The 104669-nt window shown below is 46.6% G+C and overlaps 6 protein-coding genes across 9 annotated transcripts; all 6 read left to right on the top strand.

Moving 5' to 3' along the window:
• Positions 1-7540: 7540 nt before the first annotated feature.
• LOC105998724 (CD209 antigen-like protein E) lies at positions 7541-10010 on the top strand. Its single transcript, XM_013033513.1, has 8 exons — positions 7541-7620; positions 7734-7810; positions 7929-8018; positions 8275-8335; positions 8587-8672; positions 8916-9067; positions 9418-9504; positions 9888-10010. Exons 1-8 carry the CDS (start codon positions 7541-7543, stop codon positions 10008-10010), a joined length of 756 nt encoding a protein of 251 aa, XP_012888967.1.
• A 12553-nt stretch (positions 10011-22563) lies between these two features.
• On the top strand, positions 22564-41066 carry LOC105998723 (CD209 antigen-like). Its single transcript, XM_013033512.1, has 16 exons — positions 22564-22609; positions 22960-23049; positions 23663-23734; positions 24116-24267; positions 24997-25141; positions 29776-29865; positions 30461-30532; positions 30871-31022; positions 32034-32143; positions 32793-32866; positions 36878-36958; positions 37312-37401; positions 37738-37809; positions 38237-38388; positions 39932-40041; positions 40719-41066. The coding sequence occupies exons 1-16, from the start codon at positions 22573-22575 to the stop codon at positions 40870-40872; spliced, it is 1653 nt and encodes a 550-aa protein (XP_012888966.1). The 5' UTR covers positions 22564-22572; the 3' UTR covers positions 40873-41066.
• LOC105998763 (CD209 antigen-like protein C) lies at positions 29057-33148 on the top strand. Its single transcript, XM_013033555.1, has 6 exons — positions 29057-29133; positions 29776-29865; positions 30461-30532; positions 30871-31022; positions 32034-32143; positions 32793-33148. Exons 1-6 carry the CDS (start codon positions 29097-29099, stop codon positions 32941-32943), a joined length of 612 nt encoding a protein of 203 aa, XP_012889009.1. The 5' UTR covers positions 29057-29096; the 3' UTR covers positions 32944-33148.
• A 19581-nt stretch (positions 41067-60647) lies between the features above and the next one.
• LOC105998777 (CD209 antigen-like protein C) lies at positions 60648-67032 on the top strand. Of its 2 annotated transcripts, XM_013033580.1 has the most exons (9): positions 60648-60770; positions 60894-60980; positions 62204-62284; positions 62903-62983; positions 63517-63668; positions 64749-64858; positions 66426-66517; positions 66725-66731; positions 66775-67032. In XM_013033580.1, the coding sequence occupies exons 1-9, from the start codon at positions 60725-60727 to the stop codon at positions 66911-66913; spliced, it is 795 nt and encodes a 264-aa protein (XP_012889034.1). In that variant the 5' UTR covers positions 60648-60724; the 3' UTR covers positions 66914-67032. The 2 variants fall into 2 exon arrangements, with proteins under 2 accessions (XP_012889034.1, XP_012889035.1); XM_013033581.1 differs by lacking the exon at positions 66775-67032 and having other exon boundaries at positions 66426-66725.
• A 1761-nt stretch (positions 67033-68793) lies between these two features.
• On the top strand, positions 68794-73775 carry LOC105998778 (CD209 antigen-like protein E). Of its 3 annotated transcripts, XM_013033583.1 has the most exons (7): positions 68797-69241; positions 69350-69418; positions 69973-70062; positions 71605-71682; positions 72132-72283; positions 72836-72945; positions 73335-73774. In XM_013033583.1, the coding sequence occupies exons 1-7, from the start codon at positions 69196-69198 to the stop codon at positions 73501-73503; spliced, it is 714 nt and encodes a 237-aa protein (XP_012889037.1). In that variant the 5' UTR covers positions 68797-69195; the 3' UTR covers positions 73504-73774. The 3 variants fall into 3 exon arrangements, with proteins under 3 accessions (XP_012889039.1, XP_012889038.1, XP_012889037.1); XM_013033585.1 differs by lacking the exon at positions 69973-70062 and having other exon boundaries at positions 68794-69241; positions 73335-73775; XM_013033584.1 differs by lacking the exon at positions 69350-69418 and having other exon boundaries at positions 68796-69241.
• A 3751-nt stretch (positions 73776-77526) lies between these two features.
• Positions 77527-97197, top strand: LOC105998721. Its single transcript, XM_013033511.1, has 12 exons — positions 77527-77735; positions 77866-77952; positions 78179-78268; positions 78863-78955; positions 80360-80511; positions 82449-82558; positions 83915-84063; positions 94214-94303; positions 94762-94842; positions 95218-95369; positions 96311-96420; positions 97047-97197. The coding sequence occupies exons 1-12, from the start codon at positions 77552-77554 to the stop codon at positions 97195-97197; spliced, it is 1449 nt and encodes a 482-aa protein (XP_012888965.1). The 5' UTR covers positions 77527-77551.
• The last annotated feature ends 7472 nt before the right edge of the window (positions 97198-104669 follow it).

Genomic DNA, 104669 nt, shown 5'->3' with positions numbered 1-104669 from the left:
GCACTGTGGCTCAAGTGGTAGAGCGCTAGCCTTGAGCTGAAGAGCTGAGGGACAGCGCCCAGGCCCAGAGTTCAGGCCCCACAACCGGACCCCCCTCAAAAAAGAAATGTACTCTTTACCTGACTTAGGTAACTGTAACTCTTCTGTACATCACCTTTATAATAACAACAACATTAAAAAAAAAAGATAGAAAAGGGTGTGAGTGCAGAAGGAGGCATCCAATTTAGTAGTGCTGGGAGTAGAGGTTCGGGTGGTGATGGTAGAGAAATCCAGAATGGTTTCCTGGAGGGGTACATTCCGTAGGATGAATTATCAAAGTAAAGAAAAGGGAGGGCATTAGGCAAAAATGGGGGTTTCCCTTTACAGGGCTGAGCATAGACAGATTGGGAAGTGAACGAGAACTTGACATTTTAGAGGAACCAAAAGCTAATCCTGGAGACCCACGGTAGGGGCGCAGAAGGGAAAAATCGCAAGGCTAGTCCTGAATCTGTTGACCTCGCCAGGAGGAAGGGCTATTAATTGATGTGGGGGAGGCAATACCCTACCCAAAAGAAGGCATCCTGTGGTATTTCCCTAGGGAGGAAAGTGATGCTCTGGTTTGCTGATATGACTCTAGCCATGGGCAAGGGCAAAGCCCCAGCTAAGCACAAAGAGAATGGAAAGGCAGGCAGGCCCAGCCCTGGACCCCAGCTCTGCCTCCTATGGGGTTGCCGTGAGCAGGTCACCTCACCTCTCTGAGCCTAAGCTTTGTCTCAATGGGGACTGATAAAGTTTAGATCTTGAATGCTGCTTCTCTTATGTTGCAGGCTTGGTCCCTAGTATATGGTGCAAATCGAAGAAGGTGAGGCCCAGCGGGAGGAAGTTAGGTCATTGGGGGCGTGGCCTTGAAGGGGCTATTGGGACCCCAGCCCTTGCTTGCTTACTCTCTCTCTCTCTGTCCTCTCCTCCTCTTCCTCCTCCTCCTCCTCCTTCTTCTTCCCCTCTCAACCTCTCTTCCTCCCTACCTGTCCCCCCTCTCACTCACCACCTTTTCTCAGACATGGGGCTTAAACTTGGGGCCTAGACACTGTCCCTGAGCTCTTTTGCTCAAGGCTGGCACTCTACCACTTTGAGCCACAACCCCACTTCCATTTTTCTGGTTTTTCATTGGAGATAAGAGCCTTACCCACTTTCTTGCCTGGGCTGGCTTTGAACCTCTCTCACTTACTTTCTTCCCTTTATTTCTCTCTCTTTTCTCTGCCAGTACCAGAGTTTGAACTCAAGAATTTTTGCTCACTCCATTTGCTTGCTTGACTGGTGTTTTGCCCCCCTGACCCATGTCTCCAGCCCATTTTTTTAAATTGGTTGTAGGGCTTGAACTCTGGGCCTGGGTGCTATCCCTCAGCTCTTCAGCTCAAGGTGGGCACTCTACACCAGCACCCAGCTTCAGGGGTAACTTTTTCACAGTGACCTAGAGCTGACTAATATAGGGATACAGAATTACCTCAGAGGCTAATCTTAAGAAAAACACTACATAGGACTCTTGGCATTGAATAGATAATCCATAAAAATAATTTCTCTTTTGCTAGGCACTGGTGACTCACATCTGTAATCCTAGCTACTCAGGAGGCTGAGATTTGAGGATTATGATTCAAAGCCATTCTGAGCAAGAAAGTCTGTGAGACTAATTTTTTTTGTCAGTCATGGGACTTGAACTCAGGGCCTGGGTGCTGACCGTGAGGTTTTATGCTCAAAGCTAGCACTCTATCCCTTTGAACCACAGCTCTGCTTCCATTTTTTTTTCTGGCTATTCATTGGAGATAAGAGTCTCAGGGCCTTTCCTGCTTGGGCTGGATTTGAACCACAGTCCTTAGATCTCAGCCTCCTAGAGGAATAGCTAAGATTACAGACATGAGCCATGAGTACCTGGCTGTAAGACTTATTTCCAATTAATCATCAAAAAAAAAAAAAAACAGAAGTGGAGGGATGGTTAAGTGGTAGAGCACTAGCCTTGAGCAAAAAAAAAAAAAGCTAAGGAACAGTGCCTAGGCCCTGAGTTTAAGCCCCACTACTGACGTGTGCACATGTACACACACACACACACACACACACACACACACACACACATTCTGGGACTTGAACTCAGAGCCTGGGCTCTGTCCTTGAGCTTTGTTACTCAAGGCTAGCACTTTACTATTTGAGCCACAGCTCCACTTCTGGCTTTTTGGTGGTTAATTGGAGATATAAAATTCTCACTGCCTTTCCTGTCCAGGCTAGCTTTGAACTTCAATCTTCAGATCTCAGCCTCCTGAGTAGCTCGAATTACAGGCATGAGCCACCAGTACTGGGCCTTCCTCCACCCTTTGGTCAGGATTTTCAGTTTAGTTTAGTTTTGATGTACTAAGGCTTGAAGTCAGGGACTGACAATTGATCTATAGGATCAAAGTTTGAGGCCAGCTAAATCAATTAGGGAAGACTGCAAGACTAATCTCCAATTAACCAGCAAAAAGCAGGACTGAGATGTGAAGATCACAGTTCAAAGCCAGCCCAGGCAGGAATGTCTATGAGACTCTTATTTCCAATTAACTAGCAAAAAGCTGAAGTGGAACCTGTGGCTCAAGTGGTAGAATGTCAGCCTTAAGCAAAATAAAAACTCAGTGTCCAGACCGTAAGTTCAAACCCCAGTCCTGGCACACATACACAACAAAAGGGTATAGTGGGAGAGCTATATCATAGAGAATCATTGAGATCATCTTCAAAAAGTACAAAAATAAATGATCATTGAAAGCTGGTAGGATTTCTGGTTAGAATGCAGGATCCAAAAGACCCTTGTTTCCATGGTAACAACTAGAAAGACTCAGGGCATGCATTATACTTTTCTCTAAATTACTATTTTTTCTTTTTGAGACTAAGTCTTTAAAAAAAACCCAGCCTGGGCTGACTTTGTATTTGTGATTTTCCTACTTTTGCCTCCCCCATGCTAAGATTACAGGTGTATACTACCACACACATCCCTATGCTGTACTTTTCAATACAGCTGGTTAAGAGATAGAAGTAGCCAAAGTGAAGCAAGTGCTGGCTGCTCACACCTGATTTAGGAGGCTGAGATCTGAGGATTGCACTTTGAAGCCAGTCTGGGAAGGAAAGGCTGTGAGACTCTTAAAGCTCCAATGAACCACCCAAAAGCCAGAGGTAGAGCTGTGACTCAAGGGTCTAGAGTGCTAACCTTGAGAGAAAAAGCTCAGAGACAGCACACAGAGTTCAAGCTCTAAGACTGGTATCCACAAATGAAACCCTGATACATGCACAAAGTAGAATATAATTCATCTGCAAAGAATGAGAACTTTGGGTGTGGTTCAGTGGTAGAGCACTTGCCTAGCATGTGTGAGTCTCTGGGTTTGATCTTCATCAGGAAAAGAAAAGACTAGAATCCTGTTGTTGGCACTGGAACTGGAGACTATCACTTTATGTGAAATAGGCATAGTGAGACAGATACCACCTAGGCAATTCATTTGTGGAAATGGAAAAAAATAAATCTTTGGCAACAAGAAAGGTTGGGGAGGGCACTGATGGCTTACACTTGTAATCTTAGCTACTCAGGAGGCTGAAATGTGAGGATCAGTATTCAAAGCCAGCCTGGGATGGAAAGTCCGTGAGACTCTTCTCTCTAATTAACCACCAGAAAACCAGAAGTGGTGCTATGGCTCAAGTGGTAGAGTGCTAGCCTTGAGTGAAAAGGCTCAGGGACAGCACCCAGTCCCTGAGTTCAAGCCCCACAACTGACAAAAAAAACTAAAATAAGATAAAAAGAATCAGAAGTATGTAAAAGTGGGGCTGGGAAGGTGGCTTAGTGGTAGAGTGCTTGCCTAACATGCATGAAGCCCTGGATTCCATTCCTCAGCACCACATAAGCAGAAAAAGCTGGAAGTGGCTCTGTGACTCAAGTGGTAGAGTGATAGCCTTGAAAAAAAAAAGCAGCTCAGACCCGGGCACCGGTGGCTCACACCTGTCATCCTAGCTACTCAGGAAGCTGAGTTCTGAGGATAGCAGTTCAAAGCCAGCCTGGGCAAGGAAAGTCCGTGAGACTCTTATCTCCAATAAACCACTAGAAAACTGGAAGTGGCGCTGTGGCCCTCTCCCCCCATCCCAGGCCCAGCATTAGAAAGAAAAGGGTCCATTTCTGACAGCCTGGATGTGGGTTTGAGGTGAGGATGCTTAAGGTTCTGAACTCCGTGTGAGAGTACAAAATGTACTCTGGAATTGGAGAGACCAGTGTTAAGGTGGAAGAAGAGCCTGGACTGATATACCTGGTCAAGGAGGAACCACATCATTGGGGCTGGCCAGGGACTTGGTGATGAAGATGTTTGTTTGGTGCATGTTAGGATTTCACAGGACACCCAAGGAATTATATATTTTTAAGGAATTATATATCTTAAGGTAATTACAACTGAAGTACAGGCCTGTTCTAGATTGCAAGAAAAGATGATAGGTCCACTGCATCTTGTGAAGGGGCGCTGGACTGAGGAGAGTACCTGTTGGGAGATGGGTGTGACAATGTAAAAATGCCAGATGTATGAGTTATGTGCCTGGGGCTCCGCTTGAGTCTGGGCCATGAGTTGTACAGTTCCCAGAACACCAAGAACAAGGAAAAACATTATGCAGAATAGAAGAAGGTAAGAGAGGGAAAAAGAAAGTGGGGAAAGGTTGGCCGGGCGCTGGTGGCTCACGCCTGTAATCCTAGCTACTCAGGAGGCTGAGATCTGAGGATCATGGTTCAAAGCCAGTCCGGGCAGGAGAGACCGTGAGACTCCTATCTCCAATAAACCACCAGAAAACCGGAAGTGGTGCTGTAGCTCAAGTGGTAGAGTGCTCGCCTTGAGCTGAAGAGCTGAGGGACAGTGAGCGCCCAGAGTTCAAGCCCCACGGCTGACAAAAAAAAAAAAAGAAGAAAAAAGAAAGTGGGAAAAGGTATATATCTCTTTTGGGGTAAAGTTGGATAACATGTCTTGCAAGTATAAATTAGAAACTCAATCTAGGACAAAAGGAAGGGTAGGAGGCCCTGGGGTAGAAACAGAGTTTGGTCCACAATATATGGAGAAATGGATAGTAGTGGGATTGGGAGAAATGGGGGGTTACTCATCCATGGAGACCATGTACTCAGGATGTTTTGATGTTGTTGAGACAGAGGTCCTGTGGTGTAGGAGGGTGGCATGGGCTGATGGAGCTTTACATTACAGTTGTGATTCCAATGTGGGTGGCCCTGGACCTTCGAGGTCCAGGTGGAAAGCATAATAGGGTAGAGACCAACCCATTTAGTAGGTAGAGAAGGGGGGAACAGGAGGTACAGAGGGAGGGCTTAGAAGTGGCAGAGAAAGAAAAAGCTTGTATGTAGGGAATCTCTTTCCATTTTTCCAAGTGCTTACAGAAGTTGTAAAAGTACCACAAAATTCTGAGATCCAGGGTGCCCTTAAGTGGCCACTTTGAGTTGTGGTTGAATGTATGGAGGGGGAAATTTGGTTCTACAACTGAACAGGCCGGGTAAGAAGACCTCCCAAGTTGGGGGTCAGAGGGGATGTGTGAGAAGGACTCTCCCATGATGGGGAGGGAATGGTACTAGTTATGAGGGACAGTGGGCATCCTCAAAACTTGCTCGACTGGTAAAAGTATGGAGGAGATGTGTAGTGGGTGGAGGGAGTCCCAGAGCTTGGTACTAAGACTTTGGGAAATCAGTAACGGAACTCATTCACCAAGGAAGATCAGTGGATGTAGATGGCCGCTGCCCGCTGGTGGATGGAAAGTGAGAACATGAGGAGATGGGAGAGAATACCTTGGGTGATTTTCTGGGTAGACCAGAGGGGTCGGGGTTCCTGAAGCAGCTCAGATCCCCCAAGAGTGGGAAGAACAAGATCAACGGAGGGGCCCTGATCCGAGTCATGGCACCAGTGAAAGGCTTTCCAAGAAAAATCGCTCAGGTACTTGGCCACATACAACGGAAAAGGAGTTTTAATGTCAGTAACATGACAGGCTACCTCGCAGGCAGAGAATAGCAGCTGAGCAGGGCTGTAAGTACAGTTTTTCTTCTTTTTTTTTCTTTTTTTTTGGGTCCAGTCGTGGGCCTGAACTCTGGGTCTGGGTGCTGTCCCTCAGCTCTTCAGCTCAAGGCTAGCGCTTTACCGCTTGAGTCACAGTGCCACTTCTGGCTTTTTTCTTTTTGCTTATGTGGTGCTGAGGAATCGAACCCAGGGCCTTAAGCATGCAAGGCAAGTGCTCTACCACTGCTCTACCACTGAGCCACCTTCCCAGCCCTGTAAGTACAGTTTTATAAGGTTGGGTTCATGTGGAATATGAGAAAGAGACACTGAGTTGTGGAAAGGGTTAACATTTACAGATATAGCTTCACAAACAAGGGAGAGGGAAAATTGTATTAGGGGGAGGGGTTGCCATTTGAGATTGCAGCCACCTGCAGTCACCTGTTTTCAGGTAAAAGTGTCACCTGATTTCAGGGAAAAGCAGTTTTTGGTAAAAGTCTAAGGTGGCAGACTGGGTAAGAAGATGGAGGAGGAAAGGCTAACATCAGGGATCTCCTTTTTTTTTTAAGTCATTTTTGAGATATAGTCTATTGATTTTGCCTGAACTCAGCATCAATGAGCCTTCTCCCCCTTTCCTTTCGCAAAGATTCGGAGGCCCAGTGCTGGTGTGGAGATGCAGGCGTGGGACTGGTGATGTCCTTCTGTGGGAGATTTTCTCACATTGAGAAGAATGTTCTCATACAAAAGGCCCACAAAGGTGGTGCTGGTGGCTCAAGCCTGTGATGCTAGCTACTCAGGAGGCTGAGATCTGAGGACTTCCTGGGCAGAAAAGTCCATGACCCTCTTCTCTCCAATGAACCACCAAAGAGCTGGAAGTGGAGCTGTAACCCAAGTGGTAGAGTGCTAGCCTTGAGGAAAAGGAGCTCAGGGACTGTGTCCAGGCCCTGAATTCAAGCCCCAGGAACCACACACACACACACACACACACACACACACACACACACACATGCACACACAAACACACACACACAGAAGACAAAGGAAGGCTCATGTGGGAGTGAGCTGGCCATGTCACATGTTTCATGTAGAGCAACGTCTGTATGTCTATAATCTCAGCCATTTTCCCTGCTGAGGACCCACAGTTGACACTCATGTGAGTTCAGAACCTGAAACTTGGCCATGACAGCGGAGCCAGGGAGCCAGCCCACTGCACAGCTGAGGGAAACTGAGGCTCCAGCAGGTGGGGGCTGAGAATCGGTCATGCCTGGGGGAGCAATAGGGCAGGTGACCCCATAATTCACTGTCCAAACCGCCCTCCCTCCCCCCAGCACCCTCTCTTCTGGCTACATCAGGCATTGAGTTTCAGCCACCAACTTTCTGGGGCAGGGCGGGGATGTTCTCATCCTGTTCCTTGTTCTTCTTCCTCACTCAGAGAAATGGGCCTCAGCGGGGACTGTGGAGGTCAATATAGGGGTCAAATAAACCCCATGCCAGAGAGGAGACAGACAGAGGGCAGGAGAGAGGGGAGGAAGATGGCCAGAGAGCAGAAGGACCGGCAGCCAGTCAACCCAGGTGAGCTGGGGCCACTCTGGATGCTGCTGGAAAAGATGGGGTGCAGGTTCAGGGGTGGGGTGTGGGTCCAGTCTCAGGCTCAGGACTGGGAGTGCATGACCGAGTCTGCAGGCCTGCACATCTGAGCTCAGCCCTGTGCTCTGCCCCTTGCAGAGGTGGTCACTCCAAGAGGCTGGGCGGTCTCCAGGACAGCCCTGAGCTCAGGGCTCTCAGCTCCAAGGACCGGCCAGGTACTCGCCAGGGTGCTGGGGAAAGTAGGGGATCAGGGGTCCCCTCCAGGACAGGGGCAGAGGAGGGCAGGATCGGCCCCTGAGAGCCCAGCTCTGCCCCCATCTGCCGGTCCTGCAGAGCATCTGCCCCGCACCCCCTGGCTTCCCTTGCTGACCCTGCTGTGTCTGGGCCTCTGTGTGGTGCTCGGGGTGACCACAGTGGTTCAGGGTGAGTGAGGCTGGGGCTGGCCTGCTGGGCGGGGGCTTGGAGTTGGGGGGCTCACTGTCCTCTGGGGGTGACACTTGGTGGGTCCCTAGGCCCAGTGGGACTGGGATGTCCTGGCTGCCCCGCCCCCTGGGTAGCATGGCAGTGTACTGTCCCCCACACCCCCAAGCCCGACTCTCCATCCATGGAGACAGGAGGCCTTGGCCCCGGATTGTGTACACAGTGGGTGCTCATGAAGCCTGGGCTCTTCTCTCTGCAGTCTTCCGGATCCACTGCTCCCACCAAGAGAGGCACAGGCCCTGGAGAGCATGCAAGCTGGGGTGAGGGGCTGGACATGGGGTGGGGGGTGAGGTGGGGCTCAGGCTGTGGACAAGGTCCCTGGGCGGGTGTGCAGGTGTGAGGGCAGGAACCCCAAGGGAGGGCGCAGGCACTGGTGAGTGCCACAGGTCTCTGTCTGAGGTTCAGCGGTCTGCTCCAGGAACTGAGATTTGAGGGTCACTGTAACCCCAAGACAATGTTCTCACCAGGCATCCTCCATGCCAGGCACACAGCAGGCGCTTAATCATTGCAGTACTCTTCTTCTAATTCCTCAGGACCTCATTCAGTCAGGCTTGGAGCAGATCCACCAGCAGCTCAGTCACATCAACACCTCCCTGGGTAAGGCTCCAATGGCCGGGACAGAGGAAGTTGTGGGTTCATGGGAGAGGGTAGGGACCCCTCTGTGTTGTCAGCCTGAGGCAGCCACAGTAGAGCTGGGGTCTCTCATGCGTTCCCTAGTCGACCTGACAGCCCAATGCAGGGGCCTGGCTCTGGGTTATGAAGGCCTGGGCGGGGGGCAGAGGAGGTGTCTCTGGAGCCAAAGCCCCTCTCCCCCAGCTCAGCATCATCCCTGGCCCCCAGCTGTCCTGTGCAGGCCCTGCCCCTGGGTTTGGGAGCCCTTCCAGGGGAGCTGCTACCTCTTCTTGCACACCCTGGGGAGCTGGGAGGCCTCTGTCTCCTCCTGCCAGGACCTGGGGGCCCACCTGGTGGTTGTCAACAGCATTGCAGAGCAGGTGAGGGGACCTCCTTGCCTGGGCCTGGGATGGGGGGAGAGGGCCACAAAGGTCCTCTGCTGGGTGGGCAGCTGGTGGAGGGTAGGGGGAGATGCAGTCAGAGAAGGCTTCCTGGAGGAAGACTTCTAGTAGGCCTGTGACATGGGCATGGACTGAGACACAAGCCAGGACATTCCATCATATGTGTGTATGTATCTACATCCACAGCATGTATGTTTGTGCCAGTGCAGATGTGATGAGGAGCTCTAGGCTGGACTGCAGAAAGAACTTCCAGGGAGGGAGAGCAGAACAGGAGTATTTGCATAGTAAATGGTGTTCAGGGGTCTTCTTCCTGTTCCTCCCCTCCCCAGAGGTTTCTGAGGTACTGGGACATCAGGAAGAACAAGCATACTTGGATCGGCCTCAGTGACCTCAGAAGTGAGGGCTCCTGGCACTGGGTGGGACAACAGCACCCTCATTCTCAGGTGAGCCCCAGAGGCTAGCAGTTTAGCACTTGAGCCACAGCTCTACTTCCGGCTTTTTGGTGGTCCATTGGAATTAAGAATCTCATGGACTTTCCTTCCTGGGCTGGCTTTGAACCTTGATCCTCAAAGCTCAGTCTCCTGAGTATCTAGGATGACAGGTGTGAGCCACCAATGCCCAGCCCAAGAAACATACTAAATGTGGCGTTCTGAGATTTGGGGGGTGGGTGGCTGGGTGACAGTTTTGGTCTAATGAGCCTGGGGGATGTTTGAATGTACATTTTGGAAAGCCCTGGCCCCCAATTCCTGGATAATTGTTTTTTGGAGATCAGTGACCCCACATTGCAAAGGCAGTTTAGAGAAGGGGCTGGGTGATCTGGGGGTTCATTCGCTCTGCAATGGTGTTTCCTAGTTTCTGGAAAGAGGGGGAACCCAATAACAATGAGGATGAGGACTGCGTAGAGCTGTTTATGGACGAGTAGAATGACAGTGCACTGCCCAAAACTTCTGGGTCTGTGAATATCCCTCAGTCCTCTGCCCTGACCTTTGAGGGACTCTGCTGCCCATGTGTTCATGGACTTGGGGTGCAGGGCCTGCTCTTCAGCTCCATCTCAATCCTTATGTCTTCTGCACCAAGATCTTTGCATCAACTTCCCCATGGCTGCCCCTCCCTGAGCCACTGCGCCTCCCTCCTCCTCTACGAAGGTCCCAGCCCCTCTTTCCAGCCCAGGGCCTCCCCTCAACCATGTCACACTGGGCACCCCAAGCTCAGTGGCACAGCACCTGCCTGGCACCACAAAGAAATAAATGAATTCCCATGTGGTGTGATGTGTTCCATTCAATCTATTGTTGTTATTTCCTGGGGCTGTTTTAATTAGTGTAGCTTTGGAACAGGTTCAATGGTAATAGAATCTTGTCATCTTTCAATGTCTGTGGTCTACTACTGTGTGTTTCCTAGATGCATTTTTGAGTCAGGTTTTAATTTAGGTTTGGAATACGCACACATCTCTCCATTCATTCCTTCATAAACCAATGATCATTCAGTGCCCTTCATTAAAATGTTACGGTTTTCTTCCTGTATATGTTTTAGATTATGATGCAGAGTTTTATGATACTGTGACAAATTATCACAAACTCAATGGGTTAAAAATGTCAAAAGTTAGCCGGCGCCAGTGGCTCATGCCTGTAATCCTAGCTATTCAGGAGGCTGAGATCTCAGGATTGCGGTTCAAAGCCAGCCCTGGCCTGAAAGTCTGTGAGACTTATCTCCAATAAGCCACCAGAAAACTGGAAGTGGCACTGTGGCTCAAGTAGTAGAGTGCTCGCCTTGAGCTGAAGAGTGCAGGTACAGCACCTAAGCCCAGAGTTCAAGCCCCACGACTGACAAAAAAAACAAAAAACAACCCCCCCCCAAAAGTTAAAAGGTAGTGGGTGCTACAGGTGGCTCACACCTGTAATTTTAGCTACTCAGGAGGTTGAGATCTGAGTATCACAGTTTGTAGCCAGCCCAGGCAAAAATTCCATGAGACCCTGATCTTCAATAAACTACTCAGAAAAAGCTGGAAGTGGAGCTATGGCTCAAGTGGTAGAGTATCAGCCTTAAGCCAAAAAAGCTCAGGAACATGCCCAGGCCAAGTTCAAGACTCTGGATTGCAGTGTGTGAATGTGTGTGTGTGTGTGTGTGTGTGTGTGTGTGTGTACATCAAAATCTTACTCTCACAGATCTGGAGTCTAGAGCTTGTTTATTATTTCTCTTGCTCTCAGAAAGGGACCCCACTGGGTCCCCACTTCGTGCTGGGCGAGAGGCAGGACACACACAGCCCTCTGAGCTTGGGCCCCCTGGGTTTCTCAACCATCCGTACAGTGCCACCAGCCTCTCCAGGCAGCCTCTGCCACAGGCTGACAGCACAGAGCCCACAATCCTGCCTCCTTACCTCTGCCTAGGCTGGGCCTCCTCCTGCTCTGCCTCCCCTCCTCCATCATCCCACAAACCTCAGGAGTTGGAGACCACATCAGTGTTACCAGATCTGCCCATTCTCTCCCCCTCCCCGCACTGGTCCCTCCGGACACTGCAGCCCCCAGGAAGGACTGGTTCTGCCTGGTATCTGTCCTACAGTCAGCTATTTCCCCTGGCTAGCAGGCTCCCATCACTTCCTGCTAATGAAGAGTGGCGGAGCTTCACCTTCTGGCCAGGGCTGGAGAGGGGCAGCTTCCCATCTCAGGGGAAGTTCTTCCTTCACCGAGCAAGTGCCAGACTCTGAGTTCAAACCCAAGTACGACCAAAAAGAGACAACAAAAAGATATCAATGAAAGAAACAAAAAAGAAAGCATTGTTGGAATCACAGTGTATACAGATTTTTTTCAGGTCGACATATAGATTATGCATATAATATATATAATAATTATGCATAATATATAACATAATAATATATATTATGCATTGGTCATGGGTCTTGAACTCAGAGGCTGGGTGCTGTCCCCAAGTTCCTTTGCTCAAGGCTAGTGCTCTACCATTTTGAGCCACAGTGCCATTTCCAGTTTTTTGGTGGTTAATTGGCAGTAAGAGCCTCACAAGGCCATGTGCTGGTGGCTCACACTTGAAATCCTAGCTACTCAGGAGGCTGAGATCAGAGGATCACAGTTCAAAGCCAGCCTGGACAGGAAAGTCCATGAAACTTTATCTCCAATTAACCACCAGAAAACTGGAAGTGGTGCTGTGGCTCAAGTGGTAGAGAACTCACCTTGAGCTGAAGAGCTCAGGAACAGCACCCAGGCCCAGAGTTCAAGCTCTATGACCAACAAAAAAACAAAAAAGAAAAAAGAGCCTCACAGACTTTTCTGCCCATGCTGGCTTTGAACTGTGATCCTCAAATGTCAGCCTCCTGAGTAGCTAGGATCGCAGGTATGAGCCACTGGTGCCTTGATCTGCTTATTTTATTTTTAAAAACTACAACGTTAAATAAGGTATCTAGTGCAATGGTGCCCCCTTCTGGGACTCTGGCAACATGCACTTAAGTCAGTTTTCTTGGTAGCAAGGAAGGATGGAGCCATTGCCAACTTCTGCTTCTCTTGTCTCCATGGACACAGACAGTCTTGATTTGCTTCTAGCTGGTCTCTCTTTTTGCTTTGACCTTCCCCAGGAGCTGCGATCTTCCAGATTGTCCCTTTCATTCATGCATGTATTCCATTTTCTGTTGTGGTAAGTCCTGCAAGTAGGTGTGTACACACACAACTCATTTGCATTATATTATTATTGTTATTATTATTATTTTGGTTGGTTGTGGAACTTGAATTCTGGGCCTGGGCATTTTCCCTGAGCTCTTCAGCTCAAGGCTAGCGCTCTACCACTTGAGCCACAGTGCCACGTCCATTTTTTTTTAATGTGGTGCTGAGGAATCAAACTCAGGGCTTTATGCGTGCTAGGCAAGTATAAGCCACATTTCCAGCCCCTATATTACTATTATTATTATTATTAATAATAATAATGTATTTTTATTGTAAAGATACTGTACGGGAGTTACGGTTACATGAGTAAGGTAATGAGTCCATTTCCTATTGAGCATTGTTACCCCCTCCTTTGTTTTTCCCTTACTATCCCTTTCCTTCCCACCTCCCCAACTCCTCCCTCCCCCACCCAAAGTTGTAAAGTTTGTTTTCAACATAGTGTCTTGTACACTTGTTGTTACAATGTCAACCTGTATCCTTATTTCAGCTTTTTGTTATTTCCCTTGTATATACAAGATGCAGGACACTGGGATCAAATACAGTGATAATAGAGGTTATACCATGGGGGAAGAACATACAAAGAAACAAAAAAATCACATAGTACATTATAAGTACATTAAAAAGAACAGCAAGAAAGATAAAATCTCTTGTGTCCCTATTTTGGAGTTCCTTTCACTTAGCATCAGCTTATCTGGTCATATGCACATAGCTTTTGACCTCTTCTGCTTGTCCTAGACATATAGTAATTATTGCAGATAAGGGAAACTATGGGACCTATATTTCTTTGGGTCTGGTATTATTATTATTATTATTGTCATTGTCATTATTATTGCTGGTTTTGAACTCAGGGCCTGGGAACTGACCCTAAACTTCTTTTCCTTAAGACTAGTGCTCTACCACTTTGAGCCACAGCTCCACTCCTTGTTTTCTGGTTGTTAATTGGAGCTAAGAGTCTCCCAGACTTTTCTGCCCAGTCTGGCTTTAAAAAACAATCTTCATACCTCAGCCTCCTGAGCAGCTGGGATTACAAGCATGAACCACCAGCACCTTACTTACTCAGGGCTTGAGCACTATCCCTGAGCTTCTTTTGCTCAAGGCTAGCACTCTACCACTTGAGCCACAGTACTACTTCTGGCTTCTTCTGTTTATCGGGTACTGAGGAATTGAACCAAGGGCCTCATGCATGCTAGGCAAGCACTCTACCACGAAGTACACTCCTAATCCCCATTCTTATTAATTTTTTTTGGACGGTAAAGGGACTTGTTTTCTAGGCAAGTGCTCTACCACTTCAGCCATGCTTCCAGTCCTCCCCACTCCTTTTGTGTTAGTGCTAGGGCTAACTTGCTTGCCTGAGCACTGTTCCTGAGCTTTTTCACTCAGAGCTGGTGCTCTACCACTTGAGCCACAGCTCCATTTCTGGCTTTTTTGAGCTTCATTGGAGAGAAGAGTCTCACAGATTTTCCTGCCCACAAAGCCGAAAGTGGAAGAGTGGCTCATGCCTGTAATCTTAGCTACACAGGGGACTGAGATCTGAGGCTGGTGGTATGAAGCCAACCCCAGAAAGAAAATCTGTGAGACTCTTATCTCCAATTAACCATCAAAAAGCCAAAAGTGAAGCTGTTGCTCAAGTGATAGAGTTATAGCCTTGAGCACAAAACCTCAGGGACAGTGCCTAGACCCTGAGTTCAAGCCCCAGTACTGGCACAAAAGAAAGAAATCATTGCAATCTCTTGTGTCTTGGTCTAGGTTCCCAAGCTGTCAGCCCCTATGTGTGGGAGCAGGAAAGGGATGAGATTTATAAAGGCACTGACCCAGTGGAAGGCTGGAGTTGGTGAGTGACAGGATGGGAAAAAGAGTCTCCAGAGGCCTGGGAATGTGTTTAAGTGGTATCACTTTGCTTGAGTTCCCCTGTCCTCTTTGAACCTCCGTTTCCTCATCTGTGAAATGAGAGCATTGGGTAATAGCCAGGAAGATACTTGGGGGTCACAGGGGCTTTGTACACAGCAGGTACTCAGTCTCTAGGCCTCTGTTCTAGCTCTCAGGTTCCTACATCCCTTCCAGTCTAGAGGAGATTAAGCCAGGACTCCTGGGTTCTTCTGGGATAGGGTGAGACTCAATGTGGAGAGGGAGGGGGGGCTCCTCAGGGTGCTGTGGGGTGGAGGACTTGAAGGCTGGGCAGACACAGGAGCATGGACATACACAGTGATGAGAAGGCTGGGTGCTGGTATTCCTGCCTGTAATCCTAGCTACACAGGAGACTGAGATCTGAGGATTGTGGTCTGGGCAGGAAAATCTGAGACTTTTTTTTTTGTCAGTCATGGGGCTTGAACTCAGGGCCTGGGTGCTGTCTCTGAGCTTTTTCACTCAAGGTGATAGTGCTCTACCACTTTGAGCCACGGCACCACTTCCTGTTTTCTGGCGGTTAATTGGGAAGTCTCATGGACTTTCTTGCCCGGGCTGGTTTTAAACTTCGATTCTCAGATCTCAGCCTTCTGAATAGCAAGGATGACAGCTGTGAGCCACCAACACTTGGCAAGACTCTTTTTTTCCCTAAAAACTAAAGCTGGAAGTAGAGTTGTGGCTCAAGTGGTAGAGTACCAGCCTTGAACAGAACAAACAAAAATAAATCTCAGGGTCAGTGCTTAGGCCATGAGTTCAAACCCATGACCGTCAGAAAAACAGCAACAACAAAATCCCACACCCTCTTCAGCAAGAGGATTCCTCTCAAACATCAAAGATAAGAGACAGCTCCAAGGCCAGGCTCTACACCCAGGTACATCACTGATGAAGAATAAATCATGGGGGGTAGGAAGTGTGGCCACCCACCCCTCCCCGTGGTAGAATCCTAGTCAATAAATGAAAGCATCAGGTACTGAGTTTGAATCCTGGTCTTGGACCTAAAAAAAAAAAAAAGAAAAAGAAAAGAACAGAGCACATCTACCTATGGGTACAAAACAGTTACAAACTGTTTGCACAGACGCCCTTCCACAGAGGGCAGAGGCTCACATTGTCAGAGTCTTTGCAGCCTCAGGAAGAACTGGAGGACTGATCGGTGGAAGAACTGGTAGTTCTGACAAGTCCGAGAATGGGGAGATGGAAAATGCTGCAGAATTTAGAGCTGGTACATGGAACCATGGCAGATGGCAAGCTTTAGAAATTTTGGCTCTGCAATAAACATGCTTTGTCTCGTTTGAGCAAGTGAAAGTTTGTTTTCAGCCAGGCAACAGAGGCTCATGCCTATAACCTTAGCTACTCTGGAGGCTGAGATCTGAGGATCTGAGGTTCGAAGCCAGCCAGTTCACAAAAGTCCCATGAGACTCTTTATCTCCAATTAGCCACTCAAAAAACGAAAGTGGCAGTGTGGCTCAAGTGGTAGAGGACTCATCTTGTGCACAAAGAAGCTCAGGGACAGTGCCCAAGCTCTGAGCCCATGACCAACTACAACAACAAAAAAGAAAGTCTATTCTTTCAGCACCTGGGTCACGTGGTCGACACGTACCCCCCATTCATGCAGTTCCTTCTCTCTGTCTATGGCCCCTGGAATATTTGTCAGATAGCTCTACAACTCTCTTCATATTAGAGGCTTTGTGTCTTGGGCAAGAATATGTTTGTTGTTCCCTTATCACCCCCCCCCCAACTTTCCCCTTGGCTTTCAGGGTGTGGCTGGGACCCATATTTGTAACTTTCTGGGTGAGTTTCAGGGGCTGGTTGAGTTTCCTGAATCTTCTAAGCTCCTTTGGCTGAGATCAGAGGTATTTCTGGCACCTGCAGCTGCTCTGTCTTTGGGGGGCTTTAACCACATCCTGAAAACTTCCTAACCATCCCATCCACCTGCTTACCTTCCATCCCCTGAGTACCTTTGTCTGCGAATCATTTATGGTAGCCATACCAACAGAAATCTAGAGATTCAATGTAATTCCTGTCAACTATCCCTGTCAACTATTCCAAAAAAAATGTGAGAGAGGAGGGGGAAAGTAAAATGAAGGAGGAAAAAAAAGATCTCCCTGGGCTAAGAAGGTGGCTCAGTGGTAGAGTACTTGTCTTGCATACATGAGGCCCTGAGTTCGATTCTTCAGCACCACATAAAGCCGGAAGTGGCACTGTGGCCCAAGTGGTAGAGTGCTAGCCTTGAGCTGAAGAGCGGAGGGATAACACCCAGACCCAGACCCAGAGGGGCCCATGACCTGATTGTTTACAATTTGTGTATATTTTCCATTTTTCTTTTTCTTTAGAATTACTGTTTTTGTTGTTGTTATTGTTTTGTTTCACTTTGCTGGTCCTAAGGCTTGAACTCTGGGCCTGGGCTCTGTTCTTGAGCTCCTATTGCTCAATGCTAACTACTCTATCACAGCACAACTTCCAGTTTTTTCTCTGATTTAATTGGATAAAAGTCTCATTGACTTCCTGTTCAGGCTGGTTTCAAACTGCGATCCTCAGATATCAGCCTCCTGAGTAGCTAGGATTACAAGTGTGACCCACCGGCACCCGGCTATTACTGGGGTTTTGAAGGCAGAGTCTTGTGCTTGCAAGGAAAGTGCTCTACTACTTGAATCACACCCCCTAAATTAATTTGAGCCATGTCCCATCACTCAAGGCATGCCCCTTAACTATTTGAGCCCTGACATTACCACTTGAGGCATACCTGTAGGTTTACAAAAACACCTGTTATGTTTTGTCTTTGGTGCTGGTACTGGAGCTTCAACTCAGGGTTTGGGCACTGTCTCCTAGCTTTTTGCTCCAGGCTGGTGCTCTACTACTTGAGCCACAGCTCCACTTCTGGCTTTTTGGTATTTAATTAGAGATCGAAGTCTCATGAACTTTCCTGCCCAGACTGGCTTCCAACCACGATCCTCAGATCTCAGCCTCCTGAATAGCTAGGATTACAGGCACCAGCCCCCAGTGCATGATGATGTCTGTCCTGATATTTATTATTTCATCTCATCTGCTAGTTTGGGGTTTAGCTATGACTTGTATTTTTAAGGAGTTTAAGGTGCATCCTTAGGATGTCCATTTGAGGCCTCTGTTTTACTGATACAGGCTCTCGTAGCTATAAACTTTCCTCAGAGAACTAACTGCCTTTGTTGTGACCTAGAAGGTTCTGGAAAGCTGGGTTTTCATGTTCATTGTACTCTTAGGGACTTTTTGAATTAAAAACCTACTCATCAGTCATCAACGTGTTGTTCAGCATCCAGGAACCTGAAAGTTTTCTGTAGTTTCTTTTGCTGTTAACCTCTAGTTTCATTCCACTGTGTTAAGACAGGACCCAGGGGATGATTTCAACTTTCTTGTATTTGCTGAGATTTACTTTATGTTCTAGGGCAGGATCAGTTTTGGAGACAGTTCCACGAGCTTCTGAAAAGAACGTATATTGTGTAGTTGTTGGCTGAAATATTTTGTAGGTGTGAGTTAGGACCGATGGCTCTCTGGTATCATTTTAAAAATTAATTTCCTTTTTATTATTATGGAGGTGATGTACAGAGAGATTGCAGTTACATGAGTCAGGTAATAAATACATCTCCTTTCATACAGTGTCTTCGGCTCCTCCCTTCTGTCTCCCCCTACAAATTGTATAGTTCACTTTCATCAATGGCCACTGAGCTCCACTGCTGCAGTTTTCACCTTTTCCTCTCAAGTTCTGTATCCTCCTCCCAACCTTTCCAAAGATGTACACTTGAATACACCAGACGTGAGGTAAAGAAGAAAGACTCAGCTGGGCACCAGTAGCTCATGCCTGTAACCTTAGCACTCAGGAGGTTGAGATATGAGGATTGTGTTTCAAAGCTAGCCTGGGCAGAAAAGTCTCTGTAAGACTCTTATTTCCAGTTAAGTGCTTAAAAACTGGAAGTGTTGTTGTGGCTCCAAGGTAGAGCACTAGCCTTGAACAAAAGAGCTCAGGGACAGTGCCCAGGCCTTGAGTTCAAGCCCCACTACTGACCCCCCCAAAAAAACCCCAAAAACTAAAGACTTAAAAAAAGACAGAGAAAGAAAGAAAGAAGTCTTTTATTTCCATATCTTGGAGTTGGTTTCAGTATTTTATAAAGATATGAAGAGGCATTTAGGCATTGTGTCTTTGTGTTTCTCTCCTAAGAGTATCCTCATTTGGCCTCACTATGTGTAAGTCTACTAGAATCCTGCATAATTTATTATATCCTAGTGTATTTTAGATCTAATTTTATGGTTTTATTTATTTATTTATTTTTGCCAGTTCTGGGGCTTGAACTCAGGGCCTAGGCACTGTCTCTGAGCTTCTTTTGCTCAAGGCTAGCACTCTACCATATGAGCCACAGCTCCACTTCCAGCTTTTTCTGTGTATGTGGTACTGAGGAATCAAACCCAGGGGTTCATGCATGCTAGGCAAACACTCTACCACTGAACCACATTCCCAGCCCCTATGGTGTCATTTAAATAAAATTTCTTTGTTGAGTTTTTGTCTAGATATACTCTTGTGAGAGTGCAGTATTGAAATCCCCTACGATCTCGCATTATGGGGGTCTATCTATGTTTTAAAGTCAATGTTGTTTTGGCCAGATTAGATGTGTTTCTTTTTCTTTTTAAAAATTTTTAATTTTATTTAAAATTTTTTTTTTGCCAGTCCTGGGGCTTGAACTCAGGACCTGGACACTGTCTTTAAGCTATTTTGCTCAAGGCTAGCACTTTGCCACTTGAACCACAGTGCCACTTCTTGCTTTTTCCGTTTTACTTGGTACTGAGGAATTGAACCCAGGACTTCATGCATGCTAAGCAAGCACTCTACCATTAAGCCACAGTCCCAGCCCCTAGATGTGTTTCTTGTAGGCAACAGATGGTTGAGTTGTGACTTTTGATCCAAGCAAGTTACCATTCTATGTCTTTTAATTAGGGGACTTGAATCCATTGAAAATGAATATTAAAAGTATTGAAAGTATGAGCTTTTAAAAAACGAAATAGTGTTAAGCTCCTTCCTGCTTCTTCTATACATCTACTCATCTGGTGGAATTTGTTTTGTTCACTTTTTTATGCTTATGTTCATCTTCCTCTTCTGTGTGCAGGATGTCTTTGCTTAACTTCTTTTGTACCAGTTTATTGGTGATAAATTATTTTAGTTTTTATCATGGAATGTTTTGATTTTTCCCTTGTTATGAATGAGAGCTTTCTTCTTTCTGCTTTTGGTAGTATTTTTACTTTTTTTAAAAACATTTTTCTCTGTGCTTATTGTTTTAACTATAATATTATAGTTTTTTTCAGATAGCTCATTCTTCTGGTTGGAAGTGACCCATTTGAAGAATCATTTTCGCAATAGGCTTTTAGTCATCTGCAGTCTTTCCTTCAGGTTAGTCTTTACATTGTCACAAATTTAGGTGTTCACTGGGTAGATGTGGTATTTCTGTCCCCTGGGTTGAAGATGTATTATAACTCTAATAGATTTGACAATTCAAACCCCAAGCAGATTTTTTTTTTTGTGCCAGTCCTGGGCTTGAACTCAGGGCCTGGGAACTGTCCCTGAGCCGCTTTTGCTGAAGGCTAGTACTCTACCACTTGAGCCACAGCGCCACTTCCGGCTTTTTTTTTCTTTTTGCTTATGTGGTGCTGAGGAATCGAACCCAGGGACTCAGGCATGCAAAGCAAGCGCTCTACCACTGAGCCACCTTCCCAGCCCCCCCAAGCAGATTTTTTATTGACAGTAAATATGACTTATTAATGATATCTATACAACAAAACCATCCTTCCCTGAGTCTTGGGGGAATCTCATATTCAAAGCATAACAATCCCCAAATGAAGAGCATCTTAAGGAACTCAGGTACATGAAAAGTCTTTTAAGGGAAGGAAAGGAGGTTCAGGGGGATAATGGGAAGGAAGGCTACATGCTTATTAGGTCTTCATCATATGCAGCTTGGATTATTGCCTATGTGCTAGAGTTTCCTTAACATAACAACCCATGATCACTTCCATAGGTCAGTCTCTGTAATCCTATATACAAGCACATTGTGACCTTGAAAGCTAAATATGATTCTTCTGTGTGTGTGTGTGTGTGTGTGTGTGTGTGTGTGTGTGTGCTAGACCTGGGGCTTGAACTTTGATCTTAGGCCCTGTTCCTGAGCTTCTTTTGCTCAAGGCTAGTGCTCTATCACTTGAGCCACAGCCCTACCCCAGGCATTTTTTTTTTGTAGTTTTGTGGAGATAAGAGTCTTAAAAATTTTTCTGCCTGGGCTGATTTTGAACTGTGACTCTTGGATCTTAGCCTCCTGAATAGTTAGGATTACAGGCATAAGTCACCAGCACCTGGCAGGATTCTATTTTTTACTAAAGGCTGGAAAGTCCAGAGCTCATACTTTGATTGTATCTAAAGGCCTATACACATTCTGGGTTCTGTAAAATTAACAAAAGGATGACTGATTAAGGAAATCTTGTTTATTTAGGAAACCTTTTTATTTTGCTTCTTTTTCTGTGATAGTGAGCCCTTCAGCTAACATCTTCGTCATTCACTGGTAGCTTCTTTTGGAGATGAAATTCTTGAAATAAACTGGGCACCAGTGGCTTGTGCCTATAATCCTAGCTACTCAGGAGTCTGAGAACTGAGGATCGCAGTTCAGAGACAGCCTGGGCAGGAAAGTCTGTGAGACTCTTATCTCCAGTGAACCAGTAAAAAAGCTGCAAGCTGAGCTATGGCTTAAGTGGTAGAGCACTAGCCTTCAGGAAAAAAAAATAGCTCAGGGACAGTGCCCATGCCCTGAGTTTAAACCCTAGGACTATCTCAAAAATAAAAAATGCTGGAAAGGAGAAAACAGTGAGGACAGCTTTGCCAGGGACAATTTGCAAAGCAGAACTGATAAGACCCAGTGGCATTACAGGACAGGCACAGATTTTCAATCTAATTGCCAAAGGGAGACATAAGTGACATAAAATAAGTGACAGACATCAAGAAAGCTCAGAAGGAGGCCATGTTCCAGTGACTCACACCTGTAATCCTAGTTACTTGGGAGAATCTGAGATCTGAGGATAGTGGTTCAATGCCAGCCTGGGCAGAAAAAAATCCATAAGGCCCTCATTTCCAACTAACCACCAAAACACCAGAAGTAGAACTGTGGTTCAAGTGACGGGGCACCAGGATTGAATGAAAAAGCTAAGGGACAGTGTTCAGGCCCTGATTTCAAGTCCTTCTAACATCAGCATGCACACACATGCACGCGCGCGCGTGCACACACACACACACACACACACACACACAGAGGAAAGCTTATCAGGTATCATGGCAGACAGCAAGGTTTTGGATGGTGAGTTAGCTTTCACATATTGAATGCTGAACCCTTGAGACCTGGGGACATCTTGTTCCATGGATTCACTGGCCCAGTCCATGCATCAGCCATCCTGGGTGTGAGTCTGGTAGATGTCTCTCATTTCCGGTGTCTGTACATCTGGAGCCTTGGTGGAATTTCTGTTTCCAAAACCACTCTGGGCACTGTCAGAGTAGGACAATAGCTCTAGGAGATGGGCAAGGCTTGGGTTCAGACTCTTTCTAGAAGCTCCGGGGGCTCCATCCCCATTGTCCATGGAGGGGACATAACAAAATCGCTTTATGCTACACGTTAACACAGCCTGACTGTACTGTGAGTGGGCCCTTGAAGCTTCTCCACTCCTCCCTGACATTCCTGGAGAGCCTGGCAGAAGCCACGGCTGGGTCCTGAGCAATGCCCCTCCCTCTAGCCTCTTCCGCCCATACTGCTACCCACTTCCCTGTTTCTCTTCCTGAGTGAGAATAGATTAAAGGAGTGAGGCAGAGGCTGTGGTCAGAAAAGTGGCATGTCCTCAGCAGTCCCAGGCAGGGAGGACAGCGGCCCAACCATGTATGACCTTGAGGAAGAAAGGAGGCAATATCTGGGTGAGACTGGGCTGGAACTGTGGGGGCTATGTCAGGGCTGCCCTAGGCCCTGGCTTTCTAGGATCACCAGCCAACTTCCAGACTCAGATTGAGCAGGGCCAGTTGCTGAGAAGGAGTGGACAGAGTTCCTCCTGAATGCTTGGGTTCTAGGGGAGGTTGGGGACCCAGGACCCTTGGGTAAGGGGAAGTGGAGGGACAGAAGTCTTGACTTCTGGGCATTGTGCAGGTAGAAGCTGGGACATGGAATTCCTGTGTCTTGAGGAGGAAGAGACTGGAGATGCTAGAATATCCTGAGGTCAGGGTGAGGAAAGGACATTGGGATCCTAGAACCTCATTTTTCTCTCCCACAGGGTATCAGAGCCAAAGCTGCCTCCTCCTGGTCCTGCAGCTGGTCTCCATCACACTCTTGGTTGGGCTTCTTGTGGCCATCCTCCTTCAAGGTCAGGGCAGGCCTGAGAGTATGGGCTTTCTGGTCCACTCCATCAGCTGCGACCACCAGGTTTAGGAAGGAACTGGGGAGAAAGCCGTGCTTGTGTCTTCTAATGGTTCCCAGGAATTGCTTATCTCCTTCACCTCTGCTTCCTGGCAAGGAGAAGGCAGTCCTAACTCCATCTGGTTCATACTTCCCTGGATGTCAGAGTTTTTTCTTTCCTTTTGATACACACACACGCACACACACAGATGTAGATATACAGATATATTTGGTTCTAGTCTTGGGCCTTGAACTCAGGGCCTGGATGATGTTGTCCCTGAGCTTTTTCACTCAGGGTTGGCACTCTATTGCATGAACCACAGCTCTACTTCTGGCTTTTTGCTGGTTCATTAGAGCTAAGAGTCTCACAGGTTTTCCCTTGAATTGCGATCTTCAGATCTGAGCCTCCTGAGTAGCTAGGATTCCAGGCTTGAACCACTTGGCACCCTATAAGATTCTTTTCCCTGTTAAGTGAGATTTACCAAGACCAATGGTCAGAAGTCGTGCTCCTAAGGGTATAGTGCAAGATGTGGTACACAGTAGGTGTTTAATAATTTTTGTTTCTGTTGTACTTGGTCCAGACTCCCATGATTTCACCTCTCAGGAGAAGGAGAGGATCTACCAGGACCTCATTGAGCTGAAGGCTGGAGTGGGTGAGTGACAGAAATGGGTCTCTAAGGATCTATCTTAAGAGAGTCTCCACGTCATGTTGCTGTGCTTGAATCCCTAGCCATCTCTGGGCATTGTGATATGGGATATAGAATAACATCCACGATGGTACCTGATGGCCCTAAGTGGCTGTGTCCATTGTAGAAACTCAGTTAACCAGGCTTGTGGCCCCTGACCTGAGCTCCAGAACCTCTTGCTTCTCAAAATCTGGAAGAGATGGAGTGTGGAAATGGATCAAGAAATCGAGAGGGAGATGGCTAGTTCCCCCCAGGAAGCTGTGACCCAAAGGGGGAGGGGGGCTGACTGTGGAGGGCTTCAAGGCTGGACAGACACAGGAACATGGACATACAACCTCTCTCCCACAGACCACCTCTGCCGACCCTGCCCCTGGGACTGGACGTTCTTCCAAGGAAACTGCTACTTCCTCTCCAAGACCCAAGGGAACTGGAATTATTCTGTTACTGCCTGCCGGGAAGTGGGGGCCCAGTTAGTCATCATCAAAAGTGATGATGAGCAGGTTAGGGACATGTCTCTGGGCTTCCGTCCCGGGGATTTGTGTGTCTGGCCTCTGGCCACAGCTGGGAGGAGGTGGTTGGTCAGACAGAATTTCTCAATAAGGATGGGCTTAATCTAGGACAGGAGAAGAAGGGTGTGAGGAAAGAGGGGTCCAAGCACCTGACAAGGAGACACCCACAAGTCCTGAACATGGATGCATTCTTGAGGGGAGGGAGGAACCCTTAAAATGTAAGGGGAACCCATAGGCCTGTTGGCTACTGGGTCCCAAATTGCGTTAGTGTGGGATGCTCTTCCAGTTCCCTTGGTGTAAATACTGCTGCCATGTCTGAGGTCCAGCCGCTGATGGAGTAAGGGAGTGGGGGGGGTGAGGCTGGGGAGGGGAGTAGTATCACTCAGGGCAGAGTCTAAAAGGAGAGATTGAGGAAAGTCATCAATAGTGAACTGACATGAATTGGCTCCAACACTTAAACCCATTCCTGCCCAGATGCTCAGAACTCACAGGACAGATAAGTGTGCCCTATTTCCAAGTGTGTGTGTGTGTGTGTGTGTGTGTGTGTGTGTGTGTGTTTTGTGTTAGCCAGAACTCAACTGCACACTGCATACACAGAGGAAAAGGGACAGAGGCTTCCCTAAGCCCAGGTAGGGGTACAATAGAAGGTTGGACACTGGGGAGACGACACTGGCTGCAAAGGGGGTGCAGAGCGCCCTCCTGACTCTCCTCCCCCTTCAGGACTTTCTGGTGGAGATCTCTAAGCATAAACACCCATCCTGGATTGGTTTTTCAGACGTGAGACAGGAAGGCAATTGGCTCTGGATGGATGGCTCACCTCTGACACGAAGGTATCGCAGGCCAAGAGAATTTGCTCTGGAGGGAGGTGCAGTGCTGAGGGTCTGACTTGATATATTATTGGGGTTCCTCCCCTGTCCCATACCCCCCACCTCCAGCTGCACTATTCAATGGGAGATGGTAGAGTTTCTGTAGGCCAGAGCCTCTGTTGTTTGCATGGGTATAAAAATAGATGATGTAGGGGCTGGGAAGGTGGCTCAGTGGTAGAGTGCTTGCCTTGCATGCCTGAGGCCCTGGGTTCAATTCCTCAGCACCACATAAGCAAAAAGAAAAAAGCTGGAAGTGGCGCTGTGGCTCAAGTGGTAGAGCGCTAGCCTTGAGCTGAAGAGCTGAGGGACAGCGTCCAGGCCCAGAGTTCAGGCCCCACGACCGGACCCCCCCCAAAAAATAGATGATGTAGGTTAAGGTAGACTACTTTTAATCAATTATATATGGATTCTGGGGTGCAGACACTACCTCTAGCTGCCTAGTATTGGTTCTGGAATGGGGAGGGAGGTAAGTAATGACCCATATGGCAGGAGTTCAGTAAGAGAGGTGGTGTGGAGACTAGGTGGGTTGCTTTGTTTCTATTGCCTGAGCAATAGAAATCTTGTGAAGCATTGCATATTACCAGGGACAGGGGACACAGTCAAGCAATTCAGGCATACTAGAGCAAATGAATCTGCCATATACATCCAGGCAGATGTAGGCCCATCAAGTTTCCAGGAGAACAAACAGTCCACAGAGTGAGACTGGGGTAGAGGCTTACTTGCTTTCCTTTTCCTTCTTTCCTTTCTCTCCTTCCTTTCTCCTTCCTTCCTTCCTTCCTCCCTCCCTCCCTCCCTCCCTTCTCCCTTCCTTTCTTCCTCCCTCCCTCACTTCCACCCGCCTTCCTTCCTTCCTTTCTTTCTTCTTTCCTTCCTTCCTTCTTTGCTTGCTTGCTTCCTCCATCTCTCCCTTTTTCCTTATTTCCTTCTCTTTCTCTTTCTTTCTCTCTCTTTCTCTTTCTTCCTTCCTTTCTTTATTCCTTTCCTTCCTTCCTTTTTTGCTTGCTTGCTTCCTCCCTTTCTCTCTCCTTCCTTCCTTCCTTCCTTTCTCCAGTTTTGGGGCTTGAACTCAAGGCCTAGGCACTGCCCTGAGCTTTTGTACTCAAAGCTAGGGCTCTACCACTTGAGCCACCACCCCCATTTTCAGCTTTCTGGTAGTTAATTGGAGGTAAAAGTTTCATGGACTTTTTTGCCTGGGCTGGCTTTGAATCACAGTATTCATATTTCAGCCTCCTGAGTAGCTAGGATTCCAGGCATGAAACACTGGTGTCTGGCTCAGCTCATATTCTTATGGTCTTTCTAGACTCATGAAATATTGGAAGCCAGACAACTCTGACAGCAAGGGAGAAGATTGTGCAGAACTTAGAGAATGTGAATGGAAACACGACAAATGTGTTCAGGAGAAATTCTGGATCTGCAAGAAGTCTTCATTGTCCTGCTCCAGAGAGTGACACCTGGCTTTTATTTATTTTTTCCTTATCACTTAAGCAGCTTGAACATTTCTTTCATATGGGAGAAGTTTATTCCATTCATGTAGTTCCTCCTCTCTATCTATGGCCACTGAAAACTCAACAAAGAATTCTCCCAAATTCCTATGTGGGCTGGACCACTGCTCTTCTTCCTCTTCCTATCCTATCCTGATTCCTAGCGTTCTGAAGTTGTGGTTGTTATTTCTCCTTGCATTGTCTGTGGAAGATACTCACGATCTGTTTCTGGTCCATGAGTTTTCGATCTTCTCTTGCTGAGGCCATCCCCAAATACTTCTTTCCCTCTGCTCAATTTCCATCCACCTCCCCTGCATCCTGCCAGTTAGGGCTTGAACTCAGGGCCTGGGTGCTGTCCCTGAGCTCCTTTGGTTTAAGGCTAGTGTTCTACCACTTTGAGCCACATCTCCATGTCTGGCTTTTTGTGTTTCATTGGAGATAAGAGTCTCATGGGCTTTCTTGTCCTGGCTGGCTTTGAACCATGATCCTCAGATGTCAGTCTCACGAGTTGCTAGGATGACAGAAGTGAGTCATGCATGCTTGGCTCCTGCATCATTTTGCCTGAAGATTTTCCCTGGTACCTGTGGCTCATCCTCAGACTGAAGGCACCAGGGAATTACTTCCTGTGGTCAACAAATGCTTGTCTGCATTGGTCTAGAAGTACCCCAGCTCTAACTAGAAATAATGTCTTATGATATTTTTAGCAGGGGATCACAATAATCCAATCACTAAGTGCATAAGACCCTATATAATGAAGCATATCAAAATGAACTCCAAGAATTAGGAACAAGAGGTTCTTTTTATGTCCTGTATGCAGTTATTTCTATTTTTTTCTTTCTGTTTTTGTTCTTTCTTCCCTTTGTCTTGTATATAAGCTCATCTGATCCATGGAAAGGAAAGGGAATCACAGATGTAGCAGGACAAAGGATGAACTAATGCAACAATGATACTCACTAGACACTGTAGGAAATGACCTTTACAGCATGGGGGGAGAGGAGTGGGGAATGGTAAGCAGGAGAAAATGAGGGAGCGGGCAATTGTTTCAAAAGAAATGTACTTTACAATAAACAAAAAAATTAAAAGACAAAAAAGAGAAATACCTCAGCCTACTGGGTACCGGTGGCTCACGCCTGTCATCCTAGCAACTCAGGAGGCTGATATCTGAGGATCGAGGTTCAAAGCCAGCCTGGGCAGGAAAGTCTGTGAGACTCTCATCTCCAATTAAGCACCAGAAAACCAGAAGTGGTGCTGTGGCTTACGTGATAGAGCACTTGCCATGAACTGAAGAGCACAGGGACAGTGCCCAGGACCAGAGTTCAAGACCTATGGCTGACCAAAAAAACAAAAAATATCCCAGCTCCCTCCTCTCTTGGTGACATCCTGGTGGCAACTGAGACTGCCCTCAACCTGTCTATGCTTGTCCAACTCTGAGGGACACACTCAGGCCCTCATCATGTCATGGCCCTTTAGCTATGGTTAGATGTCTTCTGCTGGAATTAGCTCTCTGCCCATTCCAGATTCTTCTCTGTGGCATTTTGTGTGCACATGCTGGCACATGCACCAGCATGTATGTGTGCACACACACAGATATTTGAGTGGTTATGAGATTTTCTGCCATTCATAATGGACTCTTCTGATCGTACTTGAGTTTATGGCAATGAGGTAATTTGGATGCGGTCTAGGAAACATCAGGATGGGGCTGGTCATCAGAAAGACCAAATACTTTGGTGGGCGCTGGTGGCTCATGCCTGTCATCCTAGCTACTCAGGAGGCTGAGATCTGAGGATCACAGTTTGAAGCCAGCCTGGTAGAAAAGTCCATGAGGCTCTTATCTCCCACGAACCAGCAATAAAGCCAGAAGTGAGCTGTGGCTCAAGTGGTAGAGTGCTAGTCTTGAGTACAAAAGCTCAGGGGTCAGTGCTCAGGTGCTGAGTTCAAGCCCCAGGATTGTGAAGGAGAAGAAGGAGAAAGAGAAGGAGAGGGAGAAGGGGAAGGTGGAGGAGGAAGAGGAGGAGGAGGAGGAGGAGGAGGAGGAGTGACTTAATCTCAGTATCAAAGTCACTGTGACTAAAGACAGCAGCAAACCTCAAGTTATCAGCCATGGTGTTTGCACAAAGTCTGTGGGCACAAATGTCCAGCCCTTCCTGTAGGTGGAGGAGAGGTTGTGTTGTGATCCTTATCTTTACAAATGATACACCATCTCACATTGTAGCCAGACCCTATTTGGACTTTTTTTTTTGGTCCTAGTACAGCCCCTTAATCTTCTCATCTGTCCCTGACATTCCTGGAGAGCCTGGCAGAAGTCATGTTGGGTCATGAACTCTGCCGCTTCCTCCAGCCTCTTCTGCCCACACTGCTACCCACTTCCCTGTTTCTCTTCCTGAGAATAGATTAAAGGAGTGAGGCACACGCTGTGGTCAGAAAAGCGGCTGGTCCCCAGCAGTCCCAGGCAGGGAGGGACAGCGGCCCAACCATGTATGACCCTGAGGAAGAGAGGAGGCAATATCTGGGTGAGGCTGGGCTGGAACTGAGGGGGTTCTATCAGGGCCAGCCTAAGTCATGGCTTTTGGGGATCACAGTGTCACCAGACACTCTTAAATGCTCTAGATGCTGGCCAACTTCTGGATTCAGTCATTTTTTGCAGAGAGATCATAGCCAGGAGCTGAGGAAAGAGTGGACAGAGCTTGGGAGGCTGAAGTTGGGAGGTTGCAGTTGGGAGGCTGAAGTTGGGGTTGTGGGCACTTAGGTTCCGGGGAGGTGAAAGTTAAGACTATAGGGTCACCTGGATCCCGGGGAGGTGGAGGCTGAGCCTTTGAACACCTGGGTCTGGGGAGGTGAAGTTTGGGTCTGTGGATACTTGGATCCTAAGGAAGTTATATTTGGGGTCTTGAGTTCTGGGTCTCCAAAGTCAAGGCTGAGACCTCACAAGGCTAGGTCTTGAACTCCTGGGTCCCTAAGCTGGGCAAAGCTTAGATCTGGAGATTGAAAACCTGATTAACTGAGCACTGGAAAGGGAGCAGTTGTGATGACAATCCTGTGCGCTTGGGGAAGATAAAAGTAGCCAGGCTGTCTCTGGGCCGGGGTGAGGCAGGGAGACTGTTCTGGAACATCTTCCCCCTCCTTCCCCCTGCCCCCCCCCGTCTCTCCTACAGGGTGTCCTGGCCAGAGTCACCTTCTCCTGGTGCTGCATCTGCTCTTGATCACACTCTTGGCTGGACTGTTGACGGCTGTTCTTGTTCCGGGTCAGGGCAGGCCCAAGGATTTGGGGGTTCTTGGGTCTGGCCTGTTGGCTGGGGCAGCCAGATTCAGGAGGGAGGGTGGGAGTGAAGCCTTGTACTAGCTTCTAGAAGCTTCATAAAGTCCCTCTCTCTGCTGCAGGGGAGAGGAGGGAACACTTGCCATTGTGGATCAGCCTTCTCAGGAAGCCAGACACTTTTATACTATTATTATTATTGTTGTTGTTTGTGCCAGTCCTGGGGCTTGAACTCAGGGCATGAGGATTATCTCTTAGCATGTTCACTCAGGGCTAATGCTCTACCACTTGAGTCACACCTCCACTTCTGGCTTTTTGGTGGTTCCTTAGAGATGAGTCTCACAGACTTTCCTGCCCAAGGTAGCTTTAAATTGTGATCCTCAGATTTCAGCTTCCTGAGTAGTAGGATTACAGGTGTGAGCCACCAGCACCCCATTTATTTCTCCTCTATAATGAGGCTAGAACCCCCACCCCCCAAAAAAACAACATCCATACGCATCAGAAATGGTGTCCCAAGGAGCACTGTGCACAGCCTGGTGCACAGTAGGTGTTTAATCATTTTAGTTCGTTTTTCTTAACAACAGAGTTGGAGGATCCCAGCTCCCAGGGGAAAGAGAGGATCTACCAGGAACTGAGACAGCTGAAGGCTAGAGTGGGTGAGTGACTGGAAACTGGATCCATTATGTGTTTGAGAAAGTCTTTATGTGGGATCACTTTACTGAGTTCCCCAGCTAACTCTGGGCTCCAGTTTTCTCTTCTGGGATCTGGAAACATAGACTACCGATGACAGGGTAAGAACTCAAGCCCATTTTCTTGCCTGTGTTCTGAGCTAAACCGTCTACTTTTCTACACCCCTGGAGGAATGGTGGACCCAGGATAATGTGTCTGACTGGGTGGTTTCAAGACTGACAGACACAGGAGAATATATTGACAATCGTGTGTGTGTGTATGTGTTGGGGGGAGTGTCCAGACCTGAACTGTCTCTCCCCAACAGACAGCATGTGTCGCCCCTGCCCCTGGGACTGGATGCTCTTCCAGCAGAGCTGTTATTTCTTCTCCAAGTCCAGACGGAACTGGAATGATTCAGTCACTGCCTGCCAGGAAATGCAGGCCCAGCTAGTGATGATCAAAAATGATGAGGAAAAGGTGCATCTGGTGGGGGTTTGGTTGTGGTTGGAGGCCAGCTGGGGTGGAAGTGGGGCCTGCCTGCCTTCCTTCCTTTCTTCCTTTCTTCCTTCCTCCCTCCCTCCCTGCCTCTCTCCTCTCTCTCCTCCTTCTCCTTCTCTTTCTCCTTCTCCTTCTGTTCTGGGTTTGAACTCAGGGCCTGGGCGCTGTCCCTGAGCTCTATGTGCTTGAGGCTAGTGCTCTACTACTTTGAGCCACAGTGCCACTTCCGGTTTTCTGGTGGTTCATTAAAGATAAGAGTCTCACAGAATTTCCTGCCTATGCTGGCTTGGAACTGCCATCTACAGAGCTCAGTCTCCTGAGTAGCGAGGGTCACAGGGGTGAGCCACTGGCACCCAGCTTAGAGGGCATTTCTGAAAGAGGGGTTGCTTTTTTTCATCTGAGGAAGAGGAGAGGAAGGAAGGTAGGTTTCATGAGCATCTTGTAAGGAGACACCCACAAGTTCTGAATGGATGTTTGCGGGGAGGGAGGAACCCCTAAAATATAAGGGGAAACCCATGGGTGTGCTTGCTACTGGGTCCCAATTGATTCGTGGGGGAAAAAACCATCCTGAGTGGACCCTCTGCCAGTTTCCTTGGTGTAAATACCGCCGCCATGTCTGAGGTCCAGCCACTATGGAGGGGGAAGGGATATCACTCAGTGCAGAGCCTAAAAACGGAAACTGAGGAAAGTCATCAATTGTGAATTGGCATGAGCTGGCTCCAACACTTAAACCCAGCCATGAATAAATTCCTGCTCAGATGCTTAGAACTCATAGGACAGATAAATGCATCCGATTTCCAAGTGTGTGTGTGTGTATGTGTGTGAGCTAGAACCCAACTGCGCACTGCATGCACACATGAGAGGAGCAGAGACCCCCCTGAGCCCAGGTGGGGGCTCATGGGTCTGGTTCAGTAGAAGGTTGGACATGGAGGGACATTGGCTGCAAAGGGGGTGTAGAGTGCCCTCCCAACTCCTCTTCTCCCCCTTCAGAGTTTCCTGGAGATGATTTCTGAGCATAAACACCCCTCCTGGATTGGTCTCTCAGACGTGGGACGGGAAGGCGATTGGCTCTGGCTGGATGGCTCACCTTTGTCACAAAGGTATCGCAGGCCAAGAGAATTTGCTCTAGAGTGGGGTCTGACTTGATATATTATTGGGGTTCCTCCCCTGCTCCATGCCCCCTCTCCAGCCATAAGGGCTGCTGGTTTTTATGGATTGAAAGCAGAGATTTTTGTTGTTGTTGGTCCTGAGGCTTGAACTTAGAGCGTGGGCTCTGCTTCCCTATGGCTCTTTGGAGATAAGAGGAAAGTCTGTGAGACTCTGACCTTTAAAAAAAAACTTTTTTGCTAGTCCTGGGACTTGAATTCAGGGCCTGGGCACTGTCCCTGAGCTTCTTTTGCTCTAGGCTAGCACTCTGCCACTTAAGCCACAGCACCCCTTCTGGCTTTTTCTGTTTCTGTGGTACTGAGGAATTGAACCCAGGGCTTCATGCATGCTAGGCAAGCACTCTACCACTAAGCCACCTGTGAGACTCTTATATCCAATGAACCACAGCAAAAGGCAGAAGTGGTGCTGTGGCTCAAGTGGTAGAGGGCTAGCCTTGAGCTAAGGAGCTCAGGAACAGCACCCAGACACAGAGTTCAAGCCCCAAGACCCACAATACAATCAATCAATCAATGAGTAAATACCAAATTAAGATCTTCCAGAGGGATGCTGGGGCAGAGACTGATAGTGTCACGATTCTTGCAGCCTGGTGAAGTACTGGAAGAAAGATAGGCCCAACAATGACACGGAGAAGAACTGTGCGGAATTTAGTGCTGATGGTTGGAATGACGTCACATGCGATCTGGAGAAATACTGGATCTGCAATAAGTCCTCATGGCCCTGCTCCAACAAATGACGTCTAGTTTCTCTGTTGCCCAGATATCTAGGACACAGTGGCAGTTCCTTCTTCCATTTGCAATAGCCCTGGGATTCCTCAGCATCTGGGAGTCCAGGGATTATGCACCTGCTGTTCTTCCTTCTGTCTCCTTGACTTTGAACTTGGGCCTCTAAGCCTTTGGCACTCTCCATGCAATTCATCCCTTCATCCCTCTCTTTTTACCGACATGATTGCTTTATCCCATCCCTGCATAATTCCCTTCCATCTTCCCAGCCTCCATCTCCCTTTTGCCTGGGGATTTGCCCTGTAACCTGAAGTATCAGGGAATTCTTTCCTGTGCTCAACTAATGCTTGTCTCTATTGGTATAGAACCATCCTGCTTCTTCCTCTCTGCCTGTCTTCCATAGACATCTTCTTTGGCCCTAGACTTCCCTCTGTCCCTTCCTTCCTTCCTTCCTTCCTTCCCTCTCTCTGTGTCCCTTTCTCTTTCTTCTTTCTCATGATGCTGAGATTTGAACTCAGGGTCTCAAAGTTGCCAGGCAGATGCTCTACCACTCAGCCACACCCCTCAGATCTAGAGATCTGACAAGCCCTTTTCTCCATGTGATAAAGTGAGGTAGAAGGATTTCATCCAAGGCCAGGGGAAGATAAGGCTCACTGAAGAACCATAATTCATTCATTAGGTGGCTTCAGTCCTAGAGCTCTTCTATCCATAAGACAGTGAGAGTCTAACTACACATCACCTAGCAATTTGACTACAAACATTGCTCATAAAAGACAAACATGCACAGCCAGGGGCTGGTGACTCACATCTGTAATCCTAACTACTCAGGATGCTGAGATCTGAGGATCTCAGTGCAAAGCCAACCCGGGCAGGAAAGTCAGAGAGACTCTTAGCTCCAATAAACTACCACAAAGCTGGAAGTGGAGCTTTTGGTTCCAGTGGTAGAGCACTAGCTTTAAGGAAAAAATAGCATAAGTACAGTATCCAGACCCTGAGTTCAAGCTCCAGGACTGGCACACACACACACACACACACACACACACACACACACAAAATATATGTGAACATGTGAAATACACTGTGTCCTTTGTACAATTAATATAAACTAAAGGATGATAGGAAAGTCAGGCAGGCTCTGCTGAGGGATGGGAGGGGGACTTTGGGGAAAATGTTCTCTATCTGGATGAAGATAAAATGATGAATGGGGCTGGGAAGGTGGCTCAGTGGTAGAGTGCTTGCCTTGCATGCATGAGGCCCTGGGTTCGATTCCTCAGCACCACATAAGCAGAAAAAGCTGGAAGTGGGGCTGAGGCTCAAGTGGTAGAGCGCTAGCCTTGAACTGAAGAGCTGAGGGACAGCACCCAGGCCCCAGAGTTCAGGCCCCATCACCGGACCCCCCCAAAAAATAAATAAAATGATGAAATGTGCAGATTGTTGTCTTAAGAAGGGGAGGAAAAGGGGATGTGAAAGATGATGGAGGGGCTGAGCTGAATGCTCGCATTTTGTGCATGTTTGGAAATGTTGCAATGAAGCCCTCTTGTGTGGAACAAACATATGCTTTGAAATGTTAATTGAAAACAAAGGAAATAAATCAGGGAAAAAAAGAACGGTCCCAGATTATAGCAGGCTTAAATAAAGGTTAAAAAATTATTCTCGGGGCTGGGAAGGTGGCTTAGCGGTACAGTGCTTGCCTTGCACGCATGAGGCCCTGGGTTCGATTCCTTAGTACCACATAAGCAGAAAAAGCTGGAAGCAGCACTATGGTTCAAGTGGTAGAGCACTAGCCTTGAGCTGAAGAGCTCAGGGACAGTGTCCAGCCCCATGACCGATAAAAAACAAAACAGCAACAAAAAATTATTCTCAACATGAAAAGTCAGCAGAAATCACAAGTAACAATTTCAGCAAATGGAGATGGAGGAGTCTTGGTTAGAATATGGGGTGCGCTTTAGAGGGCTGGATTTGCTATAGGTAGGGACCACATAAAAAAGACACACAAACACACACACATATATATCATATATATATATATATATACGTGTGTGTATACACACACATACACATATGATGATTTACTTGCTTTAGGGCTAGGTGCAGTAGTTCATGCCTGTAATATCAGCAATTTAAGAGGCAGAGATGGGGGCTGGGAAGGTGGCTCAGTGGTAGAGTGGTTGCCTTGCATGCCTGAGGCCCTGGGTTCAATTCCTCAGCACCACATAAGCAAAAAGAAAAAAGCCGGAAGTGGCGCTGTGGCTCAAGTGGTATAGTACTAGCCTTGAGCTAAAGGGCTGAGAGACAGTGCCCAGGCCCAGAGTTCAGGCCCCATGACCGGAACCCCCACCCAAAAAAGAGGTAGAGATGGAGAGGATTACTGTTCGAGGCTAGGTAAAGATGTTAGCAAGATCCTATCTCAACCAACAAGTTGGGTGTAGTGGTGCCAGCCTGTCATCCCAGTTATGTATAAAGTAGCTGAGGCCAGCCCTGGACAGAACTTAAGACTTTATTATTTATTTCCCTTTATCCTATTATGAAACATTAAGTATTGAAAAAATGTAAATGCATGAAGGAATAATATTCAAAGATGATAGGGTTTGAGCATAGGGGACTAATTAGCAAAAGGAGTTTATTTTGGCAAGAGATATTATAGGACATTTTGGACACTTGCATGTAAGAGAATCTATTTTACTTTTTTTCTTCTAATCCTGGGGCTTTCACTCAGGACCTATATGCTGTCCCTGAGCTTTTATGCTCAAGGCTTAAACTCTACTACTTGAGCCACAGCCCCACTTCTGGCTTTTTCTGTGATTAATTGGAGATGAAAGTCTCACAGACTTTCTTGCCTGGGCTGGCTTTAAATCTCAGTCCTCAAATCTTAGCCTCCTGAGTGGCTAGGATGACAGTTGTGATAAAGGGTCTCTTTAGTCCAGGCTGTCCTTGAACTTGAAACCTTCCAGAAAGTTAGGGTTACAGAGGTACCCTATCATGCCTAGGTCAGAGAATCTTTGAACATCATGCTATGGGGTTCCACTTTGTATTATTTATTTCTTCATTTATTAAAATAGGTGAGTATTTATGTATCTTCCTTGTACCTCCTGGAAATAATGATGCATAGATAGATTGCACTTCCACAGTAGTATGCAAGCAAGATTTGTCTCCCTACCCCACAAGGCCTTTCCTTATTAAAACAAAACAAAACAAAACTAGAAAGTAAAAAGGGGATGGCTCAAGGGATAAAGCACCTGCTCAGCAAGCAGGAGGCCCTGAGGTTCAAACCTCAGTTCCATTAGAGAAAACCCCAGACGCGCAGGTGCTGGTGGCTCACACCTGCCATCCTAGCTACTCAGGAGGCTGAGATCTGAGGACTACAGTTCAAAGCCAGCCTGGGTGAGAATGTTTTCCCAATTAACTAACAAAAAGCCAAAAGGGGAACTGTGACTCAAATAGTAGGATGCCAATGTTGAGCACAAAAATGCTCAAGGACAGTGCCCAGGCCTGAGTTCAAGCCCCAGGACCATTACACACACACACACACACACACACACACACACACACACACGCACGGCGGCAAACAATCGAGGGGGGGGGCGGAACTCCAGAAGAAAATGGTTCTAAAGACAGACCAAACACTTCCATTGTAGAGCTCAGGCCTCCATAACCTGAGTGAAATCTTTCGAGATCTGGCAATGATATGTGCCACTTCCTCAGCCCCGCCCTCGATAACCATTTCCGGTTACACTCCCCCCCACCCCCCTGCACCACCATTTTTCTTTAAGAGGGACAGTAGGGTATGGGGAGTAAGACAGGGAGATGAACAAAATCTGTGGTCACTAGCAAGGCCAGGGAACTGGGGGGTGAGAGGGCCGGGGTGGCAGATAGCGATGACTGTCATTTACTTGAGGAAGTGAGCTTGGGCTGGGACTATAGGCATTCTGGGGACACTCTGCCATTCAGAGGAAGAGGTGATGGTCAGCAGCAGGTTTTCATTTAGAGGCTCTGGCCTTGAACCACAGCCTGGATCCCACCATCCTACAGGTACAATGTGGGTAGATGCTGATAAGGGCTAGAAGGCACCTCCTGGAGACGTGGGAACAGAGAAGCAAAGGTTACGGCAACTTGGAGGACAAAGTCCAGCTCTAGAAACTAGGATAAGATTTTGGGGTGTAAGTGGGGTAGGGGAGCTACGATCTAGAACCTGTGTGCTTGGAGACGAGGCTGGTACCAGGCCAGAATCTTGCTTTCTTTAACTTTCTCTGGTCCTGCAGGGAGGAGGAGGGAGGTGAAGATGAGATGGAGTTCAATGCCTTCTTCAGGAGTTTATTATGTTCCCTCCCACTTCAGGTGATGGTGGGGACTTCAGCTCCAGAAACCCCTATTTCTCTCCGTAGGCCATCTGGGCCATGGCCTTGGGCCCCTGCTACTGCAGCTGCTCTTCATCACTCTCTTTGTTGGGGTCCTGGTGGCATTCCTTTACAGAGGTGAGGCAGGCCTGAAGGCGGGGTGTTTTTTGCTCTGGTGCAGCAACCAGATTCAGGAAGGAACTAGGGAAGCTGGGGGGAGGGGCAGGAAGAGTCTAGGGTCAAAGATTCCAGAGCCTTCTAGAGGCTTCCCTGCTGTAGGGGAGGGAGAACAAGGGAGAGTCTGGGATGCTTCAGCTTCAAGTGGGATTGAACCAACACCTTCCATCTTTGAAATGATATTCTTGATGGATTTGGGGGGGGTGTGTGCAGAAAAAATTTGACTAAATGTCCACCCTGGGTGTGCAGTGATTATAGCTTCTGTTTTTTTTTGTGTGTGTGTGGGGATGTGTACAGTACCCAAGAACCCCAGTGACCAGAAACAGGAGAAGATCTATCAAGAACTGAATCAGCTGCGATCTGGAGTAGGTGAGTGGTGAAATGTCTGGGTGGCCGAGGAGACCCCCCTCCCCACTTCAGACGAGGTCCCTGTGCGAGTGTCGCTGGCCCTCTCTGAGCTTCAGTTACCTCCCTTGTAAATTTAGAACCCAGGGTTAACATCAAGGTGGCACTTGGTGTTCCTAGGGGATGGGAGCGGGGTGCATGCACATAATAGGTGTTCAGTTAAGCCAAGGTTCTGCTGTCTGTTCTGAGCTCTAAGGCCCCTATGTCCCCCAGACTAGAGATGAGCCCATGACGCCTGGCTTCTGATGGGGGAGAAGGGGTTCAGAAAGTGGAGAGGGGAATGACATTGAGGGAGGGAAGGCCCTGCCTGTTGAGGGCTTGAAGGTTGGGGGGCCGACAGGAATGACATCCATGGATGAGTCCAGCCTGACCCTCCTCCCTCCTCCCCTAGACCGCCTGTGCCGGCCCTGCCCCTGGGACTGGACGTCCTTCCAAGGAAACTGTTACTTCTTCTCCAAGTCCACCCGGAACTGGACCGATTCTCTCATCGCCTGCCAGGAAATGGGGGCCCAGCTGGTCATCATCGAAAACTTGGAGGAGCAGGTGCGCCAATGGAGCCTCTGTTGGTGTGGGGCCTGCACTCAACCAATGTTCAGGTGGAAGGGGGCGGTGGGGGCACACAGCTGTCAGGAGGAGGGGCTAGGTGCCCCTCCTGGAAAGTAGTAGAAGAAGGGGGCGAATGAGACGAGGTGACAGGTGAGCTGTGAGCACGAGCAAGTGGCTGGGAGAATGCCTAACATGTAAGTCATCCCCATAGGTGCTTTGGCTTTTTTTTTTGGTCAGTTGTAGGGATTGAACTTGGGACCTGGGCACTGTCCCTGAGCTCTTTCGGTCAAGGCTAGCACTCTACCATTTTGAGCCACAGCGCCACTTCTGGTTTTCTGGTGGTTCATTGGAGATAAGAGTCTCATGAACTTTCTTGCCTGGGATGGCTTGGAACCACAATCCTCAGATCCCTGCCTTTTGAGTAGCTAGGATGAGAGTCATGAGTCACTGGCGCCCAGCTGTATCTAAAACATGCTCTGGGGCTGGCCATTGGTGGATCACCCCTGTAATCTTAGCTACTGAGGAGGCTAAGATCTTAGGATCTCAGTTCCAAGCCAGCCTGGGCAGGAAAGTCCATGAACCCAGGAACCACCAAAAAGCCAGAAGTGAAGCTGTGGTTCAAGGGTTAGAACACCATCCTTGAGTACAAAAGCTCAGAGACAGAGCCTAAGCCCTAAGTTCAAGAACACACACACACACACACACACACACACACACACACACTCACACACACACTCAAAATCAACAAAAAAATAAACCCTCTTCCACAAAACAAAACAAAACCTGTTTTCTGGGGCAGACAGGAAGGTATCCTGATATAGGCCAGTTGCCAATTTCCTTGGTGTAAATATTGGCAGCAAAGCTGGTGCCACACATGCAATGGGGCATCACCCAAGGCAGAGCTGAAAACAGGTGATGTGCCTGAGCCATAACGGTGACCCGCTAGGGTCTGAGTCCACTAAACCCACTCTTGTGGGTTGCTCTTGTGGCATGCTCAGAACTCCTTATGTAGGTAATCAGTGTCAAACACGTCTGTGCAGAAGCCAGTTTGTGCCATGGTCTGCTTGTGAACCATAGCACACCTGGCCATACAGTGCCAGGGTAGGGGTGCTCACACCTTTTAAGCACACTTACAGCAGTGAAGAGTCACACCTTAGAAGGCTGGGTGGCAGGTTGCAAGGAGAACCTTTTCCCAAAGAGACTGGGGAGCCACGACTCAAAAAAATAACAGAGGACAACCAGGTGCTGGTGGCTCACACCTGTAATCCTAGCTACTCAGGAGGCTGAGATCTGAGGATTGTGGTTCAAAGCTAGCCCCAGGTAGGAAAGTCTGTGAGACTCATATCTCCAATTAATCACCAGACATCTACAAGTAGAACTGTGACTCAAAGTGCTAGAGTGCTAGCCTTGAGCAAAAATGAGCTCAGGGACAGTGCCCAGGCCCTGAGTTCAAGCCCCATGACTGACAAAAAAACAAAAAACAAACAAATGAATGAAAAACCCCAAACAGAGGACTCTGACTCCTTTTCTCTCCCTCCAGAAGTTCCTAAAATTCAACTTGCCGAAAAAGCACCGAGCTTGGATTGGGATCTCAGACTTGGAAAAGGAAGATAATTGGCAGTGGGTGAATGGTTCAGCTCTGTCGCACAGGTAAACCCAGACAGAATGAAACACCTTATTGAATGTGTGTGTGTGTGTGTGTGTGTGTGTGTATGCGCAAGTGTGTGAGAATGGAGTGTTCCTTTTTTTTTTTTTTTTGTCAGTTGTAAGACTTAAACTCAGGGCCTGGGTGCTGTCCCTGAGATCTTTTTGCTCAAGGCTAGCGCTCTACCACTTTGAGCCACAGCACCACTTCTGATTGGTGGTGGTTGATTAGAGATAAGAGTTTCACAGACTTCACTACCTGGGCTGCCTTTGAGCCCAAATCTTCAAATCTCAGCCTCCTGAGTAGCGAGGATTATAGGTGTGAGCCATTCGTACCCAGCAGAGAGGAAATTTTGATATAAAGCCCAGACTACCTGGTTTGTATATATCTGCTGTGTGTGTGTGTGTGTGTGTGTGTGTGTGTGTGTGTGTGTGCTGGTACTGAGGCTTGAACTGCAGGCTTCCTGCTGTTGCTTAGCTTTTTCTCTCAAGGCTGGTGCTTCACCACTTAAGCTCCATTTCCACTGCTTTGTAGCTAACAAAAAAAAATCTCACCCAGTAGACAGAAGGGTCTAATGTCAAGACCCACCAGGCAGATTATTGGGTCCAGAACAAGGCTTGTCTGCCATTTTGTGTGTGATGAATGAGAAGGACCTCAGGCCTGTGTGCATGGGTTTTTGCAGCTTTAGCACATATTGGAATGAAGGAGAGCCCAACAACCAGGAAGATGAAGACTGTGCAGAATTTAAAAAAAGAGGTTGGAATGATGAGAAGTGTGCATTTAAGAATTTCTGGATTTGCAAGAAACCTGCCGTGTCCTTCTGCTCCCGTAAATGAAGCCAGGGTTTTTCAAACCCTTATAGCTCTTATTTTCCCTGCCAAGACGCAGAACTTCCCTCAGATTTATGCCAGCTTCTTCTCCTCATTGGGTGGGAGTTGGATCACCGTATGCTTCACTTTCTCTCTGGGACTTCTCTAATTCCTCCTCTCCAATGGGGGTGCAGCCATTGGGGTCCTTCCTCTGATGTCCCCAGCTCCTCTTTGTGTTGTTGCTGTTGTTGTTGGTTGTGGGGCTTGAACTTGGGACCTGGTGCCATCCCTGAGCTCTTTTTGGCTCAAGGCGAGTGCTCTACCACTTTAAGCCACGGGGCCACTTCTGGTTTTCTGGTGATTCATTAGAGATAAGTCCATGGACTTTCCTACCAGGATTGGCTTTGAACCGTGATACTCAGATCTCAGCCTCCAGAGTAGCTGAGATTACAGGCATGAGCCACCAGTACTTGGCTAAGTTAACTTATTTTAACAGTGCATCAATGACTTGGGTATTAGGTTACAAAACATCCAGCTCTCATTTCTTGTAGTGGAGGTTATGGCAAACCTCGAGTTGAACCTTCCAGATCTCTTGTTAAGGGAAGACATGTTATGCAATCATTGGGAATTTTTGGTGGAGACGCAGTCATCTAGCCCCTTCCTGTCTGGATTGCTTTAAGAAGCTGACTTCTAAATATTGGGCTCATTCCTGATCACATGGGTGCAGCAATATGAAGGTTTAGCCATGTCTGCCTATCTTCCCATGGTGTGGACTGTGGCATCATTGCAGCTTCTCTGCTACATTTCCTTTCCTTTTCCATTCCTGTAACATAATAAAAATTCACCTATTTGGTGTTTCTTCAGATTCCTGAGTGATAAGAATAAATTTTTTTGGGGGGTAACTTATGAACAACAATTTCCTTTAGCTAGATGCATCAACTCATGCCTTCAGTCCTAATCACATGAGAGTTGGAGATCAGAAGAATTAGTTTTAGTTTGAGGCCAGCAAAAATTTCATCTAACCACTGAGTGCTGGTGGCTCATGCCTGTAATCCTAGCTACTCAGGAGGCTGAGATCTAAGGATCACGGTTCAAAGCCACCCCAGGCAGGAAAGTCCATGAGACTCTTATCTCCAGTTAACCACCAGAAAGCTGGAAGTGGCACTACGGATTAACTGGTAGAGAACTCACCTTGAGCTGAAAAGCTGAGGGACAGCACCCAGGTCCAGAGTTCAAGACCCATGACTGACAAAAAAATTAGATCTAAAATGCACTAGGATATGATAAATTATACAGGATTCTAGAGACTTGCGCACAGTGAGGCCAAAAGAGGATACTCTTAGGAGAAGAACACAAAAACACAATGCCTAAGTGCCTCTTCATATCTTTATAAAATACTGAAACCAACTCCAAGATATGGAAACATGAGCTTACCTTGAGCCTCTGTCCTCCAGCCTGCTAAGTAAATAGGATTACACACATGAGCTTCTCAGCTAGTTAAGAGCCTTTTTAAAAGAAAGACTTTTCTTTTCTATACCAGACATTTGTCTAAAAGATTCCATTTTATGCTGGGTGTCAGTGGCTTATGCTTTGAATCCAAGCTACTCAGGAGGCTAAGATCTGAGGATCGTGGTTCAAAGCCAGCCTGGGCAGAAAAGTCAGTAAGACTTTTATCTTCAATAAACTACATATATGTATATGTATATATATATACATACATACATATATATGTATATATACATGTATATGTATGTGTGTGTATACACACACACACACACACACACACACACACACACACACACACATATATATATATATATATATATATATATATATATATATATACACATATGTCCAGAAGTGAGCTGTGGCTCAAATGGTAAAAGGCTAGCCTTGAGCAAAAGAAGTTCAAGGACACCAGACCTGAGTTCATGGCCCAGGACTAGCATGTGTGTGTGTGCAGGTGCATGTGCGTGCACATGCACACATGCACTTGTTGTGTGTGCATGCACGTGCGCACGCACACACAAGATTCCATTTTATGCAGATACTAAAGGCGACCGGTGCCAGTAGCTCATGCCTGTAATCCTTGCTAATCAGGAGGCTGAGATCTGAGGATCATGATTCAAAGCCAACCAGGGCAGGAAAGTCAGTGAGATTATCTCCAGTGAACCACTGAAAAACTGGAAGTGGTGCTGTGGCTCAAGGTGATAGAGTTCTAGCCTTGAGTGAAAAAGCTCAGGGACAGAACTCAGGCTCTGAGTTCCAAGCCTCATGACAGACCAAAAATCCCCAAACCAAAACAAACAAAAAAACACCCAAAGGGATGAGTATGTATTGATTTGAAGGGACTATATGAAGTCTCAACCAGCAGAAAATATTGTTTTGATCTGACAGGACCATTGTAAAACTGTATTAGTAGATGAATTTATATGTACACTGTAGTGTATGTGTGCTACATCGCAACTGATGAATAAAAATATGTGCATGAAATAATGGTTCAAATAATTTTTCCTTTGTGTGAAGGGCGGGGAGGGAGGAGGTTATTAGAGCTTCAACTCAGGGCCCTAGTGTTGTCCCTTAGCTTTTTCACTCAAGGCTGGCATTCTACCACTTGAGCTTTTTGGTGGTTAATTGGAGGTAAGAGTCTCATGAATTTTCCTGTCAGAGCTAGCTTTAAATCACGATCCTCAGATTTCAACCTCCAACCTCATCAGCACCTAACAATCATGCTTCCTTCTAAATCTAGCCTATTGGTAATGCTCTTCACTTCATTTTATTTGATTTATGGAGCCTTTCCTTTCTGAAATTTGACTTTTTTTTTCAGAATCTCTAGTTTTTCATTGAATTTTTGACCAACTCTTCAACAGACTTCCTCAACTCAATCATCTATTTGTTGCCTCTTTTTAAGATGATTGATCAGACAATTGGCTTAATTTAAAATTAGACTTTTGGATTTTTTGGCATTTCATCATGTCAGCATCTTTCTATTTAGTTGTTGAAGAATTCTGAATTTTGCAGGAGTCATATTTCCTGGCCTTTTGCATATTCCTGTGTTTCTGCATTGTGCTTTGTGCATCTACTAAGATATCTCTTCCTTTTTTTATTTTTTTTTAAAGTGTAAACCTTGGAACTCAGGGCCTGGATGCTGTCCCTAAGCTATTTTCCGCTCAAGGTTGGCATTCTACCACTTAAGCTGTAGCTCCACTTCCAGCTTTTTTTTCCCTTTTTAGTTGGGGGAGGGGATTCGGTCGTAAATTTAGACATAAGAGTCTCATGGACTTACCTGACCAGAATTGGCTTCAAACTATGATCCCTGAATCCCAGCCTCTTGAGGTGCTAGGATTACAGGTATGAGCCACCAGTACCTGGCTCATCTGGTTGAAGCAGACAGCAGTGATGACAACTCTCCAAGAAACCATATATATATATATATGCACACACATGTGCACATACACATATATACACACACATATACATACATACATATTGCCAGTCCTGGGTCTTGAACTCAGAGCCTGGGCACTGTCCTTGAGCTTCTTTTGATCAAGGCTAGTACTCTACCACTTGAGCTACAGCACCACTTCTGGCTTTTTCTGTTTATGTGGTACTGAGGAATCAAATCCTAGGCTTCATGCATGCTAGGCAAGCACTCTACCACTAAGGCATATGCCCAGCCCGAAGCCAAATATTTTAAATATTGTTAAGCAACTATGAAAAACAACCATTGTACCCTTGATAAGAATGTAAAAGAAAGGAGTTAAGATGCTTATAGGATAAAGAATTTCAAAAGTAAAGATATGCTGATATTTAACTTCTATAATTTTCTTTCCTTATCCCTCATCCTTTCATACCCTGAAACAATGTTATATTTACAATCCTGTTTTCAACCAACTATAGATACATATCTACACATATACATACCTATACATATCATATACAGTTATACATATCTTTGTACATGTACCTGTATGTACTACCTATAGAGATATACTATCTTGTATGTGTACATATCATATACATGCATATACATTATCTGTGGGTAGTAGGTAGATAGAACTTTTATATCTAGATTTTGAATAGTGCCTAAATAGACCTTTTATATATCTGGATTTTTGAATATGAGAACCTTAATATGTTGATCTCCAGTTTCTCTCCATTTTCCTGCAAAAAACTTAATTCGATTTTTATTTATGACTGAATACTACTTCCTTGTGTATCTATAACACCTTTTCGTTATCCAGACATCATTTGTAAGACATCTAGGCTGCTTGGGCAGTTTAGCTATTGTGAATACAACTGTTGTGAAGGGTTAATCTAATTAAAAGATAATACATGCATTGTGAAATACCACTGTGTAAACCATTTGTGCAATTAGAGCATAGACTTAAAATGAATGAGGAAGTAACACAGGCTGGGTGAGCCAGGGGCTCCCTTCTCAAGAGGCTGAGATTTGACAATCTAAGGTCAAAGTCAGCCTAGGCAGGAAAGTCCATGAGACGCTTATCTCCAATTAACCACCAAAATACCAGAAGTGGAGCTGTGGTTCAGGTGGTTGAGCACTATCCTTGAGTGGAAGAGCTCAGGGACAGCGCCCAGACCCTAAGTTCAAGCCCCAGGCCGGCAGGTGGAGGTGAGGACGCGAGGTGGGCTCAAGGTGGATGGCATTGTTACCATCCTGGCGGTTTCCTAGGAACCGCTGGAACAGTGGCCAATGGCCAGACCTTCTCCAGGCCCCGGTGCCTTCCACATAACCCCTGCGGGGAAAGCGCCTCCTGCGCACCCAGGAAGGGCCCCGCACCACAGCCATTCGAGTATATAGGCCACACCTAGACCTTGTCTTGGGGTTCAGAGGACCTCAAAGTCTTGGTGTCCCAGGGAGAGAAACTGGGAAAAACAACAATGACCTCCAGGTCTGGCAGATGGAGGCAGCTACCCGGTTGCCATGGAAACCTCAGGACGCGGAGCCACAGGCGCATGCGCACAGGTCCAGCTCACCTGCATGCACAAGAGGAGCATCACAGGCAGGGTCTGTGTCAGGGACCCAAGATGGAAATTAAAAGTGAAAATAAAATAGTAAAGTTATAAGTGTTAATAACGAGAAGAGTGAAGAAAGAAAATAAGAGAATGTGCCAGAAAGGAAGGAGAGGAAATGTATTCCCTTCTATATGAGATATAAATATGTTCCTAATTATGTGATTGAATAGTTGGATATTAGATATGAATATGCAATATATAACTTCTGTGTAGTATACAACTTATATGTGACATTATGTTATACTATATATTATATATATACTACTGTAAATATAGTATAACCTATATAATTATACCACATGCTCATATAGTATATAGTGTATAATATATTCCACACATATAGTATATATAGTATATACTATATACCACATAGGTAATGACCTTGGAGAGAGAAAATTCATGGAGGCACAGCTGGTGGCTCACACCTATAATCTTAACTACTCAGGAGGCTGAGATCTGAGGATCGTGGTTCAAAGCCAGCCTGGACAAGAAAGCCCGTGAGACTCTTATCTCCAATAAACCACTCAGACAACCAGAAGTAGTGCTGTGGCTCAAGAGGTAGAGCACTAGCCTTGAGCTGAAGAGCTGAGGGACAGTGCCCAGGCCGAGTTCAAGCCCCATGAGCAACAACAACAATAACAACAAAAAGTGGCAAATGAGTTTTATTAGTGGGTCTGCAAACCTTCAAACCTCCAAGGGGGCAGCCTCAATCTCCAAACTTCTAAAGGGGGTCAAGCTTTTTACTCCTCCTCCTCTTTGCTGCTTTTCCTTGGATGCCTGGACCTGTAGCAACTCCTGGGTGGGTGATCCTGGCTGCTCCCCCCAGTCCTCCATGGCCCCCTACAGCTCAGGGACATGCTTCAGCATTAGAGAAAGCTCTCCAACAGCACCTGCCTCACACTCTCTCTTTTACCCCCATGCTCCTTGGAACACACAGCCTACATATAGGGTGCTCCATTCCCCCCCACCAATGATTCCAAGTGCTCCAGCCATCCTCTGACACCCACCCCCAAGCCTCCCACTGCCCGAGAGCTCCTTGACACCCTGTCCCCTCCCCCTGGGAAAGAAGGGAGGGGATGTCAGCCCAGGGCAGGACTTCCTGCTCCACTGGTTCTCACATTCCCCACTGGTTTTTATGTTCAATCAAATCACTGATTTTTACATCCTTCTTCTGGGCCAAATCCTAAACTCTCTCCATGCCCATTAAACAGGCTTAGAGTACAGCAAATCTAACAGATAATAACAGGCTGCCTGTACAAAAGTGTGGGCAGAAAAGCTCTCCCCATAGTAACCCTTAAGAACAAGGAGAGGTAAGCATAGCAAAGAATCATGTCCCTGTTAATTAATACTTGGTAAGTCTTATCTTTAGGGGATCCTCTGAGTATCTCTGAACAGTCCATCTTGCAACCATCTCTGGATATTGTTCCACTGACTGTTTCACTTGAGAGTGATGGATCCAATACTGTTTCCCTGCAACTTTAATAGCTGACAGGTTAGTTAGCACTGCCGAATAAGGTCCTTGCCACTTGAGCTTCAGTTCAGGAGTGTGATGCCTTTTTACCCACACCAGCTGTCCAGGCAAGAAAGAGTGGGTGGAGTTTTTCTCAGGAAGTTGGTGGGTCTTGGCCACCAAAAGATAGGCACATGTTGCAAAGTCTGCAGGGACTGCACAAGATTGTGGTTAGACATTTCTGTTAATTTAGCTTCCCCAAGTTTAGGAACCAAAGGGGATGGTCTACCATAAATTATTTCGAAGGTAGTAAATCCGCTATCATAAGGGGTGCATCTTGCTTGTAGGAGAGCGAAGGGGAGGCGGCTTATCCAGTCATGGCCAGTCTCTGTAATTAATTTAGTTAAAATTTCCTTTAAGGTCCTATCCATTTTTTTCCACCTCCCCTGAACTCTGAGGTCTATAAACACAATGCAATTTCCAATTTATTCCTAGTGCCTTAGCTAATAATTGAGTAACCTGGGCATGAAGGACAGGCCACTGTCAGACCCCACTGCTAAGGCAAGCCAAATCGAGAAATTATATTTCATGGAGTAATTTTTAGCTGTTACCTAAGTGGGTTCAGTTTTTGTCAGGAATGCCTCAGTCCAACCTGAAAAAGTGTCCACTAATTCTAACAGATACCAATACCCATACTTTCTAGGCTTTACCTCTGTGAAGTTTACTTCCCAAAATTTCCCAGGTGAGATTCCTTGCATACGCACTCCCTCCATATGTTCCGTCTTTCCAGCATTTACCTGTTGGCAACTTATGTATCTGGACACCACACCAGAGACTAGGTCTCTTAAATGGGGGATGAAGAAATGTTTTCTCAATAATTGACTCAGGCGAGTTTCCCCTCAATGACTGTTCTGATGTGTCAGTGTAACCAAAGTCTACCCCAGGGCCTGAGGAACAAATATCTGTCCATCCTGCAGCTTTCCCCATCCAGAGGGGAGTGTCTCAGTAGGGAAGGTCTTTTCCAATTCAAAATCTGTTTTTGAATAGTGAGGTCTTTCTGGCAGCTCTGGTAGGGGTGTAATAACTAGTAGCTCTAAAGGACCCACTGGTTTTAGGGAGGCCTCCTGAGCTGCCTGATCAGCTTGGTTGTTTTCCTGAACCTCATGGGTCTTCTTTTTTGATGACCCTTACTATGAATAATGGCCATTATTTTGGGAAGCCAAATGGTGTCCAGGGGGGCCAATATCTCTTTACTGTTTGTTTTCCTCAGAAGTTGAGTCCTCTCTCCTTGTATAGGGCCCCATGAACATTAGCTGTAGCAAAAACATACTGGCAGTCTGTGTAAATTTTAGCTGTTTTTCCTTTTGCCCACCTTAAGACTTGGGTGACAGCAATAGTTCAGCTTTCTGAGCTGATTTAGGGCCTGTGCCCATATTTATCTGCTGACACCACAGCTGCCCCTGCATACCCAACTCCATCCTTGACAAAACTACTTCCATCTGTGTACCTCATTAGGAGTCACCCCAGGAATATCAACTAGTCCTCCCCGAAGTCTGCCAATGTTCTGCAGAATTTCAGCGCAGTCGTGGATGGGCTCATTGGAATCAGCAGGGAGAAGAGTAGCTGGGTTGAGTGCATTTACCTTTATGAAGGTGATTCTTGGCTGATCCAGTAACTGGACCTGATACTGTGTAACTCAAGTATTTGTTAGCCATCTTGCAGGCATGACTCTTAACAAGGCTTCCACTGAGTGCAGCTCAGTTACCTGCATGTCTTGTCCCAGAGATAGTTTATCAGCCTCTATTTTACCAGAATAGCTGTTGCTGCTATTGCTCTCAAACAAGATGGCCAGCTGGTTGTCACCAGGTCCAGTCTTTTGGAGAGATAGGCCCCAAGGTCTAGATCAAGACGCCCTTGGAATATTTTTTATACCTCTCGTTTCTGCCACAAAGAGTTGAAAAGGCCGATAGAGATTGAGCAAGGTCTAGGCTGGAGCTGATATCAAAGCCTGTTTTTACGTTTTGAGGGCCATCTATCTGTTCAGACTCTCCCCATTCCAAGCACCCTTCTCCTCCTGCTTGCTGGAGTAGAGTGGTTTAGTGATTTCTGCAAACCCCAGGATCCATAGTCTGTAGGAGCCCATGGCTCCCAGAAATTCCCTGACCTGCTTCTTGGTCTGAGGCATCGGTATCCTCAAAATCCCCTCTATCCTGGTCAAGGAGAGCATATGCTTCCCCTTTTCCAGTTGGTAACCTAAATAGGTTGCTTTCTGGGTGCACTATTGGGCCTTTTTGGCAGAAACTCGATTCCCTAGGTGGCACAGGGTGATAAGAAGGTCCTCTGTGGCCTGCTGACCCTCCTCACCTCCTCTCATGTCTGGGCTACTACAGCAGGTCATCAACATATTGTAATGGAGTAGTTTCAGGGTATAACTGCCTAAAATGTAAAAAGGTCTTGGCTCAAGGTCCCAGAAAATAAGATGGGGGAGTTTTTAAAAACCTTGTGGCAACCTGGTCCAAGTCAGTTGTCCAGAAAAATTCCCCTTCTGTCCACTCAAAGGCAAATATGAGCCTGGCAAATGGCAGGCTGAAGAAAACATCCTTTAAACCCAATACGGTGTAAATGTGCTGTTCTGGAGGTAACATGCAGAGAAGAGTATAAGGGTTAGGTACTGTAGGGTGGATGGTCTCCAACCACTTGTTTACTTCTCTCAAATCCTGCACAGGTTGATAGTCATTGGTGCCTGCTGGTTTATGCTCAGGGAGGAGAGGTGAGTGGCAGGGGACAAGAATTCCATTTCCCCTCAGGTGTTTAGTGTGATCCCCAATCCCCCTCTTTGCTGCTACTGATATGGGATCATTGTCTCATTCTGACTGGCAGGGCCTGATTGGTTAAATGATGGGTGGCTGGTGAGCTGCCAGTCTAGGTGAGTTAGTCTCCACCCAAACCTCAGGAACCTTGTTTTGGAAGTCAGTAAAGGCTGAGGTTCTTTGTTTTCTTCTGGGGCCTGGTCACCATCCTGGAGCTTTATTGCTCAAGGCTAGCTCTCTACCACTTTGAGCACAGGACCACCTCTGGTTTCCTTGTAGTTAACTGGAGATAAGAGTCTCATGGACTTCCCTGCTGCTGGTAGCTCAAGCCTGTATTCCTTGCTACTCATGAGGCTGAGATCTGAGGTTTGCAGTTCAAAGCCAGCCTGAGAAGGAAAATCTGTAAGACTTTTATCTCTAAGGAACCACCAGAACACTGGGAGTGTTGCTGTGGCTCGAAGTGGTAGAGTTTTAGCTTAGCCTCCAGCAAAAGATCTCATGGATAGTGTCCAGGTCATGACTTCAAGCCCCAGGACAAAAATTAAAATAAAAAGATGATTCTCTTAAATACTATAACATGGATAGAAAGATGATTCTCTTAAATACTATAATATGGATAGACAGAAAACAATGTTATATTATGTATGAGAAATGTGTAGAGGAAACAAATTCATGGACCCAAAGATTGGAATAAAAGTTTTTGAGCAGCAGAGGGTCAGGGGATTGTATGGGTTCAGTTGGGGCAATGAGTTTGGAAAGAGTATAACGGTTACACAATAGTGAGAATGTAAATACTGTCACTAAATTTTATGCCTCAATATTTAAAATAATAAATTACATATGCATGGATGTATAGAGCTCTAAATAAATAGAAACAAATATTCAGGGATATTGATATAGGATTTGCTATATATACTATATAGTATATATAAAGCATATATATGCATATATAGTATATATACTATATATGCATAGTATAGTATATAAACTGTATATTATATGTGTTATGTATATACATATGTATCATTCTAGTATTACATATAGTTTATTACATATATAGTATATTATATAATGTAATTACATACACTATATAATACAAATATATTATTTTACAATATATACATATAATATATACAATATATTTTGTTTTATATTATAGTATATATATTGTATATAGTGAATATAGTAGTATAAATATATACACTATATAGGTATATATACTATATTACATAATATAAATAGTATAAGTATATATTGTATACTATACAGCATATATTATTCTAAGTATTTGTTATAAATACATATATTTATAATAATATAAAGTATATTGTATATGCCATGTATAGTATAAATATATGCTATTAAGAGTATTATACTATATCATATATAGTATATTTCATATAAATTTATATATTGTTTTGTATTATATACTTATATATAGCTTATACAACATATATAATATAGAGTGTAATATATAATATTATGTATATGCTATAGTATTATACATTATACTGTACATCACATATACTATGTAGTATATATACAGTATATACTATATGTACTATATACTATATAAATAGTATATATAAGATATATTATAATATATAAACTAAATATACTGTATATATACTATATGTAGGAGGAGGATATACTGTCTCTCTCTCTCTCTCTCTCTCTCTCTCTCTACTAAACAGCTGAGAAAAGTATTTTTGTGGGGCCCATAAATTTCTTACCTCTACAAATTTTTCATGGAAAATATCATTCCCCCCCTTTTTTTTTTTGGTCAGTCGTGGGGCTTGAACTCTGAGCCTGGGTGCTGTTCCTCAGCTATTCAGTTTAAGGTGAGCACTCCACCACTTGAGCCACAGCAACAATTCCAGTTTTTTGGTAGTTAATTGGAGATAAGAGTCTCATGGACATTCCTACTGGGCTGGCTTTGAGCCAGGATCCTCAGATCTCAGCCTCCTGAGTAGCTAGGATTACAGGTGTGAGCCACTGACACAGGGCATTTTTTTCCTTTTTTTTCTGTTCATCCATATTGTAGTATTTGCAAATTAATTTCCATTTGATGAGTCAAATGTATGGTATATGTACTATATACTATAGTGTATACTTTATATCTCATAATATATACATTATATATAATGTACATTATATATTAGGCTATATAGTATAATGTAGATGCTACATCACATATATATTATCTATATAGTGTATAGTGTATATATACACTATAGTATATACTATATTATAGTATATGCTATACTGTACTATAATCAAGTAATAGTATAATAAACAGTATAGTGTATAGTATATTTATGCTATTATAATATAATATAGTATAGTATACTATAATACTTATACTATATATACTGCATAGTATACATAGTATAGTTATACAATATATGTAGTATTTATACAATGTATATACTATAATTATACTATTCAGTATATATTAAACTATAAATTATAATTTTACTACATAGTATATATTATGCTATATATTCTATATAGTACACATAGTATATATAGTTGTATATATTATACTCTATAGTATATACTATAGTAATATACTAGTGTACATGTATATATTTATGTATATATATTCATCATGAGTAGCACAAATTGCAATGCAGAAACACAAGGAAGAGGCAAAAGCCAGGAAATGAGACTCATCCAAAAGTTCATAACTCTTCAACAACTGAATCTAAAGACACTGGCATGATCGAAATGCTAAAGAATCCAAATCTATTTTAAAATTAGACTAATCATCTGACAAATCATCTTAAAGAGGCAACAAACAAACACATCATGAATTGAGGAGGTCAAGACTTGGTGAGAAATTCAACCAAAAAACAAGTCAAAATATTGAACAGAAATTTCAGAAATAAACAGCTCAATAAACCAAACAGAAAACTAATTGAAAAGCATCATCAATAGACTAGATCAAGCAGAAAGGTTTTCTGGAGGTGGATAGCTTACCTTTGTAATTCTAGCTACTCAGGAGGCTGAGATCTGAGGATCATGATTCAAAGCCAATTCCAGTAGGAACACCTGTTAGACTGCTATATCCAATTTACAACCTAAATCTAATAGTAGAGCTGTGGCTCGCTCATGTAGTAAAGGTCTAACTTTGAGCAAAAAGCTTAGGGACAGAGCCCAGGCCCTGAGTTAAAACACTGAACAAGCACACACACATGTTCGCTCTCTCTCTCTCTCACACATACACACACACATGCACACACACACACATGCACACACAGAGACAAACCCACAAGAGTAGACAAATATGCAAAAAAGATAAATAGTATAATCACTGAATGGAATAATACTCAATGATTGAAAAAGAAATATTGTGGGCCAGGTGCTGCTAACTCATGCCTGGAATCCTAATTATGTAGGAGACTGAGATCTGGGGATTTGGTTCAAAGCCAGGTTGAGCAGAAGAGTTTTTGAGAATTTTAACTCCAATTAATGAACAAAAAGCTGGAAGTGGACTTGCAGCTCAAGTGGTAGAGCACTATCCTTGAAGAATAAAGCTCAAGGACAGAACCCTGTCCATGAATTCAAGCTTCAGTATGGCATGAGAGAGAGAGAGGGAGAAAGAGACACTTATAGATACATTTTCTTTTTTCCTTTTTAATAATTATACTATATAATTATACTATTATTGTATATAATTGGAATAGATTTATATTCTATATACTATAATTATACTATGCATTACTATTTAGTATTAGTGTAAGTTCTATATTTATACTGCTATATTATATAATCTATTTAAACTATTAAAATTTATTCAATCTATATTTTATTAGTATATATTAATATATACTACAAATGATATATGATAGAATATATCATATATAGTTACATAAAATATTAAAAATATATAATACATATTGTGCATAGTCATACCAATTATCCCACTATTCTATCATATATATAAACATTTATATCTCATATATAAGGGTATTTATTTCTCCTCCTTCCTATTTTGGTTATTCTTTATTTCTTCATTCTTTTCCTTATTACCATTTATACCACTACTACTTTAGTTTTTCTTCTAATTTCCATCTTGGGTCCTGGACCTCTGTTTTCTCTTTTTCTTATAATTATATATTATATGTGTATACATATACATATACATAACATTACAGGAATGCTGGCATGTGCCTGTGATCGTAATATTCAGGAGTCTAAGGCAGGAAAATCTCAAATTCCAGACCAGCCTGGATTACATAGAAAATCCTGTCATATGCCAACGTTATGTGTATTTCTGTACATATACACATCCCCACATATATAACTTGTGCTTTTCAACGCTGAATATACAATAGAGTGCTCCTCGTCCTCGTCCTCCTCCTCCTCTTTCTTCTTCGGTTGTGGGCTTGAACTCTGGGTCTGGGCGCTATCCCTCAGCTCTTTAGCTCATAGGTGAGCGCTCCACCACTTGAGCCACAGTGTCACCTCCAGTTTCTCAGGAGGTCAGTTGGAGATAAGATTCTTCAAGGACTTTCTTTGCCTGGGCTGGCTTTGAACCGCAATCCTCAGTTCTCAGCCTCCTGAGTTGCTAGGATGATAGGCGTGAGCCACCGGCGCCTGGCGAAGTTTTCCTTTTCTCCTGTTGCTTTCTACCAGGCTCACACTCACACAGGTGCTGCCCGGCCTGTGCGCGGCTGTGACATTCAGTGCCCAAAGCAGGATGGCTCCAAGCTAGACAGCTGGAACCTGCGTGTCCTTGTCTCACCTGGTGCCGGGGAAAGTTCCCATTGGAAGAGGTGAATATGCCCCCCCAGTCCAGCTGCGAGCCAGGCTCAGCATGTCACCCTCGCTCTCCTGGCTTCTTGTGGGATGAGGTGAGTCTGTGCTGTGTGAGCCTGAGCGTGGAGCGTGTGGTGGATTACAAGGCGCCAGGCAGCCAGGCCCGGCCCCAGGGCGCTGACACAGACCCTGCCTGTGACGCTCCCCTTGCACACGCAGGTGAGCGGGACCTGTGCGCATGCGCCTGTGGCTCTGCATCCTGAGGTCTCCATGGCAACCGGATGGCCGCCTCCACCTGCCAGACCTGGAGGTCATTGTTGTTTTTCCCAGTTTCTCTCCCTGGGACACCAAGACTTTGAGGCCCTCTGAACCCCAAGACAAGGCCCAGGCGTGGCCTGCACTCGAATGGCTGTGGCGCAGGGCCACTCCTGGGTGCGCAGGAGGTGCTGTCCCCGCGGGGGCCATGCGGAAGGCGCCGGGGCCTGGAGAAGGTCTGGATGTTGGCCACTGTCCCCGCAGTTCCTGAAACCGTTGCGATGGTAACCATCAACCTCGAGCCCACCTCGAGTCCTCACCTCCACCTGCCGGCCTGGGGCTCGAACTTAGGGCCTAGGCGCTGTCCCTGAGCTCTTCCACTCAAGGATGGTGCTCAATCACCTGAACCACAGCTCCACTTCCGGACTTTTGGTGGTTAATTGGAGATAAGAGTCTCATGGACTTTCCTGCCTGGGCTAACTTTGAACTGTGATCGTGAGCTCTTATGTAATAATGGGGGGCGGGAGTTCGAGAGGATGACGTTACTGTCCCACGGGGCGTGCAGCTGGAAGGGGCAGGGGCGCAGCCTATATATAGATTGCGTGTCCAAGTCCCGAGGAGAGTAGCGGCGTAGAAAGCAATATAGAGCGATGGAGAGGGGAGACAGGAGAGAGAGAGAGAGACAGCAAGAGGGTAAAGCCTGCCGGAGTAGAGCAGAGCAGGCCTGAGGAGGCCATTTGGGACCTCCTTCAAAGTCATTTGGGGCCCCCTCGAGGGGCCATTTGGGACCTACCTCAAGAGAGGCCTGTGGGAGGCGCCTCCTGGAGCAGAGCAGGGCAGGCCTGTGGAGAGTAGAGAGGCCTGCAGAGAAGGAGGAAGGGAAGAAAAGGAAAAGCCTTCCCTTTTGGAGTTTTGGAGCTTTGGAGGTCTGAGGTTTGGAGGTTTCCAGACCGACTAATTGGTGGTTTGCAGACCAACTAATAAAGGTCGAGGCTGCCCATTGGAGGCTTGGAGGTTTGGTGGTTGAGGCTGCTCCTGGTTCTGGGTATCTAGCCTAGGGACAAGGGAGTTGCAGGACCCCTTTCTGGTGAAAATAGTGTAAATAGTGTAAATAAACTTCTTTTGTCCACCTTTAACTGTGCCTTGATAGGTTGTCTCGCTTCAGAGGTCATAAGTTTATCTGCAACAAAAGTTTGTATACACACACACTAGTATATTAGTGTAATATATATTATATAGTATGGATATATATACTACGACTATAGGATATATGCTATATATAATTTATAGTGTATATACTATATAGCAACATACATTAAAATCTATAATTTTATATTTAAATTTTTATGTATAGTATACTTTATATATTAGACATGATATAATTATATATTAGTATATATGCATAATATATTATGTGTAATATACTATTTATAGTATATATGTGTGTATATATCTATATATGTGTGTATACTATTTATAGCATATATATATATATGATATGTATCATATAAACCTTGTAATTTTTCTCTGTGATTTTTCACATGGGGATTCAGGGATTATTGGAGACTAATCTGAAATTTTGTTTTGGTCAATAGGTGGCTGTCTTTGCTTGGTTGCTGGTTCTGGGTTGGCTGAGAGAGTCTGTACCTGGTCTGTTGTGGGAGAGGCCTACTTCCAGCTGCTGGTCTGACCCTTGTAGGGCTCTTGGCTGTCTGCTATAGATCACTGGCATTTCCAGTGTTTAGAAGGACTGAGCAGCCTAGACTGCTCCTGTTTACTCCTACAGGTGCTCTTGGTGAGATCAGGTGTACTGGATGTACTTTCCCAGTTGCTGGAGTCTGCTATGAGCTCCTGATTTTCTTTTTCTTTTTTTGGTCAGTTGTGGGCCTGAACTCTGGGCGTGGGCTCTGCTCCTGAGCTCTTCAGCTCAAGGCTGGCACCCTACCATTTGAGCCACAGAGCTACTTCTGGCTCTTTCTGCTTATGTGAAGCTGAAGTATCAAATCCAGGGCCTCATGCACACAAGGCAAGCACTCTACTGCTGAATCATCTTATCACCCTGAGCTCTTGACTATTATCAGGTGCTGGTGGCCGGAGTTGTCCAATTCCTGGCCTTGGATATATGGGTCAGGTTCTGGTGAGGTCTGGGCTTCTGGTTCTCCTTTTGCTGTCACAGGCACAATTCTCAGGGGGTGCAGTTCCTTGCTTTCCCCCCTCTGCTGAGGTCATGCTCAGCTTCTGACTTCAATCAAGTTGGTTGTGTTGCTCAGGCATCCAATCCCCAGGCCTGGTCCTGGCTTCTGGACCCCGGCCTGGGGTATGCCAGTTGGACCTATGCTGCTGTGCTGTGTATCCTGCCTGGGTTACGCAGCCTGGAGTACACAGTTCAGGTTTCTTCTGCTGATGGCTGTTGTGAACCATGGGCACTGTTCCTGGCTTGGGTGTTTAAGCTCCCTTCCAGGGGCACTCTTGATTTAGCTTGGCCAGCTGGATGTGCTCCACAGGCTGGTGGAGTACTCGAAGAATTCCCAGTTTTAGTGGGACCTGTAGTCCAGGTGTTGGGGCAGGGGTCTGGGTCAAGATTTGGGGGTTCCCACCAGCTCTGGTCTCCCTTGAAGGGGGGATACACTGTCCCCTGCGGGGTACTCACCCTGGAGCTAGTTGGGAACTCTCCAGCTGTTGTTTCTGTGTGATGGAGGTCGCTGATTACCGCTGTGATCTGCTTTCAGTTGAGATGTTTGTGAGCTGGGCCAGGTGGCGGCGGCTCTGTGACAGTGTTTCTCCTCTGTCTCTACCTCTGTTGCTGTAGTCTAGTAGTCTGTAGGCTGCTCTGGCCTCTGGCCGAAGAGTGGGGGAAGGGTCTCTGTGCAGGTTCTGAGTGCTGAGGTTTGTCTCTGTTTGTGCTCTCCAGATCAGCACCAGCACCTTGAAGGTCTTCTGCACTGGCGTTCTGTGGGCAGACCCCTGTAGTTCTGGGGTCCTCCCTGCAGGGCCGTGGGGCCGAGTCGATATATACCATATAAACTATGCGTAATATTATATAAAATATGTGCTAGAGTATAACATAATCTATAGTACTTGCAGTATATACAGTCTTAGTATATATAATACTATAGAGTGTAGAATATATAGTATATATAGTATAACCGATATAGTATAACATACTATAGTATAACATACTATATAGGTTATACTATATGTATGTTATATATTCTACATAATATATGCACAATATATGTTATATGATTACAAACAGTATAGGTCATATACTATGTAACATTTGCTATGATATTAAATTCTATATACTATATATAGGTATAACCAATGACTCACCCCTATCATCCTAGCTACTCATGAGTTTGAGATATGAAAAAAATCACAGTTTAAGGCCAGCCTGGGCTGAAAAGCCTGTGAGACTCCATCTGTAAAACATCTGGCAAAATCTAGGCTGGATGCTTGGCTCACATGGTCGAGTGCCTATTTAGCAAGCAATATGAGCCATGCAAAAGGTCCTGATTTCATCTTCCATAGTGAATATCCATAAAAACAATAACAATTGTATCAATAGTAAAACAAAACACAAGAACTATAGAGCAAGGCATTGCAACTTGAAAAAAAAATCCCTAGAGGATCAGATGGAGAATGAAGATACTTCCCCCCCCACCCCCAGCTTTGCAATTTGCAGTATTTGAATGGGCAGTAGAGGGAGCAGTAAGTCATTTTCTCTCTGAAACTCAGGCAAATTTGATGAGAAAGGGCTCTGAGACTGTCCCACCCTGCCTTTCCAGCCACTGGGGTGCAAATGCTGCCCTATTACAGCTGGGCAGACATGCTCAGTGCACAGGCCTGGGGCACAGTGTGCAGCTGCAATCCTCAAATGGCTCCCATCAGCTGAGCCCACGGAGGCCTAAGCAGGGGTTGTATCCTCTAGCCAAGGTGTGTGGGGGCTCTGAGCAGACAGGAAGCAATATAGCCTGGGGCAGGTGCAGACTGGATGATTGCCTGAGCCCTGGATGGAGCACTCGCCCTCCCCCTCTCTCTTTTCCCTCTCCCCCTCCCTTCCCCCTTCCTTTTCTCATCTCCTCTCTCCTCTCCCTCCCCCTCCTGACCACAGTTCTCAGATGGACACACCTTTGTGTAGATGTGGGTTATTGGTAAAGAGCCTGCTAGCAGGGCACTGGTGGCTCACACCTGTAATCCTAGCTACTAAGAATACTGAGATCTGAGGATCATGGTTTGAAGCCAGCCCGGGACAAAGAAAGACTTTGAAGACTCTTATCCCCAAAGTGAGGAGCACTCACCTTTTGCTGAAGAGCTCAGTGACAGTGCCCAGGATCAGAGTTTAAGCCCCACAACCAGAGAGGGAGGGAGGGTGAGAGAAAGAGAGAGAGAGAGAGAGCCCCTGCTTAGTGGGTGAGAGGCATGGAGTTCAACCCTAGTCATGTCCCCCAAATAGAAATACTTAACTCCAAATGGATGTGCCTTCCACTTCTTTCTTCAGTACAACCTACAATTTCCCCTTGCCACCCCCCCACTCTGCGCCCCTCCCCTCCCCGACCTGGATCCCCCCTTCTCTATGTCCAAATTGCAGCCAGTTTCCTGCATCCATGTTGCTTCTGGGCTTAGCCAGTGGAGAGGGCACACTGGGAATTGGAGAGACTACAAACTCAAGGTGAGCAGGCATGAGTGGATGGTGCCTATAATCTCAACCATTTAGGAGGCTGAGCTCTGAGGGTCGCCGTTCAAAGCCAGCTCAGGCAGGAAAATCCATGAGACTCATCTCCAATAAACTACCCAAAAGCCAGAAGTGGAGCTGTAGCTCAAGTGGTAGAGCACCAGTTTTGCATAAATCTTAAGAGATAACACTTAGCCCCGAGTTTCAGCCCCAGTATTAGATTAACATACACACACACACACACACACACATACACACACACACACACACGTGCTGGATATTGGTGGTTCACACCTATAACCCTGGCTACTTAGGAGACTGAGATCTGAGGACTGCAGTTTGAAGCCAGCCAGGGAAGAAAAGTTCTCATGAGATTCTTATCTCCAATAACCACTCAAAAACTGGAATGGTTCAAGTGGTAGACCGCTATCCTTGAGCACAAAGAGGCTCAAGGACAGCGCCCAGGCATTAAGTTCAAGTCCTACAATTGACTCCCCCCCCCAAAAAGTGCCTAACCATTGTAAGCACACAGTAAATATGAGCAATCATTATTGAGCCTCAACTTTTCAAGTCAGCACAAATCTGCATCACTGAAGAAATCCACAAAGCTAGGCAGCAAATTCTGGAGACAAGAGGAGCTTGTTTTTCTGGAAACAGACTACACCCAACCTATCTCTGAAATTTCTGGGAAAATGTCACATGTCATGGTGTGCGGGTTAGGGTGGGGTGGGTGGGGGTTCTTCTCAACCCTGTTCATCTGTTCATTTCTGGTGCTGCTATCCAGTTCCTGTTTCTCTTTCTGAGTAAAAACTCAGCATGAGGAAAGGGAGTAGAGAAATAAAAGCTGTACTCTCCAGCTGTCCTGACCACTAAGGGACATCAGTGACCATGAGTGACTCCAAGAAAGTGAGGGAGCCATCGCTGGGCCTCCTGGGTGAGGCTGGGCTGCACCATTGGAAGTTCAGGAAGCTGATCCTAGGGGTTGGGGATGGAGTTTGGTGGTGCTCAGATCTGATCTCAGACTGCCTGTTTCTGACTTTAGCTTCTCTCCATTCAGATGAGGAAGAGCAGATACCTGGGGGCACCAGATATTTTGTGAAAGGCTCTGTGCACCAACTGGCTGGTGATCTCAAGGACGTTGCAGGTGAACCATGGTTTATGGGGTGGGGAGGAGGAAGGGGAGAACCTCTTAGATAATCTGTGCTGTGGGGAGGTGGAACCTCTCAGTCCTGCAGATGGGGAAACAGGTTCCTGTGGAGGGGGAAGCTGGGGTTCTACACAATCCTGAACCTGGAGATGGTCAACGTTGGAGACTTGGACTCATGTGTCTTGTCAAAGTTAACAGTGAGGGTCTAGACTCCTGGGTCCTTGGTCTGTGGAGGTCTATAGACTCCTTGGTCTATGGAGGGTGAGGATGAAGATCTGTACTCCTAGGTTCTGTACAGGTGAAGGCTGAGGGGCTGGAACTCCCAAGTCTGTGAAGATGGAGGTACAGGGTCTGGACTTTTGATTCTCTGGAGGTGGAGGCTGAGAGGCTGGACTCCTAGGTCCTGTGGAGATAGAGGCTGAGGGGCTGGACTCTTCATTTTGTGGAGATGGAGGCTGGGGCCTGGGACACCTAGGTTCTATGGAGGTAAAGGCTGAAAGGCTGGATTCCTGGGTTCTATGAAGATGGAGGATGAGGGTCTGAACTCCTGGATCATGTGGAGGTAGAGGCTGAGTGTCTCAACTCTTCATTCTATGGAGATGGAGGCTGAGGGTCTGGGTCTCCTAGGTCCTGTGGAGATGGAGGCTGAGGGTCTGGACTCTTCATTCTGTGGAGGTGGAGGCTGAAGATCTGGACTCCTGGTATTGAAGAAGTGGAGGCTGAGGGTCTGGGACTCCTAGGCCCTGTGGAGGTGGAGGCAGAAGGACTGGTTACCTGGGTCCTGGATGTTCAAGGCTGGAAACTTGTGGCCATGCCTGGGCCTCTGTGCACTGGAGGGGAGGATTATAAAGCCTGAACATCTGAAGAGGAGAAGCCCGAAGTTGTAGAGATGGAAGCTGGGGCTCCGGGCTCTGGTGTCCTGGGTGAATCCTGGAAGTTTGGACTTCTGAGTCCTGTGGAAGTAGGAGCTGGGAAAGTGGACTCCTATGTACCAGAGAAGAGTCTAAGTTCTGGACTTTTAGAGAAGTTCTGGGCTCCTGGGGTGGAAGTCAGGAGACTGGATTATGGGGTCAATGGATGGTTGGATTTGAAATCTGGGTTTCTATCAGAACTGGGTGGGATGGGGGCATGGAATCATGGGTACTGGGGAAGAAGAGACTGAGAGAGTCAGGAGCGACAAGACACTGAGGAGCTAACCCCACCCTTTTTCTCTCCAACAGGGGGTCTGAGCCATGGCCATGCACTTCAGCTTCTCTCCCTCACCCTCTTCACCCTTCTCCTGCTGATTGTCCTGGTCAAAGGTTAGGCAAGCCTGGGATTGGGACATGACAGTCCATGATTAGGGGTGAACTGAGGGGTGAACTGAAATCTGGGGTCAGGTATTTCCAGAGCAACCGCCTGTGGTGTTGAGTTTGGGTTCTCACTCCACTCTTGCTGGTGAGTTAGCTTTCTCTTCAAGTGTTACAGTTTCCTTGTCTTCCAAGAAGATTAGACAAGATGGCAGCTTTCAGAAAACAATATCCCTGAGGGGGTCCTTGTGCAGGCTAATACACACTAAGTGTTTAATGGTTGCACTTTTTTGTTGTTCAAATTGGGAGTCTTTATTAAAAAGCGGGTGAAAAAATTGGGAGTCTTTATTGGCGAGCCAGTGGCTGCAGGTGGACTCCTGTCCCAAAGACCTGCAGCCCCTCGAATACACTTAACACGATTAGGAAGCTGAGCCATGAGAGCAGGAGAGGAAAGAAAGAGCAGAAAAACGATCCCAACAAACCAGATCCACTCCAATAGAGAGCTGAAGTGGGATACCATTGTGACTAGAGAGCCAGGAGACACGAGACATGAGACAAGAGGCACGGTGTCGAATGCACCTTTTTTTTGGTTGTTGTTCTTGTTCTTGTTTTACCCTTTCTTTGGCACAGTGTCCAGATTTCCTGGCTCCCAAGAGCACATCAAGGAAGACAAGATCTACCAGGATCTGACCCAACTGAAAGCTGGAATTGGTGAGTGATCAGAAAGCAGGTTTTCCAGGCCTCTGTTTTATGAATTTCCTTCCTTCACCAGCCCGCTCCGAGCTTCAGTTTGTGGATCTGTGAATTGGGAATATAGTGGCTCAGAGATTGTGGTATTTGGTGTTCATAGAGGGCCATGCAAACAATAGGGATCTAATGAACCCAGTTTCCATGCCCCTCTTGTGAGCCGAAAGCCTCCTCAGATCTCAGTCTGGAGGAGATGGTGCCACCACTTGGGTTCTTCTGAGATGGAAAAGGAGATAATATAATTTTAAGAAGCTGGGTTGCTGGTGGTGCATTTGAGCCTGTCATCTTAGCTGCTCAGGAGGCTGAGATCTGAGGATCGAGGTTCAGAGCCAGGCTGGACAAGAGAGCCTCTTATCTCCAAGTAACCAGCAAAAAAGCTGGACGTGGAGCTGGGGCTCCACTAGCCTTGAGTGAAAGAGCTCAGAGACAGTGTCCAGGGCCTGAATTCAAGCCTCAGGACACACACAAACACACCGCTTGAATTTTCTTCTCAACAGAAAGCCTATGCCACCCCTGCCAGTGGGACTGGACATTCTTTCAAGGAAATTGTTACTTCTTCTCCGAGATACAACACAACTGGCACAATTCTGTCACTGCATGCCAGGAAATGGGGGCCCAGCTCGTGGTCATCAAAAGTGAGGAAGAGCAGGTGTGCCTGTGCTGTGGTAGATGACTGGCCAGCTGGGGAGGAAATGGTTGGTCCAGTGGGATTTTTTTTAATGGAGAACCAAATGTGTATTCTACTGGGAAGGAGACAAAAGGTGGGAAGATAGGTTCTCAAACATCTTGCACAGAGACACACCCAAGGTCTGACTTGGGGTGAATGGATTGGGGATCACGACGGGTATACGTGCGTTTTGAGGATGCACTGGCTAGGGTTTAACAGCTACCTCAGTTGGGGGTTCACAGTCTTGATGTGAACCATTCATCAATTCCACTCATGTGAATTTTGCCACCCAGGCTGATGGCTCGATGCTAATGGGACAGGCTATGAAGGGGACATTACGCATGGTTAGCAATGGTGAACTCATCTTTTGGTTCAAACACATTAATCCCGGTAATGGTGTGGGGCGCCAATGGCCCATGCCTGTCATTCTAGCTACTCAGGAAGCTGAGATCTGAGGGTTGTGGCTCAAAGCCAATCCAAGCAGGAAAATCTGTGAGACTCTTATCTCCAATGAATCACCAAAGAGACAGAAGTGGGGTCATGGTTTGAGTGGTAGAGTAGCCTTGAGCTAAAAAGCTCCAGGACAGGGCTGGGAAGGTGGCTCAGTGGTAGAGGGCTTGCCTTGCATGCATGAGGCCCTGGGTTCCATTCCTCAGCACCACATAAGCAGAAAAAAAGCCAGCAGTGATGCTGTGGCTCAAGTGGTAGAGCGCTAGCCTTGAGCTGAAGAGCTGAGGGACGGCGCCCAGGCCCAGAGCTCAAGCCCCAGGAGTGGCACAACAATGCAAAACACCCCCATCCATGACTAGATTTGCACTCAGAACTCAGAAGACACACAAGTAGTGAAGCAAACGTGTCTCAGAGAGGCCACTGGAGTGCACACTGTGTGCCAGGCAGAACACATCTATCCACCGGATACAGATGTAGGTGGAACATTCCAGACTCACAGATGGGTAGAGTAAATCTCAGGCAGGAAACAGAACTTCCTGCGAAGAGTTTGGGGAGACCCAGGTGGAAAATGGGGTGCACAATTCCTTCCTGAATCCTCTTCTCTTCTTCCAGAGATTCCTGCAGCAGGCTTCTAAGAGTAAAGGCCGCACCTGGATGGGGCTGTCCGACCTGAAACATGAGGGCACGTGGCACTGGGTAGACGGCTCCCACCTGATGTTCAGGTAGATCTTGGAGGAAGCAAACACACTGTAGAGTAAGAGTTCAAGTTCTGACTTGAGCTCTGTTTTGGGGGGAGAGGGATTAGGTGGAAGCGGGGTGTGCTTTTCTTCCCTCTGTGGCTCACTAGGTTAAATGGTCTGACTTGAAGAAGGAGAGCTTTCATAACGCCATGTTTAGATAGGATGGCCCCATGGAAAGCAGATGCCAGTGGCTCATGTCAGTGGATTTGGGGGTGGAGATGGAGGGGGCGGTACTGCAATCTGGAAGATCACGGCTAAAGGCCAGTCCAAAATAACCAACCAAAAAAACTAGGTTGGAAGCATGACTCAAGTGGTAGAGCACCAGCCTAACAAGCAAGCAGAGCAAGTGAAAAGCCTTGCACTCAAACCCCAGTACTTACAACTATACAGAATGATATATATTTAATATATGTATTATATTATATAAAATATATAAGTGAATATATATTTATAGATGAATATATTTTAAATAATATATTAAATAAATATACATGTTCTATATGTGTTCTATATTATATGTGTTATTACATTATATATAGGTATATTTTAAATAAATATATTAAATAAATAAATGTTATATTTTATGTCAATATCTATTATACATTATATAAACATTTTAAAACAAATATTATATACAAACTATATTTTTATATAAATATATATATAATACATGACATATAATATTAATAGAAAATGTGAGGGATGGAAAAGCCAACATGCCATAGAAATTATTGTAACTGATGAGATAAAATGACTGCCTGGTACTGGAGGCTCATGTCTACAATCCTAGCTACTCAGGAAGCTGAGATCGGAGGATCCAGGTTCAAAGCCAGCCTGAGACAGGAAAGTTATAAGACCATTATCTCCAATGTACTACTAGAAAAGCTAGAAGTAAAGCTGTTACTCAAGTGAAAGAGTGCTAACCTTAACCAAAAAAAGTTTGGAGACAGCACTCAGGCCCTGAGGTCAAGCCCCAGGAGTGGCACCAAAATAAAGGAAGTGCCAAATTATAAACATATGTGTAAACATATACAGAATCATACACATATATACACAAACATGTTAATAATAGTATATGAAGGGAACGATTCCAATAGTGTAACTTCTCTAAACAAATAACATGTTTTAACAAAAACAAGAAAGAGGAAGTACCAGGCCATATCCCAGATGCTGAGGGCAGAGAAATTATGACCAAGAATTTTTCTTGTGGTTTCCATGAGAACTAATAGATAACACAGAGTAAGCAGGCCTGGGATTGGCTAGTTTGGGATGTCAATTTTGCTCCTGGCCGCTAGTGAAGGATTTGATTGGTTTGTATCTGAAAAACTGCACAGCCAACAAGATGGATGACCCCCCCCCTCCCCGCCCCTGCCCACTGGACTATGATAACCAATAAGAGAAGAAGCCAAAGGTCAAGTGTATCAACCATACATACAAGGTTGCCATATGCATGCAGGGCATATGTGAATGTGTTTCAAAGTGGAAAGGAAAGAACAGGGTGGGTATAGGAAGTGTGGAACAGAGGCTCAATTTCAATTGGTCTATGCAGATTCATGAAATATTGGAATGAAGGAGAGCCCAACAGTTCTGGGGATGAAGATTGTGCAGAATTTAGAGGTGATGGCTGGAATGATGTGCAATGTAAGCTTGAAAAATTCTGGATCTGCAAGACGTCTGCAGCCTTCTGCCCTACCAAGTGAAGCCCCGTCTATTGCCAAAGTGTCCTAGTCACGGTACACCTGCTGGGGGCCATTCTGTGTTCTGTCAGTCAGTTCCTTCTTCTTGTCTGTGGGTATTGAGATTTTTGATAAGAGCCTTTCTTTTCTTCTCTCTCCCTCCATTCCTTAGTCCCTTCCTCCTCCCCCACCCCACCCTTTCCTGGTCTCTTTGCTTTCTTGTTTGTTGGAGACTGGGACCTTCTATGTAACAAGGCTGATCCAGAACTTGGGGATCTCCTGCTTCAGTATCCCATGTGCTGGGATTACAGGCATACACTACCAGTTCTCCCCTTTATTATTTTTTTTACTCCTTATCTAAAACTTCTCTTCATTGAAACAATCCTTAATTGATTGAGAGATTGATATTTGCAAGTCTATCATCCACTTCTCTTATTCTTGGCCAACAATAAATTTCTTCCCTGCAACATGGGTGTTCAGTTGTGTTACTACTTTTGCAATTCCAAAGAGAAGGAAAAAATTGACTAAATTGGTAATGAGCTCTCTTCTACTTTCAGATCTTTATTTTTTGAGTTTCTACATATGAAAGACTTATCCTTTTGTATCTGGATGGTTTTGTTTCACATAGTGTCTTCCAGTCTGATGCATTTTTTCTCAAAGGACAGGTTTTCATTCTCAGCACTATTAGTTGGAGAGATTGTCCTTTCTCTGATGTATGTTTTTGGTGCCTTGATCTAGAATTGATTGGCTTGTTACCAGGCAGAGGTGAGGTTTAGCGAAGCTCCCCTTTAAATATAGGAACTCTTCACTTAGGGTTCTTGACTTCCATTGTAGACTAAGAATTTCTGGACAGGTCACACTGGTAAGAAAACTTGGCAGAGCTTTATTAAGTAAACAAGCAAGAAAAACAACCAGACCAAAAAAAAAAGCAGACAAACAGAAGGACAAGGGCACACTCTAGCAGAGTGTGGGTGCTTTCATAGGGACACAAAGACACAGACACAGACAGACAAGAAGACACCCAGAGAGACTCACAGCTCCTTGGGCAATTGGATATTTATAGGGTAAAGGGGGGATCTGGCTTTAAATTATGCAAAGCTAGGTGCTTTGTCTTCGCCTTAATTACACCTGGTGTTCCAGATAAGAATGCATCCATAAAACCGATCCTTATTCTTGAAACAAGGAGACACCCTGCTAACTGCATTTTGGGGCATCTTATCAAGCAATTGTGAATTCTTGGGTGAGAAGTGCATCCCTTAGGAAATAATGCATTCGGTTGTTGTTCTTTGAAGCAAAGATAACATTTCTAAGTTTTTAGGTAACATATTTCTTTTTTTCTGTCAGTTGAGGGGCTTGAACTCTGGGCCTGGGTGCTGTCCCTCAGCTCTTCAGCTCAAGGCTAGCGCTCTACCACTTGAGCTACAGCACCACTTCCTAGGTAACATATTTCTGAGTTGCCTACACCAGGCCTCAGTTTCCATAAGTTATCCTGCTTCATTTCCCCCCAAATGACTTTTGTTTCCTTAATCTTAAAGGCAGTACATGAAGGAATATCTCCTGTATTTGCTATTAGCTGACCATACCTCATTTTTCCTAGTCTATCCGGCTTCATTTCCCCCAAAATGACTTTGTTCCCTTAATCCTAAGGAAAGTAGATGGACAAACTTTAAGCTTGAATCTTTGAATCCCTAAGATTCACTTACCATGCCTCATTTTTCCTAGGCTATCCTGCCTTACGCTGAGATGTGTAGATTTGTTTCTTGGCTTTGGAATTTTGACTCTTGCTGCAAGGGTCAGTTTTTGACCCCAATACATACTATTTTTGTTCCTATGTCTCTTTTGCATATGTTGAAATCAAGTATTATAGCCAAGAACTGGTGGCTCACACCTGTCAACCGAGCTACGCTCCACTAGAAAAAAAATCAAGGGGGACTGGGAAGGTGGCTCAGTGGTAGAGTGCTTGCCTCGCATGCACGAGGCCCTGGATTTAATTCCTCAGCACCACATAAACAGAAAAAAGCCAGAAGTGACGCTGTGGTTCAAGTGGTAGAGCGCTAGCCTTGAGCTGAAGAGCTGAGGAACAGCGCCCAGGCCCAGAGTTCAGACCCCACGACCGGACCAAAAAAGAAAAGAAAAGAAAAAAAAGTATATAAAACAGGAAATTGCCAGACTCTATCCAGCAGGCATTAAATCAATATGAACAACTGTGATTCACCTCCCAGCTCCCAAGTCAGCAGAATTCACCAGAAGTGAATGCATCAGCAAAGCCTGGGGTCAGAAGGAAGAGGTCCCCTGAAAGATAAGACATTGCTAACCCACTGGGCCATGTGGAGATGGAACAAAAGAGCCTAAGTTGCACAAGTTCTTGCTTTCATGAAAGGCATTCCAAGAGCTTGCCCTCACCACCGAGGGTGAAGCAGAAGTTTTCAGCTACAAACCCCAAACCCCACTGACGCGCTCCCTGAAAATGCTAGAATGTTCAGCACAAGCTGGACTGTGTTGATGGCCCTTCCCCTCTCTTGAGCTCTTCCGCCATTCCTGCTCACTTCCTTGTTTCTCTTCCGGAGCGATTGTAGATTCTGGGAGTGGGAAATGTAAGACGTGGCCTTCAGTAGCTCCAGGCACTGAAGGACAGCGGTGACCATGAGTGACTCTCAGGATGTGAAGGGCCCACAGCTGAGTCTCCTGGGTGAGGCTGGGCTGGGACTTGGGGTGTTCAGGATAGGGGCGATCTGGGATAGGGTTGGGGGGAGGGTCCTCCCATGAGGGCTCTGACTCGGATTCTCTGTCTATTCAGAAGAGGACCAGATGGTAACCGTTAAAGGACAAACTTTTCCACCCACTTCCAGATTCAGTAGTGTGTCAGGTAAAGTAGAGGCACAGACATGCTTGTGTCTAGGAAGCTGGAGGTTGGGTCTCCAGATGTCTGGGTGGGTGCTGGGGAAAGATACAAAATGGGTCCTTTCTGCTCACCGGTGGCTCATGCCTGTCATTCTAGCTACTCAGGCAGCTGAGATCTGAGACTTATAGTGTGAAGCCGTCCTGGGCAGGAGAGTCTGTGAGACTATTATCTATGATAAAGTTTTAAAAAGCCAGAAGTGGAGTTGGGGCTCAAGAGGTAGAATGCTAGCCTGGAGCAAAAGAAGTTTAGGGACAGTGCTCAGGCCCTGAGTTCAAAACTGAGGATTAGCACCCCCCAAAAAAAGGAAGGAAGGAAGGAAGGTAGGAAAGAAAGAAGGAAGGAAGGAAAGAAATAAAGAAAAATAAAGAAAAGAAAGGAAAGAAAGAAAGAGAAGAAAGAAAGAATCTGGGTCCTGCAATTCTACTTCCTGGGGAGGTAGAGTCTGGGGGAGGGAATATAGGCCCTTTGGCTAAGCTAACACCTTACCATGCTGGAGTCCCCCATCTTTTTCTTCCCAGGCTGCCTGGGATATCGCCTCACCCTCCTGATCCTGCAGATGCTATCTTTTATCATCTTGACCGTGCTTCTGGTGGCTGTCCTCAACCAAGGTTAGGAAGGGCCGAGGGCTGGCCTTACGCTAGGGGAGAGTACGTGGGAAGAAAAGTCGGATGGAAAGCTGGGATCGGGGTCTTTGGTAGCTCCACAGGGCTTCTTGGGGGTTTCTCCCACCTCCGGCATACTGGAGGAAAAGGGGGAAAGACAAGCAGGGGAGGAAAGAGAGGAAGCCAGGAGAGAGAGGAGAAGCAGGGGAGGGGAGGGAGGAGGAGCAGGAGAGAGAAGAAAAGATTGGGATGGAAGAGAGGACAGAAGAAGGGGAAGAGAAATAGAGGAGAAGAAAGGAGAGGAGAGGAGAGAGAAGAGAAGGGGAGGAAAGGAGAAGGAAGGGGAGGGAACGAGAGGAGAGGATAATAGGAAGAGAGGAAGCAGGGGAGAGGAGGCAGGAGGAGCAGCAGAGGGGAAGAAGGAAGAGGAGAGAAGAAGAAAACAATTGGGATGGAAGAAAGGACAAAGGAGGGGAAAGAGAAAGAGAGATAGGGATAGAGGAGAAGCAGGCAGGGGAGGGAGGAGGAGCAGGGAGCATCCTGGGTCCATTTGCCCATGCCATTCACAGGCTGCTTTGGATGTCAGATTTTCTTGTCTTCAAAGGGGATTAAACAAGAGAGTAGTCAGAGACTACTACATCCTTTATGCAGAGAGGCTAGTGACTGACTGTAGGCCCGGCTACTCAGGAGCTGGGGTGGCTGATCATGAGTTTGAGATTCGCCTAGACAGAATCTTTCGATCCATCTCAAAAGACAAAAAAACAAAAAACAAAAACAAAACAAGCAACAGCTCCCTGAGGGCCCAGTGAAGGCCCTGAGACACGCAGTTGGTTTTTGTTTGTTTGTTTGTTTTGGTCTTTTTTGGTACTGAGGATAGAACCCAGGACGCTGACACTTGCTAGCAAGTGCTTTGCTTCTGAGCTACATCCCCAGCCCACACAGTTGTTTAATAATTGCAATTTCTGCCGGGCACTAGTGGCTTACACCTGCAATCCTAGCTATTCAGGAAGCTGAGATCTGAGGATATGGATTCAAAGCCAGCCAGTCAGGAAAGTCTGTGAGACCCTTATCTCCAATAAACCACTAGAAAATTGGAAGTGGTGCTGTGGCTCAAGTGGTAGAGTTCTCGCCTTGAGCTGAAGAGTGAAGGGACAGAGCCCAAGCCCAGAGTTCAAGCCCCACAACTGACCAAAAAATAAATAATAATAATTGCAATTTCTTATTCCTTTGATGCAGGCTTCAAACTTCTTAGCTCTCAGAATCAATCAGAACAGAAGTTCTACCAGGAGCTGACCCAGCTGAAGACTGCAATGGGTCAGTGACTGGAAACCCGGGGTCCTAGGGCCAGAAAAGGCCAAAGGTCTCCAATGGAGGGGGGAGGAAGGTCACATGGCTTGAGTCACTGGCCCTCTCACTGGTCTGTGAATTGGGAACACAGAGGATCAAACCCAGGATGTTGACACTTACTAGGGAAGTGCTTCACCACTGAGCTACATCCCAGCCCACACAGTTGTTTAATGATTGCAATTTCTTATTCCTTTTGCCCAGGCTCCCAACTTCTTGGCTCTCAGAATCAATCAGAACAGGAACTCTACCAAGAACTGACCCAGCTGAAATCTGCAGTGGGTCAGTAACCAGAAACCCAGAGTCCCAGGGCCTGAGAAGGTCAAAGGTTCCATGGGCGGGGGGGTAGGGGGAGAGCTGGGGGGAGGGGAGAGAGGGGGAGGAGATATGGGAAGAAGGAGGTCACTTGGCTTTGAGTCACTGGCCCTCTCCCTGGCCTGTGAATCAAGAACACAGAGGAACAGCCCGGAAGCCATTGGTGGCACCAAGAACACTGTAGGTGCTCAGTTAAATCCTGTTCTGAGATCTTAAGTCCCCTGCTCCTCCCAGTCTGGAAGAGATGGCTCCAGGATTCCTGGGTTCTCCTAGAGTCAGGAAGGGGCTCAGGAAGTGGAGACAGAAATGACCTCAAGGGAGGGAGGGCCCTGACTGTGTAGGGCTTGAAAGATGGTCAGACACAGGAACCAGAATGTTCACAGATGGGTCCAGACTGATCTGTCTCTCCCCAACAGACCGCCTGTGCCGGCCTTGCCCCTGGGACTGGACGTACTTCCAAGAAGACTGCTACTTCTTCTCTAAGTCCAAAAGGAACTGGGAAAACTCCATCAAGGCCTGCCTAGAGATGGGGGCCCAACTGGTGGTCATTGAAACTGATGAGGAGCAGGTGCACATGGTGGGGTTTGGAGGTTTGGAATGGGGGAGGGGGTAGTCCTGGTTTTGTGCATGCAACTGGCTGCTGGCCATCTAGCCCTTTGCCAGGCAGGGTGGTCTTAAAGGGTGAAGGGCTACTGGTGCCACTTGGATAGTGAAGAGAAGGAAGGTCAGAAAAGAGGGTGTCTCCTTCACTTTGTAGGGAACACTTAAAATATTAAAGACCTGAGCCAGCTGCCCGTCATCCTAGCTACTCATTCAGGGGGTTGAGATCTGAGGATTGTGGTTCAAAGCCAACCCGGGGCAGGAAAGTCTGTCCGACTCCTGTCTCCAAGGAATCACCAAAAAGCCACAAATGGCACTATGGCTCAAACAGTTCAATGCTAGCCTTGAGCCAAAGAGCTCAAGGACACTACCCAAGCCCCGAGTTCAAGCCCCAGGGCCATCCTGATACAGGGGAAAGGATTACATTGCAGAAGGAAGTTGCATCCAAGACAGCTTGAACAGACACAAGCTGTAAAATGGGGTACAGAGCTCTTTCCTGAACCCTCCTCTCCCCTTCCAGAGCTTTCTGCAGCAGACATTAAAGAATAAAGGCCAGACCTGGATAGGACTGTCAGACCTGAATGAAGAAGCCACGTGGCGGTGGGTGAATGGCTTACCTCTGTCACAAGGGTAAATCTAACAAGACTTGAACACTCTATGGATTAGGAGTCGGGGGTGGGGGCCCTTTGGGACTCTGATTAAACTACCCTTGAGAACCGAGCACCAGAAGCTCATACCTGTAATCCTCATTACTCAGGAGGTTGAGATTTGAGGATTGTGATTCAAAGCAAGCCCAGGCAGGAAAGTCTGTGAGACTCTTCAATGAACCACCAGAAAAAACGGAAGTGGAGCTGTGGTTCAAAGTAGACATATTACTTGGTCAAGAACAGGCAGGATGACTAAACATGGGTGTGTTAGGGAAACAAGGGTGAAGAAGGCAAGTTCCCAAGGGTCAGAACCTTGGTTGAGGGGACCAGGGGCTGGGGCCAACTCTCATGCTGTGGCTGGGTTTTTTTAAGCTTCAAGCAGTATTGGAACAAAGGAGAGCCCAACAACGTTGGCGAGGAAGACTGTGTGGAGTTCATAGGCGATGGCTGGAATGATGCCAAGTGCAACAATGCAAATTTATGGATCTGTAAAAAACCTTCGTCCACCTGCTCCTCGAGTTCTTTGACAAAAAAGCCCTGAGAGTCTTCTCCGTCCCATTCCCCCTCTCTCACCTGAGTCTGGACCACTGTGGTCCTTCCTTTAATGCCTTCAGGAACCCCTTTGACTTAATTGCTTGTGGGGATGACACACTGATACAACAACCAGGTGTGGGTTGCATTCAGGGGCATGTGTGTGTGTGTGTGTGTGTGTGTGTGTGTGTGTTTGGGTGCGGGGCCGGGGGTGTTCTGTTGATCTGTTCTGTTTTCCTTGCTGAGATTAAAAAGGTTTGCACAAAGATACTTTCCGTTCATCTCTCCTGCACCCCTTTGGACGGCGGGGCTGGGGGCGGGCTTTACTGGTGGGGGAATTAATTCCCACAAGCAATCAGGAGCTGGAGTCCCAGCCCCTACCTCCCATTGATGTCGCCATGGTGACCAGATCTCTCCTTAAGGAAGGACAAATTGTAGCCCCAGTTTCTGGGGGTTCTGATGGAGGCTGAGGTCAGCTGCCAGTCCCACAGGGCACTCGTGAAGGCCGGGGTGGGGTGGGGGGAATCCTTCCTGCTGTAGCTACTATGGCAGAGGGATGAAGAAAGTCTGGCCACATTAGGCCAGGATGGGGAAATTGTTTTTGAAGGACCATCTAGGTTCAAGAGTTCTCCATGGGGTTCACTGTGGCTGCCCTGGCAAGCTGTTTCCTTCCCATGTTTGAGCACTGCCTGTGGCTTACTACAAATAGAGATTTAGAGAATCATGGAAATGAATACATTTAACTTGTATTTTATTTATTTTTTGGTGTTGGTCCTGGGGTTTGAACTCAGGGCCTGGGCACTGTCCCTGATCTTCTTTTGCTCAAGGCTAGTGAGCTATCTCTTGAGCTACAGCTCCATTTCTGTTTTATTTTGTGTTTTCTTTCTTCCTTTTTTTTAAATCCAAGCTGGCTTCGAACCATGACCCTCATCTCCTCCTCTTCCTCTTCCTCCTCCTCCTCTTTCCCCTCTCTCTTCTCTCTTACTTCTCTTTCTCTGCTTTTTTCTCCTCTCCTCTTCCCTCATTTCCTCTCCTCTCTCTTCTCCTCTTCCTCTCTCTTTCAATCCTCTCTTTCTCCCCTCTTTTTCTTTATCTCTCCTCTCTTCTCCCTCGCCCCTCCTGCTTTTCTCCTCTCCCTTCTCTTTCTCTCTTCTCCCTCATTATCATCTTCTTCCTCCTCTCTCCTCTCTCTTCTCTTTTCATCCTTCCCCTCCTCTACTTCCTCTCTCTGCCTCTCTTTTCGCCTCTCTCTTTTTCTCTCCTCTCTTCTTCCCTCCCTTCCTCCCCTCCCTCTCTCCCTTCTTCTTGCCTGCCACAAAGCAAGGATGTCTCTAGTCACTTGCTCCTTCCAGCCCAATGTTCTAGTCAAGAGGTCAGCCAGGGAAGCATGGATTCAATCTTCTGAACCCACAAGCCTAAATGAATCTTTGTGAGTCTAGATTTCTCCACTCATTGGTATCCTGTGGTTTCTTAGTGAAGTTTATTATGTGTAGTATATTCCATTCTATTTCTAGGTGATAACTAGACTTTATTTTTTTCTTTTGGTGCCAGTACTGGAGCTTGAACTCAGGGCCCCATATTCTTACTTGGCTTTTTTGCTCAAGGCTAGTGCTCTACCACTTGAGCCACAGTTCTATTTCTGGATTTCTTGCTGGCTCATTGGAGATGACTCTCACAAACTTTATTGCCTGGGCTGGCTTTGAATTTCAAATCCTTAGCTCTCAGCTTCCTGAGTAGTTAGGATTATAGGCATGATCTACTGGCCACTGGCTAGCTAAGACTTTTTAAAAAATACAAATCATGAATCATTGTCAAGTTTTTACCATTCACTTTTAATGAATCTAGTGAAGTTTTACACTCAGTTATTAAAAACATGTTTAAGTCGATTTTTCAAACCAAGTTCACTCTCTTCCAAATTAGTCCTTTCAGGACTATGGGAAATCTCTATACTATCTTTGTAAAAATTGTCAGAAATCTAAAACGCACTTACAATAAAATATTTCCCCTGGGCGACAGTGGGTTACACGGATCATCCTAGCTGCTCAGGAGACTGAGATCTGAGGATCTCAGTTTGAAGCCAAGCCTCAGCAGGAAAGTCTGTGAGACTCTTACCTCCAGTGAACCACCAGAAAACCAGAAGTAGTACTATGGTTCAAATGGTAGAGCACCAGTCTTGACTGGAAAAAGCTCAGGGGCAGCACCCAGGCCCTGAGTTCAAGTCCCAGGACTGGAACTGAGACATAATTAAAAATAGAGCAAAGAGGAAAATCCTCCACCTACCACAACTTCCTGTAACATACACATTGATTTTCAAATTTTCAATGGCGATATAACATGCATACCACACAATGCACAAATTTTAGATATACAGATCAGGGTATTTTATTTATGAAGACATCAGGGCATCCATTTCTCAGATCAAAAGGTAGAATACTGCCCTTTGTTTCCATTCCAGATTAGGTAATGCTCACCCACTCTAAATAGCCTCCTTTGGAGTCTCATTCAAAGTTTGTTCTGCATGTTCTCAAAATTAAAAAAAGCAACTGAATAGAGTCTTAGAATGGACTTTAAGTCTGAATGCTCCTACTCTTGAATGTTTTAGTAGTTTGCTCTTTCACTGCTACAGTCTTCCATCTCTTAAAGACATTTTGTTTTAGTTTCCATTTACCTATTATTCGTGTCTTCTGGTTTTTTTTCCCATTTGGGATAATTCTGGGAGTCTTTCTGCTTCATCCTTTAGATTATGTGACTCTGTGTGTATGTGTGTGTCTATGTATCTGTGTGTGTCTGTCTCTGTCTCTCTCCCTGTCTCAGAACGTGATTTGTTTGAGATCACTTTCTGACCCCACTATCCTTTAGCTATGTGATCTTGAGCCAGTTACTTGACCATCCTGTACCTCATAATGACTCAACTATAGGCTGGGTTGATTGTGCATCTGATCCCCTCCTACAGTGTGGAAATATTAAATGACCCAGGTGCTGGTGGCTCACGCCTGTAATCCTAACTACTCAGGAGGCTGAGATCTTGGGATCGTAGTTCCAAACCAGCCTGGGCAGGAAAGTCTGTGAGACTCTTATCTCCGATAAACTACTCAGAAAAATCAGTGGTAGAGCACTAGCCTTGAGCACAGACAGGCTAGGAGACAGAGCTCAAGCCCTAGGACTAAAGAGAAAGAAGAAGGAGGAGGAGGAGGAGGAGGAGGAAGAGGAAGAAGAAGAAGAAGAAGAAGAAGAAGAAGAAGAAGAAGAAGAAGAAGAAGAAGAAGAAGAAGAAGAAGAAGAAGAAGAAGAAGAAGAAGATTATAAAGTGAAAGAATCTGTAATGCAATTAAAACCATATGATGGTTTCAGGCATTAAACACAAATGACTCAAGCAGTGATACTTACTCTCAAATCTTAAGGCATCTAACCTCATCCTAAGTGAGAAACTTCAGCTAGCTAAGGCAGCAAGCATGGGGTTCAGAGGAAAAGATGGGGCATCGTCTGCTTTGCCATCAGTGGAGAAGGAAATAAAAGAAACTGCATCTAACTGGGTGCCAGTGGCTCACAGCTGCAATCCTAGCTACTCAGGAGACTGAGATCTGGGGGTTGCAGTTCAAAGCCAGCCCAGGCAGGAAAGTCCATGAGACTCTCATTCCCAATGAACCACTAAAAAAAAGCTGGAAGTGGAGTTGTGGCACAAAGTGGTAGAGTGCTACCCTTGAACTAAAAAAAACTCAGGGACAGTGCTCAGGACCTAAGTTCAAGCCCAGGACTGACAAAAAAGAAGGAAGGAAGGAAGGAAGGAAGGAAGGAAGGAAGGAAGGAAGGAAGGAAGGAAGGAAGGAAAAGAAGGAAGAATACTTCATCTGACCAGTGATTGCTTTCATTAAAGGCATCCCAAAGTTTGGACACACTGTGAGTGGACCATTGTATATGTGAGAGAGAGAGAGGGAGGGAGAGAGAGAGAGAGACAGACAGACAGACACAGACACAGAGAGAGGTAGGTGGAGCCTAGACCATGTCCAACTCCTCCCTCCCATTTCTGGAACCTGAAGCCCCCGTCCTGGCGTCATGGCATGTCCAGGCCCCTGGCTTCCCTCCTCTCATCTCTTCCGGTGCTGGTGCCCAGTTCCTTGTTTCTCTTCCTGACTAAGTGTGGATTTAAGACCTCAGGAATCAGCAGCAGCAAATCAGCTGTTCTTCCCAATAGCCATAGGCCCCAAGGGATGGTGGTGACCATGGAGGACTCCAAGGAAGTAGGTGAGGCTGGGGCTAAGCCACTGGGAGCTCCAAGAAGTGTGGTGAGGGGAGGGGATCTGGAATGGCAAGGGGTGGGGACAGCTGGGGGTCTCAGCCTGTCCAGGCTCTGACTGATGCCTTCTTCCATCAGATGAGGAGGAGCTGATCTCCGACGGTAGCAGATATTCTGGAAAAAGCTTTGGAGTCCGATCGTCTTTGGGGCTTGGGAATTTTCCAGGTAGAGCAGGGTTTCCTCTTGGAATCTTGGGTCACGGGGAGGTGAATGGTGACCTCTATACCACTCCATTTTGGGGGGGAGGATAAGAAGGAGGAGGGGGGAGGAGGGGAAGGAGGGGGAAAGGGGAGAGAGGGTGGAGGGGGGAGGAGGAGGAGGAGGCTGTAGCTAGGCTACCCAGGTAGTCAGGGATACTGAAGGATTATAACCCCCAACTTTTCTCTCCCAGCTTTTCTGGGTCATGGTCATGTCCCCCAGCTGCTACAGCTCATTCTCTTTGTTCTACTTGCTGCACTTCTGATGGCCACCTTCATTCAAGGTCAGGAGACGACTGAGGGTTGGGGCTTCCTTGAGAGGGGAGGAAGATGGTGAAGCTAGCCAGGCACTGGTGGCTCACGCCTGTAATCCTACTACTCAGGAGGCTGAGATCCGAGGATCGTGGTTCAAAGCCAGCCTGGACAGGAAAGTCCATGAGACTTTGATCTCCAATAATTAAAAAAAAATGAAAGTGGCTGAAAACTGAAGTGGTGCTGTGGCTCAAGTGGTAGAGTGCTAGCCTTGAGCTGAAGAGCTAAGGGACAGTGTCCAGGCCCAGAGTTCAAGTCCTGCGACAGACCAAAAAAAAAAAAGATGGTAAAGCTAGGAATGGGAGCAGCAGCTTGTTAGGGCTCCCACCTCTGGTGCAGTGGAGGGGAGGGAGAAGGAGGAGGGAAGAAGATGAAGGGGGGGGGCGCACACAGAAGTCTTGTCTGTCTCCATTTGACCTTGTGATCGAGCCTTCTGTGGGTGTGACATTGCACAAAATGTTGGTCCTCAGAGACAGGATGGCTGGAGGCCATGTGCAGGCCATGGCAGGCAGAAGGGGTTTTTAAGTCACAGCTTGTTTTTCTCCCCCTTGTCTCCCACCCCTCAGTCTCTAAGGTCCCTAACTCAGAAGAACTGAAGCAGAGTCAGTCAAAGCAGGAGACGATTTACCAGGAATTGACCCGGATGAAGGCTCAAGTGGGTGAGTGGCTACTAACTAGGTATGCCAGGACTGGAGAGAGTCTTTACATGGGGGTTCTCATTGGTCTCTGGTCCTCTCTGAGCCTTGATCTCTTAATCTATGAATTGGGAGCAATGGTGTTTGCTGGTCACAGAGAGCCATCCATGTTGTAGGTATTTGATTAAGCTAGGCTCCCGGCCTCTGTTTTGAGTTCTAAAGCTCAGACTCCCTCTCAGTCTAGGAGAGATGGTGCCAGGACTTTGGGGGGTTCTCCGGGACTAAGGAAGAGGCCCAGGAAGTGGGGAGGAGATTGATTTTCCCAGGATGTAGTGTCCAGGAAGGGCCTTTGAAAGTTGGGCAGCTTGAAAGGTGGGCAAACACAGGAACAAGAACAACCATGAGGGGTGGGAAGGTGGCTCAGTGGTAGAGCGCTTGCCTTGCATGCCTGAGGCCCTGGGTTCGATTCCTCAGCACCACATAAGCAAAAAGAAAAAAGCCAGAAGTGGTGCTGTGGCGCAAGTGGTAGAGCGCTAGCCTTGAGTTGAAGAGCTGAGGGACAGCGGCCAGGCCCAGAGGTCAGTCCCCACGACTGGACCCAAAAAATAAAAATAAAAAAAAAAGAACATCCATGAGACTGGGCAACAGTGGCTCATGCCTGTAATCCTAACTACTTAGGGCCTGAGATCTGAGGATTGTGGTTCTAAGCCAGCCCAGGCAGGAAAATCTGTGAGACTTTTATCTCCAATGAACTACCAGAAAACCAGAAGTGGAGCTGTGCCCTAGGCCCTGAGTTCAAGCCCCACTGTCACAGGATGCAGGTGAAGGTTTGGGAAATGTCCCTCTAAAAGTAGGGAGTCTTCACTTCTTCACTTAGGGTCTTTGGCTTTGATCACAGGAGGGAGGGAGGGAAGGAGGGAAGAGAGAGAGAAAGAGAGAGAGAGAACCAGCTACTTGGCAGTTATGGTTATTTAGGCAGGGGGTCTGGCTTTAAAATTATGAAAAGGCAGATGTTTTATCTTTGCTCTAATCATGCCTGGTGTCACTTTCTGAGTTCCTGGATGTTTTGGGGGCATTCTTTCCAGATAAGAAAGCATCCTGCCATAAAACAGATCCTTATCTTTGAGATAAGGAAGGCACCCTGTTATCTACATTTAGGGAAGGAGGCTTTTAAGTTGGGGGGAAGCATTTTTCTCAGGAAGGCATACATCCTGTCAGATAAAGTCCATTCTGGGGGTGAATAATGCATCTCTCAGGAAGGAAGGCACCCTGTCGCCTCTCTGTGAAGCAAAGGCGCTTCACAATGTCATGTTTCTGAATTGCCTTCACCAAGCTTCATTTTCAATTTATCCTGTCTCACCATGACTGACCAAAAAAAAAAAAAGGGGGTGGGGGCTAGGTCCAAGCCTGATCCATCTCTCTCAACAGACCATCTATGCCGGCCCTGCCCCTGGGACTGGATATCTTTCCAAGGGCATTGCTACTTCCTCTCCAATTCCCAACGGAACTGGCATGACTCTGTCACCGCTTGCCAGGAAGTGGAGGCCCAACTCGTCAGCATTGAAAGTGATGAGGAGCAGGTACTCCCTGGCCAGCTGGGGTGGACATGGGCTGGCTATACAACATGGTTTTCTGGTAGTCCAAGCTTCTTCCAGAAATGGAGAAGGAAGTGGTTGAGGATGGCCTGGGTGCCTCGCAAAGGAGACATGCAAAAGTTCTGAACATGGTGAATACTTTTTCCATCGGTTGTGGTGGGGCTCTTGAACTCAGGGCCTGGGTGCTGTCCTTGAGCCTCTTTGTACTAGTGCTCTACCACTTGAGCCACAGCGCCACTCCCGTTTTTTGAGTATTTCATTGAAGGTAAGACTTCATGGGGACTTTCCTGCCAGGACTGGCTTCCAACCGAGATCCTCAGATCTCAGCCTCCTGAAATAGCCAGGATTACAGACATGAGCTACTGGCCCCCAGCTAGAATACTTTAAAATGTCAGTCATCTTTGTTGGTGTGCTGGGCTCTGTGTAAGCAATCTCCATAGAGAGTTCAAAAGTCCTGGTGAGTTATGTTTGGCAAGTTCCCTCGTGTAAATACTCGCAGCATGGAAGATTTCCAGCCACCAATGGGTTCATCCTTCAATGGAGAACTGAAAAGAGGTCATGTGCATAATCATGCATTACCAATCGGTACAATATGGCTCTAGCAGGTCAAAGCCAGTCATAAGCCTGGAGCTGGTGGCTCAGAGTTGTGCCTCAAGATACTCAGTGCTTAAAGAGAATACCATGTGCTTTCAGGCAGGAAGAGTTTATTTTACTGAACTGCTTGCCCCCTCCATGCAAGGTGGAGACCACATAGCTGAAGGAAGGGGCAGGCTGAGGTCTGACCTGCGTTTAAGTAGGAAAGGGGAAGGGAGAAGGTGTGGCCAGATGAGGGAAGATGTGGCCACACTGGATGCGGATGTGAACTCAGGGCCTGGGACCCTCCCCTGGTCGGATGGGAAGGATGGGGAGAAGGGGGTCTGCCCGGGATGTTACCTCCAGGTATGCTAGTTACTTAGCTGGCACAGGTAGGGAGTGGAGACTTAGCCAAGAGGAGGGGGGAACCTGCCTTTTCTTCCCAGGGTGAACCTTGTACTCAGAAGGCTGAGATCTAAAGATCATGGTTTCAAACCAATTCTGGCAGAGAGACCAGAAGACTCATATTTCCAATTAACTACCCCCCCAAAAAAAATCCAGAAGTGGAGGTGTCGTTCAAGTGGTAGAGAGCTAGTCTTGAGCACAAAAGCTAACATTCAGCACCCAGGCCCTGAGTTCAAGTCCCAGTACCAGCACATACACACACACACACACACACACACACACACACACACACAGAGGCACAATCAACTCTCAATAGCATAGAGGGAACAAACACATAAAACTTTGGAGGGGTGCCAGGTGTGGTGGCTCACGCCTGTAATCCTAGCTACTCAGGAGGCTGAGATCTGAGGATCATGGTTCAAAGCCAGCCTGGGCCTGAAAGGCTGTGAAACTCTTATCTCTAAACCACTCAGAAAACCAGAAGTGGTGCTGTGGTAGAGCGCTTGCCTTGAGCTGAAGAGCTGAGGGACAGTGTCCAGGCCCAGAGTTCAAGCTCCACGACCACCACCAACAACAAAAAACCTTGGAGAGGGAAGGGACTACTTCATATCTCAACTATAAAAAGGAGACACAAGCCAGATGCTGGTGGCTCACACCTGTCATCCTAACTACTCAGGGGACTGAGAGCTGAGGATCGTGGTTCAAAGCCAGGCCAGGCAGGAAAATCCATGAGACTCATCTCCAATGAACCACCAAAAAAATGGAAGTGGATCTACGGCTCAAAGTGGTAGAATGCTAGTGTTGGGCAGAAAAGCTCAGGGACAGTGTCCAGGTCTTGAGTTCAAGTCCTATGACCACAAAAAGGTTGGGGGGGGGCATGATACAAGATAGGTATAGAAAATGGGGCACAGAGCTTCCTTTTGAATCCTCCTTCCTTTCTTCAGAGCTTCCTGCAACAGACTTCTAAGAAGAAAGGCTACACGTGGATGGGGCTGTCAGACCTGAATCAGGAAGCCGCGTGGGTCTGGGTGGATGGCTCACCACTGTCCAACAGGTAAACACGGAATGTCACCCTAGGGAGTGACAGGGGGGTTGTCTCTGAAACTCTGTCCTTCCTGCCTTCCCATTACATGAGAACCTATGAGGTCTTCTCCATAGAGGAAGCATCTTCATGCCAGGGTGAAGATAAAGATGAAAAGTAGCACCAGGCACCCATGGCTCATGCCTGTCATCCTAGCTACTCAGGAGGCTGAGATTTGAGGATCATCATTCAAAGCCAACCTGGGCAGAAAAGTACCCCCTTGGAGATTGTTATCTCCAGTGAACTACACAAAAAACTGAAAGTGGAGATGTGGCTCCAGGGGGTAGAGCTCTGGCGTTAAGCAAAATGAGCTCAGAGACAGCGCCCAGGCCAAGTTCAAGCCCCACCATTGACCAAAAAAAAAAAAAAAAAAGGATGGAAAGTATATAGGGACCATATTGCAGGGACCAAGACTCCTCAGCACATGGAGGGTGGAGGAGCTGTGGGCAGGGGCCTTCGCTCTGGTATCTAAGGAAAGGAGTAGGGGAGGCAGGGCATGCTGGCTGAGGTCTGAGTAGTTTGAAGCATTACAACGGGTTCTATAGGCTCTGGTCGTCACTGTCTGGCATTTAGCTCTGAACAGGTGCACAGGGTCCTTAATTACAACCAATAAGGGAATTGGTTTAGGATGTAGAGTCTAAATTGGTTGATTTGTTTCTTCTTTTTCTTCTTCTTCCTCCTCCTCCTTCCTTCTTCTTTCTTCCTTCTCCTTCCTTCTTCTTTCTTCCTTCTCCTCCTCCTCCCCCCTCCTCTTCTCTCTCCCTCTTCTCTCTTCTCTTCCTTCTACTTCTCCTCCTCCCCTTCCCCATCTCTTCTTCCCCCTACCCTCCTCCTTCTTCTCAGATGCTTTGTGCTCAAGGCTAGTGCTTTACCACTTGAGCCATAGCTCCACTCCTGGCTATTTCTGAGTGGTTTATTGGAGATGAGAGTCTCATGGACTTTTCTGTCCAGGCTGGCTTCAAACTGTGATCCTCAGATCTCAGCCTCCTGAGCAGCTAGGATTATAGGTGTGAGCTACTGGTGCCCAGCATCTTTTTATGTATGTATGTATGTATGTATATATGTATGTATGTTTGTTTGTTTGTTTGTATTTACGTATTATGCTGAGGATTGAACCCAGGGTCTTGCCTACACTAGGCAAGCCTTCTACCACTAAGCTATACCCTCAACAAGATAATTTCTCCTAACTAGCGGGAGACCACAAGTATCAGAGTACCAGGTCAAAAGATTTAGGCATATTACTAGATCCTGAACAAGATATGGCTACCATAGGCCTACGGACGGCAGGCGTGACACAGAGACTTACTGACCTGTGGATGTACTTTACAGACTGAAGAAATATTGGAATAAAGGACAACCCAACAATAATGGGGGACAAGACTGTGTGGAATTTAGAGGCGAAGGCTGGAATGACTCCAACTGTGACAACAAGAAATTCTGGATCTGCAAAAAATCTTTGAGTCCCTGCTCTCACAAGTAATGGCCAGTCCTCACAGCCCAAAGTTCCCCTCTCCCTCAGTGGCAGAACTCTACCCACGTGCATGCCAGATCCTTAACCCAGTGAGTGGGCTGTTGTGGTTCCAATAATATCTTTAGGCTCTCCTCGGTCTTATTGGACATCCATGGTGGGCGGAACTTCCTCTGATGCCCCCAACTTCCTGTTGGCATGGTGACCATTGCTCTGTCTCCGATTTGTAGTTAATGTACTGAGTGGGTGTGGGAGAGATCTTTGGGTGGGGTGTATTCTGCAAATCTACTCTGCACTCTTTACCCTTTGGGGTAAACTGGAGTTGCTGTCAGAACCCCACTATTGGCCTTGCCCTTCCGCCTGGTGCCTTCTTTCCTGTAATGTAATAAACGTGTTTGGTCTTCATTTGGATTTCCCAGTGATGAAGATGTGTGTATTATTTATTTATAGTGAACCTTCTGATGCTACTTTAATTTATGGCAATAAGATGACTTGGGCCAGGTGCCCATGTAGTCCTAGCTACTCAGGAGGTTGAGATCTGAAGATCACCATTCAAAGCCAGCATAGGCTTGAAAGGCCATGAGACTCGTATCTCCATTTAACCACCAGAAAACCAGAAGTAGGGCTGTAGCTCAAAGTAGTAGAGCACTAGCCTTGAGCAGAAAAGCTCAGGAGAGCATCCAGGCCCTGAGTTGAAGCCCTACAGCTGTCTCCCCAACCCCGCAAAAAAAAAAAGATGACTTGGGTTGGAATAAGAAAAGATCAAGATAGCGCTAGTTCCCAGAAAGATTAAAGGGTTAGAATTTTCAACTCCACCTACCAATCTCCACGGAGGGAGTGGGGGTTGGCTATTTCAGAACTCTTTTGAGTGTGTGTGTGTGTGTGTGTCTCAAGTGGTAGAGTGCCAGCCTTGAGCAAAAAAGCTAAGGGACTGTGCCCAGGTCCTGAGTTCAAGCCCCAGTGCTGGCATCAAAAAAGGGGGAGGGGCAGGAAACTTCCCTGTGAGAATCCCAAAACTGGGAATATCTTTTTTTCTCTTTCTTTTTTCCTTTTCTTTTCTTTTCTTTTCCTTCCTTTCTTTTGCTCTCTCTCTCTCTCTTTCTTTCTTTCTTTGTCGGCTGTGGGATTGAACTCTGGGCCTGGGCACTGTCCCTGAACTCTTCAGCTCAAGGCGAGCACTCTTCCACTTGAACCATAGCGCCACTTCCAGTTTTCTGGTGGTTGATAGGAGATAAGAATCTTATAGACTTTGCTGCCTTATAGACTTTGGCTGGCTTTGAACCATGGTTCTCAGATCTCAGCCTCCTGAGTAGTTAGTATTACAGGCATGAGCCACCCACACCTGGCTTTATTTTTTTTTAATTAGGTCTTTTATTTATGCCTCGATTCTCCTTTTTTTTTTTAAATGCCAGTCTTGGGCTTGAACTCTGGGCCTAGGTGCTGTACCACTTAAGTTACAGATCCACTTCTGTGTGGAGAGCTGAGGGAGCCGACCTAAGATGGCGGGGCCGCATGGCATGGCCACGACCAAAGTTGGTGCTGGCTTCTGCCTTCCGAGTGCTCTCTGTGAAAAACAACTCCTTATATGGCTATGGCTTGCTTCCGTGTTTGCGACCCTATTGGTGTATGCCACGTGGCACTTCGGGATTGGCCTTCCAGGAGGCTTATAACCGGAGTGTGGGTGCGGGGCGAGAGAGAAGCGGGCAAAAGCAAGCGGGAGAGAAGCTTGCAGATAAGGTTCCTGAATAAACTGCTTTGAAAAAAATCCCGGGTTGTGTCTTCCTTGCTGGTCGAGGTGGATGCGACAGCTGGTGGCCCGCACGGGGATTCAGAACTCTCTGCGGTCAGGATGGTGCACTGGTAAGTTCCCAGGAAAAGGGAAATCTGCGACAAGAGCGGGGGTAAGTTCCCAGGTAAGTGGGAATCTGCGATTAAAGAGGGCATAATACGGGGCTTTTCTCTGTAGATAAAGAGAGAGCGGAAACCCGGGAAGAAATACAGGCCTAAAGTAAAAGTAACAAAGAATAAAATTTTTAATAACTAAGATGGGCGCCACGACTTCACATCCAATTTTTCTGGCCCTGGATGAGCTACTACGCTCAAAAGGACTAAAGTTAAAAAAGGATACTTTACAGAGGTTTCTTGATGCTTGCAACATTGTAGCTCCTTGGTTCACAGTGTCCTGGAGCCTTACAGCAGCTTCGTGGGAAAAATTAGGGAGGGATTTGGACTTTGCCTATAAACAGGGCACATTAAGGGCAGGAGTCCGCCCCATTTGGACATTGATTAAGGGCTGCCTGGAGGATCAGAGCTGCTGTGAGATGATAGAAAATGGACAGTCAGCACTGGAGCAGTTACAGGAGGAGAGGTCAGAGAAGGCGATCAGTGAAAAGGGAGACAGTGAACAGGGAAAAAGGGGGCAACTATACCCAGATCTGTCTGAGCTAAAATCAGAAAGAGAAAGTTCCGGCGAGTTAGAGGAGGAAGAAGTGAGAGCACTTATTCAACAGATGAAAAGGAGCCGTATAAAAAAGGGAGAACATAAGCTAAGTCAACCTGTGCTTAATGAGGTCGTAGAAAGAACTTTTGGTCAGACTCTTTTAGATGACATAGAAAGACCTTCCGGTCAAGCCCTTTTAGGTCCTCCTCCATATCAACATGGAGCCAATAGGCATACATTTTGCCCGGATACTTGGCGGACTGCTTGAGCAGAACTTGCCTTCCCAGTTTTTCAAGACGAAAATCAACAGAGATACCATGAGCCTCTAGAATTTAAAGTAATTAAGTCCCTGGCTGAGTCTGTTCGGACATATGGGATTACTGCCTCCTTTACCGTGGCTCAAGTGGAAGCTATAAAGAGATATTGCATGACCCCCTCTGATTGGGCGAGCCTAGCACGAGCATGTTTGAGTCCAGGCCAATACTTGGATTGGAGGGCATTTATGCTGGAATTTTGTAATGAACAGACAGGCATCAATCAAGCGAACAGACGCCAGGCTTGGGACAGAGACATGCCCCTAGGACAAGGTCGCTTTGCTAATGCTCAGATGATGTGTGTGCTTGTACTAATGAAACCTGCTATTATGCTACCTGCTGGAGTTCTCAGTATCCGTTAGCTATGGTTACACGCATCCCACATTGGGTGCCTGTGCCAGTAGATGCTTCTCAAGCTGTAACCTTGTTTAGGCATCAGAGAGATTTTGGCATCACTGCGGCCATTGTAACTGCTATAGCTGTGGCTGCTGTGGGTGCGATGGCTGCCGCTGTCGCCATGTCACATACTGTGCAGATGGCTCAGACTTTAAATAACTTGTCGGCTACTACAGCCAGAGCTCTGGATTTACAAGTGGCCATTGCACAATTAAAAGGAGGACTGATGCTGTTAAATCAAAGGATCGACCTTGTACAGGAACAGGTTGATATCATGTGGCAGTTGGCTCAGCTGGGATGTGTTCAAAAATATGAAGGGCTTTGTATTACTGCTACTCAGTATTATAACTATACCCAAGCAGCAAATTTGTCTAAACAACTGTCAAGTTAGGCAACTGGACGGGGGAATTCGACCAATTGATGTTACAGCTACTATCGGCCATTGTCGTGGTAAACTCCACCCGGATGGATGATGCCCTGTTACAAGATGTTTCCTCCTGGATTTTGACAGCTGTGGATCATTTTAAGGAGTGGGCGGGAATAGGCTCCCTTATTGGTATCCTGGCATTGGTGATCTTGTTGTGCCTGTGGTACATATACCGGATTAGGAGCTCGCAGCACAGAAGTATGGCTATGGTAGTCCAGGCCTTTACTGCCATTGAGGCCGGACAGTCCCCTCACGTGTGGCTTGCCACATTAAGAGAATAACACAGGGTGTAAGACAAACGCACTACACTTGGGCAAACGCACTGCACATGGGAATCACTTCCTGGCGTGAGCCCAAGAAGAGCATGTTGGGTTGCAAGTGGGTTGATGCCCAAGATCCCACCTCTGCAAAAAAGGCATCGGACAGGCCTGGTCGTCACTGGGGAAGGCGCGCACCTCAGGCAAAGACCAATGCAAGGTCCTCTCATTAATGTTTCAGACAGAGGCCCAACCTCTACTCTTACCTGTCGCTCAATAAAACAAAAAAGGGGGAGCTGTGGAGAGCTGCGGGAGCCGACCTAAGATGGCGGGGCCGCATGGCACGGCCACAACCAAAGTTGGTGCTGGCTTCTGCCTTCCGCCTTCCCGGGTTGTGTCTTCCTTGCTGGTCGAGGTGGATGCGACACTTCTGCCTTGGGATGGTTCATTGGAATTGAGTCTTGCAGAGTTTTCTGCCCAGACTGGCTTTGAACCTGGATCCTTAGATCTCAGCCTCTTGAGTAGCTAGGAGTGCAGGCATGCTAACAATGCTCTGTTTAAAGTTTCTCATGTGACAGTCATGTGCCATGATGCTCAGCTTTGATTGCTTGAGTTGGTCTCTTCAGGAAATTTTTGCCCAGGATGGCCTAGAACCACTATCCTCCTGATCTCTGCCTCCTGAGTTGTTAAGATGGTAGACATGAACCACCATTCCTGGCTCAGACACTATCTTTTCTATAATAAAATTCACTTAAAAACTTTGATGCTTGTTTTATAGCCCTACCTATTGTCTATCTTGTTGACTATCATAGACCCATGGAAAAGCTATGGACTCTGTTATTGGGTAAAATATATAGCCGTGTAAGTGTGAGTTAGCTTTGCTTGTGCGTCACTTGCTACATTCAAAACCCGAGTCTGTAATTCCTTTCCTAAGGAAGCTGTCACCTACTCTTCAAAATTCTCACCATTAGCCAGGCAATGGTGGCTCATGCCTGCCATCCTAACTACTCAGGAGGAGGCTGAGATCTGAAGATCATGGTTCAAAGCCAGCCTGAGCAAAGTAATAATAATAAAGTCCATGAGACTCTTATCTCCAATGATCCACCAAAACAGCTGGAAGTGGGGCTGTGGCTCAAGTGGTAGAACACCAGCCTTGAGTGCAAAAGAATTCAAGTTCCAGGATCAGGGCGCACGCGCACACACACACACACACACACACACACACACATTATCTTCACTAAGGATGAAAAATAGAGACCCAATATTATATGTTGTGTTGACATCTGATTTAAAACAAAAACCAGGAAGTTTTGGATGTGGTCTCACCACAGAGTTCCCCTTCTAGCTCTCTTCCTGGACATCTCTTCCTTACTGAGGAACCTGACTCAGCTTCCGATCCTCCCCAAAGACAGATCCTTGGCAGCCATGAAATCACTGAATCTAGCCAATCACAACTCCCTGTGGAATCCAGGGGGGACCCCACTCTCTTGGGACCCCCAGAAGTATACTCCTGACCTGATGATGAGTGTGTGATCGATAACACTGGTGTATGTGTGATGGTACTGGGGTTTGAACTCAGGGCCTGGGCACTGTCCTTGAGCTCTTTTGTTCAAGGCTAGCACTCTACTACTTGAGCTACAGCTCTACTTCCAGCTTTTTGTGATTAATTGGAGCTAAGAATCTCTCCGACTTATCCTGTCCAGGCTGGCTTTGAACTGTGATCCTCAGATCTCAGCCTCCTGAGTAGTTGGGATTACAGGCCCAAGCCACCCAGTGCCTGGCTTAATGACACTGTTTTGTCACGAGTTATGGAATTCTTCACCAATGGGTGGATAGGAGATAAACCACCAGCAAATAATAAGACTTTTTTTTTTTTTTGCTTTTATCCTAGTGTTGGGACGTGCTCACAGCTAGAACTCTACTGCTTGAGCCATTCCTCCAGTTCCTGCTTTTTTCTTGTTATTTGGAAATAAAAGCATTTTGGGGGGTCAGTCTTGAGGTTTGAACTCAGGGCCTGGGCGCCGTCCCTAAGCTTTGTCACTCAAGGCTAGAACTCTACCACTTTGAGCCACAGCACCACTTCCAGTTTTCTGGTGGTTTATTGGAGATAAGAGTCTCATAGACTTTCCTGCCCAGGCTGGCTTTGAACCACCATCCTCAGCTATAAAAAGCCTTTTATATACCTATTTGATATGATTGTTTGCTGTTGGTGACTTCTTTGATGAAGTGGCTGTACTGATTTGTTTTTCAGTGCTAGGAATTGAACTCAAGGCCTCTTGGTTGCTAGGCAAGCTCTCTAACATTTGAGCCATGTCTCCTGCATAAAGGAAGGGTCTTACTTCAGGCCCAGGCTGGTCTTGCCTTGTGAATCTCCTCCTTGTGCTTGTCAGCATTGCTGGGAATAAAAGATGCACCTAGACAATGTGCTTTCTCCATAGCTGGGCCAACAGACAGGCATCACCACCCTCGAACATTAGTTGAGATGGAGTCTCATGAATTTTTATGACCTAGCTGGCCTCCAAACACACCTCTTCCCTCTACCTCTGAAGAAGCTTAGATTACAGGTTTGAAGATGCCATGCCCAGCTGGTAGATCTTTTATTCCACAAAAAATAGCGTCTTAATTGTGAGCTTCAAAAAAGTTTAATGTACGCTCTATTCCACTAAGAGTGTGTAGATCCGTGGTATTATTAAATAAACATTACCACCACCAGCATCTGCTTACCGAGTTCTTCATTTCATAGAGCCGATTAATTAAACAAGAGATCCCTCGGGCAGCAGGGTGTGGGGGGAGGAAGGAGAGGGAGAATGCACTCACACTATTCGATTCATATTCTACAAAATTAGGGAAATTGAGGGGAGGGGTTGGGAGGGATGGAAGGGGGACACTGATTAAGATTCATTGCATTCATAAACAGGGCTCACTGAATGGTAACTCCTTTGGATCACTACTTACAGATAAAGAAAAATACAAACTGAAAACAATAAATAAAAGAGATCCCTGGTCTTCTTCCCCCCCCCCCCCACAATTCTATATCCTGTGCTGTAAATGTGATGACTTCAGGGGCTTCCTGTGAAATGAATCATGCAGTATTGTCCGATGCAGGCGCGGTATTTGTCCTATGCAAGCTGGCTGATTTTCACTGATGACTGCCCTCCATGTTCATCTTATGCTGTAGCATGTATGAGAACGCCTTTCCTTTTCAAAGGCTGTATAATATTCCCTTGTGTGGATAACTACCATTCTCTTAAGCTGTTCCTCTATCCAGTGAAGACTCCTGTTCCTTCTACTTACTGGCTATTGGTGCACAATGCAGCTGGGAACACAGACACACAATATTTCCGAGAACCCCTGCTTTCAGTTCTTTGGGAGTAGAGATACCCAGAATTGGAACCGTAGGGTCAGATGATATTTCCATTGGCATTATTTTGAGGAACTAAATGTGTTTTTCTGCAGAAGCTACATTATTCGGTGTGTTCCCAGCAACATTGTGCAAGGGTTCCAATTTTTCCACATCCTTGGGACATGTTTTTTAAAAGAAATTTGCTAGCTTTTTTTGGGGGGCCAGTCATGGGGCCTGAACTCTGGGCCTGGGCGCTGCCCCTCAGCTCTTCAGCTCAAGGCTAGCACTCTACCACTTGAGCCACAGCACCACTTCTGGCTTTTTTTTTCTTTTTGCTTATGTGGTGCTGGGGAATCAAACTCAGGGCCTCATGCATACAAGGCAAGCGCTCTACCACTGAGCCACCTTCCCAGCCCCTTTGCTGGCTTTTATATGAATGGTCCCTGTGGAGGCCGGGGGAAAGGTGGTAGCTAGTGGAGTTTTTTGTTTTGCGTTGTGGGTTTGGTGGTTGTTTTTGTTCTTATTTTGTTTTTTGTATCACTCTTGGGGCTTGAACTCAGGGCCTGGGCACTGTCTCTGAGCTTTTATGTTCAAGGCTAGTGCTCTATTACTTAAGCCGCAGCTCCCCTTCTGGCTTTTTGGTAGTTCATTGCAGGTAAGAGTGTCACAGACTTTCTTACCCAGACTGCCTTTGATTCGTGATCCTCAGATCTCAGCTTCCAGAGTAGCTTGGATTACAGGTGTGAGCCATCCATCTAATGTTTTTGTTTTTGTCAGCAGTGAGGCTTGGACTCAGAGCCTGGGAGCTGTGTCTGAGCTTTTTTGCTCAAGCAACCTACCTAATGTTCCATTCATATTTTCTAATGATTCACCATGACAAGCAGCTTTTCATGAGAGAAAGAAAAAGAGAGAGAAAGGAAGGAAAGAGGGAAGGAAGGAAGGAAAGAAGGGAGGGAGGGAGGGAGGAAGGGAGGGAGGGAGGAAGGAGGGAAGAGGAAGGAAAGAAGGAAGGGAAGGAACAACAGCTATAGTCATCAGGGAAATGAAAATCAAAACACCAGTAAGCCAGGTGCTGGTGGCTCACACCTGTAATCCTAGCTGAGATCTGAGCATCACTGTTCAAAGCCAGCCTGGGCAGGAAAGTCTATGAGACTCTTATCTCCAATAATCACTAAAAAGTGAGAAATGGAGCTACAACTAAATGGTAGAGCACCAGCCTTGAACACAAAAGCTCAAGGAGAGCGCCAGGCCCTGTGTTCAACCCCAGGTACTGGCGTGAGTGCGCACGCGCGCGCGCGCACACACACACACACACACACACACACACACAATTTTTTAAAATTTAAAAATGCAGAGAGAAGGTTTCTGATCATCATAAACATTAAATAAATATGAATGGTTCTGAATTGGATCTCCACTCTCAAGTCGGCAGAAATTCCCATAAGTCAGAAAATGGCAAGCTGGGCATCGGTGGCTCATGCCTGTCATCCTAGCTACTCAGGAGGCTGAGATCTGAGGATTGAGGTTCAGATTCAGCCTGGGCAGGAAAGTCTGTGAGACTCTTATCTCCAATAAACCACACAGAAAACCAGAAGTGGTGCAGTGGCTCAAGTGATAGAGTGTCCGCCTTGAGCTGAAGAGCTGAAGGATAGTGCCCAGACCCAGAGTTCAAGACCCACAACCAACAAAAAGAAAAAAGAAAATGGCAAATCAAGGCAGAAGCCTGGGTTCAGCATAGCATAGATATTTCTGGAGACACTGGGAGATTTTGGGATGCGGGAGGAGTGGGCATAGATACCCAACTCTCATCGCTGCTCTGTGCTAAAGAGCCAGCACCTGCCAACCCCTCTCTGGAATTCCTGGACCATGGGACCCCTTCAGAGGTGGGTCAGCTTTGCCTGCCCTGCCCCCCCAGCCTCTTCCGGTGCTGGTACCCAGTTCCTTTTTTTTTCTTCCTCCATGAGAAGAAGAGATTTAGGGAGTTAGGAATAAAAGCTGTGATCTTCAGCAGCCGGTGACACCAAGGGACAGCAGTGACCTTGCATGACTCCGAGGAAATGAAGGAGCCACAGCCAGGCCCCCTGGGTGAGGCTAGCCTGGGACTTGGGGGGCGCACTCTGGATTCCGGAACCAGGAGTGGGGGGAAAAGCTCAGGTCTTTGATGGATGCTTTCCACATTTAGATGAGGAGAAGCTGGTCACCAATGGCAGCCAATATTCCTTGAGCTGCTCTGCCCGAGCAGGAGGACAGCTCCTTGGCAGCTACTTAGCTCTTGGGGGAGGGTGACAATCTGATCTCTGGATATCTGGGTGCTTGGAACTGAGTGTTCAAATGCTGGACCTTTGGGTAGTAGAAGAGTGAAAGCTGAAGATCTGGACTCCTGAGGTTTTGTGTGTGTGTGTGAGTGTGTGTGTGTGTGTGTGCATGTGCATGTGCACACACACATGCCAGTCCTGGGACTTGAACTCAGGGCCTGAGTGCTATCCCTGAGCTTTTTGTGCTCAAGGATGGTGCTCTATCACTTGAGCCACAGCTCCACTTCCAGCTTTTGGGTGGTTAATTGAAGATAAAAAGTCTCACAGGCCGGGCACTGGTGGCTCATGCCTGTAATCCTAGCTACTCAGGAGGCTAAGATCTGAAGATCGCGTTCAAAGCCAGCCTGGGCAGGAATGACAATGAGACTCCTATCTCCAATAAATTACCAGAAAAACAGAAGTGGCGCTGTAGCTCAAGTGGTAGAGTGCTGGCCTTGAGCTGAAGAGCTGAGGGACAGCGCCCAGGCCCAGAGTTCAAGCCCCATGATCAACCAAAAAAAAAAAGTCTCACAGTTTTTTCTGCCTGTGCTGGCTTTGAACCATGATCCTCAGAGCTCAACCTCTCGAGTAGCTAGGGTGACAGGCAAGAGCCATGGGCTCCTGGCTTGGGAGGAGAATGCAGTGGTGGCCACGCTGTCACTGGCCCCTGGCCTCTATGTGTCCCACAGGGTGTCTAGGCCGTGGCCACACCCCTCTTGTGCTGAAGCTGCTCTTCTTCATCTTCTTCTCCGGGCTCCTGCTGGCCATTCTCGTCCAAGGTGAGGAGAGGACAGAGGGCTGGGGATGTGTGGCCTGGTGAGGCCAAGAGGGAGGTGAATCAGGAGCTGGGATCAAATCTATCAGAGGCTTCTGGGGGCTTCTGCGGGAAGGGAGGGGGGATTGGGAAGAGAGTGGGGGAGGAAAGGAGGGAGGGAAGAGCTGAGGAGCAAGGTTTCTTCATCCTCAAATGCAATCACACAAAACCTTGGATCTCAGAAATGATGATCTGAAGGCAGACGGGGGGAGGAGGTGGAGCTGGAGGCTGACAAACAGTAGGTGCTTTATGATCACAGTGGGGTTTGATTTTGTGGGTGTTTATTTATTTATTGGTCGGTCATGGGGTTTGAACTCTGGGCCTGGGCACGGTCCCTGAGCTCTTCAGCTTAAGGCTAGCGCTTTACCACGTGAGCCACCGCACCACTTCCTTTTTTTTTTTTTGATGGTGGTGGGACTCAAGTCTTCAAAGTCCCCAGCGATCAAGGACAGTCCAAGCAAGAGGAGATCTACCAGGAGATGATTCAACTGAAGGCTGGAGTGGGTGAGTAGCCAGACACTTGTGGAACAGAGGGGGAGTCTCAAAGTTTGAGAGGGTCTCTCTTCCTTTATATAACCACCCCTCCTGTGGAACCTCAGTTTCCCTCATCTGGGAAGTAGGAACTCAACGTAACAGGTGGAGTGTGCTCAGGCCTCATGCATCTAGTAGGTACACAACTAATCTCCTTCAGCTCTGGATTTGCAAAGCCTTACTTGTCCCTATCTGCAGCCAGGGTTCTGAGGTTTTTCCAGGCTAAGAAGGGGGTCAGGACATGGAGAGTGGGGAATGGCGGCAAGGGAAGGCCCTAGAAAGCTGGGCAGACACAGAACAAAGCTGTCCATGTAGGAGTCCAGCCCGACCCTCCACTTCCTCCCGCAGACCGCCTGTGCCGGCCCTGCCCCTGGGACTGGACGTCCTTCCAAGGAAACTGTTACTTCTTCTCCAAGTCCACCCGGAATTGGACGGATTCTGTCATCGCTTGCAAAGAAACAGGGGCCCAACTGGTTGTCATCAAAAGTCATGAGGAGCAGGTAAACCAGGGCTCGTGGGGAGGGTGGGGGACCCCTATCTTCCTGTGGGGCCCTTTATCCGGTCACACTGGCTGGCTGTTCAGGCATGGCGTTCTGGATGAAAGGCTGCAGCCTACTGCAACTAGAAAGAGAAGACAAAATGAATGGGGAAAAAGTCCCAATTCTGTTTCAGGGGGACCATTCTTGTTTTAATCTGAACGAATGCCCTGGGGGAACTTTTTTAAATGGGGGGATTGCCAGCTGAGCATCGGGGGCTCAGGCCTTTCATCCTACCTGCTCAAGAGACTGAGATCTGAGGATTGTGGCTCAAAGCCAGCCCCAGGCGGGAAAATCCATGAGACTCTTATCTCCAGTGAACCAACAGAAAGTCAGAAGTGGAGCTATGGCTCAAGTGGTAAAGTGCTAGCCTTGAGTGAAAAAGCTCAAGGACAGCCCCTCCCAGGCCCTGAGTTCAAGCCCCAGGACCAGTACAAAAGAAAAAAAAGTAACAAAAAGTAAAGTAAACCTTTTGCCAGTTACCCTGGTATAAATATTGATATGGCCAGCCTGGCCAAGCCTCCAAGGGGATTGTCATTCAATATACAGCTGGAGATCAGTGACAATTGAGGCCATGGTTAATCCCCACTAAAGCCAAGGATGAGTAAATCTGAGTGTGCATGGGCAGATTAAACATATCATGTTGTTGATGTGGCTGTGTGTAAGGTGAAACGCCACACGTGTTCCAGGTACAAAGTCAGGACACCTGTACACATGGGAGAGAGGGACCCAGACCTCCCAAAAAACTCATGAAGATTTATGTTTTCCAACACTGGAAGGCTTTAAGTCAAACTACAAGCAGAACTTCCTGGGAAGAGACTGCGGGAGGAAGAGGGAAGTGGGGGGGGGGCAGAGGGAGGCCCAGCTGGTAAACTAGAATGGTAGTGCTCTCTCTCCCTTTCCAGAACTTCTTGCAACTGATCTCCAAGAATAAAGGCCACACGTGGATGGGGATGTCAGACCTGAACACAGAAGCCACATGGCGCTGGGTGGATGGTTCACCCCTGTTGCCTGCGTAAGTCTCGTGCGAATGTCTGACAGAGTCCTGTGGGATTTTGATACTCTGACTTTTGAGCTATGTTTGGAGGGGGGGTTCCCCATTCCAACCCCCAGGCACCTCTGACAAAGTCTGTGACCTTGTGACAAAGTCTATTCCCCCAATGGTGCTGTGGCTCAACGTGGTAGAGCGCTAGCCTTGAGCAAAAAGAGCTCAGGGACAGCGCCCAGGCCCCGAGTTCAAGCAAGGTCTCTATGTTCAGGTGAAGTAGGGTGGCAGAGGCCGAGACTGCCATGGTCAAAGCTGCAGGAGTGCCTGGGGTGAAAGGATTTGAAATAGAGCACATTCATAGGTAATCTTCCCCAAGATGGCATGTTGGCTGGATATCAATGACTCACACCTATCATCCTAGCTGCTCAAGAGGTTGAGATCTAAGGATCCTGACTCGAAGCCAGCCTGGGCAGAAAAATCCATGAGACTTTATCTGCAGTTAGCCAGCAGAAAAGTTGGAAGTGGAGCTGTACCTCCAAGGAGTAGAGCGCCATCTTTGAGCACACAAGCTCAGGGACAGCGCTCAGGCCCTGAGTTAAGCTCCATGCGCGCATGCGCGGGCACAGTCCCTCTAAGGGTCTTGCTCTCTGCAGCTTCATGAAGTACTGGAACCCGCAGGAGCCCAACAACCTGGGGGAGGAAGACTGTGCGGAGTTTGACGGCAACGGGTGGAATGATGACAACTGTGACGTCAACAACTTCTGGATCTGTAAAAAGCCAGCAGCGTCCTGCCCCAACCAATGAGGGCGGCCGGCCCCTTGCAGGGAACTCTGACCCTGAACTGCGCAACCCGCAAACAGCACCCAGAATGCGGAGAGCTGCCAGCAAGGGTTTAAAACAGACAGCTCTGGAGAGGGTGAAGAGACCGGGGTGCCACCCCCACCCCACCCCTTTCCTTGGGCTGGCAGCTATGCCAGGGACTTTGACAACTTAAGTTTGGGCTAAATATATGGACACAGTGTCTGGACTTTCCCTGGGCTGCAGTCTCTTGTCCTACAAGAATAAGGAAATCAGTGTCCCACAAACTCTGTTTTAGCTCTGGTTGTCATATTAATCTAGATGCTTTATGGGTTGCATGTATCCATGGTAACCTTTCGTGTGTCAACTCAACTAAATGTGCTTGCTTGTGGGGATTTGGGGTCCCTGGTCCCTGCTGATTCTCATCTTTCCTCTCTCTCTCTCCCTCTCTCTCTCTCCTCCTCCTCCCCCTCTCCCTCCTTCCCTCCCTCTCCCTCCCTCTCTCCCTCTCTTTTCTAATTTTCTTCCGCCCAGTATCCCATTGCAGTGCCTTGATTATGATCAGCCCATTCCTCTCCCACAATCCCTTGCAGCTTGGTCCTTCCAACCTCCCTGCTGGGTGGTGGCAGAAACATCTGTCATTTCCACCCCCATTCTTTAATCCCTCGCCATTTGTGTTGAGATCTGGACCCTGAACTCACAGTTCTGGACTCTTCCCTGCGAGACTCCTGGGCCCCCAAGGGGATGGACCGCTGAGATCTTTTCCTCCTCTGCTTTCCAGGTTCCCTTTGGCCTACTGGTTGTAGTAGGACATCTTTGCAGGTCAGTGGAAGAGGCAGGGGTAGGCTTCACACATGTGCTGGGTATGTTCCTTGAAACCAGCTCCACCCTCTTTGCTGGGACCAAAGGGTTTGCTTTCATGTTGAAGTACCATCACCATCCAGCCTAAGTGGTATCCTTCCCCCCCCCCATGTACCCTACTCTAGAAGTCTCCGCCCAACACCTGTGTTACCTAGGTGACCAGCACATGCGGAGACCAGCAGTCACCTCTCCTTTCTCTGAGGTCACATCCTGGACCTCCCTGGTCACCCCTCCGTCAGACCTTAGGAGGGTCCCAGACTCTGAGATCACATCAGCTTCATCCTCCCCGCCCCCTCCCACTTAACCCCAATCTGGCTAGGTGTCAGCCCCCTTCTGTGCACACCTCCACCTCATGCAGGGCTGGCAGTTCCGAATAAACTTTTATTTTTTCTGCCTGAAGACTGCATGGTAGTTTCCTAGATCTAATTAAAACCTAACACCTTCCACCCTATCGACTTCCACCCACTTCCCTGTGTACCTGTGCACAGGAGCTTTTTGGATTGTCCCCAGTGCATCCCCAAAGCTGCAATTACCAAGTAACAGATTCTTCAGTCAGTAACTATTGAAGGCGGCACTGGTGGCTCACGCCTGCAATCCTAGCAACCCAGGAGGCTGAGATCTGAGGATCCTAGTTCAAAGCCAGTCCATAAGACTTATCTCTAATTAACCACCAGAAAACTGGAACTGGTGCTGTGGCTCAAAATGGTAGAGCACTAGCCTTAAGCAGAACAGCTCAGGGACAGTGCCCAGGTCCTGAGTTCAAGCCCCATTACAGAGAGAGACAGAGACAGAGAGACAGAGAGATGAGAGATACAGAGACAAAAGACAAAGAGACAGAGAGAAAGAGTAAAAAATATTCTGCCTTGGGAGCAGGGGCAGAAGTAGAAGGAGGAAGGTTGAACAAATGCAGTCATGGTATTCAGACACTATGTGGAAAATGAACTATGAAGCTTGCGGGCAGGGATGGAAGGGCAAATGGCAGGGGTGGGGTGGGGGGAGCGAAGGAAAGGGTGGCAATGTCCAAGAAGAATTGTACGCATTACCTGGACTTGAGGAATTATAACCCCTCTGTACAACTCCTTAATAATAATAATATATTTTTTAAAGTGTTCTGCCAAGGACAACTCCTAAAAGAGCAGCTTTGTTAGAAGTTGGGGTTCAGAGGGTGGTAAACATCTGGGATGCTCTCTCGCTTGCTGTATCTATCACTTACATTTGTCTGTCTGAGCTGTAAGACTTTAGAAATTAGTAAGTATAAGCAAAGTGATTGTGTGTGTGTGTGTGTGCGCGTGCGCACGTGCACGCTGGTACTGGGGCTTAAACTCAGGACCTGGGCTCTATGTTTTTTGCTCAATGCTGGTGTTCTCCCACTTTGAGCCACATCTCCACTTCTGGTTTTCTGGTGGTTAATTGGAGATAAGAGTCTCACGGACTTTTCTGCCTCAGCTGACTTTGAACCGTGATCCTCAGATCTCAGCCTCCTGAGTAGCTAGGACTTGCAGGTGCAAGGCACCAATGCCTGGCTCTTCATTTTACAAAAGAAAGACCTTTCCTATTTCATTTCTAAATAAAACATCCCTGTAGGTTCCTGGAAGTGATTGCTTATCAAACTAACAAAGCTTTCCTGCCTTCTTTGTGTCTAAGCATGTATTTTCTCCTGGGATATCTTTTTGGCTTTCTTGTTGTTTTTGTTTTTTTTTTCAGTGAGAAATGAGTGCTGGCTAGATAGGTCTCTTCGCTGTCATGTGAAGGAAACCAAAATAAGGCCAGGAAGGATATCGGCCCATGGGATATGATTAGAAAACTTCCAAATGTGCAAAGCAAGCTAATGCATTGTCTGTGAGTACACACACACACACACACACACACACACACACACACACACGTATATTACTTTTGTATCATAAACACCATCTTTGGAAGGGAAGTTGGGCCAGAGGGGCAGAGAAGGAAATAGAAAAATCAAACCACAGATAGGAGGGTGGGGATGCTACCACTTGTTAGGATATATATTTTTCAAAGAGGATCTGAAATATGTAACGATGTCAAAACTCCGTAAAGCAGATGGGAAGACAGAGAGATTTCCTTTTCCTCTCTTTCAGTCTTATCTTTTGCATGCTTGGTTGTTTTTCTTTTCCTTTCTTTCTTTCTTTGTTTCTTTTTTTTCTTCTTTTCATTTTTTCCTTTCTTTCTTTTTTTTTCTTTAATAAGAAAAGTCAATGCTGAGCTGTACACTGGTGGCTCATGCCCCTAAGCCCAGCTACTCAGGAGGGTGAACCCTGAGGATCATGGTTCGAAGCCAAACCTGGCAGGAAAGTTCCAGAGACTCATCTCCAGTTAACCACCAAAAGCCAAGAATGGAGCTCTGTCTCAAGTGATAGAGTGCTAGCCTTGAGTACAAAAACTTAGGGACAGTGTCCAGGCCCTGAGTTCCAGGTCTGGTGTCACACACGCACACACACACACACACACACACACACACACAATCAAAGTTAATTCAAAAAACAAAAAAGTAGTTTGCTCTATGCATTGAACTGGGTTTTTTGGTCCTCCTGAGCTTCTGATTCCTTTTTGTTGTTGGTGGTGGTGGTGGTCCTAGGGCTTGGACTTGGGGCCTGGGCGCTGTCCCTGAGCTCTTTTCCTCCAGGGTAGCACTCTACCATTTTGAGCTACAGGTCTACTTCCAGTTTGGGGGGTGGTTCATTGGAGCTAAGAGTCTCACAGACTTTTCTGCCTGGGCTGGCTTTGAACCCCGATCCTCAGATCTTAGCCCCCTGTGTAGCTAGGATTACTGGCAGGAGCCACCAGCTTCCAATGACCCCCAGTTTCAAAAGGGAATATTAAGTTCAGGAGGTCATGACCTTAGAAGCCCTTTCTCCCATGAATTTCAAACCCCTGTTATGCATGGCATGCGGGGGGGGGGGGCGGGTAATGATCCAGCCTCAGCCGGCCAACACCTTCCGACTAAAGCTTCTTGACAGGGTCTTGATTTCTACCAAGAGGCCTGTTGTTTCCCCATCACAGTGCTCCCCTGTGCAGATCCTTCAATCCACTCATCTTCGTCAGGACAACACTGCCTCCACGGGCCTCAGCATTTTCAGGAAGCCCCGCCAGACCCTTCCAACACATTCAGCTGCTGCACGGTTCCCAAGGACCACATTCAACCTAGGTTCTTCAAAGTCCTTCCTTATCATCCATGTGGAAGCTTCTCAAGCAAAGAAAAATAAGAACTACCCTAACTAGTCACCAATGGTTCACACCTGTAATTCTAGCTACTCAAGAGGCTGAGATTTGAGGATTGTGGTTTGAAACCAGCCCAGTGGGGAAAGTCTCTTAGACAGACTCTTATCTCCCATGAACCAGCAGAAAACCAGAAGTGGAGCTGTGGCTCTAAATGGTAGAGCACTATAGCTTTGAGCAAAAGAGCTCAGGGAGGGGCAGGGAAGGTGGCTCAGTGATAGAGTGCTTATCTAGCATGCATGAGGCTCTGGGTTCAATTCCTCAGTAGCACATAAGCAGAAAATGCCAGAAGTGGTGCCGTGGCTCAAGTGGTAGAGTGCTAGCCTTGAGCTAAAGAGCTGAGGGATAGTACTCAGGCCAAGAGTTCAGGTCCCACTACCGACCAAAAAAAAAAAAAAAAAGAGCTCAGGGACAGCACCCAGATCCTGAGTTCAAGCCCCACAACCAACCAAAAAAAAAAAAGAACTATCCTTTGGCCCAGTGTTACTACTGTTAGGCATTTACTGAAGGAATGTAAGTCAGGATACAATAAAAGCATCTACACTGTTCATAATATCTAAGCCATGAGAACAGCCCTCATACCCTACAACTGATGCATAGATCAAGAAATATGATATACACACACGCATACTTACACATATATGTCACACAAACACTCGTATGTATATATACATGAAACATACATATATACATTTATACATATACATGTATAAATATACATATATACAAATATACTATATATGTATATAGGTGGGGGTACACACACATACACATACAGTGCAGTGGAATGTTATTTAGCCATCAAGAAGAATGAAACTATGTCATTTGCAGGGAAATAAATGGATCTGAAAAACATCATGTTGAGTGAAGTAAGACAAGGCTCAGAAAGACAAAGGTGGTATGTTCTCATATGTATATGTCACACATAAAATAGAAACATATATGTAAACATATGCTCTCTCCTCATTATATATATATATATATATATATATAATCTGACTAATGATGAAACCTCTCTGAGCAATTTACAGGCACTTTTTAAAAAAATGATAGTAGGAAACTGAAGTATATCTTGTCTGGGCAGGGAAGGTCTAGCAGAAAGGGGTTGGGTGACTACAAAGAGAGGTGGGGGGAGGAAGGATATTATGGTCTTAAAAACCTGTACATGCCAGGAGCTGTCGGCTCACGCCTGTAATCCTTGCTACTCAGGAGGTTGAGATCTGAGAATCATGGTTCAAACCCAGCCTGGGCAGGAAAGTCGGTGAGACTCTCATCTCCAATTAACTACCAGAAAACTGGACGTGGCGCTGTGGCTCAAGTGGTAGAGTGCTAGCCTTGAGCTGAAGAGCTGAGGGACAGCGCCCAGGCCCAGAGTTCAAGCCCCACACCTGACAAAAACAAAACAAAACTTCAACAACAACAAAAAAACCTGTACATGTGTGAAAATAGGATAAGGAAGCTTGCTGAGACTGATTTGGGAAGAGGGAAGAGGAGGAGGAAGAAGAGGAGGTAGAACAGCAGGGAGATGGCTTTGATCAAGAAGCAGTGTATGCCTAAAAAAACAAAAGTGGGTTAAAAGGGAACTTTCTTGTGAAACTAATTAAATATAGCTGGGGAACGTGTGTGTGTGTGTGTGTGTGTGTGTGTGTGTGTGTGTGTGTGTGTGTTTTAAGCTTGGTCTCAGGGCCCAGGTACTCTCTTTGAGTTCTTTTTGCTAAAGGCTAGCACTCTACCACTTTGAGCCGCAGCAATACTTCTGGATTTGTTTGTTTGTTTTTTAAGTGGTTAATGGAAGATAAGAGTCTTGGGACTTTCAGGGCTGGCTTTCTTACTGTGATCCTCAGATCTTAGCCTCCTGAGTAGCTAGGATTACAGGTGTGAGCCACCAGCACCCAGCCTGAATATAGTTAAAAATTAAAAAACAAAAAAACATTCTCTACCCATAATGACTCCAAGAAATGGGTTTCCCTTAACTGTCTTAGTTAGGGATAGAGGTCAGTGATCTGTGACCAGCCTTACACCTGGGTCACTTCCACAAGCCACATGGAAAGTTCTGGACATGGGGAGGGGGTGGGCTAATTTCCTGTTTCCTTGCCAAGCTGGAGAGTCTATCCTGGTTCCTCAAGACAATTTTAGCTCTAGGTATAGACAACAGAAACCCACTTTCCTTCCCCTTTGTCTTCGCTTAGGGGGTGCCATGAGCCACTTTCTTCTTTCAGTGTATGTATGTCAGTCCTGGGCTTGAACTGTGTGCCTAGCGCTCTACCATGTGAGCCACAGCTCCATTTCTGGCTCTTTGGGTGGTTAATTGGAGAAAAGAGTCTCGTGGATTTTCCTGCCTGGGCTGGCTTCAAACCATGATCCTCAGATCCTGAGCTTATTTTGCTCAAGGCTGATACTCTATCACTTGAGCCACAGCTGCACATTCAGCTTTTTTGTGTGCTGGTTAATTGGAGATAAGATACTCACAGAGTTTCCTGACTAGACTGACTTCGAATTGCGATCTTTCTGATCTTGTCTTTTTTTGTGTTCTTAAGAGCCTGCTATATCTGCAGGTCTACTTCTTTCATAAGAGTTGGGAGAATGTTCTCTTACTTATTATATATATTTTGATGTTGCTTCAGCTCATACCTCTTCTTCTATGCTTATTTTCTATATATTTGGTCTTGTCATGTGGATCTTCCATGTTCTAATCATACTTCTTCTTCTTCTTCTTCTTCTTACTATTATTATTATTTTGTTGGTTGTGGGGCCTGAACTCTGGGCCGGGGCACACTGTCCCTCAGCTCTTCAGCTCAAAGCTAGCTCTCTATCACTTGAGCCACAATTCCACTTCCAACTTCTTTCTACTTATGTGGTGCTGGGGAATCAAACCCAGGGCCTCATGCATGCAAGGCAAGCACTCTACCACTGAGCCACCTTCCCAGCCCCTACTTATTATTTTTAATTTATTGTTGTCTGCATGTTCTAATTCATTTTTACCTGTTGTTCATGCCATGATATTATGCCTTTTTGTGTGCCTGTCCTGGGGCTTGAACCCAGGGCTTGAGAGCTGTCCTTGAGCTTTTTGCTCAAGGCTAGCCTCTACCACTTCAGCCACAGCTCCACTTCCGGCTTTTTGGTGTTTGACTAGAGATGAATCCCATGGGGACGCATCAGAGGACCAAGGAAGAAATAGAGTGAGAGAGAATCAGCCAGTGGAATAATGAAATGCTTGTATGATGACTCTCTGAGAAAGCTGAGAATATATTTGCTTCATATTTCCCCTCTTGCCCTGAAAATTAGATGTTCCATTCTGGGAGAGACAGGAATGCCATTAAAAATAAGGTCTGAGGGCTGGGAAGGTGGCTCAGTGGTAGAGCGCTTGCCTTGCATGC

This window comes from Dipodomys ordii, unplaced genomic scaffold (genome assembly GCF_000151885.1).
Source record: "Dipodomys ordii isolate 6190 unplaced genomic scaffold, Dord_2.0 Scaffold171, whole genome shotgun sequence".
NCBI lineage: Eukaryota > Metazoa > Chordata > Mammalia > Rodentia > Heteromyidae > Dipodomys > Dipodomys ordii.
The sequence above is the reverse complement of the archived record's forward strand: the minus strand, read 5'-3'. Positions and strand labels throughout refer to the sequence as shown.

Excerpts from the sequence above, each read along its gene's own strand:
- LOC105998724 (XM_013033513.1), top strand. The coding sequence starts at position 7,541 with ATGGCCAGAGAGCAGAAGGACCGGCAGCCAGTCAACCCAGGTGAGCTG. Across the intron at positions 8,673-8,915 it reads TCACATCAACACCTCCCTGG|CTGTCCTGTGCAGGCCCTGC; the intron begins GTAAGGCTCCAA and ends CCTGGCCCCCAG. Across the intron at positions 9,068-9,417 it reads TCAACAGCATTGCAGAGCAG|AGGTTTCTGAGGTACTGGGA; the intron begins GTGAGGGGACCT and ends TCCCCTCCCCAG.
- LOC105998723 (XM_013033512.1), top strand. The coding sequence starts at position 22,573 with ATGTATGACCTTGAGGAAGAAAGGAGGCAATATCTGG. Across the intron at positions 29,866-30,460 it reads GACGGCTGTTCTTGTTCCGG|AGTTGGAGGATCCCAGCTCC; the intron begins GTCAGGGCAGGC and ends TCTTAACAACAG. Across the intron at positions 32,144-32,792 it reads GGCTCACCTTTGTCACAAAG|CCTGGTGAAGTACTGGAAGA; the intron begins GTATCGCAGGCC and ends CGATTCTTGCAG.
- LOC105998763 (XM_013033555.1), top strand. The coding sequence starts at position 29,097 with ATGTATGACCCTGAGGAAGAGAGGAGGCAATATCTGG. Across the intron at positions 30,533-30,870 it reads ACAGCTGAAGGCTAGAGTGG|ACAGCATGTGTCGCCCCTGC; the intron begins GTGAGTGACTGG and ends TCTCCCCAACAG. Across the intron at positions 32,144-32,792 it reads GGCTCACCTTTGTCACAAAG|CCTGGTGAAGTACTGGAAGA; the intron begins GTATCGCAGGCC and ends CGATTCTTGCAG.
- LOC105998777 (XM_013033580.1), top strand. The coding sequence starts at position 60,725 with ATGAGTGACTCCAAGAAAGTGAGGGAGCCATCGCTGGGCCTCCTGG. Across the intron at positions 60,771-60,893 it reads GCCATCGCTGGGCCTCCTGG|ATGAGGAAGAGCAGATACCT; the intron begins GTGAGGCTGGGC and ends CTCTCCATTCAG. Across the intron at positions 60,981-62,203 it reads TGATCTCAAGGACGTTGCAG|GGGGTCTGAGCCATGGCCAT; the intron begins GTGAACCATGGT and ends TCTCTCCAACAG.
- LOC105998778 (XM_013033583.1), top strand. The coding sequence starts at position 69,196 with ATGAGTGACTCTCAGGATGTGAAGGGCCCACAGCTGAGTCTCCTGG. Across the intron at positions 71,683-72,131 it reads CCAGCTGAAATCTGCAGTGG|ACCGCCTGTGCCGGCCTTGC; the intron begins GTCAGTAACCAG and ends TCTCCCCAACAG. Across the intron at positions 72,946-73,334 it reads GGCTTACCTCTGTCACAAGG|CTTCAAGCAGTATTGGAACA; the intron begins GTAAATCTAACA and ends GGTTTTTTTAAG.
- LOC105998721 (XM_013033511.1), top strand. The coding sequence starts at position 77,552 with ATGTCCAGGCCCCTGGCTTCCCTCCTCTCATCTCTTCCGGTGCTGGTG. Across the intron at positions 77,953-78,178 it reads GGGGCTTGGGAATTTTCCAG|CTTTTCTGGGTCATGGTCAT; the intron begins GTAGAGCAGGGT and ends TTTCTCTCCCAG. Across the intron at positions 80,512-82,448 it reads TTGAAAGTGATGAGGAGCAG|AGCTTCCTGCAACAGACTTC; the intron begins GTACTCCCTGGC and ends TCCTTTCTTCAG.